The 121,896-nt window shown below is 38.1% G+C and overlaps 10 protein-coding genes and 2 pseudogenes across 25 annotated transcripts in view; 4 read left to right on the top strand and 8 right to left on the bottom strand.

Moving 5' to 3' along the window:
- Positions 1 to 2,191: 2,191 nt before the first annotated feature.
- On the bottom strand, positions 2,192 to 6,017 carry LOC148714503 (chitinase 1 pseudogene; annotated as a pseudogene). Its single transcript, XR_015974962.2, has 2 exons — positions 5,848 to 6,017; positions 2,192 to 3,328 (listed from the first exon to the last, which is right to left on the bottom strand). The product of XR_015974962.2 is annotated as a chitinase 1 pseudogene (transcript).
- Positions 6,018 to 6,169: 152 nt separating this feature from the next.
- Positions 6,170 to 17,234, bottom strand: LOC103700835 (lysine--tRNA ligase-like). Of its 3 annotated transcripts, none has more exons than XM_088714991.2 (17): positions 16,956 to 17,233; positions 16,782 to 16,857; positions 16,541 to 16,609; positions 16,269 to 16,434; positions 16,062 to 16,155; positions 15,101 to 15,186; positions 13,551 to 13,669; positions 13,353 to 13,433; positions 10,580 to 10,705; positions 10,208 to 10,490; positions 9,837 to 9,933; positions 9,584 to 9,740; positions 9,004 to 9,147; positions 8,852 to 8,920; positions 8,552 to 8,695; positions 8,390 to 8,441; positions 6,170 to 6,421 (listed from the first exon to the last, which is right to left on the bottom strand). In XM_088714991.2, exons 1-17 carry the CDS (start codon positions 17,222 to 17,224, stop codon positions 6,417 to 6,419), a joined length of 2,037 nt encoding a protein of 678 aa, XP_088571117.2. In that variant the 5' UTR covers positions 17,225 to 17,233; the 3' UTR covers positions 6,170 to 6,416. The 3 variants fall into 3 exon arrangements, with proteins under 3 accessions (XP_088571117.2, XP_089784785.1, XP_088571116.2); XM_089928659.1 differs by lacking the exon at positions 6,170 to 6,421 and adding an exon at positions 8,039 to 8,175 and having other exon boundaries at positions 16,956 to 17,234; XM_088714990.2 differs by lacking the exon at positions 6,170 to 6,421 and having other exon boundaries at positions 8,039 to 8,441; positions 16,956 to 17,234.
- A 1,392-nt stretch (positions 17,235 to 18,626) lies between these two features.
- LOC103700915 (pentatricopeptide repeat-containing protein At3g29230 pseudogene) lies at positions 18,627 to 23,332 on the bottom strand (annotated as a pseudogene). Of its 7 annotated transcripts, none has more exons than XR_015974956.2 (3): positions 19,785 to 23,332; positions 19,302 to 19,435; positions 18,627 to 19,085 (listed from the first exon to the last, which is right to left on the bottom strand). The product of XR_015974956.2 is annotated as a pentatricopeptide repeat-containing protein At3g29230 pseudogene, transcript variant X1 (transcript). The 7 variants fall into 7 exon arrangements; XR_015974957.2 differs by having other exon boundaries at positions 18,627 to 19,079; XR_015974959.2 differs by having other exon boundaries at positions 19,975 to 23,332.
- Positions 23,333 to 23,955: 623 nt separating this feature from the next.
- On the top strand, positions 23,956 to 24,480 carry LOC149768177 (uncharacterized). Its single transcript, XM_089929320.1, has one exon. It carries the CDS (start codon positions 23,956 to 23,958, stop codon positions 24,478 to 24,480), a length of 525 nt encoding a protein of 174 aa, XP_089785446.1.
- A 19,430-nt stretch (positions 24,481 to 43,910) lies between these two features.
- Positions 43,911 to 54,096, bottom strand: LOC103713745 (Exostosin family protein). Its single transcript, XM_039133687.3, has 8 exons — positions 53,646 to 54,096; positions 51,317 to 51,463; positions 50,906 to 50,970; positions 50,659 to 50,728; positions 48,283 to 48,504; positions 45,240 to 45,383; positions 44,503 to 44,638; positions 43,911 to 44,416 (listed from the first exon to the last, which is right to left on the bottom strand). Exons 1-8 carry the CDS (start codon positions 54,033 to 54,035, stop codon positions 44,187 to 44,189), a joined length of 1,404 nt encoding a protein of 467 aa, XP_038989615.3. The 5' UTR covers positions 54,036 to 54,096; the 3' UTR covers positions 43,911 to 44,186.
- Positions 54,097 to 57,212: 3,116 nt separating this feature from the next.
- Positions 57,213 to 61,100, bottom strand: LOC103713788 (alcohol dehydrogenase 3-like). The gene is made up of 10 exons (XM_008800816.5): positions 60,959 to 61,100; positions 60,000 to 60,136; positions 59,773 to 59,819; positions 59,038 to 59,363; positions 58,850 to 58,932; positions 58,533 to 58,608; positions 58,271 to 58,332; positions 58,022 to 58,117; positions 57,747 to 57,908; positions 57,213 to 57,577 (listed from the first exon to the last, which is right to left on the bottom strand). Exons 1-10 carry the CDS (start codon positions 60,993 to 60,995, stop codon positions 57,461 to 57,463), a joined length of 1,143 nt encoding a protein of 380 aa, XP_008799038.3. The 5' UTR covers positions 60,996 to 61,100; the 3' UTR covers positions 57,213 to 57,460.
- A 5,632-nt stretch (positions 61,101 to 66,732) lies between these two features.
- On the bottom strand, positions 66,733 to 72,483 carry PIN6 (Auxin efflux carrier family protein). Of its 2 annotated transcripts, none has more exons than XM_017844419.5 (7): positions 71,941 to 72,483; positions 71,225 to 71,826; positions 70,041 to 70,245; positions 69,797 to 69,882; positions 69,461 to 69,618; positions 69,238 to 69,314; positions 66,733 to 67,148 (listed from the first exon to the last, which is right to left on the bottom strand). In XM_017844419.5, exons 1-7 carry the CDS (start codon positions 72,381 to 72,383, stop codon positions 67,082 to 67,084), a joined length of 1,638 nt encoding a protein of 545 aa, XP_017699908.1. In that variant the 5' UTR covers positions 72,384 to 72,483; the 3' UTR covers positions 66,733 to 67,081. The 2 variants fall into 2 exon arrangements, with proteins under 2 accessions (XP_017699908.1, XP_038989625.1); XM_039133697.3 differs by having other exon boundaries at positions 72,253 to 72,482.
- Positions 72,484 to 85,191: 12,708 nt separating this feature from the next.
- Positions 85,192 to 86,062, top strand: LOC103713789 (pectinesterase inhibitor 28-like). Its single transcript, XM_008800817.6, has one exon. It carries the CDS (start codon positions 85,268 to 85,270, stop codon positions 85,802 to 85,804), a length of 537 nt encoding a protein of 178 aa, XP_008799039.3. The 5' UTR covers positions 85,192 to 85,267; the 3' UTR covers positions 85,805 to 86,062.
- Positions 86,063 to 87,655: 1,593 nt separating this feature from the next.
- FAS2 (Transducin/WD40 repeat-like superfamily protein) lies at positions 87,656 to 97,993 on the top strand. 2 transcript variants are annotated; one of them, XM_008800764.5, is made up of 12 exons: positions 87,656 to 87,926; positions 89,319 to 89,430; positions 91,423 to 91,449; positions 91,615 to 91,687; positions 91,779 to 91,882; positions 91,962 to 92,176; positions 92,255 to 92,357; positions 95,377 to 95,449; positions 95,853 to 95,941; positions 96,019 to 96,157; positions 96,293 to 96,393; positions 97,532 to 97,993. In XM_008800764.5, the coding sequence occupies exons 1-12, from the start codon at positions 87,813 to 87,815 to the stop codon at positions 97,753 to 97,755; spliced, it is 1,374 nt and encodes a 457-aa protein (XP_008798986.2). In that variant the 5' UTR covers positions 87,656 to 87,812; the 3' UTR covers positions 97,756 to 97,993. The 2 variants fall into 2 exon arrangements, with proteins under 2 accessions (XP_008798986.2, XP_008798987.2); XM_008800765.5 differs by having other exon boundaries at positions 87,685 to 87,926; positions 97,535 to 97,993.
- Positions 97,994 to 99,512: 1,519 nt separating this feature from the next.
- Positions 99,513 to 101,684, bottom strand: FTM1 (Plant stearoyl-acyl-carrier-protein desaturase family protein). Its single transcript, XM_008800767.5, has 2 exons — positions 101,032 to 101,684; positions 99,513 to 100,365 (listed from the first exon to the last, which is right to left on the bottom strand). Exons 1-2 carry the CDS (start codon positions 101,617 to 101,619, stop codon positions 99,796 to 99,798), a joined length of 1,158 nt encoding a protein of 385 aa, XP_008798989.2. The 5' UTR covers positions 101,620 to 101,684; the 3' UTR covers positions 99,513 to 99,795.
- A 3,988-nt stretch (positions 101,685 to 105,672) lies between these two features.
- LOC113463162 (uncharacterized) lies at positions 105,673 to 106,811 on the bottom strand. Its single transcript, XM_039133730.3, has one exon. It carries the CDS (start codon positions 106,764 to 106,766, stop codon positions 105,861 to 105,863), a length of 906 nt encoding a protein of 301 aa, XP_038989658.2. The 5' UTR covers positions 106,767 to 106,811; the 3' UTR covers positions 105,673 to 105,860.
- Positions 106,812 to 113,047: 6,236 nt separating this feature from the next.
- The window catches only part of TBL7 (TRICHOME BIREFRINGENCE-LIKE 7), a 16,819-nt gene continuing 7,970 nt past the window's right edge, over positions 113,048 to 121,896 (top strand). Inside the window, exons 1-3 of one of the 4 annotated variants that reach the window (XR_001879816.5) lie at positions 113,137 to 114,445; positions 117,576 to 117,734; positions 120,312 to 120,540. Coding sequence is in view for 2 of the 4 variants with exons in the window: in XM_008800766.6 (XP_008798988.1) it covers positions 113,613 to 114,445; positions 117,576 to 117,734 (992 nt within the window). In the remaining 2 variants the exon portion in view is untranslated. Of the gene's footprint in view, positions 114,446 to 117,575; positions 117,735 to 120,311; positions 120,563 to 121,896 lie in introns of all 4 variants that reach the window. The other 3 variants (XR_015974939.2, XM_008800766.6, XM_088714987.2) reach the window with 3 other exon arrangements.

Genomic DNA, 121,896 nt, shown 5'->3' with positions numbered 1-121,896 from the left:
AAAGAACTCAAGCTGCTTTCCGTGTCCCTAAGACGGAATACATCCCGTTTGATTCAATTTTCTCTTCAAGAGAAGGAAAAAGAAGCATTGAAAGAAGCGTATCTGTGGAAATTTGAAAGAAAACATGGGTATTTCTTTTTGATTGAAAAAGTTGGACAATGTAGAACCCACTTTTTTTTTTTTTGATAAAACGAATAGATCATACTACTCTAGTATAAATACATCTACGTAAGTTAGAAAATACAATAAAAGTAAAGAAAATGGGGTAGCCTCGAGGCTATTCCACAAACAACCAACAAAATGCTGAGCCATGTAGGAGGCAACCCAGTCAATTGCTCTGTTCGTCTCCCGATATACATGATTGACCCGGAATGTAGCACAACCCTTCACCACATTTTAGATGTCTTGCAACAGCGGAATTCTCGCCATTTGCTCCCATTAGGTTCTAAATCCAGCCCACCACCGTCACCGAGTCTCTCTCAAGTTGGATGCTGTTAGCTCTCAATACACTCCTTGCATAGGTGATGCCCTTCTATGCAACCCTCATCTTTATTCTAGAAACTGACACATCATAAATGCATCTGCCCCCAGCTACCAGCAATCTAGAGTATGAGTTTTTGATCACAAATCCCGCTCTAACCTTGTGTCCTAGATCCCACTTTCAATAATGAAAGAAGAATAGAAGGGTCTAGTATGACTTGGGAAAGAGAGACAAAACCCAAAAATAGATGACTATTAAGTTAACTTTTATGGAATACCGCTCCAAGTTAAGTTTCCAGGCCTTTGATGGAGATATGATCTTCTTGAGACAGTTAATGGAGACCAACTTTGGCCAATCACCTGTTGATCATCTAATGCTTTCAATAGATATGTTGGTGAATATCCATGCATCTCTCCAGGCATAAGTATTAAAATTAAGCAGATTGCTACTGTAACATCCTACCTTTTCCTCCATCTAGCCCTAATCTTTTGCCTTCTCCAAGAACTAAGAAGGCCACAGTTCCTGTTGAAATTTTTGAAGAATCTGAGCTTAAGGTTACACCTGGAATGCCTCCAGAGTGCTTTTGAGAAGCAGCATTTCAAGAACAGATGATTCTTCATGCCAAAATCTAAAAAAACAAGAATCTTGCCAAGGTACGTGGACTAAAATCTAAACAGATTAGAGGGGATTATAGCCTTCCATCATCCTTTTCATGTGTATCCTTATGCAAAACACTAGCAAAAAGCTTGAAACTCATTCTAAGCTTCAAGAGTCCATGCTCACATTCACTGACAAAGCACGCTAAGTATGCCCAAAAAGTGCAAGTCCAATGAACTGCTACTAAAATGACTGATTTGAGGGGCAAATTCCAAGGTTCCTATGTTCAAAGCAAGACATATTCTATCTAACGTTTTTTATAGCAAACACTAATGCTTATGTAGTCTAATGGAGTGTAGAATCAACTTATCTTCGATAGTAGAATCTTCTCGATGTGCAACATTGCCCAGATGATTACCAACGGAAGAAAATTTATATATACATTTAGCAGTTTGTGAACTCAAATCTGGTCATTCTAGGGAATAGCATTTTCTCTTTATAAATAAAAAAATAACCATTGCCCTTTGATTACCTTGCATAATTAGTAGTTACAATAACTGTATCATTTCTTGTCTTATGCTCTAACCATCAATTACAACCATAACCACATTCAGACAATAGAATCCATGTTCAAGCCCGGGTGTCACTTGGCGTGGTTTGATCAACAGCGATCTTATTATCAGAGGAAGAAATTTGGAATCAGAGTCCGGAAAAGCCTTATGAAACTTTCCCTCATCTGGAAGGATGTTAGTAAGGATCTCCATGCTTTTTGGAGCTGCATTTTTTTTAAGACTTGGAAATGGTGCTTTGAAGAACAAACTGCATACAAGAGAGATGCTTGCCCACCTTGTAAAGGTAATTCTCATCTTTTTCGTTGATACCCATTCACCAAAAGCATTTGGACCACTTTCAAATATTGTCTTAACATTAAATGATGGCCAACAAATTTGCATTCACTGTAGAGTACCACTTGGAGATAAAGAAAATTCAACCTGCTTGGAGAAGAGCTTGGGACCAACTTTTGATGACCATTTGGCTAGAGAGGAATGGCAGGATCTTTCTTCAACATTTTTTTTTTTTCAATATGAAGAGGGAAGCAAAGCCACCCGGCCTTTATTAAAAAAAGAAAAGTTTATATAAACTATTTATAAAAGATTTGCAAGAAAAGAATACACAAAAGAGCAATAATTTTTTTTTTACAAAAGATAGTGGTTTATAAGTAGACATGTTAAACTATTCAACAAGCTAAACAATATAAGAGCTCTACCTTCTCGGTCCTTTAGAAAAAAAACTCTTCACACTTTTCATCTTTGGGAAGACTTTGGGTTAGAAAAGATTAAAGAAGGACATTGCAAGATTTGGAGAAGCCGAGAATCAATATTCTCAACCTTACCAACTAACCACCCCTTACAATGCTCAAACCAACATTCCCATCAGCAGTAGAATTAAGCAAGAAGGCCTGAGATTTCCTCTCATAGTAGTATCCGTTGGATGAGGAGACATCAGCCGAGAAGATCATCACCCCATTAACCTCAAAGCCATTGCTCTCCAACATCTTCAATGCCTCAAAGAAGGCATCCCCTTGTATCCCCCTCCCATTCACCTCATAGCTCGGCAGCAACTTAGTTGCATTGAACTGCGTGGCCCTCAGCTTGAATGCCTCGAAGTAGCCCGTTGGCAGCCTCACCCGATCAGTATAAAACTGGTGATTGACATAGTCTATGACACCACCGTATTGCCTGTATAACTCCACATAATGATCCACAGTTTTATAATACGGTGCAATACTGGCAACCGTAATCACACTTTGGTTCTTAAGCATGGTGATCAATTCTCCAGTGCAGAAAGCGAAAGAGGTGTCGTTCTTTGGAAAGTTCTCATAGTCGACGTCGATACCATCTAGGTGGTATCTTCTTGCAAGGGACTGGAGGGAGGTGAAGGCATTGGCGATCCACAACTGACGGTCGGCCGGCTTGTACCAACGGATAACTTTCTTACCGAGACTCCAGCCGGCGAGGCTCGCAAGGACCTTGACATTAGGATGGCGAGCTTTCGCAGCTCGGACAGCTCTTGGGGAGAGAGTGGAGGCCCAGTAGGGGGAGAAGATGCCATTTTGAGGCTTCCCGGAGGCGTCTGCATCGATGGCGAAGCTTAGAAGGAAGTGGAAGTCGATCTTGCGGTCGATCGGGACGCCGGTGAATCCCGCTGGGATGCCGGTGGCTCCTATGTACTCCATCATCACCTTCCCATCTGCGAAGATAACCAAGTGAGATATTGGCAGCCCGGGTTGGTAGATCTTAAAACTCGATCGGTGAAGTTCTTAAGCAGATGGTTCCTTAATTATATTTGACCATTTATCTTTGATCATGCTCGGATGAACAATAGTGAGAGTTTTAATGATTCAAAAGACTGGAGACTACACGGCAGCAAATTGGCTTTAACTCGTTGGGAAAAAGTATATATGGGATTATAATTAGGATAAGGGATCCTTTGGAGCCATTTGGATGCTACAGGAGAGAGAGTCGCAAATTTGGAAATTTTCTTAGCATCAAAATGCCTATACCAACTCTTTCTATTGTTAGATGCTAAGTCTCCTTGATAAAGTCAGAATAAGTATTCCAGGTGTCGATTATAAGGTTATGCATAATATTGTTCTAGTGCTTCACGCCCGAAAATGCGTTCCAAGTTTGCATGCATGGGGTTGCCAAATGGTTTGGATCTATGTACCATTGTGGAACTGCAGGACCCTGTTCCAATATAAAAGGAGTTTCTGCACTGATCCTTTAGTAGGGTCAATTGATTGAAACCATCATGTAATCACGGGAAAAAAAAACATCACGAAATTTGGAGAGGGAAAAAGAATCTGTGAGTTGAGATGTAATTAAGGTTGGATATTCTCACTTGCATGGCTGCATGGTTTGTTCTGCTAGCTTGCTCTCCGAAAAATAATGGAACACTTTTTCTTATTTTTCACTTAATAAAGTGAGGAAGCTAGTAACCTACTCATCACATTAGACATTTTTCTTGATCCAAACATCCAAGTAAATGCTCGGACCTCCTTTCCATAAATTTAAAATCAATATTAAGGTTGTCTGATTAATTACATTGAACTAGGCCAAAAAAAAATCCTCTTAATGAATAATGCTGCACTAAAACAAGAAAAAAGGATCGGTAATAATCTTGAAAGAAATTAAAAGAATAAAAAGGATTGGATTTACCGCAAAATGAAAAGGCGAAGAAAACGAATCCAAAGAGAGAGAGGAGCAAACGCTTGATGCACATGGTTACTGATGGCTTTTGATGGATAGAGGGAGAAGCCATAATGAAGTTTATATACACAGGAGGTCTTCCATCTGATCCTAAGCCGGCTTGACCTATTCTTGCTCTTCTGAAATATGATAATAATAATAATGTAGCTGTTGGAACCTCCTAAGCCGGCTTGATGCTGCCCAGGTTGCAAGGTTACACTTGAATGCTCTTTTTCCATATGGGTTGCTTCCCCCGTCTCTTGACTCTTCGCTTAACTGCTTGCATTTGTTTTAACCAAACCACAAGGTATTTAAACGGTCATATGCCCATATTTCGGTAGTTCCTCGAGGAGTAGAAATTATAAAACTTACATGGCCGTTAAATGGACCGCGCCACAAAGCTTAAGCTTCATATGTATTCCTGTGAGCAAGACTAACTATTGAATCAAATTTAAGCAAAAAATTATTTCGCTTTGCAAAAATCTTATTCCTCCACCTTGGAAGTCGATAGATACTGAACTAAACAATCTCACTAGAGGTGAGATCCAAATCTAGCCGTACCGAGTTAAACACTAGGAGACTCAACCAGAGGTAGGTGTTTGCCTTTGAAGGCCAAATTCAAGCCCACCTCTACTTATTCAGTATAAGCTCTAAGTTGGACATGGATAGGCACTTATTCCATCTCATCCCTTTAATGCCACACAAGCCTACGAGTAGCTAAGAATAAACGAAGATCAGAAATACCCAAGATACTGGAATCGAGATTCTTCCCATATTCTATCCTACCTTTTCTCTCTCAAGGGACAATTCTATCATACCTGTATCTATGAAATGACCAAAACAACCCCTTATCAACAAAGAATACAAATAAAGAGAAGCACATTTTTGTATTTTAACCGCAATAATCACTATTATGACAGTAGTACCATGGTACAGTATAGATAAAAATGGCTTGTCCAAAACAAAACGGCAAAAAAAACTTATCAGGCTTTGTCCCACCTACCACTGCAAATTGTTACAGCTTCAAACCATAGCTTCAAAGAATTTATCCTGACTTTTTTCAGTTTTGGCAAAACATTCATTGGTTCCATGAACCCACAGACCCTTTATCGTAGATATTTAATTTTAAATTGTAGAAAATTGATTATGCCATGATATGAGTTCAACCTCCTGATGGGGATGTTTCAATACCAGATATTTAGATTTTTTTTTTTCTTTTTTTTTTTATTTCTGAGAGTCCGGCCAAAAAAAAAAAAAGAAAATTCTGATGATGACTTTACCAACTGCACTAATTGAAAACTTATCTTAAAATAATCTCAGATAAGATAGTTGATATAATAAACCTTAAGCATTATTCATCAGGCTAACACCTGATCTCGATCACTTATAGCTGGAAGGTGAATAACAAATTCTCAAATTCCCCCTGGTAGCACATCACTCATCCACAGATGAAAACGCAAACCTAAAAAATTATAAACTAACAAAGCTGCAGGCAAGACCCCGAAAACAGAGGATTTATACCTGGTTAACTGCACTTAGGGGTGGCAGGTCCCTGTAGGAAGAACATAGGGGGGCGAACTGCCGACTACTCTAAGGTTATTTGCCTGCATTGGTATTAGTTAGCATTGCTCATTTATATTCCATGTCCACTCGAGTCTCAGAATACAAGCATACTTCCCTTGTTAAACCACCACCATCATTTCCATGTGGTTACAAGGCAATGAATACATAGCATTCTTTTGTTGGCTTAAAAGGTTCTTCACCTCATGAATTATCCTGCATCTCACATAGTCAAGCAATTCAAAATTCAACTAGCACACTTGTATAAAGAAACATATTCTACATCGGGTTAAATGAAGCTCACCATTAATTTGTTCGAATAGCAGTAAGCTAACAAATATCAGCACAAATATTTGAATCGGTGTGCAAGAAGCATAACAATAGTTTCTATACTCTGAAAATTGAATGAAACACAAAAGATGGACACTGGAGATTACAATATTACCTACCCCGGCAGGCATATATTCCTCTTTAAAAAATAAGTATTGAGGCAAAACTTCAGCACCAGGCATGATTTTTAAGAGATCCAATTAAGCTGCATCCAAAATATATCAAGGCATCAATCAGGATGGTTAGACTGCTTTGAAAAATATACAGCTTAGAACACGAGACATCCACCATATGCAGCATAATGTAACAAATCAGCCAAAAGTACCGGGCAACATGTACATCTAGGAGACATAAGTGCTTGCATGGTAGGACCATCTCACTACAGAAAAGTACCACCAATATCATCCTTTGGCAAAGAAAAGTAGGCAACAAATCCACTCACAGCAGTTGGCTGTCATTGTTCCCTTCACTTTTAACCACGATTGCACTGCCATCCAGCCCTCAAATTGCAACACCACCTCCTCTTTTGAGCCTTCTCTCAGGGGCATCTAGAAGTTATGCACAATACTTCAATCACCGCCCTGCCCTACTCCGCTCCTTAGAACATGGACCCAATGACATAGATCCACTTACAATAAAAGACACCTCTTCCTCAACCCCTTAGATCTCCACCCCCTCGTGCAATGACACAGCCCATAAAAAGACAACCTTCTCTCCTTCAACAGGCACTTATCCCACCTGAGATGTTTTCTGCATTTCATCATTTTCTCTCCCACAAAACTCTACAGGTCACATCAATCATTCCCTTTTGCTGTTGACAACCTTCTATAGAGATCTAATTCTTACTATTACCAACCTCTCCAAATGCATAACAATTTCACCCTGAAAATAACATTGTTGAATGAAGGCATCAATCCCTCATCGCCCCCCCCCCCCCCCCCCCCCCCCCCACAAAAAAAATCCACATACACAGTACACAGACACAAAACCTCTCCAAATGCAAAACAATTTTATCCTGAAAATAACATTGTTGTGGCATCATTCCACAGCACAATGCCCCCCCTCCACCAAAAAAAAAACAACAAAAAAAGAAGAAAGAAAAGAAGACCATGTCCCCATTAACAAGCATCCACATACGATCAAAGCAAACCAGCGCCACCGTAGATGATGTGAAAGTCGTTGCCAAATGAACACTCAGGTTTCGACCTATAAAGGCTGCCAACTATAGGAGAAAATCTTTGTGAAATACTCTAGAGAAAGTTACAAAACTGAATCCATAAGTGCCACCTTTACTTGACATGTAAGGTAAGAGATAGCATATCATAGACAGGATCCTACACCCTCCAAAGACCTTTGGACAATACAATCACCAAAAAGTATTCCACCATAGGTGTCAGAAGCCAAAAACAGCACCACCCCCATCCCCACTACTTCAAAAGGATTCTGCCGTGTATGTGTGCAGAATCTTCAAACAAGGTTATAATTTGACAGCCTTCTTCCTTTCAAGAATACTTACTCTCTTGACAAACTACCATGAGATAATATATGTTCTCAGTCTCCACTTCCTTCCAATCAAAGTTGCTTGAAAATGTTTTTCAATCACTTAATTCTAGCACAACAATGACTTTTTGCAATTTCTCATCCTGTTCAGCTGGACAAAAGTTTGTCTTACTCTTGCTGATCCACTCCTAACAATTTTCATCCAAGAATCCTGCTGCTCATCGGATTTGAACAATTTTTCCTCCCTCCAAGACCTGTCTTTCCATAAGTTCTGTCCCACTCATCAAATCATCTTGAATGATGTTCATTCAAACCCATAAGCTTAATTGAAAATTGTATTTGAATGGAACATGAACTCCATTTTTGTAATGATGGTTGCTCCAGATCCAACAGAAAATCTATAACCTCTGACCAAAGTGCCCCTTTTTTTTTGAGAAATACCAACCAGAGTGCCTCACTCTAAAAAAATAACAAAAGATATCATATTCCACAATCTTTATTCTCTAGGATCAGATCCTAGTCATCATCCCAAACAACACTTTGGGCATGAAAAGTAACTAGGGTAACTATTATGCAGCGCAACTGTTTGGTTTAAATCTTAAGCATGTGATCTCCATTTTCATGTTCACAAAGAGAAGAGTCACAGATTTGATCAAACATGTTGCTTAATTACCTTTAGTAGAAGGCTCGTCTTGAGGCTTCATGGCAGGAAAGAGAAGAACTTCCTGCACTCGCAAAATTCAGTATTCATCATGTTATTTAACTATTAGTAAAACTCATAAAAAAAAAATCAGTACATGAAGAAACTAAACTCAGAAATATGAAAACAGCAAACCTTTATATTTTGGGAATCTGTAAACAACATTGTTAGCCGATCTATACCCAATCCCCAACCACCAGTCGGGGGCAGCCCATATTCAAGGGCAGTGCAAAATGTTTCATCTAAAGCCATTGCCTCATCATCACCTGATTGTCGATCCTGCAACAATTCTCACCAGGTCAGAACCACAGATATTCGACAATTTCATGGACCAACAGAAAGAATCTGGAAGGTGAAATCAATTAACAAAACTACCGTAGCATGATATCAAACATTATTTTTTTTCAAAATATATAACTGAATTAAGAACAGTACCTTCAGCTGTTCAGCAAATCGTTCACGCTGTACAACAGGGTCATTCAATTCTGTGTATGCATTACATACCTGAATGGTATATATTGATAGTATTAGATGAACATAAATGAACCATGAGTTTGTAACCACAAATCAGGTTTGATATCACAAACCTCATGTTTGTTAACGAACAATTCAAACCGCTCAGTCAGGCCAGGTCTTGACCTATGCCACTTAGCTAATGGACTCATTATCTCTGGATGGTTAATAATAAAAGTTGGATTTACACATGTCTCCTCCAAGAAATGCCCTACAAGCTGTCAATCAAATAAGAAGAGAAAATTTTACTCTTCTTGGAATAATTATTGGGAGAAATATAAAGAAGAAAAATTATTTATCAAAATTCGATGATTATGAGCAAATTAATCTCCTTTAGAAATGGAAATTTTCCTTTATTCATAAGAAGAATGCAAAATTTAATATATGAACCATGTAGACATGGGTTCTTGCATATTTTGTTAACATTGCGGCATCTTCAGTCTCTCATTTTTTCCTGCTGTTCTTGCCATTGTTCTACATTAAAATCTCAAGTTTGTCAATCAGAAGTATAATAGTGGCATGTTTACAATGCAAATACTTCAACAGCTCAAGTAATCCTTTCTTTACAGCTGCCTATTACCACTCAAGTTTCCTATTGCTATAGTGACGTAACAATGATTGAGATAAAGAGATAACAAAGGATAAAGTATCAACCTTGTCCAACAGCCTTGTGGTAGTCTGAGGAGGGGGGCATTTGACATCAAATTTTTCACATGCATGCAACAAATATTTGTTTGTTGCTTCACTTGAAAGATCTTTTGGTATACTGAGGTTGGCCATAGCTTCCAATCCTTCAATCATGTCGAGTCGTCTGATTAAAATGACATTAATCACTTTGTATTCAGATTAAACTTGTATAAAGTGATGCTTTAACCTCAAATAATTATATATGTGGTATAAGGGATACCTGAAGGGGGGAGTAAAATCAATCTCTATAGGATCCTTGTCCACTCCATTTGCATGATACTTTATTTTATAACCGCCTGTTAGCTCTTTGATCATTCCTGATAGGAATTTTCTGAATAAGTAAACCATAACCATAATGCCACAGAAATTAACCTACTTCTCAGCAAATTACATTTACAGTTTTCAGGGACACTCTTGTTAATTACACAATGCCCCCATGGATACAAACCCCCTCCATCTGGAGAAGCTTCCTGCTTCAAGTCTTGGGAGGCGCATCCACAACATTTGGAACTGAGTAATATAACTCTGATACCCCCCACCCCACCCCCGACCCCTCCTTTTTTTCCTTCAAAAAAGATATATTGTGCTTACCGGATAACATTTGTTCCGTGAGTGCCATCAAATCATTGTAGTCTGCAAAAGCCATATAAAACTCACAAGTAGTGAATTCAGGATTATGAGTTAAATCAATCCCCTCATTCCTAAACTGTTTTCCAATTTCATAAACACGGTCCAGCCCACCAACAACTAACTCCTTGAGGTACAGCTCAGGAGCAATACGCATGTACAACTTCATGTTCAATTCATTGTGATGAGTAACAAAGGGCCTTGCAGCTGCTCCACCAGCAATCATGTTCATCATTGGTGTTTCCACCTGACAATACAGAGCAATGTTTTTAAGTTTAACATAAGTAAAAGGTAAAGACAATATCAAGAAAATAAAATATGGGACCAGAACCAAACCTCCAAAAAACCAAGGTTGTCAAGGAAATGTCGGATGTAAGAAATAATCTTTGCCCGGGTCTTAAATATTTGCCTAACCTCATGATTCAACATCAGATCCAGATATCTTTGACGATATCGAGTTTCCTGCATCAAAGAGGTGGATATTTCAATGGAAATCGACCAAATTCAAATCAATAATTATGCAACTGAATTTTATGTTAAACATGATAAACATTCTCCTTGAATTAAAAACAATAAAAAATTGCATATATCACAACCAAATATTAGTGGAAGTTATGAGACTAAACTATTAATTGGCACATACAATCATATAATATTTCATAACCAAAATGGCGTAAAACTTTAACTATAAAAAATGCAAAGAAACTTAAAAAAAGAATCACTTATGGAATCTAGCTAGACAAACATTTTCTCAGATATTATATTAGGATCACTAAGAAATTATTGAAACAGAGTTTGGAGAGCATATGAAAAGAGCACAATTGATGAGGTTATTACACATAATTCATTTGCTTGGAGAGTTAAAGAACTCCAATATACTGCAGATTGGCTTTAGTCATGATGTGATAAGAAAAGGTGCACCCTCGTGTCGTATACAAATTTTAAATAAAAACCATCAATAAAAATCTTCCCATGCTAATTGCCCCTTCCCAGCTCTTTTTGGAAGACGATCTGGAACACCATGACTGGGATTCAAAATAATATATAAAGAATTCTCCCCAAGCAAAAAAGGCATCTTAGCATAATCTCCATTATGTGATCGGACTTCCACAGTCTACCTCCAAGCAACTAGTGGCAAATTTATCTTCACAAGACTATTTATGATGTACAGTATACTCTCTTGACAATTTCATACTGCTCAGTCCCCAGTTTACTAAACATATTTGAGGGGGTGGGGTGGGGAAGAACTATCTCAGGACGAAGTTTTGCAAGCACTGCAAGTCTATCTGGGTTTTCACAACAATCATGTTGTAAGAATAACCATATCAGACAAGTCTGTTGAAATGATTCAAGTCAATTTGGTAAAATTAACAAAACTTTGCCATTTACTCCATTGTTGGGCCATATCCTTGGTCATCATAAGCTATCAAATGTCCTTAAATTTCATGCAAGTCTCCTCCAGTTCTTACTTCAGTCAGAATCCAGTTTATCCAGTTTATCTAGTTTTTACATTTTTCGAACTCCAACACACCTCTACAAGTTCGCCTTCTAATAATATTTCTATTGCTGCAACTCCAATGCTTTCTTGCATTTCAACCTCTCTAATTTTTTCCTTCACGGTATCTTTCTTGTGATTCCACCTTATCCAATATACAACCTTCATATTCTCTTTCTCTCCCATTTAATGCAAGTGAAAACAATCTTCATTGTCCAACCCTCCAAATCCACTAATCGAATCTCATCAGAAAATTTAAAATTTTTCCTCAATCCTTTAGTTTCATTTTTATTAAAATCAAAAAAGTAAAATTCTCATATTGTGAAATAGACATTGCATCCAAGAAGTGCATTACCACCAGATCTAACCAACCCTAGTGCTTTAAATTTCTTTGATCTATTTTTTGTTAACAAAATATCATTTACACTTTACAAGTTTACAACCTCAACCGTAGGATCGCAAGCGGTTAAAAATTTCAACATACAAAAGTTTTTACTGCATCTTATAAGATAAAGTTATTAAGATTACACTATTCACTATGAATTTAATAATATCCACATTACACCCTAGAATCGTTGCACCACCTTGTCCAACCTTTTCTCTCCTCTTTAGAATGTCTTCATCTATTTTTAGTAACAATAACACTTTTATTGTGACCAACAATTTGAATGCTAAGACTTGACTTAATCTGAACAATAAAGGACACATATTGATGCCCAAAAATCAGCGAAGTCAAACAAATCAGTAATTCACAGTGAAAAGAATCAGTGGAATACTAGTGTCATGAACAACTTGGCTATCTTTTCTTCATATAGTACTTTCACATATTTAGTTAGGCATAAACCGGATATGCAAACCCTCAAAAAAGAATCAGAGTCCCATCCCGCCCCTCCCCCCCCCCACCCGATGTCAGCCAAAGAAACATAAATTAAACACATGCACGCAAGGCAGTAAAGCAAACACACAAAACAAAGCGCAAGCCAGGATTAAATTAGAAGTTCTATCTCAATTGATTAAGAGTACATGAGTCAGAGATCACCAGATGTTCTGCATATCCTGCCAACAAAAAACTGACATATGGAAATGCACCACAGCCCCTGCCAACTAAAGAATGCTTAATGTCTAGATCCTATTAACAGCCCCTGAATGGTACAAATTGCGAGAATATAGTTAAAATTACATGGTAAAGGTATTGTAGAAATTTCATATTGAACTTTTTCCAGAATAAGTACTACAAATGAAAAAGTGGTATGACACCTCTTCTAACAATAAATAGTCATCTAGCTGTAAGTTTTAAATTGCAGCCCCTTATGTTGTTGCAGGTTTGTAATCTAAGAAACCAAGGACATGAAAAGAAGCAAGAGGAAGAACAAAATTCTCTGGACAGTGACAGGCTTTGTGTTCCTCACTGTCCAGTGAAGCAACAAAAATGGGAAAAGGGCAGAAATGAGAGTACAATTATGGAATGGGTTTGACACCATTAAGTTCATGATCCCTATTTACCAAGCCAAAGGCAGTCATGATAAACAATGTATATTATATCTGTGCTATATTTGAATACATTATTTCAGGAGACCCTTCATGCAGACAAGGAAGACTGGAAGAGTCAGATACCTGATCTTTCAGAACATATGTTTCGGGATTCCTTGTCATTCCTGGAACCCATACATCTGATGCTGTTTTTCCTTCATTGTTCTGCATACCAAGTTGAATCCATTTGCACAAACGATAGGAAAATCCACATGAGACCAAGTTGATTAAAATAACAAAATATGTTAGACTGAAGGTTTTTTATATTCACATATTTTTCACCTTCGTCGCAGCATTATCAGCACCTGGGGCAGCTTTCTGTCTTGGCATCATGTGAAGGCACGGGGAGAGGACAATAAACTTCTTTGGAAAGATACTAAGCTCTCCTCTTTTACTCTTCCCTGTAGCATAAGAAAGATGACACTGAATCATGTGCTAACAAAACTTATTTTTTGGGAGAAGATAGCATAACTCTTCAATCACAAAGAAGAATAATTCAGGCGCTGATTGCTTACTGTGTTCATGCTAGAGTCAACTTGTCTATTGTTCCATCACTCATGGTGGCTGCAGTAACTACATTTTTACTTGATGTATTACTAGCAAATTGCAAATCCTTCTCACCCATATTATGTGCCACACATATAACTTGTGAAGGTAAGGTTATTCTTATATAACTGGTAGTTGTTGGCACAGCATCTTGACTATGTATAAGTCAAGACTGAACTACTTACCACTAATATTGAGTGATATAGCTTAGCCAACTGCTTAAATGTTGTACGGATTACATTTCTCTCCCTTATGAAAGTTGGTAAGATGTGTAAAAATGGTAAAACTAATTCTACATAACATGATTTTTGCGTAATTGTACTTCATGGTTATCCACAAGTATATCAACTAAAACATTGTGATCAATGGACCAAACAATGACAGATAGAACCTAGCTCAACTGATTAAATGTCAATATGCGATTAGAATGACTTAAGCTATTAAAATTCCTAGTTTTTTTTCATAACTATAATTTGTCAAAAATCTATTGGCATCCATCTTCATCGAAAGAAGACAAAGATGTGGTTCATCACTTAATAGATTTCTGACTGCAGCAGGAAACAATAAACACATCATGTGGAGATGTCAAAAATTCGCATGGCATATTCTGATTGGAGATCCACAATGTGATGGTGCCCTTGTCCCCTTCTTTGCTTTCTGCAAGAAATCCCTCTCAATAATTTCAAACCATGCCAGTATAGGCAAGGAAATTGAACACTGATAACCACAAACAGAAAACAATTAACATATTGCAAGGAAACAATCCAAAGCTGTTGGACAAGAGCCATGTACATGCCACCAAGCATTGTCAAAGCTTTCATCAAGACAAATTCCAACAGCAAAAAGGACAGTCTAAGCTGTGCAAATAAGCTGTTTAAGCGCTGTTTCATCTTCATATATATTCCTAGCTCGATTCCCTAGGAATTAGAAATTTCTTTATTTAAACTGGACCATTTTACAATAAAATAGAGCCCATTGGCTTAACAAGACCATCAAACCCATGTATGCGGAATCCCTTTAAGAACTATTTTCTTGTACAGCATGTAAAGTAATATGATATTTCTTAAAACAGAATTATGAGGCTAAAACTACAATTATATTATGAATTTCATTATCAGCAAATCTTTAAGTTGAAAATGGACGGTCCCAAGAAAAAAATTGGTATGCACTACACCATGAAGCCAGAACAATCAAATGAGTATTCAATCAATATGTTACTGCATACTAAAATACTAATGATGTATGGGAGACGTGACTGTGAGAATGTAGACTGCAAGCTCACAAACCTGGATATCCACAGACACCAACAATATCGCCACGTTTCACACCAGCATGGTATCTAGCAAATTCAACCTCATCCATGTCTGAGTCCCTAATTAACATTAAAAAAACGATTAATTAACATCCCTATGAAAAACAAAAGGAAACGTTCAGATAATGTCTTTCCCCCCAAATGGTCACTTACAGTAATTGTGTTCTTATAACATATGGTTTAAGTTACATTTGCAAGAAAAACACAGCATAATCACATAAAAAAGTATAGCTTGCAGTCGTAGTGAAGTACTAATTTAAATATACACAAGAAAATCAACAATTGAATGTTTACAACAAAACAAGTGAGTTATAAAGCAAAAGTAACTGCACAGCGTGCATGCAATTCAAATCATAGTTTCCCTTATGGTTTATGCCATTAAAATTCTTGACAACTAACATGGACCAATAACAATGTTATTCCCTAAATGAGAAAGGCCTAAATTGGTTGGTTAATGACCAAACATAACAATACAATGTTGCATGTCAATCTTCTTATACAACCACTTAATATGACCATGTTGAACTAATCCAATCTCTTATTGGAACCACATATATCTGATAAAGGTGCAGTTGCTTTTAAACTCGTGATGGTTTTTCTATGTAGCCAAGGAAAAATTGCTAACTCGATTAATAACTCTTTTCTGGCCCAACTCCTCTTAGCATTCACAATATATATAAATTTATAAATATGTAAATACAAATATATATATATAGATATAGATATATAGATATATACACATACATATATACATATAAATAATTTTAAAATCCATAGAGTCTGCTCCAATGACATCTAGTAGTTAGGTTCATAAGATCACAATACAAATGTACACACAAACACATGTGCACACACACAAAGTAAATAAGTAAGGAAGTAAATAAATGAATAAATGACTAAATAAATAACGATGAACTCATCTTGGTCATTGATACCTGGCGTCAGTCATGACTTGAACTTTAACACCACCACCATATAAGTCATAAAAGTAAAGCTTCGACGAAGAAGCTCGCTTGTGCATAATTCTCCCTAACATCAGGCAAACCATTTTCACTAATAATGCCCCATAATCATATTTACAACAGATGGAATGCGCATAGCAAACAAGTTTCCAAGCAAATATGCCGCAAGACAACAAATACCTGCTAAACTGATTTCAACATCCTTAAGGTGCTCCCCATCACTCAAACTTCCATACTTCTCAACATACTCAACAATGGACATGGACACAGGAAATTTATGAGGGTACGTATTCACTCCAACTGCCGTCAGGGAAGCAAGGACCTTCAGCCTACTCTCATAGTATTGCTGCAATCAAATAGTAGAACAATTTAATCCGCATTGGGTCAGACCACAAAAAACAAAAAAGTACCAGATTCTCGCAGAGAACATAAAGGAAGCGAAGCAAACAAACCGTAGGGTCCATATCTTCATCCTCCGCAGAAGATGGCTTTTGAGACTGCGAATTCGTCATCGCTGCGGCCTAAAGAAAAGCAAGAAACAAATTGGTAGAACTACATAATAATAGCCTATCAAGAAGGGGCAGGGAAAAAGGAGGTTCTTTTGGGACTTCAATCGCATGAAATCATGAAAGAAATAAGGAAATGAGAGGTTTTTAATTAGTGTGAGGCTATCAGGAAGCGAAAAGGAGGGACCTTCTTCTTCTTCTCTTCCTCTTTGAGCCGCTTCTCCTCTTCCTTCTGCTTCTTCTTCAACTCCTTCTTGAGAGCGCTGCAAGAGACAGAGAAAGAGATAGAAATAGGGGGCGAGAGACCGCAGTGGATGAAAGAACAGCTCTATAGAGAAGGAGACGGCGAGGAGGGAGATACTTCTTGCTTGGGGCTTCGGCCTTGGAGGAGTCCAAGGAAAAGTCGGCCACGCTCTCAGTCGCTTCTTCCACTCCGTCCGCCATTAGAGATCCAAAGAGAGAACGATAGATCGAGAGAGAGGCGAAGCCGGCGGGGAGATTGGAGGAGAGTGAAGGAAGAGAGAAGAAGGGCGGGTTTTGCTTTAGGTTTTGGAGGGTTTCGTTCTGCCTTTTTTTTGGGTTACGTTGCTCTGCCCCTTGCGGGCGCCAGTTTTGTTTGCCATAGTTCATCCTAGCCGTTCAAAATGGACTATAAGCTCCTCTTTTTTTTTGGGGTAAACCGGAATCGACATTAAGCTCTTTTAGGATCAATATTCTCCGAATAATTGAAATATTCATGAACTATTCACGATTCTTTCATTCAAACCAATCAGGTCGAATTAAAAAATTTTTTGCAAATATTATGAATTATTCTTGATTTATATTCAGAGTATGAGATGGTTGCGAACTAATAATGGTTTTTGTTACTGCTATTGCTGATGACATGATGATATGTTTACTGATATTTATTATCTGAATGTATGATATTTTCTTTTTGCATTGATTAATATCTTTTTCCAGATTTCAATTTTTTTATCCGAGTTTGTAGAACATTTGAACTTGTAATTGTGGTGAGCCCACGAGAGTTTGCTAGACTCTCCCTTTCCACTTTTTTTTTTAATTACAAATATTTTCGTTTTTTATAAAAAGACCATGATATTTTAGTTGGGAAAAACACAAAATAAATTATCATCCTTCCTCAAGATTTTTTAAAGAGTATAAGATTATTGTTAAAAATCAAAAACAAAAAGACTACATTGCTCTCTTTGATGTCACTTCAAAGTTGTGTAGCTAATTAATTAATTGCTTTATTAGAATATTTTGGTAAAAAGCCGCAACATTGGATTTGTAGATGCACTATCTTTTGATGGCTCGAATAACTTCAACTATCAACTATAGGATTATAGATATATCATTATCAGGATATTCTTTTGCGATTTCTTAAACCCAACTAAATATTGATTGTCAATCAATATTTTTCATCTAATGTAATCATAAATCTCAATGCGCAAGGCTTTAGCATTTGCTTCTATTAGATTTCTTGTATTTGAATAATATGCAAATGATCTCGTTACCTAACCTTGACAAGATCTTAATGCCCCTCGGCCGCCCCTACCACCCTCCAATCCAGCTCTGCCATGAATGCATATTAGTCCATGATGCATTTGAAAAGTAACTAAACAAGCCTCTTATTAGATGTTAATTTGCTTTTTTTTTTCTAGAGAGAGAGAGCAAAAATAAAATGGTACTTCCATAGTGTTTGAATCGCAAAGTTCACTACAATCCCTACAGAAGAGAGAGAAGAATTATTATATTTGTAACTTGCCCATGTAGAGGAAACCATACATCTCCAACATTCAACAATTCATGATCCATGAATGTTTAGATATTTAATTGTAAGAATACCCTCTTGAAGAACGAAATGCCAAATGGATTATAATTGTAGCGGCACTTCAATCAGTTTTCAGACTTCCGGCACTTGGATATGATGTTTATCTTCCTAGACCTACTAAATACACAGCCAAAGGAGTTTGTCCTCCCATATGAATTTAACTCTGAATGAAATCATAATCATTAAATCAACTCCCAGCTATTTGGATTCTAATTCATCAAATTTCTTTTGCCGGAATGCTATAAGGGACTATCACTAATGTTTGTCTGATGCTTTATTTAGCCTGCCACATCAGTAGAACGAACATAATTAATCAATAAACAAATTATATTTTGAGGCTTCCTCTGAATAATCAGTTTTTTTATGTGGATTTTAAGATCCAGGGTGATAACCATAAGTTTTTGTATGTCATCATAATGACTTTTGTACTGGCCTGGACAGAATTGTACTTCGTGGCTTTTCAAAGGCAAATAAGAGAATTTGGAGCCTGCAGCTGTAATGCAAATGAAGAATCTATTTATGATTGAAGAACATGAGCACGACTGATATGGATGTTTTTGTTCCTGATAAATGAATGCCGAGCACCACATGATGTCCTCTTGTGCTCTTCCTCTTTCTCTTCTCTCCAGTGTACTATAATTTCCAAGTAGCTTGCTGCATCTAGAAAATTTCTTCCAAATCAACTATCAATCAAATAAGATATGCCACCACAGAATTTAAAGTAGAATTTCGAAAGGATAAGTAGGATAACTTATAAACTTGATATACAAACAGCTGTGGTTATAGACAGTAAGGGAAAAAAGAAAAGAAAAGAAAATGAGAACATGATAAATAAATCGAGGCTAAAGCAGCTTGTCAGTAGAAAAGCACTCTCACCTACTAATCCTTGAAAAATGCCCTCCTAGCGACTGCAGAATTTTTGATGCTCTTAAATAATAATAATAATAATTGATCCTTGATCAAATGAAGCACATGATTTTTTTTAAGCCAACTCCCTAATAGATGTTTCCCTGCAAATAATTTCGCTTTTAGGAGAATTGATGAGGTGGTTTCATGAAAATTTTGATCCTGATATCTAGGATCCTATGGTGGAAATGAAATAAAGCTTCTACTTGTTCACTATTTAGTTCATGGTAAGGCTTATATGTCCCAAGTTCATTAGTAGATTTATATGGCTTTCATTGCAGTGAAGATGAAAAGTATATTACTGTAATAAGTGGAAACAATTGCAAAAGATCCAATATCCAAGAGTCCATTCAAAGATACTCTAACATTATTATGAAGTTTGAATTCTTATCTGAAAGTTCTCTATTCTTTTGCATAAGATAAATAACAAAGGGAATGAATGAGCAAGTTTACCGAGCATAATATCACCGAGAAGCAGGCTCTGTTGAACTCACTACCAGTTTTGAATAGGTATTTGACAGTGCTAAAACTACATTAGCAATAATGTGCCGCAACAAGTTTCGGTGTTTTGTTGGCTTCTCCACAATTATAACCATTCAGCTCTATAGGCTGCCAAATGCCATCTCAAGATAGGTCTTCTCACCTCTGGAACAGTATTAAGAAAACCAGGTGGTTTGGCTGTACACAAGCACCCTGTGATATTAGTTAGGCAAAACCTTCTTGTCAGCACTGTCTGTGGCAAACCTGATGTAATGATTCCAATTGCTCATCATGTTAGATTTGCCAAAGTAGTAGCCCTCCTCTCTGCCTTGAGATCTCTGCAGTTACCTGATCTCCAGATAAAGCTTCCCAGGCCTGAATACTGATCATTCTATTTTCATTTCTTGCAATTGTTCATTTTTTCTACTCCGTTAGCTGGTCATGATACCTAGTAGCCAATCTTCGCGAAAGCCTTCTAGTTCTTATTGTAATAAGCCATATCGAGTTGTATAGGGCACATAGCCTACTTGTCTCATCAATTTTGTTAGTCCATCCAAGGCCTCATAGATCTCTTTCCTCTGTTCATGCCTAGTATCCTTAACTAAAAACTCATGGACCTCTCCGCCCACTTGTATTGAGCTACAACCAGGCACTTTCTCAATTCCCTCCTGACGCATCATGGCACGGACATTCATAACTCCCTCCCAAATTCCTTCAAAGGCACTGGAATTTGATATTAGCACCTGATACCCAGGATTTGATGGCTCCAAGTCAACAATCTTTCGACTCACAAATTCTGCCAACTCCCCAGCTCCATGTGTGATGCAAGAACTGAGTAAAGTTGCCCATATAACTACACTGGGTTCCATGGGCATGCTCTCAATAAACCTAACTGCTTCATCCAATCTTCCTGCTCGGCCAAGGAGGTCCACCATGCATCCATAATGCTCCATTCTCGGCTTGATCCTATATTGCCTCACCATTTTATCAAAGATAGCCTTACCTTCTTCAACAAGCCCTCCATGAGTGCATGCAGAAAGAACAGCAATAAAGATAACATCATCTGGTTCTATTCCCTCTCTACACATTTTACTGAAAAGAGACAAAGCTTCTCTGCATTGGCCACTGAAAGCAAAACCCGAGATCATTGTTGTCCATGTAATTACACACCTTCTTGCCATCTGATGGAATACCAACTCTGAACTCTTCACATCTCCACACTTTGCAAACATGTCCATTAGTGCATTTCCTAATGCAACTGTAAGTTGAACATTGCTCCTCTTTATGTAAGAATGGATCCAGTTCCCATGTTCAAGGCTGCCCAGGTTAGCACAGGCAGAGACAACACTGGTCAGAGTAGCCTCATCTGGTGGGAACTTCCCATCTAGCAGCATCCACTGAAACATATGCAATGCCTCATTGAATTGATGGTTCTGGTTGTACCCTGCAATCATTGCATTCCATGAAACCACATTTTTAGCTGGCATCTGATCAAAGAGCGTTCTCGCAGATTCTATGTTGCCAGCTTTAGCGTAAGCTGAGATCATGGTTGTCCATGAAACAACATCTTTGTCCACCATCTGATCGAACATTGATCGTGCAGGTACTATGTCTCCGCTCATCACGTAACCGGAAATCATGGCATTCCATGAAATGGTATTCCTGGTTGTCATCCTATCAAAGACTAATTGTGCCGAGGCCATGTCTCCAGCTCTAGAAAGACCAGTAAGAACAGTATTCCAAGATATAATATTCCTTTGTGGCATCAACTCAAACAGAGCCATCGCCTGCGCCATCTCCCCACGTGTCATATATGCTCCAATGATAGAATTCCAGGAAACTACATCTCTTTGAGGCATATCATCGAAAACTTGACGGGCCAAGTCCACCGTCCTACTACATTTAGAGTAGACATTCAAAAGGGCATTTTGAACAAAGACATCAAGTGCAAATGCACACTTTGTTATCTGGCCATGGACCCCTTTGCAACACTCCAAAGACTCTAAAGATTCACAGGCTTTAAGCAGGAAGGTGAAGGTGAAGTTGTTGGGTAAAATTCCAAAAGCCCTCATCCTATTGTAAGTTGAAAAGGCCTCATTGGGGTACCTTTTCTCAATGAAACATTTGATCATGGTGTTGTAGACCACAACATTTGGATTTTGAGAGCTCCCAAAGATTTGAATGGCATAGTCAAGAGAGTGGAAGACCAGCGAGAGATCCATTAGCTTGGGAAGAAGATGATTGCTTTCTCCTAGTCCATGGACTAAGATCTGGAGATGGGTTTGTTTCAATTCCATCAAAGTGGCAACCTTTTGAAGGACTTCGATCATCTTCTGCTCCATTTTTTAGTATTCTCTCATCAAATTCCCCTTTGAGGCCTACTTATCCGTTGGTCCGTCACCAAACTGGCAAGGGCATGGAAAGGGTAATTTAGAAATGGTACGGTCCGAGCCACGTAGCCTCAGCAAATAGACCGGTTCCTTTGGAAAGGAGAATTTAGTCTGGCAAAATAATAGCCTATCAAGAAAGGGGAGGGGAAAAGGAGGTTCTTTTGGGACTTCAATCGCATGAAATCGTGAAAGAAATAAGGAAATGAGAGGTTTTTAATTAGGGTGAGGCTATCAGGAAGTGAAAAGGAGGGACCTTCTTCTTCTTCTCTTCCTTTTTTTTTTTTTTCTTCGGAAAACCGGAATGGACTTTAAGCTCTTTTAGGAGCAATATTCTTCGAATTATTAAAATATTTATTTCGCGATTCTTTCGTTCAAGCCAATCAGGTCGAATTAAAAAAATTTGTGAATATTATGAATTATTCTTGATTTATATTCAGAGTATGAGAGGGTTGCTTTTTGTTACTAAAAGGCCAATGATTGGAAGCAGCAGGACATATAAGGAGGAGAATGTTCGAGAATGGGACACAAAAAATGCCTGGTTGCAGTTTAATCTTGGTAGGAAACAGTCTCTGGGAACGCAGACTGCCACATCCGTGCTGGTGCTATTTTAGAGTCTGGAGCTTTCCAAACTCAAACAGGTTACTTTGTAGAAGAGAGGTTTGCTTCAAGAATTTAGTAAATATTATTTGGCCCAAAAGTTGGGATAAGAGGCTGAAGCAAGAAGGTATCAGCTCTCCCTTGACCGGATTTTGATGGTTGATCCCTGGGAAGCCAGGATACCAAGCAACGAGCTGAGATGACATAAAAGTCTGTGATATTTAAAAGATATACTGATTCTGATTCAAGGTAACCACGCTAAAACTCAAGGTCATTTCTGAAAAACGATTCCACCCAGGAACCGGCTGTCAATTTCCCCCGAAATGTTGACAGCCATGCACAAGTTCCGGCTGTCAATTTTTCCTATGTGAAATTTTAAGGATGGATAACCTACTCTCTGTTATAGTACGTTATCAATCTATCCATTTTTTATAGGACAAAAAATATCCTTACTTTTTGTAACTCTTAAAAGTATTTTATATATTTTTATAGTCCCACATTAATTCACCCTTTCAATCCTTTAATTAATACTCTATATATATATATATACATGTGTGTGTGTATATATATATATATACATACATCTATATATATATATGTGTGTGTATACACACACATGTATGTATATATATATAGTGGAGGGGCTATGGATGAGGTGGTGTTTCATTATTGCAACCCCGGGGTAGTGGGTTGTGATACTTTCATGGGTGATTAATGAAGGTTTTCCTATGGAATTGCCGTGGCGCGGGGAAGCCTTCTTTTGCCCTGGCTTTTCGCAGGTTTGTGCAACAGCACAATCCAAACATCTGTGTGTTGCTTGAGACTCGGTTGTCGGGTTGGGGCCTACAAAAGGCTAGGAGAGAGATCCCTAGGTCGTGGGGATTCTATGCAGTGGAGTCTTGTGGGCTGTCGGGTGGAATTATTGTCACTTGGAGGCAGGGTTCATGTAGACACACATTTTTCATGTGTGTGACCAAGAGGTGATTATGGTGATCTCGGAGGGCGCTAGTGCTCCTTGGGTTCTTGCAACAGTGTATGCTAATACTGACTTCAGGGAGAGACGGACGCTGTGGGAGGAGGCATCGCAATTGATTTGTTAGGGCTACCCTTTGTTGATGGCTGGTGACTTCAATTATATTGTTGATCCTCAGTAGAAGATGAGGGGTAAGATCTTCTCTTATGAGAGGAAGATCAAGGAATTTCAGAACTTTTTGACCACAAATGGACTGATTGACTTGAGATTCTCGGACCCTAGGTTTCCATGGTGCAACAATCAGCAGGGTCAGGCTAGAGTTTGGGAGAGACTCGACAGAGCCGGTGCGACAGCTGGGTGGGTCCAAAGCTTTCCGGATCACCGTGTGAGTCACTTGCCTAGGATTGCGTCCGGTCACAGCGCTTTATTGGTGAGGACAAATGCATATGACCCAGTGCACCCCCCTTTCAGATTCGAGAAGTTGTGGCTTTGTTATCCACGTTCATGGGAGATGGTGAGGGAGGCATGGAGCATTCCAGTTAGGGGTGATGCTATGTATCGGGTGTCCCGCAAATTGGAGTTGGCGAGGAGGAGGCTGAGGAGATGGAATCAAGAGGAGGTGGGTGATATTTTTAGGAGGATTGAGGAGTCAGAGGTGGTTGTCGCCAGTTTACAAGCTCAGGAGGCTCGAGGGGGGGTTGTTGGATGAGGAGGTAGGGGAGCTCAGATCATTATTGGCACTGCATGATGCCCTCCTCAGACAGCAGGAGATATTCTGGAGACAGAAGACGAGGGTACAGTGGATTATGGAGGGAGATAGAAATACCAGATTTTTTTCACCAGGCGACAGTGATTAGGAGGCATCAGAACAGGATCAGAGTTATCAGAGGTGAGGATGGGCAGCAGTTGGAGGATCCAGATGTGATCCAGAGGATTTTGGTGAGTTTCTTTAGGGCCAGGTAAACAGAGCAGACTACATGTGTGAGCCTAGCAGATATACCGTCGCCAGTGGTTGGGGTTACAGAGGAGAAGACTACAGCACTGATCAGGCAGGTATCAGAGAGGGAGATTAGGGAGGCGGTGTGATCCCTTGGGGGGGACAAGGCTCCAGGGCCGGATGGGTTTCCACCTATGTTCTTTCAGAGATATTGGATAATAGCTGGACGAGATGTGACGGAGGCCATACAGCTGTTTTTCAGCACGACAGTGATGGCGACTGAGTGGCAAAGGACTTTCATCATCTTGATTTCGAAGCAGCAGGACGCTACAGAGCTGAGTCATTTTCGTCCGATTAGCCTTTGTATGACTCTGTACAAGGTGACGACGAAGATTCTTGCTGTCAGGTTGAGGGATGTTCTTCCTAGGCTTATTAGCCCAGAGCAGGGGCTTTCTTGGAGGAGCAGAGTATATCTGACAATGTACTCATTGCTCAGGAGTTTATGTTTGATCTTGGTAGGGCTCCGATGATGAGAAGCTTGATGGGGATCAAGCTTGACATGGAGAGGGCCTATGACAGGATGAGGTGGAACTTTGTGCAGCAGTCTTTGCGGGGGTATGGGTTTCATGAGACATGGATCAGGTGGGCTATGGGCTGTATTAGTGCTCCTTTTTTCGCTATTTTAGTGAATGGTGCGCCATCCCATTTCTTTGCGTCGTCAGGGGGGTTGTGCCAGGGTTGCCCCCTTTCTCTACTATTGTTCATTATTTGTGCGAATGCATTGTCTAGATCTCTGCGGCAAGCAGTGGCCAGTCAGGAGTTGGAGGCTTACAGACCGGCAATGGGGGCCTCGGCGATTTCTTACCTGCTCTTCGCTAATGATTGCTTGCTTGCTTTTAGCCCGGTCGTCTAGGCAGGCGGCCCGGGTTATAGGTCAGATTTTTCGGGATTACTGTGCTGTGTCGGGTCAACGGGTCAATTTGACCAAATCGATTGTTATATTTAGCCCGAAGACTAGAGTGGCACTAAAGCACTCTATATTAGAGGTCCTGGGGGTGGGTGAGCAGGTGGGTACGATGACATACCTGGGGGTTCCACTATGTGGCCGACGGTTGAGAACTAGGGATTGCACCTCCCTTGGGCTCAACATCAGACGCAGGTTAGAGGGCTGGCAGATACACACACTTTCTATGATGGGTAGGATCACTCTGGTTAGCTCAGTGCTTACCTCAGTCCCTATTTATCTACTATCCTACGCCGTTATCCCGGTGGCAATTCTGAGGTCTCTTGAGCAGCTTTTTATGGATTTTATCTAGGGGAAGAGCAGTGGTAGAGGCGGTATCCATCTGGTGGCTTGGGAAGTTGTATATCAGCCGATCAGTGCTAGAAGTCTGGGGGTGCAGTCTTTGGTGGCGAGACGGGAGGTATTAGCGGTGAGGCATGCAGTTAGATTTGTGCTTGAGCCCGAGAGTATGTGGTCCTCACTGATGAGAGCCAAGTATGGAGATTTGGTACCTAGGGGCAAGCTGGGCGTCACCACTCTCCGGTCTGGAGGGAGATGTGTGCTAGGGCTATGGTGGTGCTTCCGAAGATCAGATAGGCCATTGGTGATGGTCGTTCTATAAATGTGATGAAAGATAGTTGGGTGACCGAGTAGCCGATCTGCCGCATGCCGACCATGGTGGACTCAGCGAGATTGGCAGGGTGTAGGGTTACCAATTTACTGGACTCAGAGGGGGGCCATTGGAGGGTGGGGATGAGCAGCTGGCGGAGTTGGTTTTATCCCTGCCAGTCCCTACTGGGGGGAGTCTGACAGGTTAGTTTGGATGCCGACGGGGCAATCACGGGTGCGGGCCCTAGAGATCTTCACGCACTGTTCAGCAGGGCGCCAGTTCCACGGATTGCGAGTGGCTGGATATGGAGGCTACAAATTCATCCCGGAGTGGCACTCTTCATCTGAAAGGTGGCTTGGGGCTGCCTTTCGATCGGGAGTCTGCTAGTCCGGTGTGGCATGCAGGTCCCTCAGTGCTGTGACGAGTGTGGTGATATCGTGGAGACCACCGAGCATGTTCTTCTGCAGTGCCCTAGGGCTCGAGAGATATGGCGGAGGTCTCCGATCCCTCTACCTGACGCGGTGGTCTTAGCGCAGGATCTGATGCAAGTGTTGAGAGACTCTATGCGGAGCCCTAGATCGGCGGTGGATGGAATTCTTAGGGCGTACCTGTTTTATCACATTTGGCTAGACAGGAACGCCGGCATATTCGAGGGGTGGCGGTCGCTTCCGAGGATGGTGGTGGATAAAGCGGCGCGACACGCGAGGGAGGTTATTGCGGCTGCTACCGTATTTTCTTCTGGGATGGCTAGGGATACCTGGGGTACTCTTCACGTTGTTTCAGCGCCCCGTTTTGCCCTTATTTCTTGGGTACCCTCATCCCTTGACTATCTCAAAGTAAACTTCGACGGCAGCAGGTCAGTGGATGGTGTGACTGGAGGGGTTGGATTTGTGATCAGGGATCACTGTGGTAGGATGCTTGCCGCAGGAGGGCGGCGTATACCAAAGCTTACAGTAGTTGGGGCAGAGTTGCGAACTGCCTAGGAGGATTTATCCTACGCGAGGCAAGTGCTTGGTGTCGAGCGGATGCACCTTGAGGGGAACTCAGCGATGGTGATCGATTGAATCCGGAGGGCGGACAGGTATGGTGATGATCACCCCCTTATTCAGAAAACTCGCAAGATAGCTCAGCTGATGAGCGGCTTTCACACAAATCACGTGTTTAGGAAGGCAAATAGGACCACAGACTGGGTCGCCTCTTTGTTGCCCGGCACTCCGAAGATGTTTTGTGGACGTCTGCATCAGATGCTCCTTTTGCTTTATTGTCATTTCTTTTCCGTAATTTGACTGGTTGTACTCATGTTAGATTTATATGAATGAGTAGCCATTTTTACCAAAAAAAAAAAAAAGAAATTAGAATGACTGGATGCTTGCCATTCCACCAAAGCACCAACAAAAAAACACTCTCCCTAAATCATTCCCCAAATCAACAAGCACTTTTATCCACCTAAAGCACAATGGCAAGACACCGACGAATCGATCAAAATTTTAGAGCAATGTCCTTCCAAATCTCACAGCCTCAAAAACTAAAAATAAGCCTAGTTACGCATTTAGCTTTTGAAATCTAGTTACGCGTTGGCCCAGTGCAATAACATTCTGGTGCATAACTAATAAACCTTTACTAACAATTAACCATAAATCCCTGAATTCTATTTTTTCCCTTTTTTTGAGCAGGGAATAGCTAAAAAAGATCTAGCACTTGCTGCAATGAAAGAGAATGTGTGACATCCTGCCATAAGCCAAGCCTCCTACATAGACTGCGCTAAAGGAAAAGATGATAATCAAAAGTCAGAATACTGCAAACAAAATGATATACCAAGGAGCATCCCAAACAAAAGATGGAATCATCATAACAAAACAGAAACTATCAAGAACCTTGCTATTAGCAAGTGATTCAAATCCCATGAGACGAACCATCCTGTTTTTCTATGGAGAAGCGCACACTCCATTCCAAGACTTCAATCCTGGCACAGACAATGGTGGAACAACCCATCCGGACACTAGGAATGATGCCCCATTCCGACAGTCAAAAAAACCCATAAAACCACGCAAAGAGCTAAGCAAGCAAATACTAAAATTTTCTCCTTGCAACCAAATATATGGTATCAGATTCAACATGTTCTTAGGATATTATCAATAATATCATAATAGAATGTTGTAAAAAATGTAATATCCCGACAAGCCTAAGCTCCTGCAGATATTGCACAAAATAAACATCCACCCTCACCATTAGATATGAAACATTTAAACAAAGATGAAAGCACAGAACAAAAAATGTCAAAGCCCTGTAACACAATGGAATGTTAGATCTAACAGGAATCCACATATATAACTCTTGCAAGTACCTCCACCAGCCAATCATGTCTTCTGTACTGCTTCTACACCTTAACTTGTGTCAATAGGGTTATGATCAAATGACCAGACAAGGGAGTAAGGGAACTCAAGAAAGAAAACAATCTCGTGTCCCTAACACAACTGTTGGCATCCATGCTAATACTCTCACGTCCAAATGTTTAGTCTCCTCAGTTCTCTACTTTCAACCTTCAGCCCAACTCATTTATGCCTCTCTTCACTTGACACCATCCCTTAAAAAGAGAGATACATCTCAATGGTAAAACGCATATACAACCAACAAATAATAGAGAAATACCAGGTAGCAGATGGAATAAGTACTGATTAATAAAAACAGAGAAATAAGAAGTACTGACTAATAATGAAAACGAGGAAGCAGATGGAAAAAGTGGAGCTCCCACAATGAAACTAATTTAGAAAATTCTGCGATTTTCTTTAGCCAAACTGAAAAAGGAAAAATCCACCTGATAATTAAGATTACAAAGGCCAGCAGTAGATAACTGCAATATAAAAATTATCAAGGGTTCCCTCATAGAAAGAGTCCCCTCCAGCATAAACTATCTGTTAGACAGCAACAGAATCTGAGAACAGAACTACTGGCATCTAAACTCCAACCCCCCCATTCTGTTGTGTGGGTGAACAAATAAATCATCCTGGCAAAAGCAATGAGAGAAATTCACTCAGTGTGAAGCTGAAAAGCAAAGATTGGGACCACAAAAAAAGTAGAATGAATGTTAAAGAAACCCATTTGGGTGTCAACTGCAAGCTTATCAGACAATAATATATACTTTCCGTCATAAGACACTAATCATGAACTGCATTGTCAACTTAATACATGAATAAAAAAGCATATAGAAAAGATCTTTCATGATGTACCTTTAAATATTCCTTGAAGATGATGTTTCTCGAAAGATGCTTCAACGACAACAACAGTACAGTACATTTTCATGACATAAGTAGAATACATTTCATGACGTTAAAAATAATCATGACTTAATGCCCTATAAAAAAAGCATACAGACCAGATCTTTTGAATCATGCCTCATCCAGTAGTAGAAAATACTATTGTAAAACACAATCTCGAACTCCAACAACAGACAGTATCTTGGTAGCAATTAATATACTGGAGCAGAAATAAGGAAAGGAAACAGAAGGATCTTTGAAGAGAAACACCCCAAAGGAACTAATATTAAGGCACTCCAGTCAAAAATAAGCACCAACGTCAAAATGGACTGATGGAGTTCTTATCACAACCATACGATACTTCTCTATAAAAGTGGACATCAATGCCTAGTTATGGCCACCACGAAAAACACCGAGACCAAATTTAAGTTCACAGTGCACAGACCAAACTAAAAATATTTGTGTATCAATTTTGGATGTACTTTGTGGAACAACTGAAACTCCACTAAGTGATCGTACCAAGATAAATTCCAAAAAAGAAAGATGCCTGGCACTGTGCAATTCCAAGAAGTTGGCGTTTTCCCCCTAGCCCAGAAAAGCATTCCTCTTTCTTTATTAAATATCAGGCTTGCCTTACGTTTTGTTCTGCTCCAGCTTGCACACAAATCTGTGCTCTAACCCTTTGTCAATTAATCATTTGCATCCATTCATTCTCTCTCCTGAATTGCAAACCAAGTCCTGATTCCCCGAAATCTTTCCCAATCTACAACCTAGAATATGAAATCAGATGAGGACTGACAAACCATTAGGAAGAGTAAGTTCAGAGAGTCATGAAGAAAAAATTGTTAAGTAATAAATTTGAAAAACACCCTCAAACCCCCATGAACAAAAACCATCTTCACCATTACAAGATCTTGCAAGACTGCAATTATACAAGCAGCAATCACCTCTTATACTAAAGATCCCTAAGCCATAGATGCTGCTTCATTTTGGCGAGGAAATAGATGCTATTTGATGTAATCTACATAACCAATGAAAATAATTAGCCGCACCCTACGCGGGGACTATGGCAGTGATTGAGTCAAGACAATGGTGCAATAACGAAGAAGCACTTAGCAGTGACTGGCTGTACTGACTTGCCTCACTGGCTAAACTAATGGAAACCACCTTGTGCAAGTGCAGGAAGCCATAAAAAAAATCTGTCATCTCTGAAACCATCTTCAGCAACCCCGGAAGGAGTATTTAAAGAAAGGAATGGTTCGAAAAGGGAGCAGGCACCATAACTAGAACGTCCAGAAAGACATGACAACCAGAACTAGAAATTCATGGATAAAAATATAGCAAAAAAATTGGATCATCTGTGTCATTCCAAAAGGAAAAACAGCCTCAACGACATAACAAGAAAATGAAGTTATCCAAAATTCTTTGCAATCACAAGTCCACAATTTTCTGAAAAATCTATCTGATAATCCGACCTTCACCACCTAACTCTGTTCACCAAAAATAACAGCAACATTATGAAGACAAAGAATCCCCTGCCTGGCCAGAACCCCTGCGTGCACAGCACTAGATATAATGGTAAAAGTATTTCAAGAGACAATTCTGAAAAGCAATCCAGAAAAGATCCATGGAGAATCCAAACAGCAACCCAAGCAATATTAAATGTTGAAACCGAAAGAGGATGCTTTTAAGTCCAGACAAGATAGAAATTTTAATACTGGCTGGTCCTTGAAAACACACAATTCCAAGAAGTTCACATAATTCTTTCCCCATTTCTCCCTCGGAATTGCTAGCATTCCCTCTTGTTGATTGAATATCTGGCTTGCCCACAAATAGTTATTCTATCCAAAACTTCTGAATGCACAGCACCAGATATAATCGCATGACGAGCACGGTGAAAATATTTAGTAAAACAACTGAAGAACAGTCCAAGAAAGAAAACATCTTGATAATAAGCGATCTCGAAGTCCAAATAAGATATAAACAAGACATAGCCACCTTGATAATGCTTAGTCCTTGGGCAAGCACAATTCCAAGAAGTCGACTTTCTTATCTATGCCTTTTCTCCTGTAGCCCAGCTACATAGTCATATTCCTTCATTAATTAAACATTTGGCTGGCCTATGAACCCTTATTGCAATTCCATTCCTCCTTGGCTATTCCCTTGATACTGATGAATCACTTCTCTCCCATTCATTGTTCCTCTCCTGAGTTGCAATAAAATCATAAATTTTTAAACTAGGTCACAGACATCCAAAGTCTTCCTCATTCTACAACCTCAAGTATGAAATCAGATAACTAATTTATGAATTTCAAGAACCTGCCGGATCCCCATGTAATCTCCTCCCAATGAAGCAAAAAGAAAATAAATACTGCCTGCTGCAAATGATCTAGGAAATAAATGCTGCTTCATTTTTGTGAGGACTGAAATGCTATACCTGATATAGTCCACATCACTAATGAAAATATCTCAAGCCAAGCAATTGATTAGTTGTTGATTGAATAAAAATACTGATCAAAAAAGAGAATTACTTAGATGTGAACACACATTGTTGATCATAGCATGGAAAGATATTAATCAGCATACATGGAGATGACATCCAAGTATAAGAACAGAGCAGCCGATGACATCCATGAAAGTTGAACAAATTGATCTCAGAAGAAAGAAAAGAACATCACCACCATAGGAAGAAAATAACAGTATGTGCAGCTAACCAAATCCAGAATCTTCCAAGAATCCTGCAGGTTTGCATCCTAAGAAGCCCTAATAACTGAGAGCCTTTAGCAAACAATTACTACAATATGAATAACAAAAGCCTCCTGTACTTCCTGCATGGTCCCACAAGATACCATGGCACGAACCAAAACAACTGACAAGGAAAAGCAATCTAAATAAGATAGTCCCAATTCCGAAAAAAGATTTCTTGAAAAATTCCTAAGCATTGGACATGAACCACTAAACCACAAATATCCACTTCTACAGTCTAAGATACCAAATCAAGTGATAAGTAACCAATCAGGTATAAAGAAAAGCACAAAAAATCCCGCTATTTGGGCAATGAGTTAAGTTGGTGACTGAATTTAGATATTGATGGAATAAATTAACGGTATCAATTAGCACAGAAATCAAAATGGTATTGACGAGATTACACAAGAATGATGGAATACACTGGTAGTAAATGACCTTCAAAAATATTTCTTTGCAATAGGGAAGGTGATCAAAGGCCGTTCGGAGTGCTTTAGCGGCTTCAAGTTGACGAGACCTCTTCTTCCATACATCGAACTTTCCTTCGAAGGAGACTTTTCGCCTAGCAAAATGGTCAATCCACAGCTTTCGTTGTCTTTCCACTTTGTTGAATGAATTTGATCTATCGATCCGACAGAGTGATTTCTGGCAAAGCAAAGGGAACTAGAGTGCAGCCAGCCCCAGGGGATCAAGAGAGTGCAAACTTCTCACACAACTCTTAGTTCGAAAAGTTCATGATCAAAGGTTTTGCAATAATGTGACAAAGAATAGAAAGCCACGAGAACGAGTGGAAACTGAGTAATAGTCAGGTGGCTTCAAGATGACCAGACACCACCACAATAATGGAGGATATCATGGTCTATCTTGACAGGGCCACTATGAAAAGCATCGAACTCCAGCCTCTGTGAACAGGATACTGACCATAACTGAGGAGAAATTATTTGGATGCAAATATGTAATTTTTTCAGAAGCAAGCTACCAAGAAAAGATCAAACAACAGATGAAACTCGGAACCTAAAAATCTAATATTTTAACAGTTCACAGCCTTCAATGTCATGGCAAGGCAGCTACTGTTTATGTGTGCAGGTAAAAATAATAAAATAACAGAATAATGAAATGATAACAAAGAGAACATTGATAGAAGAATACAAGAAAAATAAATAAGGAGGGACCAAAATAACCAACCTCAGAATGAAAAACACCAAACAAACATTTTTGTAGTAACATCCTGGCTCCTACCTATCACAAAAAGCTAACACTGTGTGCCAGAATTCTTGCACAAACAGCATTATATTCAATAGCAGGAACGAAAGGGATATTCTGAGAACAAACTTTGATTGGGGGGAAAATCAGAACAAGATCACCTCAGTTACGAATTCCAAGTTTACAATCTACCCAAATTAACAGCCAAGATACCCATTCAGATGGCTAATTAACAAAAAGGAACTCATAACCCCTATAACAGTCATTGATCAGGTATTTTCTGAACCGATTGAAATGCAAAAATCAGCGTCAGTTATGGAAGAAATCTGTCGAAATTTAACCAAGTCCGGAGTTCTTCATAATCTATCCAAATCAACAACCAATATAACTATTCAGATGGCTAAGGAAAAGGAATTTGTAGATTCTACAAAAGTCAAATTGGAAGAACCCCATAAACAAATATTGCCTTCACCATTACAAGCTCTCAAGAGGCTGCAAAGAAACAAGAAACAATAATAACTTTTGGTAAGAAGACTAAAAAATAAATGTCATTTAACAAAATACGTACAAGAATCTTTAAGGTAAAACCCCCTTCATGAGAATTATGTCTAGAGCCAACCCGTTCACATAACTGCTTCAGTCAATATTGTCGCTGCAGAAATTTGCTGATTGAGCCAGGGAGAAGAGGATCACTTAGCAATAAAACATGGACATATTAACCATAATACATGATGAAAATAATGAAATTGATTATGAAATCTCGGTGGCTGATAACTTCAAATAATTTTGACTTCGAATATTTAAAGAAAGGAAAACCTTGACTATAGGGGAAGACAATGAAGCTCTTTGCAAATATCCAAATCTAGAATTTCCAGAAAAATGAAATTTCTAACAGTGTTCTTTTGATTACAGCCCAAGGTGTGCATAAGGACCCAGATCTGTTCACTGATTGAAAAACGGCATAAATCACCAAAATCATTTAGACCACCAAATCATTGACACGACAAATAATAGCAACGCCCAATAGCAAAAGCTTCCTCCAATGAAAAGAGCCTGCTACAGCAAAACCTCTGTGAAATTCGACCAAAACAAGGATAATAAATTCTGCCTGCCATAGAAACTGAGAAATGTATTTTGATTGATCCGCATCAACAGAGATAAGAAATACCCTTTGTCTTTTTTTTTGATGACATTAGCCAAGAAGGAAAAGAAAGGAAAATGGAAGAAGATGGATCCAGATGCCCAACAAGTTAATAGAAAGTGCCACTTACTAAACACTTCTATCCATCAACTTCCATGACAGTTGCAAGAGAGTCATTGTTCTGGTACAATATAGTCTCTGAAAGCACACAGCCAGAAAAGACTATACCAGTGTCCAGATCCCCGGAAACTAGCATCCACATTGCCAAGATAACTAAGAAGTGAAAGCTCAAATAAATTGGAGAGAAAATAACCTAAAGATACTTCAAATACAGTCAAAAACTCCAATAGGCAACAAAAGCAATACAAGAAGTCCATGTTTGTGGCTCCCAAGATACTTGGACAAGGCAACCATTGTTCTCGTATAATATACTCTGAAAGCACACTGCCAGAAAAGACTTTACCGATGTCCAAATCTCTGGAAACTGACATTTAGCTTGCCAAGATAACTCTTTCTGTTCTCATCTAGCTTGCCAAGATAACTCTTTCTGTAGTCCACTGGTAAGATAACGAAGAAGTGAAAGCATATAGAAATGAGACAGAGAATACCTAAAGACACTTTAAGCACAGTCAATTACTCCAATATTGCATGGTCTTCAATAGGCAAGAAAAAAGCAATCCAAGAAGTCACTGTTCTCTTTTCCATTCCATCTTGACCAGCTATGAATTACTTTCCTGTGAAGCCTTGTCCGCACCCTTTCCTTTCTGTCTCCTGTATTAGTCCCCATCCTTTTGGCTGCATTCCGATACAAAGGATACATTTCCAAACTCTCCATCAAGGTCAAGTCCTGTTCATAAAAATATGGAACTCCTTTCAGACAAAAGGAGCCTGGATGTTGAGAAGATAATGAGGGAGGATGCCCTAGATAAAAAGGTGGAGTCCCTTTAACTAATACGCACAAAATCAGTGACTTTGTAGTATACAATTAGTGGTTTAATCAAGATACTAGTCAATACCATTCAGATAAATCAGAGTACCATCTAGCAGTCAAACCCAAAGGTATCATGCATGAGAACCAGTTAGTAACTAAACCAAAGAGACTACCCATGAGAATGATAAAACTAATGATGAACCTTGGCAATAGATGATTCCTTGGACTCCAATTTACTTCTCGAAATATCAGAGACAAGAACCATCAAGTCATCATGACAATATAGGTCAGCAAACAACATAAAATGATGGACAAAAACTACATTCCAACAAAAAAAATCCCTTCAGCAAAATATGCAGAACGGCTACTAAAGTAGAGATGAATTTTACGTGATCCACAAAAAGGATGGGGACAAATCAAGCTAACCCACTGTCTTAATTGTAGTTCTATGTTGTTACACTAGCATGCTGTACCACTCTGGAAAGTCATAAACTAATCAAGCTTGCCGGTGAGACATGAGACAGAAAGCTCGACTACCATAAATTGATAAGATGTGTTGCAAAAAAGTACAACTTTAATGACAAAGAAATGAATCATAACCTAGAAGAAAGCATACTGCCAGTCAATGAACATGCCTAACTTAACTGATTACATCCAAATCACATATCAAACACCATATAGTGAAAAAGCCCATCTTATGTACAAAATAAACATTCAATGTTACCCCAAAATAGAGTTTACCTATCACAATCACACAATGCTCCTGGACCAAACATTCATTCAATGTCACAACCTTGCCACTGTGCCCCACAAAAAAAGCACACTGACCAACCAAAAGAAAAATTAAAAGCATGTCAAAACTCTCACGCATATTGCACTATACAATGGCAGGTCATAAACCAACTTGAATGCCAAAAGCAATTCTTCAAGAACCTAAAAAGCGGATGACCATAAATGAGATCCATGAAAATTTGACAAGGTCCAAGTTCTTGTGAACTGCCCGCTACAAAAAATGTCCCCACCACTACAAGCTCTTGCAGGACTGGAACTGAAGAAACAGTGATCACTATTTGTCCTGAGTAAGCAACCTGGGAAATATATCATCTCATATCTTCACTACATAATGAAAAATGTCGCTCCTGAAAACCATATATGAAGCCAATCCATCCACTGTAGCTATATCATTTCATACCTTCACTACAAGATGAAAAACCTCACTCATCAAAGCCAACCCTATCACAGTAGCATTATCACTAAGGAAAACTGAGGACTGGATCAGCATACTGATGAAAGAAACAGAAGGAAAAGAGAACCTCACATACAAGGAAAGGAAATGAAGCTCATTGCAATCAACCAAACCCAGAGTTCTTGAGAATTCCCACCATCTGTAGCCAAGCATGCAAACTAAGAGCACAATTCCACTTAGCAATCATAAATAAAACATATCAGACAATAGAGACTAGAAAGACAGTAAGTGCAACATACACGATACCGAGGGTCGCCTATAAAGAAAGAATATTTGTTGGCAAAACCTCCTTAGAACTGCAACAAAAGCAGAGACTGTAGTTTAGGCTTGCTGATTGGACTTGGAAACAGCTTACTTAATCCACATCAGTATCAAAGATAGGAGAACCCTTGAATTGAGGGCGTTATCTCAAGTCCTCATGGTGTCACCTCTGTTGCTCCAAAGAAGAAACAAATAAGCAGCTTGGGCAATAATATATAATATGCATGACTTCACTGCATGATGAAATACCTCATTCATGAAAGCTATATCTCAAGCATACCCCATCCACATAGCTGTACCACCAAGGAGTGTGACTGGATAATGGTCTTGGTTAAAGAAACAGAAGAAGAGCAGTTGTCCATGACATAACAGAATGAAACTCATTACAATCAACCAAATCCAGAATTTCTGAAATACCCTCCAACTTTGACCCAACATGCAAACTAAAACATAATTTACTGCATCATTAGACAATAAACACCGGATCAAAATAACTGCAATATACACGATACCAGACATTTAAAAAAATAGAATCCTCTTCAGCAAAGCCACCTGTGAAACTGCAATAGAAGCAAGAAAATATTTTGGCCTGCTAGTGGGACTCCCAAAAATGCACTACTTTATGTACCTCAGTATCGAAGATAAGAAAACCCAGAACTGAAGATGAAATATTAGACTCTAGCACCTATATATCATTTCTTTGGCTCATGGTACCACATCAGTGTATTATTCTTAAAGGAAGTGGGGAGGGGGAGATCCTGAGCAGCAAACATCATTCCAATGCTAAAAATAAAGCAACAAAGATGCTGATTAATATCATCATTTAGTTAATAATTTTAGAAAAAATAAGGATTATATAACAAGACAAGCATTAAGGAACAAAAAAGAGCACGTGAACCACACATATATTTATTGAACATTCATATGCCAAGTGGTTGAGTTGGTAATTGAAACAGAATTCAATGTCAGGAACCTCACAAAAAAGTATTAATTGTTAAAAACCTAGGGGTGTGTGCAGGTCCCTGCAAATAAGTCCATGATGAGGAATTCAATAATATAGGAAATAAACAGACCATACTGTAGGAGAAATGAGCTGCTAACCAAGCCTAGAACTTAACATGCCAAACCTTAAAAAGCACACAACTAGTAACAGTGATACTTAGAAAATCATCAAGTTAAACATACTTCCAGATACCCATGAATTAGAGATTCCTGCAGTGCTGCAACAACCACTAGGGGGAAAAAAATTAATAGAGACAATCCATATAAAAGATTATAAACACCCTCTGTAAAACCTTCTCTCAACTGCAACTCTTCCAAATTGTATTTTAGTATATGATGCCACATTAGTCAAAGATGAAACCATGATACAGATAAACAAAAGAATCACCAAGCAATAAAGCCTAAAACAATGCTTGGGAACATGTGAATTATAAATGAATAAACAAAACATATTGACAAATGAACCGTCCAAGATACTCCAATTCCTACAAGATCATTGACAGACTGCCTATGATAAGGATTCAACTAGAATAAAGATTGGCAAAACAGTGAGTATGCAACACTCCCCTAAATCCCTAGGAAGAAGAAAAAGACCCCCACCAGCACAGAGTTTTGCAAGGCTGAAAAAACAATATGGGAAAAAAGTCACTTCACATAATCCATGAAAGGTCATATTTCCCCTTGTACAACCATATCTTAACTCCAGCCATATCTTTGTTCTGGAATATGATGCTACCTTAGTCAATAATCAATTCAAGATATTTATGAAACAAATAAAAAAAATCATCAAGAAATATAGCCCAAAAGAATAATCAGAGCAGGAATCTCTAGAACTATCATGAAATCAAAAGGACATTATAAAATTTAGAACCTTTTTTATGTTAACCTTTGTGAAACCAAGTATAGCAAATACAATATAAAAAACTAAAAGAGAGAGAGAGAGAGATAGGGGGTTGGGGAGGGAGAAGAAAACAAAGAGAAAGTGTCTCTTTATACATCAATCATTTTCATGCCATACAACAGCAAATAAAGGCATATCCAAACTAAGGACATCCCAAGTCCCGATTAGAAACTCCATATAGATGTGGCCCTGATAATTCAAAAAAAAAAAGCTATAAAAAAGGCATTCATAAAAAGTTAAATTAATATAATTTAGGATATAAAAAAAGAGCTCTTCCCTAATAACTTAAAATTTGACAATTCCAAACCTCATAAATCCACAGCACAAAGACCAACTAGTCATCAGACTAAATTGGAACCTGTTTTCTTTGACATACTTGTGTCCCAATCTCTAAGATATTGAAAAACTAAACAAAATGAATGCCGAAAAACTCTTCCAAAATGCACAAGAAATTGTTTTCCAAGATCCCTAAATTACAAGAACGGATATCTTAAGACACAATCAAGAAATGAGGAGCATGTCAACATAAACAAATCGCTAAAAAAGAACAAAACTGCAAAAAATACCACCGAACAGATGAACTATAAAGTCAAGCAACTAAAGGCGTAAAAGGAAGATCTAACCAATCGAACTCCCTACAACAATACCTGGAGCCAATTATGATGTATTTCCTACGACTATATAAAAGCAGCTTCATTTGCCAAATTTCCAATTCCATAAAAATTGAGGTATAGCCCCTTGAACAAAGAAGTAACCCTCCTCAAACCAACATACTGCAGTAACAACCAAATAATCATTATAAAAGCAGATTGCTAATGGAACATCAACTATCTAAACAAGATGATAAAAAAAAATACTTTGAGAAAACAATCAACAGATTATCAACACCTGCTAATGAAGATTTAGATATGACAACCAACAAGAATTCATAATGGTCCCAGACCTAGAAAACCAACCAATATCGGAGCCCTTATTCTACCTAAAATACTCTAAACATCAGAACATCAGTACAAATCATACACTGAAAAAAAAAACAGAATCGTATATGCAAAAATCACAAACATCTACACTGTGGCAACAATAATTCTCTGATGCACCACAAAACCATGACTCATCAGTCTACCAAAACAATATAATAACACCAAGAAGTTACCAATATGTAACAGACAGTGCTTCAACCAAAAACAAGATATTCTAAATCAACCTGAAAATTAATCAATTACGGAATATTCCAAATTCTTATAGAAAAACCTATTTAAGGATGCAGATCATCAAAAAAGAAAAAGCAGATCATGACAAATTCTTGAAAATCTAAACCACTAAAAGAGGATCCCTCAAAACCCCTGCTCATAGAGCCCCAAATCCCAGAATAAAGGCAGCAGACACCAAATAAGAACATATGATCCAGCTTATAAGAACCCTAGAACATCTATCAAAAGCATCCCTAGTTCCACCATATGACTGGAACAAATTAAATCAAAATTCTGAAACCTAGATCAAACTAGCAGCCAAGGGACACTCTAAATCCCTTTCAAGAAATCCCAAATCAGTAAATTAAAGGTCACAGATCCTCAAACAAGAACCAAGCGTTCTTAATTCTGGAAACCCTAAATCAAATTGTTAACCAAAGACCTCAATCATATAATCAACCAAAGAATCCTATAAATCAAATTTTTGACCGAAGACTTATTTCTTTTCAAGAAATCCCAAGTCTGTAAACTAAAGGTCACAGATCCTCAAGTAAGAACAAATCATTCCCAACTCTGGAAACCCTGAATCAAATTGTTGACCAAAGACCTAATCAAATTATCAACCAAAGAATTCTATAAATCGATCATTCTCAATACTGCAAACTGTAAATCGAATTGTTGACCGAAGATCTATTCCTTTCAACAAATCCCAAATCAGTAAATTGAACACCACAAATCCTCAAATAAGAACAAATCAAACCCAAATCTGGAAACCCTAAAACAAATTGTTCGCCAATGGTCCTAATCAAATTATCAACCAAGAACCCTATAAATCGATCATTCTCAAAACTGAAAACCCTAAATCAAATTGTTGACCGAAGACCTATTCCTTCCAAGAAATCCCAAATCAGTAACTTAAAGGTCCTCGAATAAGAACAAATCATTCCAAATTCTGGAAATCATAAATCAAATTGTTGGCGGAAGACCTAAATCAAATCATCCACCAAAGAATCTTATAAATCGTCTTCAAGAAAACCCAATTCAACAATAATAGTTTTTAAGAATCTCCAGTTCAAGAAATCAAAGACCAAGTAGCCGAAGAAAAATCCAAATACAAGTGAAAAATCCCAAAAATAACGGCTAAAGATCCGCAAGATCCCCCAAAATATTTAAGAACCCAAAAATCCTCCGAAACAAGATATGACAGAGAAGGAGAAGAAGAACGCACCGAGAGAACCGCGGGGAAAAACCGAACGCCACATCCCGCTCAAGAGGCGAGCGGTCCCAAGTATTTATAGTTGGAGACAAGGTAGAGGAACGGTTTAGATTAAGCTAATCTAGTAGCAATCGACGGTGAGATCAGGCTGGTCGGCTTAACGTTCGAACCCTCCTCTGGGACAGCTTAGGTCGAGATTTTTTCTAGCTGACCGACACGTGGCTTTATCCACGACCCAAACATGCCTCCAATGAACATTCGTCTCCCACCAAAATAAGTATAGAAATAAATATTTTCATATTCTTTTTTTTTTCTTTGATCCTTTATTTCGTTGGCCTGAAATGTCAAACCTTTTCTATTTCTATTTTTTTTTATATAGGTGAGATATTTCTGGATGTGTATCTTTGATAAAATAAATAAATTTATTTTTTCATGCAAAATTAATAATTAAGGATAAAGTTCTTGGGTTACTTGAATAAAAAGTTTTTTGCTCAAAAAAAAATAATTTAGTTGAAAACTCTTTGTTGAGAAAAAATACCTTTAGTAAAAAATTGTCGTTGAGACCTCATTCCAAATAAGTTATGAAGAATAATACAACCAATTTCATATGTTAGTTTAAATATTAGTTTACTTAAAAAATGTGTCATCTATTATTCTACACTAAGTTTGAAATTTGAATCCTAAAAATATTTGTTAGTAATGTTTGTCTTTTTTTTTTTTGCTTCTACTTCTCCATTATCAAATCCGTTTTTGTTTATATAATTAATTTCACTAGTTTAACATATTCAAGACTATATTTGAGCTAAATGGCTTCCTTATTGTTCACAAAAAAAATAAAAAATAAAAACCTGCATTTAAAGGCTTTCTCGTTTATTTTTATTGGTCTCCATAATTATAGTCGACTCATAAATAAACTAGGCCATCTCTAGATATTAGAAAGGTGATTTATATATATAAACATACTTGTGCACATTCGTGAAAATGGGAGAAAAGGCATCAATACTAGATGTTACAAAATTAGTGACTTTAGTTACGAGTCAACGCAGATACAAATATTAATAACTTGACTCATTTTTTTCTATCTCCATCCTTGAAATTTTATAAATCTCATTGAGGAGGAAAAAGGAGTACATAGGTTCATGGTGATAAAGCAAAATTATTTATATAGAATATTTGTTTATAAAATGAGAACAAAAAACTAAAATTTGCATGCATGAGAATGAACATTTGTGGTAATAAAGCAAAATTATCAACATGTATATAAATTTTGTTTTAAAAAGATAAGTGTGAGTATGAAATTTATTTCAAAACAATATTTAAAAAAAATCTACATATGCATGAATTATCAAAGTGTAAACAAAGTTAGTTTTGAAAAATTAAGTAAAAAAAATATGTATGGCATACTAAAGCAAAATTATTTAAATAAGTATGAAAATGATTGCAAATTAATATTTTAACTATGCATGATCGAACTACAAAAAAAATTATATCACATGATATTACTAGAAAAAATCTCCAACATATATATATATACACACGCGCACGTATGTATGTATGTATGTATGTAAGTATCTATGTATGTATGTATGTATGTATGTGTGCACATACTTATGCACATATATGAAAGTGTGAGAAAAAGAATAAAAAAATCAGTGACTTTAGTTTAAGTCAATACAAGTACAAATATTAACAACTTGCTTATTTTTTCTATCTCGGCCCTCAAAATTTTATAAATGTCATTGAAGAGGAAAACGGAGATTTGGATTCTTGGTGATAAAGCAAAATTATTTATATAGAAGGTTTGTTTATAAAATTAGAACAAAAACTAAAATTTGCATACATGAGCATGCACATTTGCGGCAATAAAACAAAATTATTGTTATGTATGTAAATTTTTGTTTTAAAAAGATAAATGTGAGTATGAAATTTGTTTCACAACAATATGTTTTTTTAAAAAAATAAATGTGCATGAATTATCTAAATGTAAACACAATTTGTTTTGAAAAAAATAAGCAAAAAAACATATGTATGGGGTGCTAAAGCAAAATTATTTAAATGAGTATGAAAATTATTGTAAATTAAAATTTTAATAAGTATTTAAATTTGCCTCCATGCAAGATCAAACTGTGGAGCTTCAGTTTCCAGCACTCCATCACCAAGCTGCAGAAGCTATATTGTTTTATAACCCAATTATCTAGAATAGATATCTGATAGATTTATGGTAAAAATTTTCATTTTTGAATTATACTAAGGAATAAACTGTCCGTACATACTTCAGCAGGTGTTAGCGAAGGCTAACCTGCATTCTAATTAAACTAATAAATAAACTATTCATATAATAGAAACTCGCATAAAGTAACAAAAGATGGGAACTCGAGAGAGTCAACATATAGTAATTCATGACTCAAATGCCTAACTCGAGGTGAAATCAGTTAACTAACAATATGTGGTCCGCAGGTCCAGTCATCCAGCCATAAGAAGTTGAACTTGCAATATAACTGATTCAGAAGCCAGACAAAACCTACATCAGATTCTCCATTTTTTATGTTTGAACTCCATTTCGTAATAATATGCTTTTTTGGAGCCCTAGTCCCATACAAAAGAAGCCCGTATATCAATTTCCAATTATTGTACATCTCCAACTTCAAAAAATCTGTATGTTTATGTACAGGTTTCCAAGCACAAACGAAATAACATGAAGAAAAGAAATAGACTTTTCGCATCCAACAGAATCAGTCTCAACTCCGAGATGTCATCAACAACTTTGAGATCTCATCAAGGCAAAGGTACAGGCATTCTCCATTTTTGGAATTCAACCAAGTCTCTGTTAACAATCGTCCTGTTGTGGAGCCAAAATGTTTCTGCAGACTGGTGAAATCGCCTCACCTTTCTCTGTAGTTCCCACATGATCCCTACCATGGCAGAGCATGGCTCCGTTTCTGGGGCATAAACCCAAAGGCATCTGACCTGCCTGCCGTGAGCTAACATACCCTCTATCTCTTCATCTGACAAGGTAAAAGCTCTAGTATTACAAACCGCAAAAATGCCTGCAGCAAGTTAGAAACTAAAAGAAACAGGTGAGCAAACTCACTCGGTATGCTTTCTAGGTACTCCAGGAGTTGAGTGCCTATCAGAGTAGATGGCCATTTGATGGATATCTGAGTGTAGTCAATCACGTTCTGAAAAGGTAGTTCTACTTGATCTGATAGGATAACTGGGACACATTCCTGTTTCAAGTTTTTCCTGCATTAGTAAGGTTTCGCAGATGCTTAACCTATGCTCCGAGCACACATATGACATACTAAAATATTTATACTCAGATCAGGGTGTTAAGAAGTACCACCCAGTCTTCCCCAATAAATTCAAGCCAGAAATACTTTCACAGTTCGCCTTCAACACATGCATATTATGAGAAGGAGAATGTGCTTGTAAGAGCACTCTTCTTACATGATTTATGAGAACTCTTCTGGGTGGGGGTTGCGGTTGCACATGTAACAAAAGGTGGACAGCATAAGCCATGGGAAGAGTTAGTTCTGTACAGGATTTATTCTCTTAAAGTTTTATAATCATGCAAAAATTTGTGTTTTCTAAAATAACACATCTGTATGATGTATGTATGCAAATGTTGTAGTCTCGTAGATCTAATGCAGAAAACCAACTAGATAAGAAGTAATGTCTTATACAGATATACAGTACCAACAAATATTGTGTAGCAATTGGTGTGCTCAAAGATGCAAAAATTCCGGGCATTTTGTGCATGTCTATGTATGAGAGAGAGAGAGAGAGAGAGAGAGAGAGAGAGAGAGAGAGAGAGAGAGAGAGAGAGACCACAAAATAAGCTTCATAGAACCGAAGTGTCCATGATGACTCGCCACGTGGAGCTAGGCAGAACTTAGCATTCCTCAAATGATTGAAATATTCAGTCCTTCCCAATTTGTCAGGCCCAGTGAGCTTCAACTCTGGAGATTCCAACTGTTCATGAAGTCAATGTGCTTGCTGTATGGAGGTATTAAGTAATAACATGAAAGATAATCGAAACAAAGCAGCCATGCAAAAATTGTGCAGAGGGTTCTATAAACATGCTAGAAGAGAGAGAGAGAGAGAGTCTAACGCCATTTCATGAACAAAATTTACATATTTTATGAGCAACCGTCATGACAAACCACTCCCAAAAGCTTGCAATATAATGCAAGCTATATTGGTTTCTCTTGTTTAGTTGAGACATGGAAATTGGCATATACCAAGACAATGATGAATTCATCTATTGAAAGTCGCGAGGCAAGATTTGGAAAACTCACAATAACACCAAAGGTAGCTCTAAATAGATATGATTGCTGATAAAGAATCATAATCCGACCCCAAATGTTTGGTGATAGGATTCATGGTTATGGTTTTATATGTGTAGGATTTTAAAGTTGAAAGATCCTCGATTCATGATAAAGAATCTCAAAGTGCCATATATGTCTTATATAAAAGTACCTTCTTTAATCCTTCATTTAATCCACTAAACTTGCAAAACATATTTAGAGAACTTTATATGTACTAAAGAAGTTGGATATCTTACTCTTCAGGCCAAAAAACCATGTAAGTTCCCCTTTTTCCCAAAAAGCTCCTTTAAATATCAACAGTCTACCTATTCCTATAAAAGCTTCAACTTGATAGTATTGGTGTCTGACAAGGTTCGCTATCTCAGTACTGGACTCCGTACCGGTGCCACACTAGCACAATGTTGGTGCGGTATTTTCAGCGTACCAAGTGTCGGCACGCCACCCATACCAAGTACCAGTTCAGAATCGGTACGGTACGATATGCCCCATACCGTCCAGTTCAGACCGGTACAGTATACCATGGTACCAAAAGAGTTTAGCATGTTCACTTCTTTATCACCCTTTAGAAATCAACATCAATTAGTTCTCTTTGCAAAATTCAACCTTTGATAACTGCCAATAAAGTAAGACTCAAAAACATCTTCATATGGAAGTATGAAGCTTAGAATGCATTGATCAATAAAACCAGAACCTTTTCCCTTTTTTTTTCTGATTTCAAGCTCAAAGACATCCCTTCTTTTGGTTAGTTAACATCACAACAATACAGCATTTGAAGGAAAAAACCTAACAAGTACCCAAGATAGCCTAGAATTTGATTAAGGGATACATTACAGCATTTAAAGGAAGGAACCTAACAAGTGACCCAAAATAGCCTAGAATTTGACTAAGGGATAGTAGCTTCGAATAACAGTGAGACAGTCTTCTTCATTGTGATAACATATAGAAATTTACTTCTTGATACACACGCTTTGTTAAAAGTTGACAGCTTATTAGCCTTATTTATTTGGTTCTTTGGCTTATAATTGGTGCCTCAAAGATGAACATAATTCTTTATAAATTTTGTCATCTTTCCTCTTGTCAAACCCATGGTTTCCAATCCCGGAGGGATGTCTCGATGTTGGACAGGGTAGCATCCCAAGTGTCGAGACAGGATCATCCTGCATCGTCCTAGCATCCCAATTAGCGCATCCTGGGCATCCCCTATCCTAAATGTTGGGACGGGGCGAGACGGCTGCATGCCCCGTTCTATATAAAAACCAGGATGGCCCCATCCCACGGGATTTAAAACCTTGGTCAAAGCCCCTTCCAAGTCCAATAAAATTTAATAGAATGAGCTAAGCAATTTAACAAATAAGTTATGTGACCTTTTCCCAATGTTCTTACAGGGTTCTTATTAGCCCACTTTCCAAATTGCTTGGACAAATAGTGCAGCACCAATCCAAAATGTTGGCTTTGGTTGAGAGCTGATTTCCTCAAACTATGTTGTATCATACTCTGATCCACTAATCCAGATGCAAATAGATGAAACAAGGCATGCAGGTCAAGTATAAAACTTCTGCAAAAGTTTTACCATTTTAGTATCTTATCTCAAATACGTTGACTACATGTTGTCTGCCAATCTTCAGACAAGATGTAAAATTTTGTTGGTAGAATAAGGGCAATAACTTCACCATGAAGCCAGTTGCAAATATCATGTTATGAGGTCGGACATTGGAGTTTCTTTATAAAAAAAAACGCTACTGACCTCCAAAATTCCAGAACCATATTGACAATCAATGGGATGTATAACTTCTGTACATATTAGAATTAATTATTGAAGAAAGTGAGGTTTGCTTGGTGGAAGCCAGAAAAGGCAAGCTTAGTATCATATTAAATAACTAGTACCACCATACCACCATAGCATAACTTTCTAAATGTTTTTCCATATGTATACTTGTGGGATTACTTTGAATCAATAATTGCTCATTTGAAAGCCGACACGTAAAGACTAGCTTCAAAATGGAATATCAACTCATGACATTGCCATTGCAACCAACTGTTTTTAGGATGTGCACTGAGTAATTGTAATTATATTCAGCAACATAGAGGCCATTTAACCTGATCTAGTTAATTTTCCACTGCTATAGACATACATTCCCAAAATAGGTCCATAAATCTCTAATATTTGCTTTTGGCTTAAGGATTCTAGATAAAGATTTTTTTAATATCCGCTTCCAAAGAGTACCAGTATAGCTTATTTTAATCCATTTATTCATGAAAATGAAGCCTGTTTCATGCAAAGTACAAACATCTTTTATAATTCATTAATTATAATCATGAAAATTTATGATATTCACAAGTCTTAAAGATTCCTTGAATCAGCCAGAAGTATTTTGGGCCAGCATCACATTACTGTTACCTTGATTATGTTTTCCAGTTTTTTCTTTTTAATTTTTTCCATTGTCACAAATAACCATAACTAACGATGATTTCACAAGAGAAAGCTCCCGTAAAAGTAAATTTTATGCCAAAATAAATTGACTTTGTGGTAATAAAAGGCTAACCTTATCAGGATATTGCTTAGCTAGCTCCACCAATTGAAGACGTCCAACCTTTCCCTGGGCACGCCCTAGAAAATTCGCCAGATATTTCCTCTTGGATAGGGGTAATGGTTGGACAATAGTGGATCCATGAACTGTAGTCATCCCATCATCAACATTCCCGGGGATGATGATATCTTTCCATGTATTAAAAGCACTTGTAGCTCGCTTATCTGTGCGGTCCCCCTATACAAAACCCAGCACCGATCAATAAATAGTTACTTGTAAGCATCTTCAATTAACAATAAAACATCAGCACTGTTATATGGGAATACAAAACAAATCAACAGTCAAACTAAAATTTCAGATCATCTAAGTAAATAATACTGTTTTCTATGTTCGAAATGGAATTACACAAAAAACCCTAAAATTATGTGCATCAACAAAAGTCAATATAGTTACCAAAAAAAAAAATCACTACCCAAAGTTAGGACAAATCCTAGTTATTGATGTAGTATGTGAGAGCACATGCACTTTTAGGAAGCATGGACACTTCAAATTGCATACCATGTTTGTGTATCTATACTTGTTGGATACAGCTAGGAAATGTTTCAGGTACTTATTTTAAGTATCCTTTTCTTAAATTAGAAAAAAAAGGGCTCCTAATACTTCTTAGATATGCTTGGGATACTTTTAGATAACTCCACAGATGAGAAGTCATTTCTTTTTCCTTTCTTTTTTCTTTTCTGATAAATGTTGGCCTTTCAATAATGAATAATGAATGGCTGGAGTTTTCAATGATGATGCTACTGCATGGCATATGGACACAGACAAATACATAGATATACATACATATATGTGTGTGCTCGCACACGTGATACCCAGCCATATCATTTCTCTTTTTTTCCACAGAGTTGTATCAACCTATCTGTATTATGTTGCATACATAAGTCTGATCCTTGACCATGCTTCATGGATGCACATGAACATGCACACATGTGGATGAGGACAGAGTCAAGAATTATGCATACAGAAGTGTTACATCAGGTAACAAGTGGAGGTTTGGTATTGCTTGATGCGTTCCCTGGAAGTAAGTATCAGAACAGGATGGATGGTGGCCAAGTAGAAATATAGGGCTTAAGATAACAGAAAACTTAACATTGTTCATATAGTATAGTAATTTAAAGTATGAATAATATAGATGTCTGCATATAGCTATGATTCATGTACATCTGGACTAGGAATATATAAATCAGTCCTTAAAGAGTTAAGTAAGAATCAAAGCATGAAAAATTGCAATATTACTTGGTCTCCCTGTTGTGGAAACTATAACAGCTTCTAGTATGTCACACCTTTTGTGATACTTCTAAAGACATCTTTCTTGAAATAATCATGTGAATGACACTAATCACTAAGCTGCTCTTGATTGATTTTGGAAACAACAATGCTGCTTTTTTTTTCCTGATGAAGTTACTTAAATTGCAATATCAACACTTTCCTAACCAACCCCACTATTTCTGGGTTTCTTATGGAATGCTAACCTTATTCACTAAAAGAGGAGCTATTTAATAAACTTACAAAAGTGGTGAATAAATTTATTCAGTCAACAGGTGAAAATGGTACTTAACCAGATTAAAGTTATTTCAGGATAGAGGGTGAAATAACTTTAAACACCCAAAGCTCTCTCTCTCCCCCCTCTCTATTCTTTCACTTTTTCCCAACTATATTCCACTAACCATGGAAGCACCAACCAGATAGCAAATAAAGTTATTAGCTGGTTAGCCGGTTAAGGCGTGAATACGAATGGTTAAAATTATTCAAGGGGTGGCTAGCTATTTTGCATCCAAATGCAGTCTTAAGCGTAATTTGATAATGTGTCATCTAAAAATAATCTAAATCATAATCTAAACCTCCATCATCAACCACCTACCACAAATGATATCAACTGCATAACAAGACCAGGTAAACCTAGTCCTAATAGATTAGGTTAGGATAAGTAATATACTACAATTCGTTGAGCTAAAATAATCAACTAGATTACCCTATACAGACAATCATTCTATTTTCATTTACTAGAAATTACCTTAAGCAGGAATTACGCATGGATTTGTTGGATGGTGAACACAAAGTCTACCATAAAACAGTTTCGAACTTAGATGAATATATTTTGATCCACAAATCCAACCATATGTAGAAAGCCTTGTGTATTTTGGTTAAGATAATATTAAAATAATCAGCAGTAGTAATTGCAGTATTCTGAGTCTGATTACAAGTAGAAGGAAAGAAAATAATTAAAGACCAGTTTGCTCAAAAGAAAAAAAAAAAAAGAATGAGCCGATAAAAGTCATTTCAACTTCTTTCTTTTTTCACTCATGGATAACCACATATTGCACATGATACCTCTGGAGTGAGGATGATGGATCGATTCAAATATTTTGCCCAGGAGCGAAATAAGTGAGCACCAGCACCACTGCATTTTTTGTCAAAAAAACGAAGTGTAAGCACACAGGAAGGGAGTATCAAGCAACTAAAGCAATAGCCCAAACAAGAGGAACAAATCATAAGAAATGATCCGATCAACAAATCTAAGGATGCCTGGTACGGAAAGCATTAAGGGTATTTCACAGCAGAATTGGAAATATGATACCTAGGGAAGACAAAGATGTGATCACGACCACCTGAATACCGGAAATATGGCATTTGGCTCAGAACCTGAATGTCGAGCAATATTATGAGCATCCTTCAGAAAACTTTGAAAGCAAAGCATGTTACAAAAAAAGTCAGAGATAGAGGGATTACTCCCATGATTTGTTCAAACTTTCTATGACTACAAAAGGGCATGTTTCATGAGCTTTTGAGGAATCCCACTTTCTTGCCAGCAACAAAGAAATTGAAACATAAATGACAATATAACATGTGCTCAACATCTAAAGAACAAAAAGTGGCACACAATCACAACATGCAGCCTGCTGAGCCACATTAATCAGCATGCCATATGATTTTCGGCATATGAGGTCAGAATATAGAAAATACCACCAATTTCACAACCAAAGTTTACCTTCACATAGGTCTGATTTATCTCTGTATCATTCAAACCACCCATCATCCGAACACATTTAACATAAGCTGGAACGAAGAATAAATCTGCCTCGTCCTTCTTCAATGTCCGGAATCTTGACTTGAGAAGTAACTGGTGGATTTTGACCTAAAGAGAGGAAATACATAAAAATAAATATAAAAAAAATGAATGAATGCTCTTACCTCCTAGATAAGACAAACCTCAGAAGCTTAATAATCGCAATAATGAAACATGAAAATTGTTATACATTTGGGTTTGGCCCTTAAATTCCTAAAGGTGGAAAACATCAAGTCAGGTACAGATTGGATCAGCTTCTTGTGTCAACAATTAAACGCTTGATCCACTTGACTGGACCTGCTAGATGGTCAGCATGAAACTGCTTTAACAGTAAACCTACTTGTTTCACACTGTATGTTGACAAGATGAGTTTAAGAAGAAACAGGTTAACATGTCAACATTTCTATGTGCTCCACAAATTTCAAAATGCAGGTATTAACTAACAGAATGGAACATCAGTATAAGCAGATATCAAGAAAATGCAGCATATCTGTAAGCTTATGTAAGTGCATATTGTTGCAATTAAACATCATTGATTGTCAGCTTATGTTCTTGCCAAGCTTTGGTGTCTCATTTGGCCATCTTGAGGTTCGGAACTACCTTGCCGGAACCAGCTTGTAACTTTCGGTCTCCCACTGGCTAGTTTCAGTCAATCCAAATTTTGGAAAAAAACAAATGAAAACTTCATTGATAGAAAAGGTAATCTCATTTCTGTAAGACATATCGGAGAAACTCTATGAAAATATGATAACCCTGCTACTACATGGCAGCATTACCACATCATACAATAAGAAGTCCTTCCTACCTGATGCAAACCATTTTTTTTTAATGAAATTACAAGAACTTCACGCACTCCAAATGCATAAGCTACAAAAATGAAGCCATACCTCATTTATGGCTGATCAGGTCAAGAAGGATTCATAAACTGAGTCCAAAATGTCCACCAATACTTGATCCTATTGGGGATGTAATAAGCCCAAGGTTGATTGAGTTTTCAGTACAATCAAGCTTGACTTTTGAGACCAAGCTCAGCTTGTTTACTATTTTATCAAGCCTAATTTCAAACCAAGCTGAACATATAAGCCTATTCCAATCAGCTTGATTGCCTTGAGCCAAATTCGGTCAAGTTTGTATCAATCTTGAAACAAGCTCGATTAATGATCTATTGAAGCTTGGTCTGAGCTTGAATAAAAACTAGGTTCAAAATCAAAATGAAGTCAGTTCAAGCTTGCATTATAGTTTCCCAAATAATGTTTGGCTTTCTCACCTGAAGTGCCCCAAACATCAGATATTAGATTTATTCCAACGGTCGATTACATATTATGTCTATGTGCATATTATGTATTATATGACCAATTTAAATATTGAGCTGAACTTGAGCAGCGTGGATCAATTGGCAACTGTATTTCCTATCAAAGCTAGCTCAATAATGACCCAGCACAAAAATTTTCAGATGTTACCATATGGCTCCAATCCAGGTCTTTCTAAACCTACCACTCCACCAATCATCCCTCAACAGCACCCCACAACCCCACCTCGCACCATCCCATCCCTGCATGCAATCCTCATTTTTGACCTTTCTGCACAAATCTAAGCTCCTATCCTTGCAGGAGTATCTTTTGAATCTGTAATAAATGACCATATAGTTATTACTATCTGAATTAACTAATCATCATGTTATCCTTAAGATATCAGATAATATCATAAATTTACCAAAACGACATTCCCACAATCTCATCACTATGGTGCTCAATTTTGCTCTCTTTGACCCTCTCGTTAGACAAAATATTATGAGCCATACAGCCTTATTGCAGCCTTGATGAAATTCCTTAATCTAAATTGGCGCACAACCATACACACAAAAAAAAGCACATCTGTGTTGTTTTTAGTTCTACCAATGGTCACCTCAACAATCACATCTCCATATATCTCCCCAAAAATTAAATAATTCTGCATATCATTTATTTTGTTTAGCCCTACCGTCCACACTTCGTCCACTAAAATCTTACTTTCCGGATATCCGGAATATGCCTTCTATTATTTTCGCCATTTCGCTATGCATAGGGATCAAGAAACCATAAACATAATAAATTTAACCAAAGAGATAAAGTTAAAAAAAAAAAAACTGAGCGTTTTCTATGACCATATGTACAAGAAAATTGGTTCTCAAGAAAATTGAATCCTATCAGATTACAAACAAGCGAGGCAAGCACAAAAAAATAAAGACCCTAGATCGCTAATGGCAGTAAACCTGAGTGCCCCATTGGCCTTTGAGGCAGGCCTGGGGGGAGATGTTGCCGTCGCGGCCGCGCATGAGCTCGCGGAGGCCGTCGACCTCGCGCTCCTCGTAGACGTAGATCTTGAGGTCGAGGCCGGAGCCGTAGCCCCGGTCGGGCCAGGAGAGGGCGCCGGCGCGGTCGAAGAGGGAGGCGGCGGAGCGGCCGGTGGAGAGGGGAGCAGGGGAAGGGAAGACACACGAGAGGCGGTCAAAGGCGCGGGTGAGGAGGAAGGTGGCGAAGACGAGAGCGAGGGCGCCGATCTGGTGGGCCCTCGTGAAGACAGGGAGGGTGTGGTTGTGGTGGTGGTGGGACCCGCCGCCGGCAGCGGAGAAGGGGATCCGGCTCCGGTTCAGGCTCCCCATCGGAGCGGGAGGGGGAGAGCCGGGAGATCGATCTCGAACAATGAAATCTAGAGGAAATGGTGATCCAAGAATACATGGTCAGATCACTTGGGAAGCCCAAACGCAAGGGGCGTCGGGTTCGTCCCCGCCGGCCCAGCCCGCACGATTATTTTAAAGTTAATATTATATTAATTTTGAAATTTATTTGTACAAAGAATTAAATGTAATAATAAAAAAACTTAGTCAATAAAAAAATAAATAAATATAACAATTGAAATTTCAAATGTAGAGTACTTGATATTGAAACAAAGCTTTCCTGATTTAGAAGAAAATCATATAAATATGGGCTAATATTTGTTTACTTAAAATTTAATGCCAAAATCTCAAGCTGATGCTGTCTATTTTATTTTTCTGTACTGGTACTAATTTTTCTACAAAAAAAAAAAAGATGCTACTTATTGCTTATTTGTGCATTCAATAAAATTGTCTCAAGCTTCGGTTGCTGCTGTTGCTAATTTTATTCATCCCCAATCTTTGAGAGTAACTTTTCTTTGTCATCTGATTAAGCCGTCAGGAAATAAAGACTTGTTTGGAGAATAATAGAGGATGGTGCAACCTAAGGTCTTATTTATACGAAGCAATGGGAGGCCGCCATAAAAATAACAGAAGGCTTATGAAATCCTAATCATGTCATTCAAAAATCATTAATTAACATAATTCTTTACCAATTTGATTATCTTTTGAGAGGACATTAAATATAATTACTTGTTCTCATAAACCCCCAGTTACTAGAGAGTTATATAAACAGACATATATATATGCCCAAGAAAAGATCACAAATAATTTAAAAACCCTTCAACAGTTCGGATAATATTTTTATATTATAGTGAATACATGCTACATGCCCTACTTTTGAGAGTAACTAAAAATAATCATAGGGCAAGTTTTTGAGTGACTTTTTGAGTTCCTCGAGCATGTTGTTTTTTTTTTTTTTAAATGACAGGAATGCATCAATGAAAAGTGTGAGTATATTGATGAAACAAGAACCATAGCCATCAATGTTATCTCTCGTATTATCACAGCTTCACATGCATTGGCCCATAAGCATCTGTGCAAACATTGCCCATCCAAGAACTGATGAGAAATCTGACCAAATACATGCATATATATGCACAGAAAATGGGACAGGATTTGGGGCCAAGCAGAAGGGTCGTGTATCAAATCCATGGATCATCTAATCAAAACTGGTCTCGCCCATGGACATGGCCACCTCCTTCCTTCTCTTCTCTCCATAGTCATCATCGTCACCTCCGTGAGCCTCCACATCATTTTTCAGAGTAGGAAGCCTCTGAAGCCAACTCACATAAAACCTACACAATGCCTTCTGAACCTGCAAAACTACATCCTTCGCACGTATAACATGTGAAGCCTTGAAACCTCCTCAAGCCAACTTATATAAATCTAAGCATCTTAGTTACATACTGGGCGAAGCTATCCTCGGTGATCATGGCGTACAAAGGCACTCCAAGAGGATGGAGAGAGAGAGAGAGAGAGAGAGAGAGAGAGAGAGAGAGAGAGATGCGCTTAGAGAAGTCCTGGGAGAGAGTGGAAAGGGAAGTGAGGCACTACTAAGGCTGCACCCTCTGGCCTAACCTTCTCCTCCTCCACAGTTTTCTTCTCTTGCTCCTCCTTATTGCTACAATCTTTTATATTTGGCTTGGAATATGGAACTACTTCTTTTGGCTGCAGCGAACTCATGGGAGAAGACTTGCTGAAATATGGCAAGCAAGAAAGGCTGACACCCATCCCGGCTCTTATAGCACCCAATTATCCAAACCACTGGTATTTTAGTGAATCGTGGGCTTTGGAAGCTAGCCATGGTGGCCTTATATGACTTGCTCTAAATGACGAGCAAGGCATGGAAATGGAGAGATTATCGACACGCTTGGTACCGGCCGAAGAAGTCGTCTGCTTGGTGGCCAAGCATCAGGATTCAAAGTGAGGGGGATGGAAGAAGGAGAGTGGAAACCGGAAACTCAGGTGAATGGTCAGATATGATGAGCCCCTTTGGCCAATTAATGAGAAGGATGAATAAAAGGACAGGTCAAAGCAGTTCAGTAGGAGCGTTTGACTCGTGGTCAATGACTCGGTTCCTTCGCTTGGCTGGTTTGACTTTGCTTGGTGTCCACTGTGTCCAGGTACCAGAAGCCATTAGCGGCGATGCCGGCGGAAGAAAGGCCGACCGGTGGTGGTGGCGGCAAACGGAAAGGATCGACCGGGCAGAGCCGACCGACGGGGAGGAGGCCGGGCGGTGGCCGAGGAGACCCCATCTTGCACCCGCACCAGGATACCATCATAAACGTCAACCATCTGATCTTGATCGAGTGGCGAGGGGCAGCCCCTCATATAAGTTTCATGGGGAGATTTCCAAACACATTCGTAAAATTTCGATGCGAAAGTAAATACGCATAGAAATAATTATGCGGACCATGCGGGCAGGCACACAAACTTTTTATGCAATACAAGTCCACATAAACGTTTTATGCGGATTTCTGTGAGAGGCAAAGCCGGACACCAGCAACAACAGAAAGAACGCATCATTCATGCTCATCTAAAGAGGAAATACATGATCCTCAAAGCTTCCTAATATGATCAAGGAGAATAAACTGGCTGTTAACCAAGCTGATAGCAAAGAAGACAGTGGATGAAGGTAAGAAACTTCGATTAAGAAAGATTCGATTATTTCGTTCCTTCCGGCAGCACCAAAGAAAGGCAACAATTAGCATGAGCACAGCACCAAAGAAAGATGTTGCAATACATGTTGGCTTTCATATTTACGTTCTACTTATATATTGAAGTTGCATTCTGTATACCATAGGTGAGCTCTTAGAAGAATCTCAAAGTCTTCCTATAGGCCTAAATTGTATCCATATTTTAGAAAAACACCATATACAAATTTCTGCTAGTTGAAAGATGATGTAACAATCTAGGATTTCACCCAAAATGGCTAACCGAAAGGTATTATTTAAGTTTTTACTCAAGATCTATCCAGCGAATAACTGATGTAGGACTAAACATACGCCTGCACGGATTCTCGGAGATAATGATGATGATAAAGAGAGCATTAAAGCAAATTTTCAAGGAAAAAAAAGAGCCCCCAATCTTAGTAAAATGTTGAATAAAGGAAAAGAAGCTTCATAATTTAAGAAACAAGAAAGCAAACCAAGAAGCAACAAACTTCTTATGTACAGTACATGAATTTTTTACAAAAGACACGCAAAGCTGAAACAAGAGGGAAAGGACATATTAAAAACAAGCAGAAAAAATTATCACAAAGAACACTTAGATATTGCAAGCCACATCTCCATTCAACCAGACAGCAGCTTCATTCACAAACACCTATAGTTCAACTGAGCAATTGCTTACAACAACATATGGGATTGGCTTTAACCATCCATTCGGATGACGCAGCGGAGGCTGTCCCCCTGAAGCATGAGGTCAAATGCCTCGTTGATCTCAGAGAAGGGTATTTCATGGGTGATGAATTTCTCCAGCTCCAGTTCCTGCACCATTTAACCATCTTAGAAGAACGATTCAATGTTCTGACAATATAAATCCATATGCAAATGTAATTCTTGGTTAAATAACTCCAACAATCTTAACTCCTTGAGGACTAGAGTTCATAAAGTCGGAAAAGCTCAATAAAAAGGGATTTTGAGATCATTTGCTCACCTTGTTCATATACATCTCGACAACTGCAGGAAGATCCGAACGTGGTTTGTAGTTTCCAAAGAAGGTTCCCTTGAGGGTCCTTTCATTCAAGAAATTCACAGGATGGGTCTTAAACGAGGCATCTTTGTGAGGTACACCAACAAGTACAGCAACACCCCAACCCTGAGATTTAATCACTAGTGTTAAAAATGCTTCCCATGGTGGTTCAAATTGGAAGCAATATATTCATGCAGAAGTTTTTGAACTCCAAGTATGTCAAGGATGCAAGGAATTACATCACGAACGCATTCGAAAGCAGATACCATGGCATCAATATTTCCAACGCATTCGATGCTTCGGTCGACTCCGCCATTAGTCATCTCAGCAATCACCTGATAACATTCAGTAATGGCTTACAAAATCTATTATGGAGTAATGGCTTATCTCTTGAATAGGATAGTAATGTTGTCAAAAGAAGAAGAGTATAGGCTACTAGTGATGAACATAAGAGAAGCCATGTTATCATCACAGAAAAACTTGCTAACCTCTTGAACTGGCTTGTTGTAGTCTTTTGGATTTACAAACTCGTTGACACCAAACTTCTTGGCTGCAGGTAACAGAAAAGCAATCCAAGGACAATCAGTTAGAAACCACAGAATAATTGGTATATAAGGAGAGGGAATCCATAATTCCGAGGAAAATACAGAAATATGAGTTCATGCCAACTAAAAAAAAGTTAAAACTGGAGCTAAAAATAGATTTGCTGAGTAAAAAAGTTCCTAGGATTGAGAGTAGGAATCATTTCACCTTCATGAAATCTCCTTGGGTTCAAATCAACACCAATAATTCTTGAAGCACCTGCAATCCTAGCCCCTTCAGCAGCCTATATAACACAATGATTCAAATTAGATATTTAAAAGTTCAGATCAGAAGGAAAGAACTATTCTTCTTATATCCAAGAGAAATGTGTTGGGAATCAATAATTGAAGGACATAGCTATGTAGTCAAACAGATTAGCGATTTAGTTTACAGAGATGATGATATATCATGATATATTCAAAAAACTTGAAGAAAATAAAATTACAGAGAGAAAAAAAAGAAGAAGAAGAAAGAATGACACTCACAGCAAGGCCAACAGCTCCCAACCCGAAAACAGCCACCGTCGAACCCCTTGTCGGTTTTGCAACATTTAAAGTGGCACCAAGGCCTGAAGATAAAGACACAGAGAAATTACAATGATCAAAATTGTTTATATTTGCAACAATTTTTCAAATGCAAGTAAAATATATAGAGTTTTCAGAAGTGGTCTCACCTGTTGAAATGCCACAGCTAAGAATGCAAACAGTGTTGAGGGGTGCCGAGGGGTTGATCTTGGCAACACAGCCAGAGTGAACGACGGTGTACTCGCTGAAAGTGGAGGTACCAACAAAGTGGTAAATGGGCTTTCCATTGATGGAGAACCTGGATTTCCCATCATTTATCATCACTCCTCTGTCAGTGTTAATCCTCAGGAGCTCACACATGTTGCTCTCCTCAGACAAGCAATGGGCACACTCTCTGCATTCACCAGTGAATACTGGGAGGACATGGTCTCCTGGTGCAAGACCAGTCACACCCTCCCCTACACTCTCGATGATCCTAAAATCGACAATAATTCAAAATCAATGAACACAAAGTTGCAGACTATGATCCAGGATATTGGTATCTTTAATTGAGAGAGATGGATTTTTTCCAACTTGATTGTAGCAAAATACTTCCACTAATATTATTTAAAGCTAAAATCTAGAGATTTTCTTTAGTAAATCATTGTTAAAGTTTTGCAAAACACTGTAACCTACCAATTCATACAGCATCAACAAGCCAATGTTTAAAAAACAAAGGTATTATTGATGTGGGAAATACTATATTAAGAGAAAAAAATTAAGAAGTATGAACATGTAATGTGGCATATGATGGTAGTGGGTAATTCAGAAAAGCTAAAGACAAATCTCTAGAATGTAAAAGAATTTGGAAAGTTCAAGGTTGAAATGGTGATTAGGAATCATACCCTCCTGCCTCATGGCCAAAGATCCTTGGGAAAAGAGGATTCTGACCCTGTAAAATTCAAAAAGTAAAGAGAAATTCATTTAGTAATCCAACTTATATGATGCTTAGAGTTATGAAAAAGATCATCTGTTCTACACTTCACACTGTAAGTTAATTAACCATGAATTATAGGATGAAATGAGAAATTATTTAGGAAACATGTAATCAGTAACCATGATTTAAATAAACCTTGGCTTCCCAGAAGAAAACATCAGTGTGGCAGAGGGCAGTGTAGAGAATCTTCAGACGGACCTCCATTGCCTGTGGTGGGGCCACCTCGACCTCCTCCATCACCAATGGCTTCCCTGCCTCCCAGGCAACGGCCGCTGCACATAATAACATAGAGATCAAATGAAAAATGGATCAAGTTTTATTATAAATATAAATGTGCCTTCTTTTACTTGACACATAGCAGCCCAGTTTTCTCCAAAAATAAATTTAAAAAGAGAAATAAAAAAAAGGTAATAATAGAATACATAAAATTGATTGTAAGATGTATCCCCTGTCCATAAATTCCTAACAAATAAGTAAGCAGAACCTTTTTCTTCAATGATAAAAAACAGGATTCTATCCCTTTTATTTTAGCAGCCATCCTTAAGGATATCACAATAAGTTATAAGCTTTTATTTGCAAGCCCATATAGGTCCAGAACAGTGACATAGCCAAAATTTCCTGAAGAGAGAGGAAAAGTAGTTAAAACTTTTCAAGCACAATAGTCAAACTTCCCAAAATGCCCCTTTAATATTTTTTAAGCGAGTGGTTAGCGGCAAATAGCGCCCTAGTTGATGGCATTCCTCCCACTTGGGGAACCACATGAGCAAGCAAGTCTTAAAGATGGGACACCTATCCAAGGACCTCAATTTCATTAGAAGGCCGAACCAAAGATCTATAGAAATCGGTAATGGGGAAGAGTTTAAAGTCTTTATAGTAGCACAAATTTTTTTTTCTTTTATTCTAGGTTATACCGAGATAATCCAAGATCGTACAGTAATTTAAAAAAAAGAGAGAGATAAAAAGATAAAAATACCAATCTAGTAAGATTTTTTTTTTTATACAACGGCAGCTCACACACGATGAGTGTGAATGCGGCCGTCTAATTTTTAGAAAAAAATAAAAAAGAAAAGAAAAAAAAAAGAAGAGGTACTAACCTCGGCATTTTATCACCTTTCCAGCTGTGCTCGACATCTCTTCCAATTCTAGCCCTTGCGATACTTTTCTCTTTCTATTAATGTTCCTCAAATGCCCCTATAGAGATCACTACAAATGCCTTATTCTTCCCTGTGGCTACTTGGAGAAGAACGGGAGTGGTAACGGCTTTTTATAGGCAAAGAGCGGTTGACTTTTTTTATTCCGTCCACTAGTGTTCTATTCTATTCTATTCAGCTTCGCTGTCGCCGGGATACCTTATGCAGCGGCTTCTGCCTGCGCCTAGGAAAGGCTAAAACCGGTGTCCCGTTCTACTGCTCCTATTCCACTCATTTGTAAACCGGATATCCTTGGTTCGTTAAAGCCATTGGCCAGATCCGGACGTTGTAGAGGTTCAGCTCGAGGTCAATCTTAGTTCAAAAACTATGCAACGTAAACCTGACCCAATCCAACCATAAACCGTACCCAATCCATAAAAAGATAGAATTGGGCTAGCCTGGAAGAGACTAGGTCAAGTTGCTTCATGAATGGCTTGAATTATATACTTTAGACCGATAGCCAACTGTGTAAATATGATGACTTATTTGATTTGCACGAAGAGGAGAGAAACTATAGTCAACAAAAAAAATAAAAAAAAATCTTATATTTGGTTGGAGTTTTTAAAAAACAGATATAAAAAAATAACTCTTCCATGAGTATACAATTTTCATATATCATGAAAAAAAAAACCATGTGAGACAAATTATAAAGAGATTGGAGTTGGGCTTGGATTGGATCTAATTGGTTGTTCTAATATAGAGATCTTAGTTGGGCCAAGTTGTCTAAGCTCTTAAACCAGAAGTGGAATTGACATTTTTGGGATCCAAGGCCAACTTAAGTTAGGTATACATTGGTCCAATTCATTCTAAATTATAAGCCGGTGAAGTTAGGTTCCGATAAAGAAGGCATGAGTTGCAACCCTAATCTATATTAGACTTGTAGTTTGTCTTATTCTTAGAGGTGCAAAATAAGACATGGGAGTTTTCGCTTATACCGAATAGCAAGCAACGGAATCCACTAAACCCGGAAAACCGCTGCAGGATTCGACGGCCACTGGATTATAGCATGTTGGTTTTTATTCTATAAAATATATTTCCTTCTAGTCAAAGAAAAAAATTTAGTTAACTAGCCCTTTTTTTTATTAGCCTCATAGATCAAGGGGCTTTGGCACTCAATATTTTTGGGGTAGTATGGCAGTTTTAGGCACCATCAAACGGAGCACCAGTGGAAATGGATGATTGGTGTTCTCCATAAAATATTTGACTTTGTGATGCTTATCTTTAAACCCTAATCCCCTCGGGATGTTTAACTTAAATTTGTTCAAATTCCATTAGAGTTTGATAAAAAAAATTTAATATTCGGTTGCAACTAGTAAGTTGGGTTAAGTAAAATTTTTAATATTTGGCTGAAACTTAGATTCGGATGAAATTTTCTGAATTTTTTCCATGTTGAGTCTGGGTTGAGTAAAAGTTTAGTTAAGCCGCATCCAATTCTAAGATCAATTTCAAGTTAGGGTTTAATCTAAAAGAGTCCAATACCTTATGCCGCCATATCTTGACTTCTTGAATGGAAGGTCAGTTCTTTATTTAGGACCTATATGTGGTCATATTTTGGGATTTAAGGTTGGAATCAAGTTCAAAATAAGGTGGACACCTTCTAGGGTTTAGCTTGGGTCAACTATTCATTTTTTTATTTTTAATTATTTATTATTTATAATTCAATTTTTACAAAATTTTGGAACAATTTTTTTCTATTTTTTATTTTTTTTAGTTAGAAATTTAACTAGACTACGACCGTAATTTGAGCAATATCTTTCACATTTCTAGTCCATCCTTACCTTTTTACTCTTTAATAATTTAAAACTTAAGATTTCAACCAATTTTTTTTAAAAATAAATGGAAGCAAAATTGCGGCATCCGTGTTTTCACAGCTCATACGGCATTAGATTAAGAATGCATTAAAATATGCAGTTAATCAAAGAGAGGTAGAGAGAGACTATTAACTAGATGCCAAATTGCCAACTACACGAAACTTTTTTTTACTACAAAATTTCAATGGCCATTGTATATTTTATGTTTGCAGGGAGTATTCAGCTAATGAAACAATGGATGTTGAGTTGCAGTTGGAAAGCGTTCTTTTGATTTAATTGGTCCTTCTAGCATGCAAAACCAAGGCAACAGCGGGAAGAAGGAGTTGAATTCATCATCTTCTGAACAAATTGGTTCTGTTCAGATTTTTTTTATGTGGGTGTTATTTCTTGCTTCGAGATATTCGAACTATAGTTAATAGTAACATGGTTGTCCAGGTTAAACATATATATAAAAAGGTTATGGGGCTGCGGACTGGGTAGCCTCGTATGTGGCCAATCACTCTGAAGGTACCTTGTGGGCCAGAAAAATGAGTTGTGCCTAGAGTTCTCCGAAAGGTACAATATTTTAGTATTTTGGAATATGTCCGTACTAGAATTAAATAAATCATCTATTTTAGCAAAAAAAACAAATATTCTACACAGTTACATCGGAGGACTGGTCCAATTTGCTTGCCGTTGCTAGAATTGATGCAAAAGATGCAAGAGCGAAGATGGATTGGATAATCTATCCTATGGATTGAGGAATATAATTGAAGGAGGACTCGTGTAGAATAGACTTGAAGAACAGGTTCATAAGGCAGTACAATTAATGAGGGATCCATACCAGTAATGTCACAAATAAATTGTTGCCAACCATCTGATCTAAGTGACCATGTTAGCGAACAAGAGGGTGGGTTGCTGTATTTGATTGAGAAGAAATACTAAATTCAGTGCAGTGTAAATTATTAATTGTTCGCAAAGCGTAGAGTTGGCTTGGATCCATGAGGCAAAGAGGGATTGCCACCTTTATATAACACAGTCGACGTGGGACTAATCATTTACGAGCAACTAACGTTACCATCACTGGTTTGTGGGGCTAATTTACCATTGCGAGATTTGGCCCGTTAGCGGCCACACTTCCCAAATGCTACAATAGGCTACAACTTGAATGGGTTCCGGTCCAACTAGATTCGATTCTAGTTTAAATTAGTTTTTGGTATATGATTTAGATGATGTTTTTGCTTAGGGCATATTTGGATGATTGGGCTTAAAATCATATGAGTTTTATTAGTTGGGTCAGTACAACTAGCAAAATCATAGGTATATATTCATAAATACTTAAGAGTAGCTTTAGAGTGAACCGGCTCGAATTTTATAGGAAGAAAAGAAAGACCTCAGAATCGGTAGGGTCCAATCACTTATAGGATTGCTAGTTGGCACAACTGGGCCTCGCATCAAGTTGAATTTGAGTTGGACCTTACTTCAATAAATTAGAACTGGAATCCTTTCGGTGGACCGATCAGGTTCGATCCAAATCTGCAGGACCTAGGACAATTAGTTCTTTTGGAATTCAAGTCTTAATTTGGGTCCATAACTAAACATTTCGTCCAAGAGAAGTTTATAAACCAGTTAGATCTTGCTCTGCTCGGCCCATATGGCTCAACATGTGGTTCCAGTTATTAGATTTTACTTCACTTTTCTCCATACAACATGAAAGCTAGACTTATCGACACAAAAATTCTTTAGGGCTCGTTTGGTTCGCGGAAAAAGAAGGGGGGAAAGTGTGGTCAACGGGAAAGTAATGAGATGCCTCTTGTTTGGTTGGAGTTTTCAAAGGAGAGAGAATGGAAAGTTGTATTCCCATGGGAATGTGATTCCCACATTTCATGGGAAAGTCTTTCCCATGATTCTCATGGGAAAGACTTTCCCATGAGGCGGGAATCACTCCATTTTTACTTTTTCCCAAAAAGTCCCTTCAGCATTAAAGAAGCATTAAAGAGGCATTAAAAACCTAATTTTTATTAAGGGCATAATAGGAATTATATATAACTTTCCTAGGAAAGTGGATGGCCAACCAAACATAAGCACCTTAGAAATTTGTCACTTTCCCATGGTCATCCAAACATGCCAAAAGTACTTTCCTAGGCATCCTCTTCCTAGGAATTTGTTTCCCAGGAATCATATTCCTAGGAAGGAAAATGCTTCCCGCGAACCAAACGAGCCCTTGGAGGTGTTTGGATGCCGGGAGGTCTTAGCGACTGTTCCTTCTTCTTTTTTCTTTTTTTAAGACAGTGAACTGGTGGGAATGAAGCAATCCCATAAAAATGATATATTATATTTCTTTTGGAAGGTGATTTGTATGATACCTGCTCATGTGAATTAAACTTTTTCATTGATTAAAACTCTCGCTCGATTGGACAACTTCTCCTCAAAATCTCTTTTTAGGAGTCTCACTAGAACCTAAACCCAAGCTGGAACGGACTCGTGTTAATTTGCATCACAGGTGCTGCCTCTATATAAAGCACCAAAGACTAAACAATGGTTATGATATATATATATATATATATATATATATATATATATATATATATATATATATATATATATATATATATATATATATATATATATATATACTTATCCCAAAAGCTTAAGTTAATAGGATGAGGCAGATTTATTTATATATTTTATATTTTCTTACACTCCTCCTCACATGTGGGCTGGACTTTTTTTTAATGGATGAGCCCAACATGTAAAATTTTTAAAGAGTGCAGAGACAGGGTTCAAATTCAGGACCTCTGCTCTAATACCATATTAAAATCACCACTTATCCCAAAAATTTGAACTGATACAATGAGGTAGATTTATTTATATATTTTATATTTTCTTACATACCGCCTTTATATAAAGCCAAAAAAGAGCACCTAAGAGTAGCTAATGGTTATGATACTTCATATTTTTTAAAAAAAATAATAGCAGAAATGCAACAACCTAGGTTTGAATTCTAGACCTCTTTTATATTAAATATATAAAAAAATATTTCGGTTGTTAACTAGATGAATAGAAAGCAGAACCCCTTTTTCTCTCATTGTGTGTACATACGTGCACGCTCGCACATGCATGGGTGCACATGTGTGGGTAAATGGATGTTTAATGAAAAAGCTAAAACATCTATAATGATGAAATTAGAAGGCCAATATTGTGCATATGTTCCAAACCACTTCAAATATCCATCAAAACATTTCACATGAAGATATCGATATGAAGCACAAATAAAGTTCTAGCCAGATATCGATATCTCGGCAAGACCTAGCCAGATGATGATGCCTCTTAGTTAGTTGGTAGACAATATTAGTACCCACACACAAAAAAAAAGCCATAATTATCTTCCAAAACAAGCAAACCTAAATGACTACTTTTTCTCTCATTTCTTAAATAAAATAAAGCCTCATTCCCATAAAAAATTTTAACTTCTTCAGTTGTTAATAATTATGCACAAAAATTCTAACTAGCTCCAGTTTATTCTAACCATCCAAGCACTCTTCATCAAAAGTTATGCTTCCACTCAAAGAGCACTTTCCTTCATCCTTCTAGCAACCACTCAAAACGCACTTTTGCAAGCCTATTATTGTGCTTCCCCCTAAAATTTTTAGGTGATCTTTTTAACTGGAACCCCCTTCTCTGCCAAAAGTTACAAGAAGCAAAAGCAAGAGCTATCCACCTCACCTTTTACGAAGGCCTACGAAATAAAACGCTATAGACTTGGCACCCAATTTGGAGGGCTTTTGGCCAAAAGAAAAACTTTAGGGAACGTAATCATCAGCATGAAAGTAAAATATTAGGGAGGCTTGATGAAATGATGAAGTTCATGGTCAAAACACCTCACCACTCCACAAGAAGATAATATTTATTTCTACTACCCTTATCATGGGCCATGATAATTCATAATTCATTCTCTTTCGGCCACCACTAGCCATTGTAGGGTGGTGAACCTTTACCACTGCTCTTTGGCCTTCAACCAGCTCAAATCTCTCAAATGATCCACCATTTAAGGGATGATGGCTCCTCTTAGAGCTGGAACTATGAGCTCCAATTGTAAAACCCCTACTTAAATGAGCTTCTCGGCCCCTAGAATCTCAGAAGGATGGGAACCAACATGATATTGAGGTCGTTATCAAATGTTCCATCTTCCTTTGGATGTTTCCCCTTGGCTTTATTTGGCCACGGGAACCTCCCTTCATAGGCCCAAGAGTATGTAGTATAGAAGGGTTACGGGCAAGGAGACAAGCATGCCAAAGATTACCCTGCAGAGGTAAAAGAAGAGTTAGCGGTGCGAGGGAGAAACAGACGTTAGCTCACAAGAAAGTAGACTCGGTCCAAAAAAGTAGACTCGGTCCATATGACTTGTCCCATGAGATGACCAAAGAATCTTGAACAGTTAATCTACTTTGGCTAACATGTTTTAAGACCTCATGAGATGACTAATGGATGCTTAAGAGTTATTCTTGAATATTTTTGTGGCGATTCTTATGCATTATAACAACAGAAGATTAGAGACAATTGACCAATCTTAGGCCCTCAAATTTTTATTTTGAGATTATTGAAAGAGATGGGGGTTGGATCGTGCAATGGAAATTTCGAAAACTATGCAGATGGATGACTGAAGTTGTTCGGAGTGTTTTGGTATCTATCCGATAACCTATGTTGCAGAAGAAAATTGCTCATTTTTTTGCAAAAAAATACAACCCAAACCCTATTCAAAGAAAAATACTTGGCGCATAGTTGGCAAAAAAAGTCTTTTATGAATCACTCACCATGTGTGGCACAGGCAACTGCCCAGCATTAATATGAGAAGGGACTCAAAATTACTGATTCAAATGACAAGCTATTGGAAAAGTTTGTTTATCCTGGGGTCATTCTAATAATATGATAATAAAATTTAGACTCCACATCTGAAAAATCCTAAGGGGAGTTGCCAGTGTAAAATGCTACGTTCAATCACAGTTTTCTCAGTCAATATGTTTCATGAGGTACATTGCCAGTTATGGCTGAAAAGACTGCCAAACATGTCAGTGAGGACCTCTTGCTTTTAGTCATCTGTGCACTTAAAGGTACATGATAGGTACTTTGATCCAGTTATTTTATAATAATTAGGTATAGATTAAGTATTTGGACCCATTTACTGACCAAGGTTAAATATTTTAATTTTTTATTGAATTGAATATGGATACAATTATGCTCGATCTCAATACCCAGGAACCAGAATATGTACACAAATTATATATATATATATATATATATATATAATAGGAATGTGAAAATAAAGGTTGCTACGTGATAATTTCTTTTCTTTTCTTCGTGTTGAGATTTTATCTTCTTCTCATACGTATTCTTCTTAACTCTCGTCAACTACCATTCTAGTTCCAAAATCTCAGTCAAAACTTAGATTTTGTTATCTTTCAAACAAACTAAGCATAAATAGAAATTTAAATTTGCTTTATAAATAATTGGATTCATTTTGCAAAACCCTCTGTTCACTTTCTGGATCATGCTCCTTTCCCTCCATAATTTACCATACATTTATTATGTATATGGGACGTACTATTGCGATAAAACTCTTTTTAATTTTTAGAAATTGTTAATCATGGTTATTTGGCTCACTGAAATTATGTGCTAAGTTGAATATTAAAAGGCTCAAATCTGATTACTAATTGAGTTATGATGTGAGTTTTAGAGCATTCATTTTGATGAACCCGAATCCGAATTGGAAATTTTTTTTGAACCGAGCGGATACGAAATGGATCAGATCTAAATCCAACCTATTTATACCCTCTAGTCCCAAAGATTGGTACTGTTCAGTGGAACAGAGATCCTTACGTTTTGGATTCCCATATTCTTATTGACAAAATTTCATCTTAAAACCAAAGCTCAAATCATATTGATATCAAACATGTTCACAGTAAGAGCATTTGCTTTGATGAATACTTATAGCGAATCATGGATTGAACCAGTAGAAAAGGCATGTAAAATTGCATGAACATGGAAGCAATTGATAACTAGTTTTCCTGCAACTTTTTAACAATGATTTCCACTTTATTTATTAACTTAGATGAGTCAGGATTCTCTGTGGTGCATGCTTTGAGAGCTGTGTATGATAAGATAGGCAACATATTATCCATCTCAAAAATGAATGGCTATCATCTATCTCTCAACCACATCGCCTATCTAAACATGCATACCACTCCATGGTGCAAATTCATGAACATGTGCAATGGAGGATGCAGACTCAACAGGGATAAGTTGTTTGTGTGCTCCTTTCTAATTGTATCAAAGTTGCAATCTTATATGCCCAAAGAGTATTTCCATGAATATTAAAACTTAATGAGAGCATACCCGGTGCTAAGTATGTCTGGATGTAGCCCGTATTCTCTAGCAAAGACGAATGGTACAATACCTTGAGGAAGAGCCGCCTGCCACATCACCACAAGATGACTAATATGATCGAAAAATTTTACATTACAATGAGTATCCAAGATAACTTCATTTACCATATAATCACAAGTATGCAAGCATGAATGAATATGAATAATATACGTAAAATTTTATAAGCTAGTACCTGTACAATAGCAGTGTGAAGTCGAACTCCTCTCAACCCAACTGCCATGGATGCAGCTGACATTATCATAGGACCGCTGAGAAATCGAATAGCCATGCTTAGGGTTGCCATCTTTGCACCACATGCAATTATCCTTGGCTGAAGAGCCATGAACAAACCTACAAGTATGCAAAACCTCAAAATTACTCCTGATTATAAAGTTCATACATCTAGAATATAATGTCTTATAAGATGTAGTGATGGTGTGCAAGAAAATATACTATTGAGATGTTATAAAGTAAGTTAAATAAACTGTCCTTTCTCACATGAATAGTACTCTAGTCAAGTGAAGCTTACCTAGGCTAAACATGGCCATGCCAAGCCCTGCATCTGAAATAATTTTTATCGAGTTCTTGACCAAACTTGGCTGGCTGACCTCCCATCTAAACAATTAACACCAAGATTCTTGCTTTAGCAAACACTAGTTTTTTTCCTAACAGAAGTATAAATATTTTGTTGGGAACTGCTGCAGGAGATGAATAGTACTTTAAGCCTTGCATCAGAATTGATAATTTAATAAGCTAAAAAAATAAATTCTTACTTGAATGAAATTAGAGACCAAAGTAGGCCTAGAATGCTCGAGTATGTGTTGGGATTGCGAGAAAGCTTCCGGCCAACCATAGTCAAGATGAGCTTTAACATGACTATAGCATGAGGCATCTCCTGATTTTCTCCTCCATTTTTCTCTTCATCATCTTCTCGTACTTCAAACTTTGAAGTGCTTCTAAAGCTGATCTCTTTCTCCCCTGAAACAATTTCCAATACATTACTACTCAATTACTCAAAGTTTTTTTTCTGTTTATAAAAAGTAAAAGATGATGTTAAACTCTTTGCAAAGCTTGCTCCCCACAGAAAGAAAAGAAAGTGATCAATGACAAACAACGTCCTCTACTAGGAACCCATCAGTTTTGCGAGAGAGAGAGAGAGAGAGAGATCAGTCAACTTCAATCTCTCTCTCTCTCTCTCTCTCTCTCTCTCTCTCTCTCTTTTTAATCTTAGCTAGTAACTTTAATACCATCACATCAATCAGACGGCCTCTGATCCATCATGCCTTAGTTAGCAAACCAACTTTTCTGGCTCATAAGCTTTTTTTTGCTCCTCCCACCTGCCATACCTTCAGAAACTCTTGGACCATCTGTTTCCTCTCAGGCAGCAGATAGCAGACAGTATTAGCCAAGAAACTCAGGAAATTAATCTTGGAAACCATTACATATTGTGTGAAGCTTAAGCATCATGTCGTTATTAACCGGCATACACATGCATGCATACGTCTACATACATACATATATATACACACACACACACATATGATTAAAAAATATAGAAAAAATTATAGATGTTTAAATAAGTGTCAATCAAGGGAACTAAATTCAGTAATCTAAATTACAATTTTTATAAATCAAATAAGTATATTTTTTTATAAATATACATCTTCCGATCTCTTTCCAAAACATTAACGTCCCCTGAGTATTTTAGTTAATTACAGGGTGACACATCAATTTTCTTTTTTAAAAAAAAATGACACATAGCCAAGGATTGCTGTTTGCTGCTTGACATAAACAGCTGATCGAACTCCCCCAATACCGGTGCGTCCGGTGGAAGGCGACCGGCAAAATGACAAAACCGATTTTTTTTCGTATCTTAAATTCGAATTAGTTTTCTTTGACCTAAACCTCCAAGCAAAAACGAAAGATCGGAAGATGACAGCAGCAGCGGCGTACTTACCTCCAATATCCTTGCCTCCTTGTCCCTCCCCACCGCCACCGCCACCTTCATGACAGCCGCGCACCACCTTGACACCTCCGGCCACCGCCGGCGACTGCTGCCGGGCCACCCTCCCTCCGGTCGCCGCCGGCGACCTCAACCACACCGGAGTCCCTATCTCCATCTCATTAAAATTCGACTCCCTCGGCGTCGGCTGCAATGAGTACGCATCCGACGACGCATACCCCGAAAGCCGTGGGCTCGCCGAGCGGTACCCAAACGTGACATCGGCGATGGTGAATTGCTCCATCGGATGCCGGCCCGGAGTGTTCAGCGAGTATATCTCGGCACCCGATATGTTCGACAGGCGCGCCGGCGTGAACCCGACCGACGACGACAAACCGGATTCCGGCGCCGATGACACGGACCGCCGGATCCGGACACGAACCCTCCCGTCCGCATCGATCTCCGACTCGGCGTGGATCGGGTCTCGCCCGTCCAACGAGATGACATCGCCGTCGACCTCGAACTTCGCTATGGCGGCAGCTCCCGGCCCAGGAAACCGTTCTTGGATCAACAGAGTTGCCGCGCGATACTCGAACAGGAAGAGCAGCAAAGTGTACCTACATTGCAACGACAAATATTAGTGAGCTTACCCTAATCTAACGTGCTAACGAAGTAAAAATGCAGCCTCGGTGGATATAAGCTTCTAAGGGTAATGGAATATATATAGGTACCAAATGATGCACTGCAGGACGACCAGCTGCACCATTAAGCTTTGGGTGAAGTCTCCATACATGGCACGTAGGAGGGGGATGCCCATGACGAGGGTGTTAGGGAGGGTGGAAACGGAGAAGAGGGTGATGAGCCAGTCGAGGCGGCTGCGGCCGGGGGAGGAGGGGAAGAGGCAGGCCCAGAGGGAGAGGAGGACGAGGACGAGGAGCTTAGAAAGAGTGTCGGCGAGAATGAAGCGGGTTTCCATCTGGTATGGGTTGTTGTGGGAGATGAAGTGGAAGGAGAGGACCGGGACGGCGAAGACGGCGACGAACCGGTTGATGCCGGAGCACTGCTCGGGGGTGAAGATCTTCCACCATTTCACGGAGGCGTAGGCGAGGAGCATGGCGACGTAGAGAGGGACCATGGCGCACATCACGGTGTAGAAGTCCTCCGGGGTGATCATCTTGGCGGGGTTGCAGAGAATGAGGCTCTCAAGAGTGAAAGAGTGATGAAGAATATAGGGAAGTATAGAGGGTAGGGAGAGTAGAGTGGGGGGAGTGGGTATATATAGGTGTTTGTGGGGGGGATTAAAGACGAGTGCTTTTTTCTATTATTTTTTTTTCTTAAACATGATGACAAGGAGACATCCGCAAGCTTTTCTTTTATTTTCTCCTGGCTTTAATTAATTTGTTTGCTTTTTGCATGCAAGTGCTAGCTTAAGGTAGCTGGCTTTCTTTCTTCGAAAACCAAGTACAGGTTGATAGGTTAAGGTTCAATGTTTGCGGTCCAAGAAGATGACAAATTTCGAAATATTAAAAACTATTGAGGATTTTTGTGAAGGATGCGTGGAAGTTTTTTCGGGATCTGATAAATAATATTTCTGCTAATAGGATGGCTAGTTAATATTTTTTATGTCTATTAGATCGAATATCATTTTAAGAAAAGTTTAATTAATTTTCTTTTGTGGTTCGTTGCAACGTGACTTTTGGTTAGGATGGTTTGCTTGAAGAACGCCGTAATTAATGGTCGTAGCAAAAGAACGATGAGATGGGCACAAACTATCACATATATCAATAATAACTAATTAGAAAGGATGGTACGCATCTGAACGAGACTATGAATTTTATTTTTTGATACGAGAAAGAATACATCGCAGAAGAAGGGTGGGACGTCGCATTGTGTTTCTATTTTTTTTCACTGTAGCTAAGTATTTGTACATAATACAAAGTCGCCAAAATTGTATAGCTTAAATTATTTTTTTTAAATATGAAAGAAAGATGTATGATTATGATCCTCATTATGATCTTCAAGATATATTTTTTTGTGATTAATATGGTCGGGATTGCAAACATAATTTTATTTACCAAGGGAAGAAAGAAAACACTATATGACATAGGAGAATAATAATGCGTGAAAGAACAAAGGGAGAAAAAATATAGGATTTTTCATGAAATTTTTTATGGACACCATGTACAAGAATAGAACACAAAATACCATAAATAAATTAGAGAAAATCAAGGCATACCTTAAAAGCCTTAAGCAGCTATTGATGATAGCTACAGTAATATCTTGTGGAAGAATAAAGCACAAAAATGAGGTAGATCTTCCTCTCCTCCTCCTTTATGTCTCTCTCTTCAATAAAATAGATACCTTCTAAAAACATAAAGACCATAATGTCCTATGGTTTTTCTATAGACAAATATATATAGGAGTGGAGTGGAGACATAGCCCAACTAGTAAAGTTCACCTTATGCAGCCATATATGCAGTTTTCTTAAATGAACAACATTTTAAGTAAAATTCTAGTCCAACAAAACTACTAACATCGAATAATAACAGTCTTCATATTATTTATTGATATAAGATTCTTCTATGGTTACAAATATTATAGTAATCTCATCAACATAGATTTAAATGATATAGTGGGTGTGGTGTGAACTTTATACCCTTATATGATCAAAATAAAATATACAAAGTTTATTATCAGTCCATTATACCGTCTCAAGTGAAACCTATATGCTTTCAAATGTAAGCTTTTAATTAGCTTATATCCACCATAAACAAATGAAAAATTTTGACGTTTTTTATACATATACCGACGCTTATAAGCAACAGTATGTTTATTGTCGATACTTTCTAAAGCGTCGTAAAAGGGTCGGCAATATTAGCATAGAAATTTTATTTGCCGACGCTTTTAAAAAGCGTCTGCAATAGTGATAGCTTTGCCGACGCTTATTGCCTACGCTTTTAAGCATCGGCAAGACTAATTCTAATAAAGTTTTAAAGCATCGTTAGAGTTATTCTTTTTAAAAAAATTATTTAAAAAGTCTAATTAATTTTTTTGGAGGCCAAAAAGAAGCCTGGATCCAGCTGGAGAGAGAGAGATAGATAGATACTCTAATCTCTGCCAAAAATAAATATAACAAACTTAATTTAAAAGAAAAAATCTCAATTTTTGATTTTCTTCATCATTACTAGTTTTTTCTGATTCTTCTTTTTCTAATAGCACAAGATAGATAACCCCAGAAAGTTACAAAAAAAATAAAATTAGAAAAAGAATCATACAAGAAGAACAACAGATGCCAAATTTATATGATGTTTCTTTTATAAATTATAATAGGAAGCATATTACAACATATGCCAATTTATATGATGTTTCTTTTTCTTCTATATATCAAATTATCTTTTATAATAGGAATAACACAGAAAGCATATTTATAAATTACAAATTACAATAGAAATAAATTGACAACAAGCATCCCTAACCCCAAACCCAACCTCAACTCCAACCTTCGCTTCGATACCATTTCCTCTTCTCGCTCTCACGTCAGCAATGGCCGCTTCTACTCCATCTTGGAGCCGCCATGAGGTCCTGGGTCCCACCGCCGCATGGCGAACCACCTTCTTCCATGACCTGGCGCAAGGGGCCTTCGATCAAACAATACTGATGCAGCCATCGGAGAACCACCCGAAGCTCTCTTAGAGGCTGGAGATCAACGGAGCGTGGGGCCGGTGCTTGTGGTGATGTGCCATAGAACACGGTGGTCGATATGGTCTGGGCGGCGGTGGAGACATACACCAAGAAGGGTTCTTTAGAGCGGCAGATCTGGTCCCCCACACCAAGCAGGGTTATTCAGAGTGGTAGATCTAGTTCGGGTGGCAGATCTGCCCCCCTACACCAATCCCTCCAATGTTCTTCAGAGTATGGGGCCGCCGACGGTATGCATTCCCTCCTCCTCTCTCCTTCTCTCTCTAACTTGCGCTAGGGTTTCCATCTCCTTGGTCTCGGCATTTTACAGAGGGACTTGGCCTCCGACAACGCAGTTGAGTGTCGTCTTAGGTCTCTTGGACCATTGGATTCCGACTACACTTTTGAGCGTCGTCTGGCCCAAGCCTTAATTTGGCTTCCGACAACGCTTATAACCTTCATCTTATGTGGGGTTTAAGCGGTCTTCAAGGGGTTTAAGGAGAAAGTTAGTGTTAAGAGGGGGGTCTAGTGAGTAGGATTCTGAGGACGCATTTAAATATCGTCTGCTTCTTTTACGACGCTTCTAAGCGTCATCTTACAACTTGTTTTGAACGACGCTAATAAGTGCCATCTTAATTTCATCCCTAAGAGGGTGCTCCAGAGGCCAAAGCTTGTTCTAAACGATGTGGGTGGTAGTTTGGCTTCCGACGACGCTTATAAGCGTCGGATTTTTTCTTAAGAATGTAGGCATACCCATAGCGGAAAAAGTCATCAATGAAAATACTGGAATACCTACTATTACAAATAGCAGAATATAGGGGTCCACTAGTGTCTGCATGAATGAGTTTTAAAAGTTTATTTCTATGTGTGGACTTCTTTCACTTAGTTTTGATAAATTAACCTTTATCACTAAAGTCAAGCGAAGGCTAAATTTCATCATCAATTAACCTTTAAATCCTCTTTCTAGAAATGCAACCCAATCACTTATATCACAACATAGAGGTTTTGTCCTTGGCTAGTTGTCTTTTAGGCACAACACCAACTACATGCATGGTTTCTTTCTTCTTTAACTAATTCTTATACTTGAAATATTCAAATTTCTTATGACGCTTACCTTTACAAAAAAAGCACTTGAGGGCTTTCTTAATGGCAGCTTTCTTATTAGTAACATGAGATAAAAGATCATCAAGAAGTGCAATATCCAAGTCCATCAATCCCAGTGCTGGCTCAATGTCACATTTCTATCTTTTATAGTTTGTTTGAGTCAGAGTTTCAATGGGAGCAGTAATGTTATTCACAACAAAGGTACTTACTGCAAAATAAGCTCAATGTAGTCAATAAATGGATGGATATAGATAACCAATATGCTTGAAAATATTTATAAGCATTACTTCAATGAGAGCCCTTGGTGCAATGCCACAAACTTCTTTTTAGGATGAAAGTGACCCACATAAGGTACCCTCTCCAATGTACGGTGGAATCAATTAGCAAGGTACCATCAGCTTTTGGAGGTCTATCTACTTTGGCAGGATAGATCCCTACACTATGTACATGCACTTGTCAAAAAATATTCCACTTCAGAATATAACACATAATGAACTTTGTTTATGGACATAATCGTGTGAAATAATTCCATAATGCTTCTTAACCCCCTTTCAAAAATCAAGTAGAAGGATATTGCAAATCTTAGTAGACGAGTCACTTTGATGGTCACCATCTATTAAAATCCACAACTCTCTAAAAGTAGGGATCAACTAGCCGTGCCCATAAATTCATTCATTAAACTTGATGTACCAATATTACGCAATCCAACAAAAATTAATATAACTCAAAGTACATAGTTTTTCGATCCAAATGTGAGAGCACATAACATTTGCAATAGCATGTTTAAGAACTTTTGTGCAATCAAAATATATTACAGGAACTTTAACATAATTATCAAATGATTATTACATAATAAAACTTTAATACAGGGATAAAATAATTGTGTAGGGATGTTTATGTAATAAAGTTCTATCACGGAAATTAAAATATAATTTTCTAAGGACTTTTATGAAACAAAATTCTTTTTTAGAGGCTAAATTATAATTTTTTTTTGCATAGTTTGGATTTTGGGTTGAACCCCAAAACCTGAAACCCATTTATCTTTCCTTCTTCCTCGCGATTGGGAGGAGGAGGCTGCGGAATCCAACGGCCCATGTGCATCCTCGCCCAAAACATCGCCGGCGGCCGCCAAAGTCCCTTGATTGATGACCCGTCTGCCATCATGCTTTTTCTCCGTTTCTTACGCCCTCCCTTTTTTTTACTCTAATCTCCTACAAAATTCGGCTCTGATAGCAGATGTGAGATTTTTCATGAACACCATCCATGAGATTAGAACACAAAAAAATTATAATATAAATAAAAAAAATCGAAGTGTATCTCGAGAGTCTTGAGCAGCCATCAATTTTGCAACAATATTCTGTGGAAGAAAAAAAGCACAAAAACAAGGTATATCTTCCTCTCATTTTCTTTCTTGGTACCTATTTTTTCAATTGGTTAAGTACCGTGTAGGAACGTAGAGATCTCGATACCCTAGAGTTTTTTGCAGATAGATATATGTGTTAGTGAAACTGAAAGCTACATCAATTAGTAATGCTAATGGATCTATCATAAATTAATTATAGATTTTTTAATTATTTATTCAAATGATAATTGGGCCTGTATTATTTAATAAATTAATTAAAATCAGTCTATAATTAATGATACGCCATATGGAAAAAATTTTAAAACCAACAAAAAAAAAAAGCTACCGTAGGAAAGCTGGCAACGAGAAAACTACAAGAGCGGAGAAAAGTGCCTGAAAGCAAAGCCACGTGGAAACCCGAGCAAAGCACGAGGACGAAAATTAAAGCTCGCGTTTCCTCTTTTTGCCCGACGGTTCAACTGCGAGAGCGAGACACCGTCAGTGATCGGACTGTTGGATTTATTCGATCGTACGGAAAAAAACATAAAACGCGACATGTGACATCACATGTGCTGGTTACGAAGGCAGCAGCAATGTTTCGGCCCGGTACGAATTAGGAAACGGTTTGGCTTTCTCGTTGGACACGCACCTCCGAAGAGAGTTATTCCTCGTTGGATCTTGATCGGACGGTCGGAGTGGTATGTCTGGCCCGCAGCACAAGACGACAAAAACAGCAGAGCAGGTGGGGGTGTCTTGTGTCTGGCCTTTGGGTGGCATTTCTGTAGTTTTCTGAAAAGCGAACGGCATTTATTTCAGACTTTTCTTTTTTTTCTTTGTTTTTTTTGGGGGTCAGAGAACCCAAGGCGGTCAAACTCGGGATGCGGGCGGGAATAGTAGCTGTCGGTCATCTTTGGGCATTTCTCACTTCTTTCTTTCTTCGCATACAAAAAAAAAAAAAAAATCACGATTTTTTCTTCTCTCTCCCTCCTTTTTATCGTTTCTCTCCGTACTACTTGGTCTACCGTTACTGCCTGATTAATTTCTTTTTTCAGCAAAAAAAAATAATTAAGATGATCATGAATTGCAGTGAAGCAAGGAGTTAGAATCCAATGTTTCTCATACATATCAATGCTTACCTATTAATGGCATGATTGGAATGTTTTTACTCTAGTACTCAAAAATGGCCATGAAACCCTAACAAGGGTCAAATAAAAGTGCAACAACCTCTAATTTTTTTGCTATTGGATGATTGTTGGAATGATCTCATCATTTACAAATAAATGTTAGTTGTATAACTTAGCTTACAACAATTGTGTATGAGCTGTATGGATTACATTATATACGAGCTGTATATAAGTTGTATATAGCCTTTCTTCAACTATAAAAGAAGGGCTATGACACTATTTATATCGATATGAAATATAGATTGCATTCTTCTCTCTACATTTTTCTCTTTCTTCAACAATGAACAACTTAACTTGCCTCACAAACTTAACCCCTTGCAGCATTATTAACTTTTCTCCTCTTCCTTCTTGGTATCTCTCTCAGTTTGGTTGACCAAAAGGTTAGTTCTGATAAGGTTTTACATGGTCACATTGCTGGTTCTAGTTATATCATTAGAATCATGATGGTTAGACTTTATATGCTGAAGTTTTTTGAATCCTTGCTGCTATTGTTTCCATGGATGAGCTAACGGAGCATGAGAAAGCTTTAAACTATCTTTGTATCACTTTCTAGTAACTTGAATGTGGATGGAGGGTGATTTGGATACTGTCATATCTTAGTTATATTGTAGGCGATGATAAAGCTCACCCCTCTATCATTCAACCCTCAAAAATATGGGCATTCATTTACTACTTTGTAGAATTTATCAAAATGTATATTCATCGTGAAGGTAATGCCACTGCAGCTTGGCTTGTTAGAGAGGCTATGAGCTCAAGATAAGATTTTATTTGGTATAGTATAACCATCCAAGAGATTTCAGGGAGCTTCGTAATGCTGATTTTTCATTGTAACACATCTCGTTATTTGGTTACAGTAAGTATATATATTGGTTTTTTAGCACTACTGTTCATTTATCTATAATTTAAGGTGTTGTTAATTCTTTCTACTGTTTTCTATGTTATGTGCTTGCTATTGTAGTTTCAAATATGATTGTATTTCAATTCAATTTCTATATCTACTAAATGCAGGTGCAATTCATATGTTCGACTATTTAGGGTTGAAAGAGGTGTCATTACCTCATGAGTCCAGTAAAATTGCTCGCTTTGAAAAATAAACTATTTATTTATTTTAGTAAAGCGACAAACATTTTAATTTAGTATCTAATTACTAAAACATAAATCACTATTGGCGAATATTACTTATACACTATTTTATCATAAATAATAAAATATGAATCTCTTCTAGTATAATAGCCTCATAATATAATTATAATATACGAATTAAAGGAATATATTATCTTATTCATATGATAACAATTAAACTAACATTATTTTTTGTTATAATTATCCTCTAATTTTTTTTTAATGTGAACTAGTCAGATTAACGAACCAGGAACCGCAATAAAACAAAAAAATAAAAAAGGAAAAACTCCACCCTCAAAATGACCAAGCCATGCAACCGGCAAAAACTTTTCATGCATCCTGTCTCTTTTCCAGTCCGGTGTAATATTTTAGGTATCATCAGCTTTATCATTTTAATCATCTTCTTTTGTGGTCCAGCGGGCTTAGATTTCCATTAAACGAGATCCGTGTTCCCCCTGTCTAATTTGACCTTTAGTTTTCTCCATTTACCAAAGCCCGGAAAAGGGAAAGAGAGCCTTTTTTATATCTTTTTACGGGAATAAATACAAATGATGGTGAAATGACAAGCGGGCACGGGGCGTGCGGGTCCGGCCACGCATGCCTTCCCACAGCTTTGGCTCCCCCCACTTAAAATTATTCCCCGACAGCATCTGCCCCCATCTCGGCCGTCCACTTCCGTGCTACCCACTCTAGTTTGTGGACCGTCTTGGTGTACCCCCTCTCTCTCTCTCGCTTTCTCTCTCTGGCGTCCCATCACGGTCACGTGGACTCCGGCCTCGGCCACAGGCTAGAGGCTGAAGGCTCCTCTTTTGTTTGCCGATTTATTAGATGTCTTTGTATCGGTGATGTATGATATGCCTGTTCAAAAATAGAAGAAGGCGAAGAAGAAGTAGAGAAGGCTTTCTTTGTAGTTGTTAAGCTGAAGAACATTAATTTCCTGTCATCGAGGTAGTAACAGAGTTGAAACAAAACTTTACTTTCATCGGTGTGGTTTAGGTTCAAACCATACGGACGTCGATCAAATGTTGGGGATCGGATGCCCACCATCTGGACATGCTCGGTGGAAACGCTATCTAGTCCAACTGGCACTGAAGTAGCGCTGCGGTGACGTACTCACACGTGGGGTGACTCATGGGTTGGAGAGGGCCTGAGCAAAATTTCTATCCGCATCGAATATTTCATGGTGGAAGGAGGGCTAGTAAGGGTTGCTACGCGGATGAGGTTTTCTCTTCCCCTTTTTTTTTAGCCAAAAAAAAAACATTAATTTCCTCATGGAAAAATGCTGCTTCTTAGTTTTATTGCCTTGAAGCTGGAGAATATGACTAATTAATGATGCGAAGTTCATGTTGTTGATTTCCAGCTATCCCCTCCTCGATCCTAATTTGCATTCCTTCGGCATTTGAGTTTAATGGTGCTCTCCACCTTCCTCCGCTTCAGGTTGAATATATTCCTTGTTTTGTTTCGGCCTGTTACCTTGGGCTTTTATGTGGGCTATGGGCTTCCATTGATTGTAGGCTGGTTTTATTAAGGCTACGTTACTATCTGAATGAATTTTTAAAAAGCTCAGAATTAATTTGCAATCATATTGTTACTTTGAATATTGTTGTCTAAGTTATGTGGTATAGTGAGTGTTGGTGTAAGTAGTTAATGAGCCTGTGATATCCGTCTGATATGAAATTTATTTTCATATAACTTTTTTTGTATTCTAATTTTCTGCACAACCTCTATAAAAATTCTAACACTTACAAGTTTTTTTTATGTCTTTTAAGTGTTTTGATATCAAACTTCCATTCATCTTTTTTTTTCTCTCCATGATAGGCTATAATTACGCAAAAGGACATGGCTTGTTTTAGTTGATATATGCCAATTGAGCACTCCCGCTGTAACAACCCAAAACCTCACCTAAAAAAGCTAGGTTAGTCCTGTATTAGTATGCAATATCTCTCGGGCGAATAACCGATGTAGAACTAAACACCCGCCTGCACGGATCCTCATATACTCTTCATATTTAAGCTTTGGTGTCTTCGTTAGGCTAAGAGTCCAAATCTATTCAAATCTAATCACAAGTACCACGATTAAGCCATTGTCAGCCTCAATAAGCTCGTGCTCCAGTTTAGTCTATATAAGCTATATGTCGGGTCTGCTATGATACTATATGTAACATTCCAATACCTCATCCTAAAAGGCTAGTCAAATAGTATTATTTAGGTTCTTTTATTCTGTATAAGTACTCAAGATCTCTCTAGCGAACAACTGATGTGAGACTAAATAAACGTCCTCACAGATCCTCCCACTCGTAGGAAAAAAACCTAAAGATTTTCTCAAATAAATCATGTGACAAAAGGCCTGTGCTGAATAATGCTTTCTACATGCTATAACCATGAAGACACATCATCCTCTATAAATTATAGCAATCTGTCTCATCTCTCTTCGATGTGCTTGTACTGCTGCCTCCCTCAATTCTGTAATTCTCCCTTCTCTCTCTCTCTCTCTCTCTCTCTCTCTCTCTCTCTTTGTGCCCAATTCTGTAACCTCTACCTTTACTCCATTTTGGAACTTTGCTCTTCCCTCTTTTATTTAACAGGGGTAAGAGAGAGATCAGGTTATAGCTTCCAGACTAGCAGATGTGCAAGGGTACAATATTTGAAAAATCTAGGTCCATACTATTAGACGTGCAAGGGTTAGAGAGGGATCAGGTTAGGGCTTCTAGGCTAGTAGATGTGCAAGGGTACAATATTTGAAAATCTAGGTCCAGACTAGCAGACGTGCAAGGGTTAGAGAGCGATCAGGTTAGGGCTTCTAGACTAGTAGATGTGCAAGGGTACAATATTTGAAAATCTAGGTCCAGACATGCCTCATTTATATCTACGCGTGCCCACAAAGATTCTAGTCAATTCCTACTCAGCTCATATGGATCATATCTTTGACTATACCGTACCAACCCGAACCGAACCGAACGGGACGTATCGTACCATACCAATTCGGTACCGATATCCGCTATGAGTGATGCATCGAGTATCGGTACGCCAATAAAATTTCGTACCATACCGTACCGATACTATGCTAGTGTGGCATCGGTATAGGATCCAGACGACGAACTTTGCTATTAATAAAACTTCAACTTTCCAACTCTTTTCCCTTTGGCCAATGTAGAACTGTTAAATAGATGATACACCGGTATTTAATATATATTGATGTGTAGGCATCGAATATTTTTCATCTCTATGACTCCAAATAGTTGTTAGATTGCGAGAATGCCGGTGAATTGGCTTCGATTCCGGGTTTCACTGCAAATCATGATTTCAATGAAAAAGAATGGAGTTAGATTGGAAGCACAAGAGAATTTGCAAGCTAATCTAATCACAGGTGGGTAGGATTTAAATAAGTACTTGACCATCAAAATTAACATGCGAACAGCTGCGTAGGATTTAAAGGGACGCAGCAAACGTCGTGCTGCATGCTTCCCCAAAATCGGGTAATCTGCCTCCCAAATGAACACTATCATCAATACCTACTTCGACTTTGATGGCCTACATTAACACATTGATATAGAGGCTCTATTCAATTATAACGGTCCCCTCTAAAGCAGGGGCGGCCCAATACATCTGGGGGCCCAAGGCGAATTCAGTAAATAGGGCCTCTTTTTTTTAATAATAATTTTTTTAATAAATATAAAATACTTAAAAAAATGTTATGGAAATAGATTGCTGTCAAGTACACTATTTCAACAAAGATGCATGAATCTAATAAAGGTCGACAAAAAGCCTCTTCAGTTTAATATAATTCTTGAATGAAAATATTAAAAAAAAATACTTAAAAAAAAAGGGCCATGGTACTGTTCTTGGCAATACTGTTTACCATGTGAAGCGAGAGCAGAATAGGAAAAAGGCCATCCCATGGCGCTTCACGGTCAAAAAATTTGTCCAAGAGAAAGTAGGGTCATTATGGGAAATTCACTCCATCTAATTAATAAAAGTCCCATCCCACCATCTTCCCTTCAAGTGAGTACCCAAGCAGCCCCTGCAACATCACGGAACAGCAGCCATTCAACCCCCCCTCCCTCCTTCTCTTTCTCTACCCTCCTTTTCTTTTGCTAAAGACCATCTCTCCTTCAAGTGAGCACCGAAGCTGCAACTGCAACATCACGGCACAGCAGCCATTCAACCCCCTCCCTCCTTTTCTCTCTCTACCACCCAAGAGGGGAGAAGAAACCGAGAGGAGAAAATTAAAAGAATCTCCACCCTCCAAGAAGTCCATCTCCAATCCCCCTATCTTTCTTCCTGATGGCCCAGCTGGATCAGGAGTAATGTGAGGGAAGGAAAACCAAGACCAAAACCAAAAAAGAGAAGGGATGAAAGATAAGAGTGGCTTCAGGTGTGTATGAAGCCAACCAAATCCCTCCTCTCTCTCTCTCTCTCTCTCTCCACCCAAAACAAAACTACTGTCCCCAACTTCCCCGATTGCTTTCTGCAGGCCAGGAAACCCTCCACCTCCCTTCCATCAAGGGGGAAGACTCGTAGCCAGCTTCTGCTCCCGGAGGCCTTCCATTGGCCCGGGGCCTTAGGCGACCGCCTCAGTCGCCTAGGGCTCGGGCCGGCCCTGCTCTAAAGTCATCATTGGTAGCTATAGTAATTAAAATAGTCACTATTTATCTCACAAATTTGATTTCAAATCTACTAGCGACGACGAGTATAAATGTTGTTTTTCAAATCACTGCTAATTTAATAAAATATCAACATATTTTATACGTAAAAAAAGATTTTTGAAGGGAAATTTGGCATCAAAAATGAATTTTCAAAAATATAATGATATTTTTTTAATTATATTCAAAATAAAAAACATAAATGAAAGTATTTATTTATATGTAATAGTGGTTATTTTTTTGAATTTTTTAGCATGAATATCCTTCTAAAAATTTAAATTTACGTTAATACTCTCTTAAAATTTATATTTATTTTTGTACTTCATAAAATACTATTTTTGCACAAATGTCCCAAATATAATGGTTCTTCTAACATTGTTAATAAAAACCATATTATTTTAATTAAAAATAAAATAAAATTTTAAAATTATTTTTTTCCTCTTATCGTGATTGCCTTATAAATATTTTTTTTTACACATCCACACATTAAGAATATTTTGTTATTTTAATTTAAAACTGCTAATTTTTTAACGGAATTAGATGGTATTGATATACATGTAAAAATAAGAAAAAAAAAGAATAGAGTGTTTACGAATGTATACATATAAATATCAATTTTAAAAAAATATTTATGCAAAATTTGATATTTAGAAGATTTTTTTTTTTTCTTGCAAGCAACATAACTTAATATAGGAGTTGGTACTGTGGCTTTAAACTTTGTCCATGTAACCGTTCTCTTATATACTGATATAAATTTACCTGCCCGACCTACTCTCCAACCGTGCCAGACCTAGAAGCACGCGGCTTGTCTCCACCCTCTCGCTAGGAGACGAAAGAAATGATCCCAAAGCAGGGCCTGTTCACGGGTTAGCAAAGGACAATGAGCCCAACAAAACCCTATAGAATTATTTATTCTGCACCCATCCACAGTCTCCAAACCAAACCCATCCCCAACCACCTCGCCACCCTCTCTCTGTCTCAACTCCATGGCTTCCATTCCTCCTTACCTCCTCCTCCTGTCTCTCCTCCCTCTCTCCCTCTCCACCCAATCCCCCACCACCAATGCCCCAAACCTCATCCAAAGGACGTGCAACTCCACCACCTACTACGACTTGTGCGTCGCCTCCCTCCAGTCCGATCCCGAGAGCCCCGAGGCCGACGTCCGGGGCCTCTCCACCATCGTCGTCCACCTCGCCATCTCCAACGCCACCAACACCTCCTCCTTCGCTGCCTCCCTCGCTCCTTCCGCCACCGACCCTTCGCTCCGGGCCGTCCTCCGTGCGTGCGCCGCCAAGTACAGCAACGCCCGCCAGGCGCTGCAATGGTCGCTGGATGCGCTCTCGACCGAGTCGTACGACTACGCCTTCGTCCACGTGAGCGCCGCCGCCGAGTACCCCAACGTCTGCCGCGTGCTTTTCCGGCACTACCCCCGGTTGACGTACCCCGAGGAGATGGCAAGGAGGGAGGAGGCGTTGGTGCACTTGTGCACCGTAGCCTTGGAAATTATATCACTTCTTGGGTGATGTAGAAGCACACATAGAAGTGCTCTAAATCTATTAAGATTGTGTGGTCCTTGGGCCAGAAATGATGGATGGGTTTCGGCTTTCGTATCCACGGCTCTCTCTCTGGCTTGTAAAGTGATTGTAAAGATGGTCTGGCCTTTGTCTTGGTCGGTTTAGAGGTTTCTATGAGAATAGGAGTGGAAAAGGTCTGCATGGGTGTATCCATTTGGCACTTTGGTGTCTTAGATGTTTAATGTCTATCTGATAGATTCAGAAGTGCATGCATTCTGTTCCTAAATGGCTAGCTCTTAGATGGATTATTTGTAATATTTGATCAATTAATGCTGAAATTCACAGTAGATGGAGTTTATATAAGATGCCAGACTCTGGTTGCTGAAAGATCTGAGCCGATAAATGTCTAATGTTAAATGTGGCTGCTCGTGGAGGTGATTGTCCTTATTTTTAGAAGATGACATGTTATCTTTTATTAATTGACCATTTGTACATACACACACACACCAAGTTAGTTAAGTCTTTTTGATATTAAATGTTTAATTTCCTGGAATTATTCCTCCTACGATGTCCTTGCAAATCTCTCCTACAAAACTTTATCTAAATATATATGCCTGAAATTTGTTTAAGCACTCATGAACAAGCAGAAAACATTTGTAGCTGGAAAAGTGTGGATCTAAATCCTTAATAACAATCTGACCATCTAATGAAGTTTTAATGTGTGATTTAATTTATATATGGAAGGTGCTATTCTTGTTTTGTTATCTATATGCTTGTAAGCCCATATATGGAGAGCAAACCTTGTTCAGTGGCGGAAATCCAGTGTGAAGCATGAGTTTATTTTCTAGATGACACTTTGGCCTTCTAATCAAGTTTTAATGCATAAATATTCTTGTAAAGTTACTATTTGCTTGTATACCCTTATAAATATTTCTTTTTACACATCTACCTATTAAAGACATTTTAGTTATTTTAATTTGAAACTGTTAATTTTTTAACGGCTTTAGATGGCGTGGGTACATATGTAAAAATAAAGATAAAAAATGGTAGAATAGTAAAACAAGTATTTTATGAGAGTATATATGCAAATATCAATTTGGAAGGGTATTAATGCAAAAAATCGATATTTAGGAGGGTATTCATGAAAGAAACCAAAATATTATTTTATAACTCTTAGTAATTGTATTAAATCAAAAATTAATCATGACTTAAGATATTAGTTTGAATATTTAATAATTAAAAACTAATTTAGAAAAGTAAAAGATTGGTTAAGAGATGGACTGATATTTGAATTATATCATTGGCTGCTTGATGTTGATATATTGATATGTGATGTAATATCTAAGCTGGGAAGAAAATCTTAATACGATTGTCTTTGAGAAATAAATTAAAGAAAAATCAAAAAATGGAAAGAATATTGCCAGAAGAGTGTACTCATGGAAAAAATTGTTGTATCAATTACATCACTTATAATAAAAAATACGTTTTACCGAAAATATATTGTTTAAAAGTGTACTCAGGTGTTTCAATTGCAAAGATTGGATCCACGAATATCTAAGATAAGACATTTTCTATTAGTTACATCAGTAAATTTTTTTTTTAATTGGGACCGCAACAAGTTTTTTACTTACAGTGTCATCCCTTTATATAACTAATCTTCTCCACAATTTTGGATCTTTTGATGAATGATGAACCTTCATCTAGGATACATTTAATTGTCAGAAATCTTTTCTAAAAAAAATTCTTAATAATTTTTTAAGGATCTTGAAATAAGTTATCCAATAATTTTTTTTATTGAATAAACAGATAAAATTTATGTTGCTTGGAATTATGGTTCCTATTATAATTTTTCTTGTAACTCTCCACATTATTTATATCACTGCTCGGCTTCCCGCCTTCAAAACACCAACAACGCGCACTCTACCCCCCATTTCCCAACCCTAATTTCTTTTTGGGTTCTTCGCGGGAGAGAGATTGGCGGAAAGAAATAGAGAAACCCTAGGAAATCCAGTGGAAGATGAGGGGAGGGACCGTGCAGATCAACTGGCACGACACCCAGCCGGTCCTAACCCTAGATTTCCACACCCCGACTCGGCTTCTCGCCACGGGCGGTGCCGATCACGACATCAAGGTACAAATCTCTTGCCTTTTCTTCACTCCCCACAAATATGTCTTCATTAATCGTGCAATAGTTAAGGTAATCGAATGATTATATGGGATTCATGGCTTCATTTCCCTAATTGTGTACCTCTGGAGGCGTCATTGGTTGTTTTCTCCGCCAAAGTGGTTTGGGTTTCACGTGTAATGATGAAAACCTGCAAAGATTTGGTTAATTTCTGAAAAAAAAAATTCATAGGTTTGAAATTGCCTCTGTTTTCGTTATGCGTGTCTCCCGGAGTAATCCATTTACTTTACAATTTCGTTTTGTTGAAAATGGTGATAACTTTAGTGGTAAATATCTCAGTACAAACAGCTAATGGAAAATGATAGCGAAAAAGTTTGCTGATCAAAAGCTTAACGAGTGATCTGATGCAGGATAGCTGCATGAGTTGTGATGAACTAGCTGTAATTTTGTTGTTGTGAGGCCTGGGTTACCATCAAAGTGTAATCTTTTTAGCTTTGGAAAGCCTCCAATAATCCTGATAGTTATTTTAAAATCCCTTCTCTTGTGAAGACTAAAAGCTCCCAGCTTTAATCTTGAGCTGGAAAAACATGCTATCATGTGGGGGTTATGGCCTTGAAACATGTTTGTAACCTTCTCTTTAGTGATCATGCGAAGGTGATAGCTATGAATTGTCTTGTACACACGCTGAGAGAGAGAGATCTGGTGGCTTGAGATTTTTGTACTCCCTAGTTTATTTAGATCTCTTTATATTTAGATACTTATGAAGAACGTTTCCATTCATAATCTCCATGTAATTTTTTTACCTTTAAGAAGTGAGGGAAAATTGCTTGAGATGATATGAACATGTACAACAAAGATTTTAGGAGACTCTAATAAGGAGAGGTACTTTGGTTTGCATTGAAGGGCTACGAAAACGAAGAGAAAACCTAAGGGAACATGGACGAAGATTGTGAGGAAGGATATGGAGAAACTTGGAATGATGTAAGAGGTATCTTTGAATACTTGACAAGCGATTATCCATGGAGTTGACCCCAAATATTTGGCAAAAGGCTAGACGGTGATGGTTATGGTAATCATGTTTATCTCTAAGTCAGTCTTCTAGAACAAATATAAGCCTTCAGAAAAAAAGTGAGCATCTATATTGAGGGAAAACCTTGTTTTTAAGTTGATACCCAGAAAATAATGTTGTAGCTTAGGACTTGCGTTGACTCTCGTACAGTTCCTCTTATGTTTTTGGTGTGTTATTGTAGTATATTCATACATTTCACATCAATGAAAGAAGTGCTGCGTACTCTGACTAAAATGCTGTCATCATTTTTTAAAAAAAATCTCTGATTAACCCATTGTTATTTGTCCTTTTTTGATCTTTTAGTGGATTTGATCATATTTTATTTGCAGCTTTGGGTTATAACCTCAGATGAAGGGCAAAAGAAGCTTCCAATAGTTTCCTATCAAAACAGCCTTTCTTATCATAGTTCTGCTGTAAATGTTTTGCGGTTCTCTCCTTCAGGTGGGAAATTCCTGCTTAGCCTGCTTAATATAATTTAAAATTTCGTCAACGGCGTTATTATGTGGAGAATGAAGTTTGAAGGCAGTTTTAATGTATATAGGTCGAATATTGGAATTTCTTTCTGAAATTTTTTCTTTCTTTTTCCTTCTATATTTACTTTTATGCTATAGACTGAATAAATGCATATTGTTGCAGTTGATGTATCTATGTATATGTACCTACTTCAGAAAAAAATGATGCATGTTCTGTGTGTAAATTTTTCATTTGGGTAATTATGTTGCAAATTTTAGAGGGTTATTATTTAAGTATCCTTGTTTCAGCACAATTGCTTCTCCCATTTTCTGTTATCTTACAGATAATGAAAATTGGCGCACGAAAGTTTTATTCATGTTTGATTCCACCTGGTATTTTAGATATGCTTGGTGTAGCAGTTCAATTTTTATTTATAGTACTCTAGAGGGCAATATGTCCTTATTCCATAAAAGAGTTTGCAATGCTGTAGTTTGAGACAAGGCTGGATATAGGTGTCAGTTTAGAGCCCAGCCTTGAAGTCAGTCATGCTCAACATTGGCTTGAGGATGCCAAACCTGAACTTTGGCCGAGTTTGTGCATTTTATTGGGCTAAACCAGGCTCAAATTGGAACCAATCGGACTTTAGAGCCTAATATCTAAGCCTGGGCCTAAATTTTCTTGGTTGTGCCTTTGAGCCACTTGGCTTGGCCGGCCATGGATACCCAATAAGCAGATGTAAAACTTGCCATTTCTGCATCGTAACAATAATCTCTAAACTTTTTCCCAATATTTTTAATTATTCAAATATATCATTTAGTTAATAACAATGGAATGTGAATTTTTCTATATTGTCCACTAACATGTAACATGTAACATGTAACATATAACAACTCATATTTTTTCTAAATTGTCCGCTAATTACTCATGGCCTATGAATTGTTCAAGAACTATAGTATTATTGCCATCAAGGTTTGCTGTACGGACAATACTGTGACATATTGGTAAGGTATTGATATGGTGCCGAGGTTTGGTTTGGTATGTGATTTGAACAGGTCTGTACCTGTCCGAACTGAATGGTTCTGTTTCGTATTGCCTGGCATCATCCAAAATAAGGATTGGATACCATAGCATACCGACCATACTGCTCAATTTCAGATGGTACCATGGGTGAGAAAAAATGAGAAAAAAAAGGGGTTGAGAGCTGTCTCAATACAGCGTGCATATTGCATACTGTATCGTACCGACTATAGTGTACGAACTGGGATAGTATCTAGTATTGCGATTGCGGGCTTTGATTGCCATCACCGAAATTTTGATGTCCTTGCCAAATAATTCATGAAGTATGAATTTATGACAATGACACCATTTTACAAACAATTAGAATCATGTAATATATGCATGTATAATTGTGTGTGCACAAAGGTGTGCTTTTGTTGCATGTGCATGTGTGTGAATGTCTTTGCCTATGCGCAAAGTGGCACTGCAAACTGCGATTAATTTGTGACTTTCGCGGTCTTCATTAGGGAAAATCTTTAGCATCTTGACAAGCAACCCTTCCAGTCTGTCCAACATATTCAAGATGCTGCTGATAATATCTTCACATCTTGATGAGTGTGATCAACAAGCCAGAATTTCAGTTTAGGATGTTACATCTTTTCTTTGCGAACCATAGGTACTAGCACATTTACATGTGATGGATCTTTCCAGTTCCATACTATTAAATCTCTAAGAAAAACAGGTGTATTTTTTGTAACTTTGAGAAAGACGGTATTGTTATATGGCCTAGCTCAAGATATTATTTTTGTTTGCTTATGCTTTGACGTATGATGATAGCTTTTTGTTGTATAAGTTTGCCTCTTCTTGGTGTCATCCTTTATTCCATGAAACTGTATCTTGTACACAAGATAATGATCCCTTGTGAATTCCTTTTTGTTTCATGTCAATAATGAGTAATGACTTTTCTCTTCCGTAAATTTGCAGGAGAACACCTTGCATCAGGTGCTGATGGTATGCATCCAAGGCCACTTTCATTTGTTAGTCATTGTTTATTAGCATCGTCATCGTTGAATACTCAGTTCTTTAAAAAGCAAATATTTGATGATATTTGGCTTAATCAAGCATCTTCTCATATTATAATAGATGTCTAAGTTGATACTCCTTTTTGAAATGTAGGTGGTGAACTAGTCATCTGGAAATTACAGTCTACTGGTGATAGCCATACTTGGAAAGTACTAAAGACATTGTTGTAAGAGCTTTCACATGGAAGATTTCTCGATGGATTTTTAATTATAATAAGAATTACTTTTTGTCTTCTAATATTGACTTTTTTGAATCAGATTTCATCGCAAGGATGTTCTTGACCTTCAGTGGTCTGCTAATGGTGCATACATGATTTCTGGTTCAGTGGATAACTCTTGCATAATATGGGATATAAATAAAGGCATGTGGAATGACAAACAATTTCAATTTTGTTATTTTGGATGCTGTACATGTTCTCATCTATTTTCACAATTCTGCAGGCTCAGTTCATCAAATTTTGGATGCCCATTTGCATTATGTTCAGGGTGTTGCTTGGGATCCTTTAGGCCACTATGTTGCTTCCCTTAGCTCAGACCGGACTTGCCGGGTCTACATGAATAAGCCTCAACCTAAACTCAAGGGCTGTGAGAAAATGAATTATGTTTGTCAACATGTTCTGGCAAAGTCAGAGCTGCAAAAGCTTGATGATTCAAAGGTGTGCATGCTTTAGAATATTAATTGCTTTCCTTCCTTGGTCATTTAATTAAAATAACATTTTTGCCCTTTCTTTCAGCCTCCACCACCTAAAGCTCATCTGTTTCATGATGAGACATTGCCTTCCTTTTTCCGGAGATTGGCGTGGTCCCCCGATGGTTCCTTCTTAGTAGTGCCTGCAGGTATAGGTCTAAATAAAGCACTGGCAGCTTGTATTATCTCCATTTTAAAATGTTATCAGAATGATAATTATTCTTAAATTTTGTAAATGAATGCTCTTTTGTTAAGATGTGATTTCATAGCTTTACAATATCATTCTTTTTTGGCATCTTCAGCCATTGCCTCTCTTGAGTTTTATTTTTTTTTAATTATTTTAATATTTTCAGACAAATTTTATCTTGGAATATAATAGCTACTTATGTACTGATAGGAACCACAACCTATGACAATTAATGGTCAGGGGTTATGCTGTAGTTTCTAAAAATAATTGCTTAGTTAACCAGTGCCACTGGACTTGACTGGCTTCTGCGTGCCCCAGATAATTGCACTCTGTCCGTTCTACATCATGACAATCAGCTTTGTGAAGCACATGCTAGTCCATTAATTTGTACTGTATTGCACTCAGATGTTCGGCTTCTATCTGATTATGCATGTTCCCATGGATGTTATAGGATGATATCCTTTAATAATTCCAAGTGACTGTCAAAACAAAACCAGAGCTGAACCATTGACTTGTGCAGTTCCTTCAAACTATTGTATTTAATTTTCTTACTGTTAACATTTGCTGTCTTGCAGTCAGCAATTCAGCTTCAATTTGGTTATGCATGTTCCTGCAGGTGCTATAGATTGATGTCCGTTGACAATTTAAGCATCCGTCAAAACAAAACCAGATTAAACCATTGACTAGTTCAATTCCTCCAGACTGTTTTATTTAATTTTCTTACTTTTGATTGCAATTCGATCATGTGGACAGTTCATGCATTGTGATAGATAATCTACCCTATTTGATTGAGATTGTTCATGTCATTCTAGAATACTCAACCATATGATCCTCTTGCAATGTTTAAGTGTCTATGCATGCTATTCTTGTCCTGAAATGGTCTTGTTTCTGCCACTTTTCCATTTGGGGATTGATATTTTCTTAGTTCTTAAATTCTTACAAGCCACTTATCTCCCATTTAATAGGGCTATTATGTTCACTCTTAAAATGAATATTACTCAGAATATTACAACATGTTAAAGTCCTTATAATTTTCTTTTTGGAATTCTGCATACTTTGTTTCAGAATCTTGTAGAGAGTTGATCACCATCCCTTTGGGCTGTATCTGAATGCTGAAATTATTCACATTCAAGAACATTAATCCATGTTGCCATGTAGTAATTAATTGTTCTGGTCATGCAATAGTGTTTTTGATGTCTAGTGTGTCCATCCTAGGCAGACTGCCCAATTGAAGATAGATTTGTGAATTTATGGTGGTTTCAATTACCTGCTACTATGAGCCTGAACAAACCCCTTATACGTGGGATGAGATTTGCAAATTCAGCTTGAGAATCTCTATTGGATTCTTCTTTCTACTTTCTCCTTCCACAGTTACCTACCTTTTTCTTTGGAAAAAAGAACAGTGATGCAAATTATAGTCTAGTTGCTGTCATGAACAAAAGATTTAATTTTCTTGGTGCTCTTGCTATAGGTAGTAAAAAATGCGTTATTATCATGATGGAACAGGGATAGGATTTTCATGAAAGTAAGACTATTGTATTGTTGGAGTTAGCCAATTGATCAGTTGTGGAAAGAATTTTCTCATTTGACAGGATTAATGAACGTGGTGAATGGAGGACAGATAATTACGTGCCCTGAAAACATGTACAGTTTCTTGCTTCCTTACTGAAGTAGGTTGCCTGAAAGTAAACTAAAAGAACAAAGATATGATGATGTCTAAAATATTAGCGTATCTAAAATTTCCAGCGATTGGCCTTGTGTATGTTTGGAGGAAGTTTTCATTCACAGCTTGATACACATGAAGGTGGTGAGATGATATCTTGAACGGTTAGGTATCTACTCTAAAAGCATACAAGAAAATGTCGGCTCAAGTTTTAGAGATCCATTTTTTAGTTCATCTTAGACTCGGTTTGGTTTGTGAAGGAACCCTGGATGTGGGGTTTGGTTAAGCGGTCTCTCTGCCAAACATGCATCTCCGCATGCCTGCACTCTATGGTATAGCAATCCCACTCATTGGTTACTATCCCACAGATAACACTCATGCCTCATGCATGGAATTGATATCCACATGTTAATTCCAAAATGGCTGAAAATTACCCTTGTTTTAACAGTTTATTTAAGGAATTCCAGGGGTGTAATTTCTTTCCAAAAAAGTGAAACAATAATCTTTATATAGTCTGACAGCTGTCCTATCAACCACACTTTGTTTTATCTTCTTTCATCCTTGGTATTAGGTTGGCAAACGAGTAGGCTGTTTGTGAGCTGGCTTGAGTTTGGCTCGCTTAATTAGGAAATGAGTCGAGCTAGAGCTAGTCTTTAGCTCACTTGAGCTTTGCTTGAATCTCGAAATATGGATAATAGATAATTTGTATGTATTTTATCATTTTAGTTATTTTCTGTACAAATAATTATTTATTTTGAATTACTATAGAGTGTATAGAATAAAATATATTCTAATTGTAAAATTAAAATATAATTGAGATTATTACTTCAAACTATACAAGTATAAGTATAAAAATAATTTTAAACTCTTACTTTACACAAGCTGTTTACGAGCAGCTTGAGGTCAGGTCAATTATAAAATGACTGAGCTAGAGCCAGGCCTTGCTTTGGCTCATATTCGGCTTGTTTACACCTCTAACTATGCCCTTTCCGGTTACAGGAGGATAGGTATTGCAATTCATTTGTTTCTTGCAATCTGCCAACAGACAAAGTGCAAAATGTTTCTGCATATACCTTCACAGATTTTGTTTTTCGGGGAACTTATGGATAGTTTCGTTTTTTGATAGATTATGTCAACTCTCTCTAGCGTAACTTAGAAAGAACCCAATGAGAGAGATTTTCAAGAAGATTGTGTTTTTGCCCTCCAAAATTTTCATTCTATTTATGCTTCAACTGCCTCTGTTGAACAGTTCAAACTGATGTAGACCACCTGGTGATGCTCCGGTGATGCTCACTGCTGTTTGTTTTCACCTTTTCAGGTATATACAGGTATTCCTCTGCATCTGAAGCAGTTAATACTGCATATATAATCTCAAGGAGAGATCTTTCAAAGTAAGAAAGCTAACATATTTGTCTGTTGGCAAATTCATCTCAATCCATTCTTTTATCATTAATAAGAATTATAAAATTAGAATTTAATTTTTCTAGAATTTTTAGTGCTCAATCCCTCCTCTAATTTATCTCTGGTGTTGCAAAACTGTTTGATTGAGGGCACAAGATAAACCTCCCTGTGTGTGCTAATGACCTCTTTAGTCGATGTGAACCATGCTATTTTTTTGATTGTGCTTCTCCTATAAATTAGTTCAAATGGAATCAATCGATCTAGTCCATATTTTGTTCTGGTACTCATGCACTCTAGTTGTTTGATGGTTCAGATCCAATATGCTTGCTAAAATCTAGAAAAAAATGAAGCTGAACAATTGTTTCATTGTGACTGCCCCTTCTGATTTTACAGGCCCTCTGTACAACTTCCAGGGGCCAGCAAACCCATTGTGGCTGTACGCTTCTGCCCTGTTCTTTTCTGTTTGCGAGGTTCTAACCCAGGTAGCTGTTATCTTATAGATTATATCATGCGCTATAGATTATCACAATGGAGGCTGAGCTGTCTGTCTTATGTGCAGATGGTTTCTTTAAGCTCCCTTATCGTGTCATTTTTGCTGTGGCGACCTTGAACTCTCTGTACATATATGATACAGAAAGCGTGCATCCAATAGCAATATATGCTGGACTTCACTATGCAGCCATTACAGATGTAGCATGGTGACTACCATCTAAACATGCTTCATTGTTGGCAAAGTTTCTTCACCTCAAAATGATTGAGTTTTTGTTTCAACTGATCATCGATAATCTTCATATATTCTATTGAGACCTAGTTTCTCTTTTTGTTCTTGCAAGGTCGCCTGATGCTAAGCATCTTGCATTGTCCTCACGAGATGGGTACTGTACTGTTATAGAATTTGAGAATGATGAACTAGGGAAGCCTGCCTTAATCTCAGGTATGTACATGTTTTTTGTTTTTGATGGCTTATGGGCCTGCTTTACAGATGCTACATGTAACTGTATGAAGCCATTTTTTCTGTCTGATGGGTTAATAAAATCCAAAATAAGACATTTTACTTATTAAGGGGACATTTATGCACATTCATTTTGTCAGATTTCCATGTTCTGATGGTTGTATTTTTAAATGACAGCAGGAAACACAAGGAATGAGTTTCCTATTGTTCGTCCTTCCTCTTTCAAAAATTTCTACAAGGCCTTCCTTTTTTTTTAAAAAAAAAGAAAATAATGTACACAGATAACCTTTTAGCCCACAGTGCATACCTGCTTCTGTTGTTTTTCTTGATCATATTAAGTTATGAATAATCTGTGCTGCTACCCTGTATTTTATGGCTAAAGGTTACCATTTCATCACTTTTACCTGCTAAAAGGCTTCATCCCTCTTTCAAAACACTTTGACCTGTTAAAAACTATAAGGAATCTGAATTTTGTAATATTAATTCAAGAGGCATTTCTATCTTTACCATTTCCTGAAGTTCAATCTAGCTAGTTGAAATGGTTGGCCATTCGTTAGGTCAGTGATATGAAAGATACTATAGTTAGTCTTCTTGAAACATTATTATTATTATTATTTTGTTATAGCAAACAGTCCTTTTTGTGTTGCTATGAAATTTGAGAAGAGATGACATGGAAAACATCTAGTAAAAGATTTAAAAGCCGAACACACAAATCAGTCTTATTCTGATCATAAGTATGCGATCAACAACGACAATATGCATCCTAATTCCTGTAAAATTCAGTGGAAATAAATCAACAGAAACTGTTTTTCAGTATACACATTCATCATATCCCGAAACAGTTTATGGACATATTAGAGGAACACATGCATTTTCGTACTCATGGAGAAACTATGATTGACTTTAATATAGAGTTTGTATAGAGTTTGTATATTTACTATGCTTATTTTACAAACTATCTTTTTGTCAGCAAACTGTTTACGTTTCTGGTCGAATATAGTGGTCTTGATTGAAATATTTTTTGGAAAATATTTTACTGGAACTTCAGTAAATATCAAGTATTTATTCTTTCCTTTTTCCTGTCCTTTCCGGATGCAATTCTGTTACATATTTTGTACAGAAGAGAAAAAAATCACAGAAGGAAATGGACATCCAACAAGTATGAAACCTAATGTTGTGGAGAGTATGGAAATTGATAATATCGATGCTGGTAAAGCTGATATAGCTCACAGGGGAACAAATACGAAGGCCAATGAAGGAAAGCAAGTACTTTCTAATGCAAGCAAGAATTCTGATTCCAATAAACCTGCCAGGAAGCGCATTACTCCTGTAGCCATAAACTAGGAGTCGGAAGTCTGAGGATGCCATCTATGGATATTTTGTAATTCGTGTAAAATTTTGCTGACTCGATGTAGGTTCTTCTTCCCTTAGGAGTCTTCTGGGCCATGCTATTGAGGATTTCATGAATTCCACCAGAAACCTAGTATGGAAGTAGTAAAGGAGATCTGTTAATTTGGAGAAAGAGCCAGTAAAACTGACTGTAAAGGGAAGGAAAAAGATGAATCAAAGCATTGTTTTGACATCTGGCTGCAATGTCTTACTTCTTTATTTTCTGTATATCTATCTATTTATTTTGGCAGTCCCCATCTTGTCCAATTGCATTCAGTAGCAGTATTCATCTCATCTTCTATGAAGTCAACTGTGTCTCATATTTTCCCATTTGTTTGAAATAATTGAACCTGGTCATTTCGAAAAAACCCGAGTGTTTTCCTTTAAGCGTTGTTAAACTTTCCAGAGAACACAGTTGCTATGCCACCTTTCATTTTGCGGTTCAGCAAGTACGCAAATCCTGTGAGATTGTCCCTTACAATATGGTTGCTCAAAACATCTGATTCTTGGACACGAGGAACAAATTTCAGTAACAAAGCCTTGAAAAAATGATGGGAAGCAACTTTTTCGACTTCTTATTTCTCCTCGAGATGACCAATTATCCTACTTGGTGTTTGTTCTGTTTAACACGATCATGTTCACAGTATACATGCACAGAAATCAATTTGAAATTTTTTAGCTTTGTATATGATTGGATGTATCATACTAGATATTACAAAAAAAGAAAAGAAAGAAGAGTAGAGTTGTGACTCGTTTTGATTTTTCCAATTATAGTTTGGGGGCCTTTGATCTCTTACTTTTGCGTCTTATGGATTTTAGAAATAAAGTTACTTTGAAATAATAAAAAACAGTCAGAAAATATTTCCATTTTTATATGATGTTAGTATCGATTCTACAAGTTCTCAGTTAAAAATATTTTGAGACAGTTCTCTTTTTTTAAAAAAAAATCGGCTATTGGAGTACGTTTTTTTGACGAGCTGCCAGTGAGGGACCAGCAACGAGGAATCTTGGGAGCACGATTACTCCAGGTATACTGGGAATCTTGACTTGGATGCTGCAAAATCTTTGTCTGATAGAATGACAGTGAAAGAACAACTGCGCTAGAATTTGATTTTGTTGGATTGCCAAGGACAAGGACATTCCATGACGTGATGCCGGCAAGGAAGTTGATTGACAAAATGCTAGCGAGAAAAATAGTATCCTGGAATTTGATGGTCCCTTGATGATCTGAGACTCGCCGAGGGATATGTTTGATCTAATGCGCAAGACAAATGTAATCCTCGGAGCTGCATGATTTCAGACTACTTTTGCGGATTAACCAATACATGTAAAAGCACTGCAACTCTTCAAACAGATGCACTAGGTGATCAACTTAAGTACAAGGAAGTCACAATGCTCAGTACGCTCCAGGGTATACACTTCGAAACATTAGATCAAAGGAAATGATCCCGTGCTGACATCAGCATAAACAGGATTACTCGAAATAATAATAAGCTTTGGGGTTCCATCAAATGTATGCTAAGAATGAAAATATGGAGATATAATAATAATAACTGTGGGGTTACAATGTTGCATCAAATTTTCTGTATTTTTCCTGTTTACTTTATACTCAACTCCTGGTAACTTTCTCCCAAATGCTGTAACTAATCCACACTGTGTCACAGAGACACCCCAAACCATTATAAGCACAGTTTTGCAGCTATACCGAAATGTTTGATCCAGATCCAACTCAACCAAATTTCCGACATTTCTTTGTTCCTTGGAAAAAAACGCATGCAAAACCCACACTATTTCTACATGAAACGGTTTTAACAAATGCTCACAAAACAGTTCAATCTATGATCTATAAGACTATAACCAAAGTAAACAAACACTAGCAGAGACCCAATCCAAAATTCCAACCTATAAGAAAGAGTAAAAAAAAAAAAAAAAACCAAAAATTTGAAGCGCATTCATCCATCCTTCCATGACATCCAAGCATTTCAACTATATTCCTTACACCGAGACCTCCCGGTCGAACACCCAGCTGAACCGGACCTTCCTCGGCTCCACCTTCGCCGCCCGCTCCTCCGCCCGCTCCTGGAGCCTCCTCATCCTCTGCCCCAATCCACACACGAAGTCCCTCGCCCTTCTCCCCTCCCCACTGAGCCCCTGCTCCAACCTCTCCAGCCCCCACCGCTCCACCAAGAACTCCACGATGCCGGCGTAGTCACTGACGGTGTAGACGCCGAGGCGCTGGGCGACGGCGGAGAAGTGGTCGAAGAGCCGGGGGTCCCGGCCGTCCTGCATGAGGTGGGCCGGCATCGTGATCTTCTTCCTCATCATGTCGGCGATGCCGAGCACGGCGCCGTCCGGGTCCAGCCGCAGGAGCTGCTCGACCACGCGAGCGTAGGCGGTCTCGTGCCGCTTCTCATCGGCGGCTATGGTGCCGCAGATGCGGGCCAGGACCGGGTCTCCTTGCTCCTTGGCCTGCCGGGCGGTGTTGCCGTGGGAGATGAAGGTGGCGCGCTCCTGGAAGGATGTGTACACGTACCCGAGGTACGGGTTGTTCTCCGTTCCCGGGTCCTGCCAATTTCAATTCGAACCAAACCAAATCTTATTAAATAAAAAAATATATGCCATATAGATCGTATGGAAAACATAGCCAAGTCGACTCCCCTCTCTCATGATCCCATCCCACCTGGTTTCACGAAGAACGATGGGCTCACCCATAGATTTGCTTCAAAAAAACAGCCATCCAGACCGACGTGGCGTCGGCCATACATAACTCATTCAATACCTTCTTAAATTGACAAAACTCATCTCTTGTCGGCTCTCCTTGTCTGTACGTACAAGGAACCTTTTTTTTTTTTTATACTGAAATTTGCGAGATGTCTCTTTGTCTTAATGACATTTAACCAAGGGTATGTTTATTGAAGACATTCGTTTCTCACTAAGCACTGCATACACCTAACAGCATCAATTAAATCGCAAGTAATAAAATACATCCCCCTGGCTTTAATACGTGGCCTTGAGAAAGATCACAAGGGAAGTGTATCGAACAAAACTGGAAACTTTGTATCTCTAAGTAATGATAATATATAACTTAATACAATGTATCAGATTCAGATGGTAGTAATCTTGGAATCCATAGAGTCCCATTCCCCTCAACCCGGCCCATCTTATAGAGAATTAAAAAAGTTAAGATTATCAGTGAGAGTAATGGTTTTGTTTATGTACACATATACATACCATTCCGGAGCCGATGAGGTACTGCACGGTCTTCTCGATCATCTTCATGTCCACCCGCCCTGACAAGTAGAGATACTTCCCCAGGAGATCGCCGTGCCGATGCTCCTCGCCGGTCCACGACCGAGTCCACACGGCCCACGGGCTCGAGCTCGCGCCGGTCTCGTCGCGGACGCCGTCGAGGGTGTTGATCATCGTCTGGTACGTCGGCAGCGCCTCCTCGGTAATCATGTCGCCGACGAGCACGACGAAGTAGTCGTCGGGGAGTTGGGCCGTCCGGGCCCGCAAGGCCCGAACCTCCTCCACGAATTCGTCGCTGGGCTTCGACGAATCCGGCAGGAAGTCCGTGGGCTGCCAGCTTTGCTCCACCGGCTTCAGGAGCGGCAGCAAGGCGTCGGAGGCCCATTCCTCCAGGGACTTGAACACCTCCACCTTCTCCGGCGGCATCGAATGCGTCCCGCTGCGCCGCAGCGGCGCCGCGGCGATAGCGGATACCGGGCGGCATCGCCGGGGTGCGACACGACTGGCCGGATTCCGGCTGAACGCCGGCGAGGGAAGGTGTGGGTGAAGGGAGAGTGATCGAGCCTGCATGGATGCGATGATGGGCTTTGGATGGAAGGGCGCCGTCGGCTGCTTGGTGGCTACCACCCATAAGAATGGCACGTTAATATAGTGGGATGGAAGCAAAATGACCCTGGGATGTTGGTGAAACTCCAGTAATGCCCTTGTACTTTTTCCACATGCCGCGATTTGGAGAGGGGTGTTTTTGTCCTTGGGCCTGGAAATATGGTGTGCTGCCGAGGCTTCCGAGAAACCGGTGGGTGCAGTGGTTTTGTGGGGAGGGGAGGAAATAAATTCCTGTGGGTTTTTTAAGAGGAAGAGTTTCGGTTTTGGGTGGGATTTGGGAACGGGGTGAGGATATCATCGGGGACATCAAATCTTTTGCTTGCGTAAGGAGATTTTTATTTTGAAGTTTTGACCAACAAGAAATCCAGGCCGGGATGGTGGAGTGTCACGTGAGATGGTGGTCTTGACTAAAAGCACCCAACTTTCTGACTTCGGTGGGCGGACCGACCTCGCGAAGAAGATAAAAAAAAAACTTGTTTAGGGGGGTGGACCGTATGTTGGATGAAATGATTTAATCTTGACCGTATGTTGTACGTAGGGCTGGATATAAGGAGGTAATAGTTGTGTCAATCTTTTGCTTCGAAATATCTGGAGTCTGGACAATGGTGGAGAATGGGGAGGTCTTTCAGGCCAAGCATATGTTCCGTAAAATTAATGAGGTTGCAGACTGGGTGGCTGCTTATGTAGCCAGTCACTCCGGTAGTACCTTATGGGCTGATGATGGGAAGTTGTTCCTAGCACTCCGAAATATTTTATTTTTTGATTTTATTGGGTGTATTCGTACTCGTAATGTATGATCCACCTATCTTAGCTAAAAAAAAAAAATTGTTTGTAGGCGTGGACCGTATATTGGATGAAATGATTTAATCTCGACCGTATGTCGTATGTAGGGCTGGATGTAAAGGTCGAGAGTTTTTGATCGGCTGTACGGCTGTGTGGGATTTATCGAGCATGTCTTGAACTTGTTAACGTTTTTCTTGTGAGTTTTGATTTTAGATCTAGACCAAAATTTTGGCTAGTTAAAGTAGATCAACCATGATCCAAGCCCAAATGGAAACATTCTGACTAAGTCGAGGAAAGGTCTATATATATATATATATATATATATATATATATATATATATATAACTTTCATATGAACCATTTGTTTAACATCGAGAAGAAAAACTAACTACCAAAAAAATGAGATGAATCGAACCTTCAACTAATAACTAAGCGTAATATTCGACCTACAGACTCAAATATCACAATAATATATGGTAGGGTCAAGGATTTGAATTTATGAGAATTTAGGCTGAATTAAATCGTGCAACCATATATGACACGTACGTCACACTATGACCCAAATTCAGCTGAGTTCTTCGATGGATCATTAATGTTATACCTATGCCTGACTCGATTGCTATCCATCCAGCATTACCTAGGCCCAATTGAGCTGGGAAAACTAACTTCCAAATAACTTACCCGCTTTAAAATATTTTTGTTTTCAAGTTACAATGGGAAATGATTATGGGCTACTTTACAGGCAAAATATATGTTAGGCCTCAAAATTTTTTACAACCTCCTTATCCATAATAAAAAATGATCTCAAATCAAAATGAATCAACAAAACTAATCCAATTACAAAATTTAATTATCCAACCAATATCAGTGAAGCTCTATCTATTCATCATTTTTCCATATAATCTCAATCATAACCAAGAACTATGCAACCTGCAACTTTGCAAAAAAGAAAGAGAAAGAAGTTGTGAGCTTGATAGCCTAGTAAGAATCTCTGTACTTGGCCACAAGTTTTATATATATATATATATATGTGTGTGTGTGTGTGTGTGTGTATGTGTGCCGCTGGATTTGCATCCTGAGATTTGTATAGATTTGGCATGTGATGATATGCTTTTATATGATTTTCAATACAGATATATTTATATGCTTATTATACATATCAGATATTGAGAACATGATTATATGAACAAAAATACGTCGAATTTGAGAGAAATTCATTGTATATGTGATAATTGATTTGACAAGAGTAATAGGTAAATCGAACGAATAAGATATGATTTAGACTAACCTTGTCATAGCACCCATGGACTGACACATGGAAAGCCTCCATGAGTTTATGCATGGAAAGCCACCATGAGCTATAATGTGGGTCGGATAGCCACCATGGGCTATAACGCAGGTCGGATAGCCACTACGGTCTATAACGTAGGTCGGATAGCCACCATGGGCTATAACATGGTCGGGATAGCCACCACGACCTATAACGTGGGTCGGATAGCCACCACGGGCTATAACGTGATATAGTATCAATCTTAGATTGAGACATAATTTTGATAGAATGGTATCAGAGCTTAAGATTTAAGATCACTAGGGACTATGTCATAGAAGGTTCTTATGTTATGTCATGAATATATATTCATTTTATCTGTTATTGTTAATTGATTATTTTAATTACTTATGGTGCAGTGGTTCGGACTTCTTACTAGGCTTTGGATCACCGACTCGCTTGAGAGTCTGCAAGCTGGGGTGCAAAGTGCCCTGATCAGAATCTTCTTATGCAAATGACTTTTCCTCTACAGAATCAAACTCGATTATTAAAAGAAAATCAATCAGTGAACTAGTAATCTAGACTGCCTACCGGCGTCCACCAGGGATCCATTACTAGGTCCTCTGAAACCCTGTTACCATCTAATCAGGTCAACTAGAAAGAGATACCAAGAGAGAGAAAAAGAGGAAGAAGAAAGAGAAAGAAACTAGAGAGAGAAGACAGAAAGAGAGAAGAAGGGATAAGAGAGAGAAACCCTCTCTCTCCTCTCTTCATGATTTGTGGTCTCCTTCTCCCTTCCCCTTCACAGGTCCAAGGGGGGGTGGTCATGGTGGCCCACCCCCTACTCAACGGCAGCCACGACTGCCGTAACCCCAGCCAAACTAGCGCCCGATGGCGGCGAAATAAGGAAGATGAAGGTCGAAGCAGGACACCTCTATTTTGGTGATTCGCCGGCTCCACTCACGGCGAACGAGGTTGGAAACAAAAGAGAAAAAAGAGAAGGAGAAAATGGAGCCTTACCTCGGTCTGGTAAGGTGCTTTGACGATCCTTCCTGATGAAAAAAATAGAGGAATAACTCAGAAGGAGAGCTTGAAATCAGAGCGATTTCTTGCTTAATCTTTGGTGGATTTCAAATGAGGAGGATGAAGGTCCGTAAATAGGTGAGATTGGGTCTTCGGATTGCCTTGAAATCCTTTGTTTTTCGGTGGATATCGATCTAGATCGGGGAGGAAGAAGACTCCTAACTAGAGTCTTCCTCTCCGATTCCCCTCACGTGCCATGCATGGGTTGGGCTCGGTTTGGCCTTTTTGAGCTGGCCCACAAGCCCACGAGCTGGGCAAAGTCATGGTTGGGTTGGGCTTGGCCATTCCCAGCTGGCCCACAAGTCCACAGAAAAATCTAGGTTATTACAAAAGCAATGTATTATTTATAATGAGGGTTGAGAATTTAAATTAAAAGAATTCATATATGCAATGAAGTTTAACATTGGCAACCTGACATGAGAAAAGGAAAATGCTGGAGATAGTTTATACATGCTAATTATGCAAGGTTGATAACGGCTTCAACGAAGAGAGGGTCTAACAAGCACTCCAAGATGGGATGCCGATAACGAGCATATAATAAAAGCACCGAGAAATAAGAAAGGACTGAATCTCCCAAGTATTCTAACATGTCACTCATGGAAACATCTGTCTTCACATCAAAATCTCAATGACACTATCCGAGGCTGTCCTTTGAGAACTAGTTTGTTCTGTTACCAATCTTTTATGCCAGTCTCAATGCCCATGGACCGTAGTGCTGATGTTTAACAACAAGGGCCAAAATCAACACTAATTTTTACTCATGCTGGATGTGGATTTAAAAAAAATGAGCAGCAAGGAAATAACAATGTGTAATTCTAATATAGTCCACTTGGACGGCCTTGGGATTGAAACTTTGTAATCTTGTACCAAGAGCACATTAACACTTCGACAATAAATCAAATCATTTCCATTAAAATGCAATTAACAAGCCATCTTATTTTGATGAATTGAACAAATAAAAGGAACACTGGCGACACTCTCCAATCTCCATGCACACAATTGGACCACTGGTCCTTATTAGAACAATCATAACTTCTTTCTCAGGGCAAGCTTTAGCAACCATGTGTCCCTGCTATCCCTTGTGCTCAAGAAGGTGGTGGTTCTTAGAGCCAGGACGAACTGCAGCTCCCCCCGTGTTTGTCTCAGCTGCCTCCACACCTAGCTTGGTGCCCGAGGCTTCGCAGGCGAATTCGTTCTTCTTCATCACTTCCTGAACTCTGATATCTTCGTCGACCGCCATGGCCACTACTTGTTGGCCATGGGCCCCTGGAATTATGGTTTCGTGGACGCGTACGCGGTCCTCGACGTTCACAACATCACTCTCTTGGACCATCTTCTTCTTCTTCTTCTTCTTAAGGAAACAGCAGAGAGCCGCAGCGATGAATGCGAGGAAGAAAAGGCCGCCGAGCGAGGCGAACACGATAATGATGACAGTGGGGTGGGGGGTCGGCGAGGGAGGCGATGGGGGAGTGACGTGGGGCGGTGGTGCAAGAGGCGGTGGCAGCGGGCGGGGTGGTGGATTCACCGGTGGTGGTGCAATAGGAGGTGGCTGCGGGCGGGGTGGTGGCTTCACCGGTGGTGGTGCAATCGGAGGCGGCTGCGGGCGGGGTGGTGGCTGCACAGGTGGTGGTGCAATAGGGGGCGGCTGCGGGCGGGGTGGTGGCTTCACAGGTGGTGGTGCAATAGGGGGCGGCTGCGGGCGGGGTGGTGGCTGCACAGGTGGTGGTGCAATAGGGGGCGGCTGCGGGCGGGGTGGTGGCTGCACAGGTGGCGGCTGGACAGGTGGTGGCAGCGGGCGGGGTGGCGGCTGGACAGGTGGTGGCAGCGGGCGGGGCGGTGGCGGGGCGCGGCGAGGTGGTGGTGATGGTGTGGGTGGGGGCATTTTGGGTGCAGGCGGGGTGCGGCTTGGAGGGAGTGGTGGTTGGAAGAAGAATGGTGGAAAGCCAAAGCCCTGCTGGGGGGAGGGGATATTAGACATTGTGTTTGAACTAGAGACGCTTGAGCTCTTGAGAAGGCAGTGGAAGGATGGATGGAGAAGACGAGAATGGAGTGTGGGTATTTGTAGTGAGGGAGGAGATGGTGACTTTTGGTATTGATATCAGCTTGCAAATGACTTGGCTCCCATGCCAAGGCTTTTTGAGGGTTGCTTCCAAACAATGTGTTGCTTATGATGAGGACTCCTTTTCTGGGCCTGGCCTGGAGCAGCCTTGGCATGGAGCTGACTTGGAACTGGAGCATGCTCTTCTACTTGGAACCCTCTCGGACTATTACTTTTGCCGCAAACCAAGGTCTCTGTCGAGATTAGTATGGGATTCCGCCAAGTAAAGTAACTACATGTGCTCTAATCTGGAGAGATGAGTTGTAGGGCTTTAGATGGGGCTGGGATTCCAGCTTAACCTGAACCTGGCCTCCACTAGCTTCCTATCTATGATTCTGGTTCATATCCGATACATCATTCAACAAGATTGGGTTCGATTTGGTCTCTTTCATCTCATGTCCAAGATCAAGACTAATATCTGTCAGACTTAACTCGGCCCATCTGGATTTGATTGGGTCAGGTGCAATCTTTTTGTGAGGGTCATATGTGATTGATTGAGGATCTGGTCTTAGTTTGAGAACTAAGCGCAATTCCTAGGTCTTTAATTCTAGAATTGGTCTAGTCTAGGTTGTGTCTCTAATGAGCCTGATCCAAGTCCACTCTACTCGACCCACTTGCAAGCCTGATAGCAGGCCTCTAGCGAACTAGGTCCTAGGCCTAGAACAACGTAATTAGGGCACTTCTTATCAAGAAGGATAGTTCGGAGCTAGGGTTTGTCACTCCAATCGGAAAATCTAGTACCCAACACGATCCCATCTCAGACTTGATCCAAACCCAACAATGAATGACTTGAGTACAGATTAAGCCAAACCTGTTAAAACTTCGGGGTTGGGTTTGGGTTTCAGGTTTTTATATCCAACCTGATAGAATGACCAGAAACCACATAAATTATTCAGTTTACTGCATGCATGCATGCATACATACATACATACATATACACACATACATACATATACATGTATACTTGTATAAATATGTACGTACGTAATGTTGATTTTATTTATATATCCTTCAATTGTGAAAATGGAAAAGGAATGTTATGTTAGAACATGCTTGGATATTTGTACTTGAGCTTAAACTGTACATTTAAGTACATTATTATTGTATACTTAAGCATCACCCAAACCCGATACGCTTATTTATTATCCGAACTTGGATATTACTTGACTCTTTAATGGACCATGTATGGAGCAAAAGTTAGACCCAAAATCTCAATGCATATGGCAATATGGGTTTGGGTTTAGTAAAGCCCAATGTGGCTATCTGTATTTTTTGGCTATTTGTGCCTATCTTTGTTGTTAAAATCAAATATTTGAGACTTTGTAAATGATATTTGAGTTCAGGATATTTATTCTTAAGGGTTTAAAACTTATGATGTTTTCGATGGGCAATTAAAACTTTTAAAAAATCAGCCAGTACCTCCTCTATAAATAAATAAAAAAACTTCACTGATGTTATATTACATTTTCTTTGTTGCTCTATTAGACAATCTATAAGCATGAGTTAAACAATGGAGAGTAGCCTCCTTTTTTTTTTTTTGATACAAATGGAGAGTAGCCCTTTACAAAATATTTATAACTCTCTAAATTTTGATGAATACAGAATTTGACCTATATATCTTTATATTTTTAGCTCATGCGTGCATCGACTTAGAGACTTTACCAGCTTACCTAGTACATTCATCATAAGATGTAAGCTGAAGCTATTCAACCAAACTGTTCAAATAGTTTTAATTGGATTAAATAGAATTAAGTATCTAAAATTGTTTTTAGTTTTTTAAAAATTTCAAAAATATTTTTCTAAACTAATTTACTATGTCAACCGAGAAATCAATATTTTAGTTCCTATATACTGGCCTAGATGTCCAAATACCCTAGCACTTTTCTAAACATTTTCACCTTCCATCTTAGATAAACAGAGATGATGATTCATCTGAATATAAACTTGCCAAGATAATCGATAATTTGGCATTGTAAAAAAATCATTATCGGATAAAAACAATCTTGTGCCGCATCAAGATGCCGCTAAACTATCATAATCTTTATTTCTCCTCGTTCCTTCCAGTTGGAGCCTAACAAAATTTAACCAAATAGTGGACCCATTTTTGGATGTGCCAGCTTTAGTGGTTAAGATTGTCCCAATAATCCTCTCAACTACCGCATCTTACTTATAAATTAAGAATTCGGATCAACTGGATCTCAATTGTTCAAATAAAACTTCTCTCTTGTCTCTTGAACAAATAAATGAATTATATTATCCCTATATTTATAAATATATGTGTTTAATATTTGATATTTTTTTATTGTTTAATATATATGTACACACACATATATATACATAATATACATATATTTATTTATTTCAGTTTTTTTAGTAAGTAATAAATTGATTAAAAAATAAAAAATATTAATTCAATATTATTAATATTACCCATATGTGAGACTCAAAGACTCCTTGTCTCGAGTCTGCTGTGTTGCCTAAAGAAGACAATTTGACTAAATTGTCGATCCGCTTTAATCATCTATAGTATATGAACTGAGAACCATTATGTGAGCTATGAATGCCTCCTTTCAGAGTCCAAAATCCCTCGGTGGAGTTCCTTTTGGGCGACTGACAGGTTCCATGATGACTGCACCGACTACTCCGAAGAAAGCAGGCAATGGCTCATTTAGAGGATGAGCACATGATGGTCATTTGTCTTGGTCTATATCCTCTCTTATGTGATGGATTACTTGGTAGACTCCATTGAGAATGAGGTTCGAGAATACAATCATAATCATGGGATTTATTGACCAGAGATTATGTTAATCTTGACCATGGTTAATAGAGGGAACATGTTTCACTAAAATTAATGAATTAACTATAAGAAATTAGTTAAGTTGTTGGATCCTGTTTATCTAAAGCCTACATTGACAAGTGTCACATGAATTTTTGTAAATTATGATAATCACGAGAGCATAAATGAAATTTCGCAGTGGTGAAGAGTCATCTTGATGAGGGGTGACTTTTCACGGGTGTAACCACTCATGGCGGTTGGTTTCTGGAGAAAGTTTATAAAAGCCTATGGGGACCTCTTCTTTAAACACTCGCATACGGAACTCTCTATCTAGATAGATCTTCTACTAATTTCTAATTATTAGAGATAACTACTGTTGCAGATAAGACTTTACATATCTTAAAGCTCATCATAGATTCCATGACTCAATATATGATCTCGAATATATTTTTATTAAAATTTAAATTCCTATCATAAGTTTGTTTCATTGATTAGATATGATGGATTGACTATGATTAATTAAGATTTGTCAATCACCACTAAGTTCAATTAAGCCATATATGAGCAAGATGGCTTTGCTTGATTTTAGATTAAATCTATTTGAAGCTTATATATTTGGCATATCTATACGTCATTTAGTTTGATTCCCAATCTACAGCTGCTGCGCCATAGTTGATCCTAGTTGCTTTATCTTTGGCCCCCTCCTCCGACAAACTATATTTCTTATTATTTTTTCAAACATATCGAGCTGGAGGTTTTTGACGACAAATCTTAACCGAAGAGATGCATGAAATACAAATTTTTCTTATCTTTTTCGCATTCGGAAGCATTAGCTGCTAAGCCCAGAAAGGCTTCTCCGGTTACGTGGGGCAGATCGAGTCATCCTTAAATTGTGAAAGTCTTTGAATCGAATGTAAGGCTTGAAAAATGATCGAGCAAAAATATTAAACCAAACAAGAGTTGTTAATGGATAATTTGCTTTGATTTATGGTCTACCTCCATGCAACACGCCACTTTTGTCCTTTTTTGCTTTTCAATTATTTGTTTGCCCTTTCACAAATTATTGCAAGGATGATCACTACTCTTATTTTTAACCAATGAAAACAGAATGAAGGTTTTCTCCACTTAGCTTAAACACATCAAAGTAGGCTCCTAGAATCTAATAGGAAGATGCATGTAAAGTCTCTTGTGTTGGTTTGCACAGCCTACAATGTCGTGCGAACTGCAAACAACCTTATATATCAAGGGCAGCTCCATGACATGTACATAGGTTTCACCTTCATTCATGACATGCATGCATTGGTCAAGAACTACTCTTCTAAATTTAGATCAAGCATTTGGATTTCTTTTCTGTTTGGTAGACATAGGACAGCAAATTTATAATAGACTTTGTTGCCACTGAAAGACATACTACAACCCCTAGAGGAAGACATCACACCATACCCTTCCCTCACCAAATCAAATATAAGAGTCTGACTTCAACTAGAAAAAAAAAACACCAAAAGGAAGAACTAACTCTTCCAAACCCTACCTGATCTAAAGTCACTTTTCAGATATGGATCTATTTTCTTGCTGTTCAGGGCTCGGAAGTCTTAATAACAAAAGGTGGACATCATGTGGTAAGTGGAGATGTAGAGTATAGATAAAGACAACATCAACTCCTGTAGCTTATAAATAAAAGGAACAGAGAGCAACAGAGGGCTGGCGATGGCACCTTAGTACTGATTTCAGTGCTCCAAAAATGCCACTACCTACCGACTTCAAGCCTGCCATCTTAAATTAATGATGTCTTGTTCAACAACTGCATCATTACCCATCATGCAAAACCGTCCATTTGTTATAAACAATGCATTAGTTTCCTATCACTGGATCATAAGTATCAATACTGGGTCCTTAGTAAAGTACACTCAAGTTCCAGGTGCTCTTTTTTTTTTTTCATGGCACAGTAGAATACTATAAGCATATCCAAACTCAAAAACAAAACCTGGAATCTTTTGTTTTTAAGGCCTGGTCTGTTGACTTGAGATGAAGGGTGAACTAGTCTGCTTGCCTGTCCAGCTATTTGTGATCCAGATAAGCAAGAACTTGGCTGTCCATTGACAATAGGGAATTTTGAAGGAAAAACATGTATTACTATTTTTTATGCACAAATGAAAGAGGTTATGCTCATTTATTTTTGGAAGAATGGTTCTTGGTAAACTTCATTTGCCTCTATTCACAAATGAACATAGACATAAACTGGTTACAAGTAGTCAAGAGGGAAAGGTTGTAGTGATCTAAGGAGAGTTCAACATGAACCATTAATTTCTGCATAAAAGATAATTTTGTCGTATATAAAAATAAAGTGGTTCTTTCTTACAAATTTCTCAACATAGTAAGATTGAGCTAAATCATTTTCATTTTTTGCATATTTAAGTAATGATATGGCAAATGCAATTTAAATGAATTCCTATGATACCTTAATAGCATCTAAATTATCCATGACAAGCCATGTGCATGAATATGTAACGAAAAATCTATTTATTAAAACCAACAATTAGCAGCTTCTTTTCGCATGCTTTCGGCTTGTTTTACTTTTGTTCAAGTAAGTCAACCATTTTCGTACTTCTCTTGTTTTTTTTTTAAAAAAAAGGAGGGGAGAGGGATGAACTCACCCGCGTAGTAGCCTCCACTGGGCCCTTCTTCCATCAGAGAATATTCGATGCGGGTCGCAAGTTTCCGCGTGCCCTCTCCGACCCGTGGGTTGCCCCACATGTGAGTACGTCACCCCAGCGCCATATCGATACCGACGGACCAGATGGCAACTTCACTGGACAAATCAGGCAAGGGGCATCTGGTCCCCACATTTAATCGGCGCGTTTCGAACCTAGGTCACTTCAGTGGAATCTTAGCTCTGTTCCAACCGTGTTACGACCTTGGTGGCTTCGCACTTCTGTTTAGGATACATAATGTGCGCATTCTTCTCTCAAGAAAGGATCTTGACATTTTCATTATATTTCTCACATAAAAAACAATGAATTATAACCTCAATAATATTCAACTGCAACTACTTTAAAAAAATATTTAAATTAAAAAAATAAAAGTTATTAAAAAATATATTTTTTCATGTATACAATGAAGAGCCAAGAGTCATATACCTAGAAAGATGCACCATCAACAAACACTTTGTATCATTAGTTCGTGTCCTGCTCCCACAAAACTGAATCATAAGATTCATAAGCTGTTAAATAATTTTCATCAATTTCTTGTGGAAGAAAGAATAAAAAAATTCAGAAAAAACCCTAAAATATCAAATCCTTTGGAGCCTTGTAGAATAGCCCTACAGGCAACTCCTGGTGCAATCTCCCTCACTAATGATGATTTCCTCATCAGCAATCTGGCAGTCACCCGAAAGCCCCACAAACAAACACTTGCTAGATGACGATAATACCCCTGGCCGGGGGCTATTCAACCTCCAACCCCCCAAACCCAACCACCCTCCTCTTCTCCAGAGCGAGTCCTCTTCGTTCCTCCGCCGCTCCATCCAAACGAAGCCGCGAAAGAGAGAGAGAGAGAGAGAGAGTGAGATTTCTAGCTAGGGTTAGGGTTTCTCGACACCAGAAAGTGATCAGAGAGAAAGAGAGAGGGGGAGGGAGGGAGGAAGGTGAATCCGGTTAGATTTCTATCTCTTGCTACTCTCGATCCTTTTTCGGGTAGAAAATTGTCTTAAATTTGTAGAAATTGGTCTGTTTCTATTCAAGTTGGTCTTCTCGTCTGCGAAACATCGAGTTGGAGGATTCACGGTCGGAAAGTTCAGATTTTTGTTTGTCGTTGAGATCAGATTTCGATCAAAAGTTGGATTTCGGTTGCTGTTTTGTGGATCTTGGATGGAAATGAGAGATATTTCAGTTCTTGAACGTGGTCTTGATGACAGGTTGAAAGAAATATGATATTTGAGGTGGAGGACTGGAATGGTTCTTTGGACGGGGAGGTTCTTTGATTTCTTGGAGATGGCGACTCATAGTCTTACTCGGAGCGCGTCGGCTCGTATCACGCCTAGGAGTCTGAGCAGCCCTAGGGTTTCATTTCATCGGAAATGGTGGGCTCCCGGCCTGTCCTTGAATGCCCTTGCTGTGACCTTCCTTCTGGCGTCCCTTGTGCTAGTTCTGGGATGTGTTATTTATCTTTATGTCTTTCGGTTCTTAGGCCGTGGATTTTTAGTCTCAGGATTTGTTGGCCCGACAGAAGGCTGCGATGTCTTCGATGGTAGCTGGGTCCAGGATGATACATACCCACTCTACAATAGCTCGGAGTGTCCGTTTGCTGAGAGGGGGTTCAATTGCTTGGCAAATGGGAGAAAAGATACGGATTATCTGAAGTGGAGGTGGAAGCCTAGGCATTGTGAGATGCCTAAGATTAATGTGCGCGAGGTTTTGGAAAGTCTAAGAGGGAAACGGGTTGTCTTTGTGGGTGACTCAATGAGTCGCACGCAGTGGGAGTCTCTCATATGTATGCTCATGACCGGGGTGGAGGATCCCAAGACTGTTTATGAAGTCAATGGAAACCAGATCTCGAAGACGATTCGTTTCTTGGGTGTTCGGTTCGAAACTTTCAATCTAAGTGTGGAGTTCTTCCGATCGGTGTTCCTCGTGCAGCAGGGATCACCACCTAAGCATGGGCCGAAAAGGGTTCGTATGACACTGAAGCTTGACAAGATGGATGACGTAAATTGGAAATGGGTTGATTCAGATGTTCTGATTTTCAATTCTGGTCATTGGTGGACGCCAAGTAAACTCTTTGACATGTAAGTTATGTCGTTCCAACTCTTGTAGATACCTTGGATGCGATTGTTTTTGAAGGACCTCGGACATAATTTGCTGACCTTGAAAGTTAAGCATAAGAATGTCTCATTAATATGACCTTCAGACCAATCCTATAACCTTGCTATTACCAATTTCCAGAATACTTTTTGATGCTCTTATACACATATCCAGCTTTTTTGTTGTTTCCCCTCATAACTGGGTGGGTAATGCTTGAAATAACTGATCTTTCATCACAACTTCCTAGCTTTCCTCCTTCTCTTGATACAATAAATCTTACTTCCAGTAGACATGGAACATTTGCACATGCCTTTGATAATTAAGAAAATTTCTGCATGCATTATTGTTGGTATGCAATCAGTGGTTGTTCTATGCAATATTTTATAAAAAAAATGACATGGAGAAAATTTGTCATCTTTAATTTTGTCTCTACAGGCAAATTTGAGTTTGATGAAATGAAATGGTAAATTGTAAAATAGGGTTCTTAATTGATTGAATTCGATTTTTCTAGGAGAGTACTTTTCCCATATGGGGTTGTTAATGTTATTTAAAGCCTTAATCAAGTGTTTCTCTTCACATGCCATAATCAATCTCATTGGTGGTTGATACTAGATGTTGGATTGCATTTATGGTATTAAGATAAGGTGGATCATGTTGGGATAAGAAGCTCTGTAGGAGAACATCTCTTGATGGAGCATATTGTTGAATTTAAATCCCAATAGAATCCATAACTAATTCATTGATGCCAATTAAGGGTCTGATGACTCAGCTAGAAACATTATACTGGTACTAATTGTAAAAGTTGCAAAAATCTTTCTTATTACCAATTTATGCTTCAGGCCAAATACATTTGAATAAAAGAAGAGCTAATGTTTTGAAGTTTATCCAATGTAACAGCTTCTATGTAGTACATTACTGAGGATTCAACTTCCAATTCTGATGATCAAAGATGATGCTTTGATAAATCATGATTACAACTATTCTAGACTCGAATTGAAGATAATATTGATATGCATGTCTGACATCTAGATCAAGACAACAATAATTTAAAATTTTGGGTGGATGGGGATTAGGAGTATTGGTAAGCCTAATTTGATTAAGTCCCTTTTGAAGGATATATGCTCATACTTTGACAGAGGTATAGTTATTTTTTGATTTAAATTTGGAAAACCCATCTTTGATGAGCATTTATTTGTTGAAAGAAAATTTTAGGAATTCTAACACAAAATTTTACAAATGCTAGGAGGATGATGGCGGTTGAAGAAAAAAAGAATTGTTTTTTTTTTCCCCTCATAGGATAGCATGAAACATGTATTTATGACAACCTAAGATAATATTATTATGAAATAAACATGGAGGACCTACACAAGGGGATTCATATGGAGCATCTTTCAGTAGTGAATAAAGTTATACTTGGTCAAAGTAGGGAAGTAATTAATGAAATAAAATTAAATGCAGAGCGCTAAAGTTTACAAGTATTGCTGGAATGTATGTGGTCAGAGGTTTAGAAATTGTAATGTTGGAACCAATGTAACAGAGAATTTTTGTTCTGTTGCATTCTCAAGTTTTGGATAAGCTTGAAGAAAACAATTTAGACAAAACCTATGGTAGGAACTCAAAGAACAGTTGCTTAACCATTGGAGGCTAATGCAGTCAACTTGATGTAAGCTGTTTTAATTCCTTCTTTGTCTATTTTAACAGATACATTGCTTGCTCTCATCAACAATAGCTTAGAATTTTGTTGATACATATTAGCTGTTACATGTTAAGTGGTTTTTTCTAAGTAGTTAAAATGCTGTCTAATTAAATTTATTGAGTTTTTCGTATTCCTAGAATTGCAATTTTAATACCAAACATCCATATTGTCTTCCTAGTTTTCTTAAGACATATTAATAATTCTCACTGCGATAGAATTCTCATGCTATCAGTTAAGAATGATGCATATAAACAAGTCAATATTGATGCAACAGAAAAGGAAGAAGGGGTGATTTGAGCGATGGGATCATACTTCAAAGATTAACACACAAATAGAAGCAAACTAGATTGAAGAACCCTTTGTTTGGTGAAGAAAATTCTCTCGAAGAAGTTTTATTAATACGTCAAAAGGCTGCCTCATACAATGTATTAGATGCATATATAGGGCATGATCCTCTAACCCTAACTCGGGTATTAAATCTGATACAGAATCATACTTTAAATAGGATTTAACAATAAGAAAACATGCTAGAATTATTTTACTACAATATAGAAACTTGGCCAAAATTTGATATTTATCTAATAAAATTTGATATTTGTCTAATACAATATAGGAATCTACCAGATGCTCGATCGAGATGGCCACCAGGATGGAGTGGGACAATGGGACATCATTCCATAGAGAAACCGGGACCTTCCTATCCTATAGGATTTAAAATGTTGAGTGAAAGAGTCAAATTATCCACATATTCCTAAAAGAAAGGAAAAAAAGATAACTATCCAAGTATATGAAGCGTATCTGATAAGGATATGTATTTGTCCCGCGTTCTTGGAGCTGGATGTGAGTGTCCATGAATCCATGTAACATAGGTAATATAAAAACATCTAATTAAATGACTTGAACCTAATTTGGATGTTTGGCTCAATTTCCATTGCACACTTTCAAGTCATGGTTAATACAATAGCTGCAAGGACTGCATTTTTTGGTACTCGAGTTCTAAGGGCTTTCTTTGTGGTTTAGCAGGCTCCATAACATATTCCAGGGTCTTAGATAAGAGAGCTTGTTTTATCTGAAAATTCTAAAAAGACTTCTAACATGCATAACAAGAAAAGAGAACAAACCATAATTTATAATATGTTCGAGAAAAGAAAGCTTTAAAATCCTAATATACCTATTTTCCACTATGGTCACATTAATTTGTTCTTGTTATGACCTCACCTATTAAGAATAATCTGAAGCTTGGGTAGCTTTCACTTTAATCCAGAGTATTCTGAAATATGAAGAACTGCAGGCATTCACGTGTTCCCATTAATAATGTTATATAAAAGAACATTGTGGATTAAATATCTTGTGGTTTATAAATTAAATCTGTTGTTTTCTAATGTTTACAATATGTCTAAAATTGTGCTTATTCACAGGGGTTGCTATTTCCAAGCTGGAGGACTACTGAAGCTTGGAATGTCCATAAATTCTGCTTTTAAAATGGCCTTGGAGACCTGGGCATTATGGGTTGAAACAATGGTCAACACAAACAGAACTCATGTATTCTTCCGTACTTATGAGCCTTCTCATTGGAGGTACACGTTTCTGCAATCACAATAGATAGGCTCAGCTGAGCTTTTCAGCTAGCAAAATGCCCCTTGAGTATATAGTTGATTTGATTTCTATCAATTACTGGATTATGAAAATTGCAGTTTGGAACGGGAACTGAAATGAGTAGAATACTCACTCTAAATGTGTTTTTCAATTTGGTTTCGTGCATTAGTGGACTCCTCCTAGATCCCTTGAATCACTTTTTTTGTTAAATTGCTGGTTTACTTATTTAATTATTTTTCTTAAATTTATGCATGTGATGAATATGTAAGAGCACCATTCCTAGTCATATTCTATCAATTACTGGATTATGAAAATTGCAGTTTGGAACGGGAACTGAAATGAGTAGAATACTCACTTTAAATGTGTTTGTCAATTTGGTTTCGTGCATTAGTGGACTCCTCCTAGATCCCTTGAATCACTTTTTTTGTTAAATTGCTGGTTTACTTATTTAATTATTTTTCTTAAATTTATGCATGTGATGAAAATGTAAGAGCACCGTTCCTAATTATATTCTAGTGGACTTCTCCTAGGTTCTTTGAATCATCTTATGATAAATTGCTAGCTTACTTCTTTGAATATTTTTTAATTATTTTTATGCATCTGATATAAATGTGAAAGTACTATGCTAATCGTGTCTTGGGAACTCAAATTTTAGCAGCTTATATAGATTAAAGATTTGATCAAATTTTTATTAACTAAAGTAAGTACTAGTGGTATAATAATACCTGTTCATTTATGTGTAGAGTTGGTCTCCTAGTCATCACTAGACACTAGTAATTATTCAAATCCACATGCCTTCATATTTTCACCCTCAAAGTGGTAAGGCTATTTAGTATCTTGCCTTTGGTGTATAAAATTCAAGTTAACCATCTAAAAACTGTTATTGTCCAACTCTCCAAGTTATTTTATATGAGATAAAGTGAGTGATCATAGATTATGCATAACAAGGATGCTTATTAATAATGTGGACAATATAAACGTCATTATGATTTTGCATACTCTAGAATGTACAACCTCCTATGATTATCCATTAAAGGAAGAACAGTAGTGGTTATCCCTGTACTATCTCATGCAAGGTGAATGACTGAACGCAGGAATGAGAGGCATGACCCAATTACTAAATCTTTTAGCCTTTATTATATCTTGGTGCCCTTGTGATCCCATGCTTCAAGTGCCATTGGCATGACGTGCTGGGTGTTGTGCTTGCTGATATCCTGCACACACAGATAGACAGAGCTAGACTTGGACGATAGGGATCCTATATCGAGTCATTGGATATGATTTACTACCTCAATATTGCTTACATACCAAAAATTATACGATTTGGAGACTCCCAACTCATGCATCAAGTGGTCAAAAAATTGGACAGTCTAAATAAAATTAAATTATATATGTTTTTTGATCACTTGATGCACAGGCCAAAGGTCTCCAAATCACATAATTTTTAATGTGCAAGCAGTTTAGAGATCGTAGATCATAACCCCGACAGTCCAATGTAGACCACAATGGATCTGAGTGAAGATCCACTCGAGTGTAGCCAATTCCGGCTCTCTCTCTCTCTCTCTCTCTCTCTCTCTCTCTATATATATATATATATATATATATATATATATATATAATTTTTGATGCTTGATACTTTAAATTACTTTCTAGTCCGGTTATGAGTTGTGTCATAAATCAAACATTTATTCAAAACCCTATATGGTGTCACATGATGAAAGAAGTGGGTGTATATGCAATTGGAACGCTGTGAAAATGCGTCATTTAAGCTAATATGGCATTTAAAAATGCATCAGCATAATTTTTATCATAATTCCTGATAAAAAGACAGCAATCATATATAAATTTTTTAAATAATTTTTTTTTAGAGGCACTGTGTGCTGATTTGCATGATATTGTACGAAAGAATAGAAGACTAAGATCTGAGATTTTTCTTACTGGACATTTGAATCTTGGCAATGTTTGGATATTACAAAGCTTTTAAGATTTGAGAAATTCTCTAGCATTTGAAAGTTACTATTTTGACCCAGCTCCAGCAAATCGGAATTAGTTCTTGAGTTGAAAAGTTGACATTCTCATTTTGATGAAATCTTATTTTAGATGTAATGCTTTATGTATTCCATCAAAAAAAAGATGTAATTCCTTGCGTAACATTTATTTATATGATGCTCATGTAAATAAAGATTTATTTTCAGTTGTCTGCTTGTTGAGGCAAAAGCTACTTACAGTCAACACACAACCTTCCACTCCCTCTTCAAGGCAATGAATTAGTTAAAAAAGCAGCAGTATGAACTTTGCTTTTGTTTAGAACCATTTGGTTTTGAGCCATCCTGAACTTTATTGAATCAGCACAGTTTGATATGGGGCAGTATGGTTTCAAACCTTGTCATACGCATGGTACAGTAGGACACATGCTTGCCCCATACTTGTGCTGGTTCAGCATAGGGAATGCTGGTTGGAATGGATTGACATTGAAACCTTGTTTAGAATTGCATGTGAGCTCAAACTAGTGTATCTTGATTATTTGATATAGCATGCATTGAGATCACCTCCTACAGATCTGAGGAGGATGCATTTGGCACTACCTTCAGCCCAAAGAAGCATCTGGACCAACCATCTGAGTGATGAGAACCTTAAAACATGCAACTGGGAGGTTAAAAGAGCTTATTAGGGATGGATCCTACTGCAAGGAGATTCTGAGGAGCATATGACAGCTGTCCCATACTTTCAACAGTTGCAATTAGGAGATTTGATGAGTCTGTCTGGTTCTCCAGGACAGCAGATTAGGTATTGGGAACGCTATAATATGGTTAGTAGTTTTCTTGTTATTTATTAGCCTGCACCTTTTTATCATAGTCTTGTAGGAAAAAGTGTGAATAGCAGAAATCACAGATGCACCAGTGAATGATCAGGGCGCTTGCAACTTTTTTCTCTCCTATTTTATAGGATCTTGATTGGGTAGAGATGAGTGGCATGGTGTCTCATTGGTTAAGTATTTTATCCTTTTAGGAGTCTAAAAGGATTATCAGAAGTTTGGTATTAGGAATAATGCAGCTAGAGGTAAAGATTCAAAATTTGAAAAAATGGGGAAAATTCACCAAAAATTTTGAAATAATTAAAAGCTAGAAAATCATTAAAAACAAAGAATATAAAATTATTGATTATACATTTATCAGTATGATGAAACGAGCAAGGGAGTGGCAAGAACAACTAGTATCAAAAATAAAAGAAAAAAACCACCATCAGCAATAACATATATCATTAAAAATTATTCTATTTTTAATTTATGAAGATTTCTTGAATTAATCATGAATAACATAAAATTCATGAATAACTCATGTATAATCTAACAAATCTTTCCTAGTTCTTTTTGGGAAACAGTTAGGAATATCACTTGGATGAGAAGAATTCAAGAATAAAAATTGATACTTTTTCTACGAATTGGACAATTTGATTTCTATGCCTAGAGGACTTCAAAAGGTTGTGAAGGAGATCAGCAGGGTCACCAAGAAAAATGTTGAATTCCTTGTTTGACCCTTCCTTTCTTAACCTGATCTCTTTCTTATCCTATTCTTCTTTATTTTATCTACCTCTCTTCTTTTTCAAGTTCCTTCTACTTGCTGAAGCATATTATGTTGCTGTTTTATTTTTCCTTTCTAACTCTTAACTGTAGATCACAAATAATTGATTCATGGTGTATCTTTTGGTTAAAGGAATCAATGTTTACTTGTCATTCATTGTTTTCGATAATTGTTTGCTGATTTGTTGCAGAAAATCCTGGATCTGAAGATAATCTAGAAAATCTAGTTCAAGAATATGATCTTCACTCCCATTTTGGTTTCAATCCTTAAGAAATCTAATGATCTTTTCTTGTTTCCTTTAGATCAACTCACTTGCTTTCCTCTTAAGATTTCTAGCATATATTGCTGTTTTTGGTGAACTCAACTTTTAAAACTTTGAGATTCTTTCTCAGGTCAACTCCCAAGTTCCATCCTAAACTCTAGGACAGACCTATTGAACTTTTTTGTTTGTAACACAAATTATCAGACTCCATCGTTTTTCTGAAAAATGGGGCAACAAGCATTTCGGTAGAGTGTAACAATAGGTAAATCCCTCACTTAGGTCCATTGTTGCATGTACAAA

The sequence above is a fragment of the Phoenix dactylifera genome, chromosome 2 (genome assembly GCF_051530095.1).
Source record: "Phoenix dactylifera cultivar Ajwa chromosome 2, Ajwa_hap1_PhDact_Kaust_v1.1, whole genome shotgun sequence".
In the NCBI taxonomy this organism is placed as follows: Eukaryota; Viridiplantae; Streptophyta; class Magnoliopsida; order Arecales; family Arecaceae; genus Phoenix; species Phoenix dactylifera.
Note: the sequence above shows the minus strand (reverse complement) of the source record. Positions and strands in the feature narration are given on the sequence as shown.

Excerpts from the sequence above, each read along its gene's own strand:
- PIN6 (XM_017844419.5), bottom strand. The coding sequence starts at position 72,383 with ATGATCACCCCGGAGGACTTCTACACCGTGATGTGCGCCATGGTCCCT. Across the intron at positions 69,315-69,460 it reads TTCACACTGCTATTGTACAG|GCGGCTCTTCCTCAAGGTAT; the intron begins GTACTAGCTTAT and ends GTGATGTGGCAG. Across the intron at positions 67,149-69,237 it reads CCAGACATACTTAGCACCGG|GGTAATCTTTGGCATGCTTG; the intron begins GTATGCTCTCAT and ends TTACCTCTGCAG.
- LOC149768177 (XM_089929320.1), top strand. The coding sequence starts at position 23,956 with ATGAGGGGTAAGATCTTCTCTTATGAGAGGAAGATCAAGGAATTTCAG.
- LOC103713788 (XM_008800816.5), bottom strand. The coding sequence starts at position 60,995 with ATGTCGAGCACAGCTGGAAAGGTGATAAAATGCCGAG. Across the intron at positions 58,933-59,037 it reads TAGCTGTGGCATTTCAACAG|GCCTTGGTGCCACTTTAAAT; the intron begins GTGAGACCACTT and ends CTTTATCTTCAG. Across the intron at positions 57,909-58,021 it reads CTTTCGAATGCGTTCGTGAT|GGTTGGGGTGTTGCTGTACT; the intron begins GTAATTCCTTGC and ends ATTAAATCTCAG.
- LOC103713745 (XM_039133687.3), bottom strand. The coding sequence starts at position 54,035 with ATGGGGAGCCTGAACCGGAGCCGGATCCCCTTCTCCGCTGCCGGCGGC. Across the intron at positions 50,971-51,316 it reads TAAATCAGACCTATGTGAAG|GTTCTGAGCCAAATGCCATA; the intron begins GTAAACTTTGGT and ends CTCGACATTCAG. Across the intron at positions 44,639-45,239 it reads TCTATGAAGCTTATTTTGTG|GAATGTGTCCCAGTTATCCT; the intron begins GTCTCTCTCTCT and ends AACTTGAAACAG.
- FAS2 (XM_008800764.5), top strand. The coding sequence starts at position 87,813 with ATGAGGGGAGGGACCGTGCAGATCAACTGGCACGACACCCAGCCGGTC. Across the intron at positions 89,431-91,422 it reads TTTGCGGTTCTCTCCTTCAG|GAGAACACCTTGCATCAGGT; the intron begins GTGGGAAATTCC and ends GTAAATTTGCAG. Across the intron at positions 92,177-92,254 it reads AAAAGCTTGATGATTCAAAG|CCTCCACCACCTAAAGCTCA; the intron begins GTGTGCATGCTT and ends CCTTTCTTTCAG.
- LOC113463162 (XM_039133730.3), bottom strand. The coding sequence starts at position 106,766 with ATGTCTAATATCCCCTCCCCCCAGCAGGGCTTTGGCTTTCCACCATTC.
- LOC103713789 (XM_008800817.6), top strand. The coding sequence starts at position 85,268 with ATGGCTTCCATTCCTCCTTACCTCCTCCTCCTGTCTCTCCTCCCTCTC.
- LOC103700835 (XM_088714990.2), bottom strand. The coding sequence starts at position 17,224 with ATGAACTATGGCAAACAAAACTGGCGCCCGCAAGGGGCAGAGCAACGT. Across the intron at positions 13,670-15,100 it reads TGGTGTCTGTGGATATCCAG|GGAAGAGTAAAAGAGGAGAG; the intron begins GTTTGTGAGCTT and ends CTTATGCTACAG. Across the intron at positions 9,148-9,583 it reads CCACAAGGCTGTTGGACAAG|CTTGTAGGGCATTTCTTGGA; the intron begins GTTGATACTTTA and ends TTTGATTGACAG.
- FTM1 (XM_008800767.5), bottom strand. The coding sequence starts at position 101,619 with ATGCAGGCTCGATCACTCTCCCTTCACCCACACCTTCCCTCGCCGGCG. Across the intron at positions 100,366-101,031 it reads ACCTCATCGGCTCCGGAATG|GACCCGGGAACGGAGAACAA; the intron begins GTATGTATATGT and ends TGAAATTGGCAG.